We start from the raw sequence: 129765 nt of genomic DNA, 5'->3' as shown, positions 1-129765 counted from the left end.
TCTCGCTGCCGAAAGGCTTCCGCTAGCTAGCGACGCGGGGCCCGCCTTCCTGCCAAATGACTTTCGATGTTCCCCCAGTGCAATTTTGACAGACATTGGCTTGGCTGCGCCAACATAGCAAAGGGGAAATATTTACCTCACCATTCCCTGTTTCACCTCATCATTGGAGACGTGAACGTGCGCAAGCCCTGGAGATAAGCCTCTGTGGATCGGGGTGTGGATTGGGACCATTTTGACAGATACCAGATAAAAAAAAAATTGCCAATATGTGTGCCGATACCCGATCTACGTATCAGATAAGAGCATCCTAGTACCAAGGCATTGATAAGGTTTATTTGTTAGTTGGCCTTCTTACCGTGTGTCATAAACAAGTGTTGCTGCGACTGTCTTATTGACATTGTACGATAAATAAGCCAATACCCGAGGCATAAAGATCGCCTACAAAAAAAAACTACATCTCATGGCGTTCCGTATCGCTAAGCACCCAATCTCTGGAACAAAAATATGTGAAAGATATTTACATATAATCATACTTTTACATAGACTATTACACATTACACATTACAATTGCATATTTATACACGACAGCAAGTAGTACAGTAGGTCTTTCCTTAACAATTTTAAAAACCTTGAAAAAGGACTGCCTCTCTCGCACAACCTGTTTAGTCTCCTTGCATGATTAGTGATAACATTGTTTTGATGGTAGGATGTTATTTTCTGTCATGTTTGTAAATTTTACTGTACATTGTGAATATTGTACTGAAGCTTGATTTGAAGAAAATCGCTAACTAAATTGAAATCGTAACATCTGTCAGAAAAATCAAAAGTCAATGTTTTTCCTAAAATTGTTCTAAGTACTATTATATATATATTAAAAAAAATGTACGTTGATGAATAGAACATATTTTTGGGAATACAGTGTTGCCTCGTTTCTCGTGTTACATTCTAAAAACTACCCGCAATAATGGAAATTCGTGTTAATTTATTTTCTCCTGTTAATTAATTTTTTTTTCCCGTTATGTTTTTCTCGTTGTGGTATGGTTTTTAGTTTATTATAAACAGGGTTGGGAGGGGTTACTTTTAAAATGTACTCCGTACAAGTTACCTGCTAAAAAAATTAGTTAGTAACGTAATCCAAGTACCATAATATTAAGGCAGTGATGCTCACTTTTTTTCTTTTTTTTTTTTGCAAGAGCAAAGGAAAGTGAAGGGGGGAGCCACTTAAGCAACAAAATAGATCAAATTACCAGACCAGACAATAAGCTAGAACACCGACGGGTGCAAGCTGTGTTGCCATGTTTGACAGTATTTAAATTCCAACTCTAAAATGTCCTTTTTTGTTAAATGCAGTATTTCGGTAAATAAAAAAATAATAATTTCGGTAAATAAAAAAATTATAATTTCCATTGGACACAATTTATTTGTATATTTGTATTTTTTTTATTATAGAATATTTGGTACATTAACAAACATGTCCCATGTAAGTTTATACATAAATAAATGTTTATAATCTTATGTTTAAATTCTTATCAAGTCAAAGTGCCCCATCAATGCTAAACGCTTTTTAGACCCCAGCTACTCCTCAGCTACACGTGAACACAGTTTGGGTTTTTTTGTTTTTGTTTTTAAGGACAATTCAAACTGCCATGTCTATCTATCATTACTTCTAACGCCCCCCCCCCCCCTGCATGCACAGTCCCTTTAGGAGAAACAAAAAGTTAATTGAAGGCAATTACCCCTCGTTAAAATCGTGACAACTGGTATGGCCCATGCCTAGAACTTGCCACTGGAGCCGCCAATAAAGCTGAACGAGCCACACATAGCTAGCGAGCTACACAATGAGTATCACTGCTTTAAGGCCCAGTCCAGACGGAAGCAAAGCCGGCTTCGTTTCTCAAACAAATCTCGTACTCACAGAAGCATTTCAAGACTTGCGTGTCCAAAAGAAGACGTTTAACGGCTGTAATGTATATGCCAAGTCTTGAGTGGCGCTGTAGCGCAGCCACAGGGAGTTAACAGAAAACGTAGAAGAAGAATCCGCGAAGAAGAGAGACACTTTTTCAAAAAAAACAACTTTATTCCAATCTACAGAACAAACATGGCTTTGTATGTATCAAAACAACATGAAAAAGACGAACACAGGAGATGTGACAATGGCGGGTGATTCAAGTACAACACTGCTTGTTGAACGTGAGAATAAAGAAGCAATATATTTTACTGCAAAAGCATTAGCAAACTAAGGAGGCTGCACAAAAGGACTACGACACGGCTATTCGTCATTGTTGTTGACAGACTGACGGTTCGTGCGCAGTCACATTTATTTTGGAAAATAAATTTCCCCCAAAAATGCAACTCCGCAGCCACTTTTTTTTTCCCTTTTCACAATTCATTTTTTTGACTGGTGTGACATAAACCCTGGAGTGACTTCCTAGTCTGAAAAATACTATAGTATTTCAGCTAAAATGGCCTATTGTTTGCGCCCAAAATCCTATACATTGTCACAAAATTAGGCGTGAGCAAATGACTTTTTTTTTTTAACCCATTAGCACGTGACTGCGCCTCTACCGTTAAAGCCGGGGGAGCGGATGTGTCATTTTATTGTGTTTTGACCAATTCTTGCCTCTTGTCTCTTATCCGATGAAATGCATCAAAATATACACGATAGGGTGACGTGGGCCTCAGCATGTCCTGGAATTCTATTTGAGCGTTTATGGTTGACGCAGATTCGCAGGAATTATTAAATGAATGATGCGATTGAGGACGGTGCGGGAGGAATTCGAATCAGTGTAACGAGTAGACATTAACATACTGTTAAAAATATGTTTGTAGACAATGAAGATGTTGAAAATTTTTACGGCCTTGTAACGAAATGGACAACGAATAATTACCCTGATCCCCCGAGGTTATTCCAACTGTGCTCCAGTGTGTTATACATGTGTAAGATCTAAAATGTTTTTTGTAACTAAAGTAAATCTGCTTCAGGATTATTTTTAATATTGTTGAATTTCCAGAAAAACTTCAGGTTTTCGGGGGTGATTTTAAAGTCGCCTTTTGGTTTTAGAGGTGTGTTTTGCCAGGCGCTTTATGCCTTAATGGGTTAAACAAGTAGATGTTATGGCTATTTGGGCTGCTGAACACACATCTGACAATCATTTTGACCTAGGATGAAGTTTTATGTGCATAACAGCATAAAAGTGATGTGTAATACATCTTTTTATATGTTTTTAAGGTTGCTTCTTCTTATTTTCCTTTCGGCTTTTCCCTTCAGGGGTCACCACAGCAAATCAGTTGCCTCCAGCTAACCCTGTCCTCTGCAACTACCTTCATGTCCTCTTTAACTACATCCATAAACCTCCCCTTTGGTCTTCCTCTAGACCTCCTGCCTGGCCTTTGGAAACTCAGCATCCTTCTGCCAATATACTCACTATCTCTCCTCTGGACATGTCCAAACCATCTCAGTCTGGTCTCTCTGACTTTATCTCCAAAGCCTCTAACATGTGCTGTCCCTCTAATGTACTCATTCCTGATTCTATCCATCCTGGTCACTCCCAAAGAGAACCTCGGCATTTTCATCTCTGATACAAACCTTTAACCTTTAAAAAATAAATAAAAATTGTTTCTTGAATGGATTCTGACTTTCTTCGCTATATTACATCAATCTTCTTGAAGAAAATGTGACCTTTTTTTCTAAATAGTGACTATTTCTTGAAAAAAAAAAATAGAATTATTCATGAAACATTATTTCTTATGGTTTCTATATTTTGGGATTCCGTAGCCTTCAAAACCCACAGTTGCATTAATATTCTGAGTTTTAGATACTAAGGCACACTGTTTATACCAAAAAATGCTTTTTTTCACCCATTATAGACATTACAAATGGCCCAACAGATCTGATTTATCTATTTTTGTATTCACTGACCCTGAAAACATAGTTAGTCATATTACAAGCCATATTTTCACAGGTTTTTAAGGTTTGTATGGGGAAAATTTTGATTTTGGGGGGGATTTTAGTGTACATTTTGAAAAATGGCTTCGAACCAATATTAAATGGAATCTGAAACAAAAGAACTTATTAAATTTCTTATAAGTAGCCAAAATAGCAACAGAATCCACGTGCCTCCTGCCCCCGCCCAGTTGGGAGAGGCCCCACTGGTCGCTCCTCTTAACTCACTGCACTAGTTTTGCACAATACACTTTGTTAATAGACATATAGGGCACACAACACACACTTGTTTGGGGGCCTGGGGGCGGCTGGGTTGTGGTGGGTGGCGGGGGGTTGTGGGAGGACCGGGGGCTGTGGGCCGGTGGGGTGCCTGGCGGGCCTGCCATGCCCGTTCTGCTGCGTTGGGCTTGGGGCTTGGGGCGAGTTGGAGTGGGGTTGCGCTCCTGGCTCCTGGGTTTTCTCTCCGGACGGTGGCCCCTGCGGGGCCTGGGGGTTGTGCCTTGGCGCTGCCGTGGCCTGGGGGCTCTGGGGGGGGGGGGGGGTTGCGCTTTCTCTGTCCTGGCCGGTCAACGGCTCCCCTCTTTGGTGGAGGTTTTCATGCATGCCAGATCCACCACACCAGCATCTACCGAAATTCAAACACAATCTGCTTCTTTCTCTGGTCGTTGAATCGGTGGAGGCTGATGTCTGTGGATCTCACTCTGCTTCATCTATCCTTCCTTCCTTCCTTTCCTCAGTCTTTCCTTTGGTCTCTTGAGGTATCCCTAATTTGTTGGAATTTAGATGTTTCTGGGGTTGGTGAAAGATTCTGGTTGGTAACCCGGTGGGTAGTATGTGATGTCTGGTCGCTGCTGGACTTTCCTTTCTTTTCTTTGATCCTTCCTCGGGTCTCCTGACAACCTCACGACTCTAGCTGGATTCTGAAGTATTCGGTTTAGGTGAACGGTATGGGATTTTTAATAGGTTTTAGGTGAATTAATGAATACACACACACCCGCACGTATGCACACACACACACACACACATGCTCATACTCACGCACATACAAAAAAAAGAAAGAGGAAAAAAAAGAGCAATGATGATATGTCGAATCGGTAAGATTACCGAATGAACAATACTGAGCTCTCTCTCGAAAGAAAAAAAACAACTTGATATCTTGCCCTGACCAGCGGCCTTTTCTGTCCCAATACTTTTGACTACATACCTCTGTGTACGTAAGCCTGTATGTAAGCTTCTGTTTTTGTTTCAGTTAAAAGCACTGGGCTTCCCCGAGGGTTTGGTCATCCAAGCGTATTTCGCCTGCGAGAAGAACGAAAACTTGGCCGCCAACTTCCTGCTCCAGCAAGCCTGGGATGACGAGTAGTTTATTTATGATTGGTTTTGCAACCCCCCAACCACGTTAGGATCATGTACGTTGAAAGCGCTGTTGCCTTGGTGCTGGATTCGGTTTTGTGTGTACAGGAGCGACCTCACGATTGAGTGATGCAAATGTTGAATAAATGCAACCTTTCATGGTTTCTTTTCCAAGCTCTTTTGTCATCCACAATCATGCCAGTTGGACGTCGTTAATTCCGAGGTTTGGACGAAGCTGAATTGAAATGAAGCTTTTTGGAGTCAAATCTTTCTTTAAAGATTATTTTGAGAAAATATATATTAATCCAATGACAAAGTCAGACGCTTTTTTTTTCAAGTTGTTGATAAAGTTGGATTTTGGCACACAAACAAAATCATAATCTAATGACAATAGTCACTTTTTATGAAAACAAGTCAAATTAAAAAAAAAAAAAAAAGTAATCTCGTGAAAATTGGGTCCACATTTATTTTTTAGAATTAGTTTTATTATAATAAATAATGTTACATGAATTATTCTATTTTTTTTTTCAAGAAAGAAGTAGACACTATTTAGAAAAAAAGGTCACATTTTCTTCAAGAAGATTGATGTAATATAGCAAGGAAAGTCATAATCCATTCAAGAAACAAATTGTATTTTTTTTAAAGGTTAAAATCTTACAAAAACATTTTTTCAATATAATATGCATTTTTTTGCCCTGAGAAAACTGTTTTCCTCAATTTTACAGGAATAATCTATTCAAGAATACATATATAATATAGTCTTTTTTTCCTTTGAAAGAGTAACATTCAGAGATTAAAGTCCATAAACATTACACCCTAAAATAAAATTTTAGAAATCTCGCTTTCTTGACTTTGTCTTAATGGAGTTTTTTCCTTTCAGTGTGGCTCTTCTGTTACCATTTCAGTCATCACTAATGAAAATAAAATTTTTAAAAAACAATCACAGCGTTTCAGGAGGATTACGCAGAATTTGTTTTTTTTGCATGTCCTGGCACGCACTTGTTTGCTTTTTTTCTGTTCCCCTTAAAAGAGCAGGAGAAACTGTGTTTAGTGTATTTGTTTCTAGCATGTTCTTTTTGAGTTGTAGGCCTACATATGTGGTTGATCCTTGTTGATGATGGCCTTGTGCATTTCCTTTTCAGTGTTGTGTCAAATCAATAAATGCAGTGCTGGCTGCAATATTACTCGTGTGTGTGTGTGTGTATGGTGCGTGTATACTGTATATAGAATATAAAATTAATCACTGATTTCTGAAAGTTTGGACAAAACATGTCCCACATAAAGTCTAATTGATATTAAAAATCAATAGATTTGTCAAAATTAATTTTTTAATGTAATTTTTAAACTTTTTTTGTGTGGATTTATTTGAATGTCTGGTCTGCAGTCGACGTCTATATCTTTCAGAGTCACAATATTGAGACACCCCAAAAAACTGCAAACGTCACAAGTTTGGTTATACAGTATATAATTTAAATTTAAAAAAGAAGGGTTAGGAATTTATAAAACAATTCACAAAGTGAACTTCAAACAATATTTTCACTTAAATCTAAATTTACCGATCAAAGTTATGTTTTTGTCAACTATCAGATTCAGTATTCACAATTCTCACTAAATAAGACAGTAGCATGGTCCGTTATATATCCCTGATGATCCAATTTCCTCTTCCTGACTGCTGAATGCATCACTACCGGGATGCTCTGGCAAGTTTGAAATTTTTTTATATTAGATCAGGGGTCACCAATTAGAGGTAAAATAATATCATATGAATCTTTTTCTTAAAAGAAACACGATAAATAATTAGAAAACAACTTGGAAGATAAAATTAAACAACTGATGGATGAATATGCAACAAACAGTTGGATAAATGTTTCTTAATCATCCCATATTTATTAATTGCAAAGCATTTATTCAACATTGTGAATTTATTCAACATTGTGACCTCTGTTTGAACTGTGCAAGTTGAAGTCGACTGCAGTCACAAAGCTTCATCACAAGACAGGAACTGTGCCCTCATCACAAGACAAGTGGCCGGAACATTTTTATGGTTGAGAAGCTTTTAGTGTAAAGGAATGTTTGAAAGGTTTGTATTGTTGCCTGTGTAGTGACTAATTTCTGTAAATGGTTGTCACATTGCTGCTGCATATTTCCCCAAACCCCTCAGATCAGTAATGTTCATGTGATAGGTCAACCCAATAAAAAGAGGAAGAACGACAGAATGGGCAGGGGGTTGTGATCTGCACATCTCTGTTCATTCTCCTCGCGAGTAATAAGAATATATATCTCTTGTCTTCCTGTTTATTAAATGTTCTAGGTTGAATGAACCTGATAGTGTCGACTACATGTTTTCTAACGGTCCACAACCTTTCTGTGCCTTTTCCTCATCTCAACCATTAGTGTCCCATGTAAAGACGTATTGTGTACTGTACAACCTCACTGAAAACCTTATCCTAACCCCAACCATTAGCCAGATGGCGAATTGACATCCATGTCAACACCAAAAATTACCACTGAGATCATTACTGGACAGTTAGCTCAGTAAGTTAGACGCTAGTCTCCCGACCAGATGTTCTGGGTTTGAGTCTCAATTTTGTATGTTTTCGCTATTTAACATGGCCGATAGAGGTTGCTAAACTATATAATATATATATAATATAATACGTGACACTTGGTCGTATTTTGGTGCATGGTAAAACGACCAATATAGTCATTATTGTTGGAGGACTTGTTGCTTTAATCAATAAGTGGCACAGCCACGAACACTCCACCTAATGTGCATTGGCTAGTTGGCCCTCAATATTAATAATAATAATAATGCTGTGGTGGACTTTAGGACCATGCCTCTCACCCAGTAGGCATACAGCAGGGGGAGTGTTTTATCTGAATGTTTGTTGGCGCAATATTCGCCATTCTGTTGTTGGCAGTCGATGAATAAAGACGTGTTTCCAGTCAGTCGTATACGCTCCTTACTACTGCCACATTAGCGACCCGGCCTCGTGGTTTCAGCATGTTGAAGCGCTTTTCCACTTACGAGGAATCACCGCTGATGAGCCAAGGTATTACATGGTCGTGGCGGCCCTCGACCAACTGACTACACGCTGTGTTATGCAGCTATTGCGCGCACCTCCACAGAGCGGGAAATACGCCGCGCTCAAACAACTTCTGCTCAGGAGGTTCAGTTTGTCAGACTCGGAGAGAGCAGACAGACTCCTTTCCCTGCCCGGGTTGGGCGATGGCACAGCAGTGGACCTCATGGACAAGATGCTGTCGCTGTTAGGCTCAGATGAAGGCGGATTCGTTTTCCCGCACATTTTCCTCCGGCAGCTACCGCCTCCGGTACGCGCGGTGTTGGCTAACTTCGCTTGCCTGGCGTCCTGCGATTATCGGGCCTTGGCCGAAGAAGCGGATCGAGTGTTGCTGGCTACGAGACGATTCGCCGTGCAAAGTGTGGCAGCCGATCACCTCCTGGAGGCGACGCCGGACGCGGGCCCGACGGTGGTGGCCGGAGTGGTGACACGGAAGCGGCGCGAAAGGGCTCTCTGTTTCTTCCACCAGCGGTTCGGCATCAAGGCTAGACGTTGTGTTCCCCCCTGCACCTTCAAAGCTCCGGGAAACTCCAACGCCGGCGTTCCATAGCGGCTGTGGGCGCCGGCAATGAAAGCGAGCTGCTCTTCATCACAGACTCGTCATCAGGGAGACGTTTCCTGGTCATACATGTCAACCCTAATTTGGTCCCACCTGTATTACAAACCCATAAAATCCTTATTTTCCCATAAAAATCCTTATGTCAGTTTTATCAATACTAAAGCTGTTTCATGCAATAACATTAATCTTACCTTACTTTCTTTCTTATATGAAGACATTGACAGTCTCTTGTTCCAAATGACATTTTATTGCACAAAGAAAAAACAGATTTCTAAATATCACAGTGACTGCCATCTGGCATCATAAGGTGAATCAACAAGGTTACACAGCTCAATGTTCTTGGTTGTATTCATAAGTTGCCTTTTTGGCCAAATGAACTTGTTCATTTGTTGGAACAATGTCACAACATGTGTCAGTGTTGATTTTGCACTGCAGCAAAGCTGTTAGAGTGTCAGTGTTCAAATTCTTCCTGCAGTCAGTGTGAATTTTTCTCACTTGAGAAAACACTCTTTCACAATCTGCATTGCTATGTGGCAGGCACAACACAGCTTCCATAACTTTCCTCATGGATGGAAATCTTACTTCCCCCATCACTGTCTGCTTGTTGAGGATATCCACCCAAACCTCATCATTTCTTCTGGGCTTGCCATTCTTGGTGGAGAAGAGATCATCATCATCTTCCATGAGCTGATAATCTTCAAATTCTTCTTTCAGGGCTTCAAGGTCTGTTGTTGGAGTGAACTTATTGGCCAAAGAAACAACTGCAAATGATTGATAAATAAATCTAATAAATTCTCTCGTGCAACTTTGATTTCAAATGTTCTTTGACATCGTAAATGCCAGATGCCGCAACCTTAATGTCCCGCGAACAAAGCGAACATGATGCATACTCTTCTCCAAGTTTTGACGGACCAATTACCTTAAATAAATCCGTCCATTCCGAACGAAAACGTCCGGTGTATCTTGTTTTTTTGGCCGGCCTGTCCCCCATTTTCTCAACCACTGCGAACGACTCGCAATTTTCCCGCTAACACAAATTTCTTAACTGCGCATGTCAGGAAACTGTTAGAAGTCTCGCGCGATAGACGAGATTTTGTGACCGGTTGTTTAAATCGAGCTTATGCACACGTGTAGCACGTAGCTGACAGTAAATACTAAATAAATTTAAAAAGGGTAAGCAATATATACTAATATTATTTTCATGAAAACAGTTAAATCCGTATTCATTTCCAAATACGCCCGTATACTTTTGCAACACTTAAAAATCCGTAAGAAATACGGACAAACCTTATGGGTTGACATGTATGCCTGGTGGACTGCGGGTCGCAAGTCAGCCTGCTTACACTCACCGCCGCGGCCAGTAGCAGCGAACCATCCCTGTGTGCAGCTAACGGCTCACCCATTATCAGCTTTGGTTCCAGGCTGGTGACTGTTGTTAGACATTATTAACATTTTAATTCTTTATTTTATATATTAACCATGTTGAAATGTTTTATAGATGTAGAGTAGGTGAAATAGTGTTGAACTCGGTATAATTTGACCTTAACCTTGTTTTCGTTTAAAATTCCTTCTCAGTGTTCTGTGCGAAAACATTCTGTTCGTGGGAGCGTATTCTGCTTCGGGGGAGCGCACACACACCCACACACACCACTGACTCTGTTCGCATCATCACTCACGGCCACTCTAGATTTTGTTTTGGGACGAAAAGTCCCCTGAGAGTATATTTTGTCTAAAAATGAAAACAGGTGCAGTCTGTGTACGAAAATAATATTATGTAACATTGAGTGAGAACCAATCTGTTCTACTCATTCTTGGTAGGAGGAGAAGGGGCGTTTTACTTTCCAAACTCGATACTATAAAATGCCCTCTCTCCCAAGGGAGGGGCACATGGCCACTTTTTAAATTCCACCTTTTACGTGATGTAAATTGTTGCCGTGGCCGGAGAATTCTCTGTTTAATAAATCATTCTTGCAAGGTGTTTTTTCTTACAAGAAATCTGTCTTCAAGTTTTTGGAACACGCAAAAGAGGACAAATAATTAGCCTCTTTCAAAATGGTGACCCCGATGCTGGAAAAACGACGTTTTGCGAGCGGAGCGTTCACGGACGAATAAAATTCCAGGCCATATTAATTACGGTAAGTGGACACTTTATCCACGTTTTAGGGATTCTGTCTGTCTGTGAGCGCTTCGGCTGGTATATTCGTCTTGCAAAATTATATTGGAGATGGAATTTATGTAAGAAAAAGTGATAAATTTTGAAGTCGTTTGGTTGGACGCGAAGTCCATGATTTTGGATTTTCCTACGGTATTTGAAGTATACACATGTGGTGACGGAGCAATATTTACGAAAATGCTGTCACGTTGAATTGAGTGCAATTGCTTTGGAAGTCAGTTTTGGGAAACATTTTGTTTTTACAAGACGATAGATACTTAGATAATTGATTTAAAGTCTATGTATATGTGTTTACACGTTGAATTGTACGCAATTGCTTTGCTTTGGAAGTCAGTTTTAATTAGCCTCTTTCACTGTGTGCTTCCATGGACGTGATTTTCAGTGGAACTTTATTGTTGCTTCAATCACGGTTCCAATTGGCACGGATTTTCTGTGCAAATGGACTGCTTGTTAATGTTGCTAACCGCTGTTTGATTGACGCTGTTTCTTTCGGCACTTTCCCGTGTGAGGCTGGGGGACTCGGACCATTAGCACACGCAAATTTTTGGGCATCGGGCGACGTTTATCAGCGTTTGCTGTCTGATTTTCCGTCGTTGACGACTCCCGCCTTTTCCACTGCCGATACTAAGCACGGGGTGGAGCATTTCATCCCCACCGTTGGCCTGCCAGTTTTTGCCCGCGCGCGCCGACTTGACGCGGCCAAATTGGCAATTCTGAGGGAGGAGTTTGCTACAATGGAGCGTTTGGGGATTGTGAGGCGTTCTAACAGCCCGTGGGCTTCGCCCTTACACATGGTGCCTAAAAGCGATGGTTCCTGGCGGCCTTGCAGTGATTTTCGTCGGCTAAACAGTGTTACTACGCATGACCGTTACCCCATTCCACACATTCAAGATTTTTCCGCGCGTCTGGCTGGCACCACAATTTTTTCTAAAGTGGACTTGGTCTGTGGCTATCACCAGGTGCCTGTGCAACCGGTAGACGTGCCCAAAACGGCAGTGATAACCCCGTTTGTTTTTTTCGAATTCCTGCGCATGCCCTTTGGCCTGAAAGGGGCAGCACAGACTTTCCAAAGATTGATGGACTGTGTTTTACACGACCTCGACTTTGTGTTCGTCTATCTTGATGACATTTTAGTGGCCAGTCCTTCACCGGAGGTACATCTGTCGCACTTAACGCAGGTTTTCAAGCGCCTCGATTCACATGGCCTAATCGTCAATCCGGCTAAGTGTCAATTCGGTCTTCCTGAGATAGATTTTTTGGGCCACTGTATATCGGCGCAGGGTGCAGTTCCCTTACCTGCCAAGGTACAGGCAGTGATTGATTTCCCCTGCCCAGCCTCGGTTAAGGCGCTGCAGGAGTTCTTGGGCATGGCAAATTTTTATAACCGCTTCCTTCCGCGTGCAGCCCACCTCCTGCAGCCTCTTTACAGTGCCTTAAGGAACAAGAAGGCTAAAGACCCCCTCGAGTGGTCTCCGCAACGGGCACAGACGTTTCAGCAAGCTAAGGACGCCCTCGCGAGCGCGGCCCTCCTCGTCCATCCGATCTCCACTGCGCAGGTGGCCTTGACTACAGATGCGTCCGATATAGCTGTAGGGGGAGTGGTTGAGCAACTCGTGGCGAATGTGTGGCAGCCCCTTGCGTTTTTTAGTCGTAAGTTGCGGGATAACGAACGCAAGTATAGCTTTTTTGACAGGGAGTTGCTAGCACTGTATCTCGCGACGTGACATTTTCGTTTCCTTCTTGAAGGGCGCCGTTTCACGGCTTATGTGGATCATAGGCTTACGTTTGCGATGTTAAAGGTTACTGAACCGTGGTCGGCCCGCCAGCAGCGCCACTTGGCGGCCATTTCCGAATTCACGACAGACGTTCGGCATGTGGCCGGTAAGTGTAACCCTGTGGCTGATTGTTTATCGCGCGCGATTGTATGTCCAGTCCAGCTCGGGGTTAATTTTTCCGAGATGGCTGCCGAACAGTCAGACGACCCTGACATCCGCTACCTCAAAGCGGCAGGTACGGCTCTTAAACTTGAGGATGTGGTGATGCGCGAAGGCGACCCTGTTCTCCTCTGCGATGTGTCCACAGGCCGCCCCCGGCCTGTGGTTCCTTTGGGATGGCGTCGGAGAATTTTTGACTCTATCCACTCCCTCTCACACCGTGGCGTTCGTGCGTCAGTCAAGCTGGTTGGTGCCAAGTTTGTCTGGCCTGGACTGCGTAGGGATGTCAGGGAGTGGGCGGCGGCGTGCGTGGCTTGTCAGCGTGCAAAAGTTCACCGGCACACCAGGGCGGACCTCGAACCTTTTCCGATTCCAGCTAGGCGTTTCGACCATGTGCACATTGACCTGGTAGGCCCCCTCCCTCCGTCCCAGGGTTTTACGCATCTGCTCACTATGGTAGATCAGACCACGAGGTGGCCGGAAGCTGTCCCCGTCCTCCACAACTTCGATGGACGTAGCCCGCGCGTTCCTGTCGTCTTGGGTCGCGCGTTTTGGCACGTCGTCCGATATCACCTCGGACTTTGGTCTGCCTTAGCGGAGTCCTTGGGTGTGCAGGTACACCGCACTACTGCCTACCACCCACAGGCTAACGGGTTGTGTGAACGTTTTCACCGGTCGCTTAAAGCTGCGCTGCGGGCTGCGCTTTCCGACGGTAACTGGGTCGATCGTCTTCCTTGGGTTTTGCTCGGGTTGCGTTCGGCTCCGAAAAGGGAATCTTAACGCCGCCCCGGCCGAGTTGGTGTTCGGTCAGCCTCTTCGCGTCCCGGGTGAATTTCTGCCCGAAGGTCCCGACGCGCGGCCCTTTCTGTCGGGGATGCCCCTGACTCCTGCACCGGTTCACCACTGTGTTCCTAAGGTTTTTGTACCGTCGATACCCCAGCCTCGTTTCCGCACGATGATGTTGAGTGTTCTCCTGCTCCTTTTTCACCTGCCCCCCCTGCTCAACAGGTTTCACCTGCTCCACCGGGAGATGGGCTGCGTAGTCGATGTGGCAGGCTGGTGAAGCCCCCTGTGAGGTTTTCCTTTTGAGTGCTCTTCTGTGTGGTGGACTTTAGGACCATGCCTCTCACCCAGTAGGCATACAGCAGGGGGGGTGTTTTATATGAATGTTTGTTGGCGCAATATTCGCCATTCTGTTGTTGGCAGTCGATGAATAAAGACGTGTTTCCAGTCAGTCGTATACGCTCCTTACTACTGCCACAATGCAACAGATTTATATAACGTTTTTCTAGACACTCAAAGACGCTTTACAATGGAATGGATACATTATTCATGCAATCACACATTCAGACTGTGGTGGCGGTAAGATACTTAAGTAGCCACAGCTGCCCTGGAGCAGGATGGCAGAAGCGTGGCTGCCAGTGTGCGCCTACGGCGACAACCACCAAACATTTGCACCTTCCACACACCAGTGTGAGTAGCATTAAAGGCAGTATGTGTGAAGTGTCTTGCCCAAGGACACGACACATGACTTGGGGAGAGAGAGCGGGAATCAAACAGTTGACCTTCTGGTTACTGAACGAAAGTCTCTACACCCTGAGCCACGGCTGCCAATATTAAATCTTCTAAGTGGCACCATTTCTTTCTAAAAGTGTCCATTTGGAGTCTTCAACAGTAAGTTATCTAGTTTTCTCTCTTTTTTTTTTTTAACCATTTTGTTTGTTTAACCTGCTGGCGTGACACGGTCACAAGGAATCGTCTACATCAGAGGCCTTTGCGTCACTACTCTGCTGCAAGGTCTGCCACAAACATGGATTACTAGTCTACATTGGCTGTATTTTCTCATGTTCATTCTTGTTAAATGTGATGGCGTCACCTTCTATAACAGCCTTTACGTCATAAAAAAAAAACTTCTCACCTTTTATTTGTCATTATTTATCATTTATTTATGTATCCCCTGTGGACCGGTGGGGCTCCTGGCGGGCCTGCAGTGCCCCATCCTGCTGCGTTGGGTTGGGGGCGCGGGCCGCGTTGGGGTGGGGGGCGCTCCTGCTCCTGGGTTTGCTCTCCGGCCGGTGGCCCCTGCGGGGCCCGGGGGTCGTCCTTTGGCGCTGCCGCGGCCTGGGGAGCCCTGAGGTGTTGCGCTTGCTCTGTCCTGGCGGGGGTCGACGGCTCCCCTCTTTGGTGGAGATTTTCATGCATGCCAGATCCACCACACCAGCATCTATCGAAACTCAGACACAATCAGGTCATTGAATCGGTGGAGGCTGGTGTCTGTGGATCTCACTCTGCTTCGTCTGTCCTTCCTTCCTTTTCTCAGTCTCCTTTGGTCTCTTGAGGTCTCCCTGATTTGTTGAAATTTAGATGTCTCTGGGGTTGGTGAAGGACTCTGGTTGGTGGCCTGGTGGGTGGTGTCTGGTCGGTGCTGGATTTCACTTTCCTTTCTTTTCTTTGGTCCTTTCTCGGGTTTCCTGACGGCCTCACGACTCTGGCTGGAAGTGTTCGGTTTAGGTAAACGGTATGGGGAAAAAAATAAAAAAAGAATGCTCAAAAATCAACATCTCCGATGGGGGCAGCATTGTACTATAGATGTGTCTCGTCTGTGAATTACAGGAGTAGGAAGAAGAAACACCACATTGACTGTCGCTCACGCTTGTCCTGAGTAGCGAGGGCGAGGCACAAGCTGTCCGATGGGGGTCGCAGTTTACCGGCTGCGTCAGTGAGTGAGGGTGCGTTCCCGCAGCAACAGGGAAGATGGCAGCGCTCACATCTCTCAGCCAGGTAAAGGATGTAGCCAATCTCCACGGTAACTTTTCATGCCCACGCAACCACACACGTTCGTTTCGTGTTCCTTCACTCCGTGTCAATGTCGCCTACCGTAACATCTACAATTCGGAAGAAATCTGCTCTTTCGGTCGGATGAGCCAGGCCCAGTACGGCGTCTGCGGTCCCGTTACATAGCGAGCTCGTTAGCCGCTGACGACGGCCACACGACAGACGGCTATACGCCACTAAACACCGCCCTTTTAACCGGACAACAGTGGTACTTTCCGCGGGTGTGATGCCAGTGAGTGTCCCCGACTAGCCGCGTCCTCATAGCGGATTTGAGCGCTGGCCTACCGCCGCTAGCTGGTTAGCATAGTCGGAACCTAGCGAGCTAATCTGTAAACGGTGACAAATTGATGCTCAAGTAAATCAGGCCGGCGACAAGGCGACGTTAGCCGGCAAAAGACAAGACAGCAGTGCACTCTTCTTCCGGGTCGTCTCGTCATCCCGCAGACGTATAACAAGGGCCTTTTTTGTTTTGTTTTTGCGAGCGAGTAGCTAGCTGCAATTCAGTTATGAGGTCATTTACGTCATGTTGAACTTATTCTATACTTATGCATGTCATGTCAAAGTCACTTCCCGTAGTGGACCTGTTACCAGGAACCAACCAGTTACCTTTTCCTGGTGAAAGGGTTACTCATCCACAGAAAAGAGTTCTAAATTCTATACAAAGACAGATGAGGTTTTTCCTGGGAAAAGGTATGAACACCAGACTTTCCCCAGTATTAATGCGAATTCGACATCTGCACTTTTTTCCGCACCTGCCGAGAATGTGGTTTCAACACCCACGCTTTTACCGGTGAAAGGGTTCCACACCCACACAGCCAACACATACTGAGTGACATCACCGCCATTGATTTGTGGTGACCATGACCGCCAAGTTGACAAAAAAATTGGCTAATGAGGTGCTGGGAAAGTGGGGTTTAAAAGAAACGCAAGCCGCAGCAGATTGGAATAATACATATCAACTTCAGAATCCTGCCTGACACTAAAAAAAATAAAATGGGGATGTAACGGCTGTTCATTACTTAAGTTTGATTAATAATGCCTGTTAAACACTGCATCAATTGCCTTATACATGATAGTGTATGTAATGATAATACATACAATTAAGGTGCATGTAAACTCCATTGCTGAATGTCCTACCTGTACGCTTGGCCAAACAAAGTAATTCAAGTCCACATTGAAAGTAATACATGCATGTGTCTGTCACAGTTGACGAGCGGGAGCCCCGTCTTTGAGAACTTTTACAAACAGGTAAGATTGTGACTGGATGATGTCTTGGCATATTAGCTTATTGTGCTAATTGTGGCATTAATAATGTGACACTGTGTGTGTGTGTGTGTGTGTGTGTGTGTGTGTGTGTGTGTACACACACACACCCAAGGTGGATCCGGGCAACACAGGTAGAGTGGGACCAACAGAAGCCGCGCTGTTCTTGAAAAAGTCGGGACTTCCAGATATGACGCTTGGAAAGGTAGCAAGCAGCATGTTGTTACTTGCCATTTTGTTGTTGCAATCTATTGCTGTTTTATCAAGTGTGCGTTTTTTGGGCCCAAAAATATAACCTGCATCGATGCCATTACCATTTATTAGCCCCTTCCACACATCTTCAATGGAAATTTATTCGGCATGTTCATTTCGGACACGACCCGGCAATAGTGAACGCAGCCATTGCAGCTTCATGCTTTTATTTACTTTTAATACAAAGCCTCCCCTTATGCACAGCCTCAGATTCTGCATTAATAGCTGTAACTGGCAGGTGCTACGGATGCACCACACAGAGCTATCAATAGTGGTGGGAATCTTTGGACAACTCATGATTTGATTATAAAAAATGTATAATCAATTTTTAATTTATTGATGCCCTTTTTTACAACACACATTTAATTTGTTCGGTGCAATGGTATCATTTTTGGGATCAGCAGAAAAAAGATAAATATAACTTTGTCTTCATTTATTTTATAAAACACTTTTTCCTGTTAAAGGGACTACACCATGGCATTTTAAGCCCTTCCACAGTTAACTAAAGGCATATAATGATGAAGTCTTACCTACACAATCGCAATGTAATTTCTTATGAAACATGAGTTACTTCGGTGGCTTTTTTTCTTACCCGGAAATCAAACGCTTGGTTCAGTAAATCCGCGTCTCTCCCCCTGTGGCTGCCGCACCCCTCTCATGACATCGTCCGAGCCGGCTTCGCACAACGCCCACAAAACATTTAATCATATGGATTTTAAGACAGCCAATTGTCATTTCATTGCACTTTGGCATTGCAAATGTGAAGAATAATTGATTGCTTTGAATTCATTTGGACAGAATGCCCACTCCTGATTGGTGGGATGGTTTCACGGTTGATCCTGATTGGCGGCTGTCCTCAGCGTCCTTGAGTGTTCGGAATGTTGCGTTTACAATCACAGGTTACGCACTCCCTGTTCGCAATGACGAGGTAAAAGGGGGAGTGGCGAAGTAAATATTCCCACAATCCTCGATGCGGCCAGTAACTCACATTATTGGTTACAACAACATAAACAACATCGCTCCAAGGCCAATGACAGCATTGTTTGGTGGCAAGGATGCTCATGCTAGCAAGTATTAGCAACATTGTCAAGCAAGCAGTTCTGTCGTGACCTGAGGACGGATGAAAACTGGAATATTGTGTCTGTTTCTGCTCCAAAACGTAACTATATTGCCCCCAATTCGCGTAAAACAACTGTGGATTACCCCCTGGTCCCGCTCACGTTGGAAGGGGAATAAACAACAAAGAATGGCACGGCAGACGAACTATTATTTAACCAATCCAGGACTTGGACCCTTGTCAAATATTCGCGGTTTGGCAACGTTGCCTGGCTTTGACAGGAGCAATATGCTAATATTTTTGGTAAAGTGTGTAAAAAGAAGGATAATCGGACGCTTTTCACGAGTGGTAAGTCGGCCAGGTTCGTGGGTAATGTGCATGAAGTAGAAGAACATATCACGTACGTGGAATGTGTTTCTTAACCACTTTCATTTTATTTTCATGTATCAAGTACGCACATTTGCCCATATAAACTCAGCACTGATTTACGTGACATAATTGATTGTCGTCTTAAGTTGCAACTGCAGTTGAATGTGTTAATGCAGTAATCATGACAAAATGGTACTGTATGTATTAATAAAATTACATGTGCAAAATATAATGGTATACAGACGAAGAAGAAAAATGCCACTCTACAAGTTGGATCAGCATCTTAATACAATAGCATAGTAGACCGAAGTGAAGGGCTGGACTGGCCATCTGGCATACAGGGCAGACGCCTGGTGGGTCGGCATCTTTTGGGGCCGATGCAGTCCTTTTTCATGATTATTTTCCTACATTTTACCACAAGAGACTGGCCCACAATTTAGAAGGGCCAGTCCATTAATCAATTTCTAATATAGATAGCAAACTAAAACATCTTCAATAAACATCAGTGGCAGATCTACATGTTAGGCAAGACTGGCTGGGCTGGTGGGCCGTTTCCTACACCATGTTGATACTTGGGCGGGGCTACCCAAGTAAATTACCACCCAAAAAGTTTTCAAGAAAATTTCTTAAAAATATATTTAAAAAGAAAAAAAAAGTGTTGCGAATGGATATACCGCAAGTAACATTAATTTGGCGTCACTCACGTGTGGATCGTGAGCCTAGAGGAGATGTAGTAACAGGACTGAGACCCACCTCCTGTCCAACCCGCCTCCCATCTCCACCACCGGAGTCCACCCAACCAAGTAGATTTCAAATCTGTGGGAAACACTGAAATGTCAGGGTTTTTGTGCCAGTCCAGCCTGGCCTAAGTGTTCTTAAAAACGAGGTAGAGGTTTTATTCCTAAAATACATATGTATTTATTATTGTAAACCACTGCAACATTATGCACAGTTCAAACATTAACACTGTACTTCAATGTAGGAAAATAAAAGTGTACTTAAGTAATGATTACATTCGGATGTATTGAGAATATTGAATGAAAATCATACTCCAATAAATGTAAAAAATAAAAAATAAATCCTAAACTTTAAATGACCTGTAAAAAGCATCTGAGTTTTTTTCTTTCTTTCTTTTTTGTTGTTGTAAATACATATTTTGGAAGGGAAAAAAATGTGCATAGACTTGAGATCAGTTAAGTGCAGAATTGCTGAGGTATTTCAGGAAATTAGTTCACCCTCTCGATTGTCCCAATTTTTGTTGCGTAGGGCTAAAACGGTGTGAAACAGCAGCGAAAAAACTTCTGCCCATAACTTTTAAGCGGGCAAGCTATTATTTTATTTATTTTTTTACTATGCCATCTAATATGGGAAGACCAGGCCAAGCTTATTTAGCAGCCTATGAGACAGCTAATTTGTCCAATATTTCCACCTTTGTGCATAAGTGTTGTGATGATCATTGACTGATAAGATGGCTGCTTTTTTTTTTCAGATTTGGGATCTTGCTGATCCGGACGGTAAAGGCTACCTGGACAAGCAGGTAGGAAACACCTATAACTTGAAATGATAACATTATCACAGTTAACTTCTTTTCCTCCCTCTGCCGCCAAAAGGGTTTTTACGTGGCACTGCGTCTGGTGGCGTGCGCGCAGAGTGGCCATGACGTCAGTGTGTCAAGTCTCAATCTTAGCATGCCGCCGCCCAAATTTGTAAGTAGTGTCCCGATTGAGTGCTCCTTTTGGAAAAGGCATCTGTGAATAATGATCATACATTTTACTCACGAAACAAGCACATTTCAAAACAATGAACTGCACTTCTTAAAACAGATCAAATTTGAAAGAGCAAAAAGTGAATTTTCTACACATTCTGTTTTACATGACCTACTTCTAGGTCATTAATATTAGTGTATTTCCAAGTTTTTATTTTACTTTTTTAAATTTTATTATCTTTGCTATCTATCTCCCATGTGATTGATTTTTGTTGTAAAAACTATTTTCACCCTGCAAAAAAAGGAAATGAAGAAAGAAAACACCAAACAATTAATCATAATGAACTATAATAAATAATTCATTTAATAATTATTTTACTTTTATCGTTATTATTTTTATTATTGCAATGCTTAAGTAACATTTTATACAATATATATATATATTTTTTAAATGGCCCGTTCGTGAATAAGGAAGTTTAAAAGCTCATTCATGATGAGGTGTTGTAACTCATTTTCTCACATTCTATTTTATATTACTATGGTATTCATAAGTTTTTATGTTTTTTTTATGCTAGAGCATTCAGAAGGCTTTGATGCAGCTTCTGACCTGAAGAGCTCGTTCAAAGCAATGGTAGTTATTAGAAAAAAACGGCCAGTAGGTGGCAGCAGAGTATAAGAGATCAACCAGGGCCATGTTGCAACAAGCTCTTTTCCACAGTGTTTTCAACAGATTTGTGAATAATGGCTATATTCTAATGCCAATTTCTACAAAACAGAAACAACAGATACAAATATACTTGTTTTCCTGATGAAAGAAAAGACTAATCTTTCTTTTGGTAGGTTCCATGTTTTTATAGCAATAGAACACAATATTATGTGGGCCTTGCAAAATCTGTTAAAATCCAGTAAAACAGCCGGGAGCGAAGGGGGTTATTTCAGTGGAAATGGCCCAAAAATATATAAGAAACATAAACAAGCAAAACAAAAAATATATAAATAATAATAATTCATTCAAAATAATAAAGTAAGAATACTATAATAATGACCTAAATAATACATTATCAAAAAAAAGAAGAAAAAAGAATATAATCGCAAATGTAGGAATATTATCAGAATGTAAACTGTAATAAGAGGAATAATTCAGGAATGACCCTTAAGTGACAGTATTTTTATGACAACTTGCAATGAAATGGTATACGTATAAAACCAATTAAAAATATTACTTAAGTGTTTCTAAATAAAACACAATTGTTTGTGGAAATGTCTGGTGCTGTGTTTCCAGAAGGACAGCAACAGTCCTTCTCTGAACACCTCCACTGAAGCTCACTGGGCCGTCAGGGTATGGAAATGCACAATACACTAGTCTTATTTCTTAAATGAATACATAAAAAACTCAATAGAACAAATGTTTTTTTCAGCCAGAGGAAAAGAACAAATTTGACGGCATTTTTGAAAGCCTGTCGCCTGTCAACGGCCTGCTGTCTGGTGAGAAGGTGCGACCCGTCCTCATCAATTCCAAGCTGCCTCTGGACATCCTTGGGAAGGTATGTGCTCGCCCTGCGTGTTTGTTTGTGGCGCATTTGTCGTCATCTGAATGTCCAATCTAAATGTAAACGTCAATCCAAATGTCTCCTTTTCCTCCTGCTCCTTCTTTGCGCTGCTGGCAGGTTTGGGACCTGAGTGACATAGATAAAGATGGACATCTGGACAGAGACGAGTTTGCAGTGGTGAGCCATTTTCACAGCTTTCCAATACTCCAATACTCACCACATTTTTCATTGGATTTCACTTTGTTATGACACATCACAAGGTAACGGAAATGCAGATTGCAGCATAACCCAATCTAGAGGGTGCGGGAAGGTGGGGGTGTGAGTAAACAAGTACACAGCCGTTCCAATTTACAGAGACTCACGTTCTATGGAAGAACGTTCTCACGTACGTTCTTAGGAAGACATACTTGGCAAGTTCACAAGATCGTAACTTGAGAAACAACTAATTTGTTTGGCTTGGCAGTAGGTGAGTCCAAACCTGAATGTATTTTTTGCATGTGAGACCCTGCGTGAGTAGAGGGACATCATTAAGGGCTCTGCACATGGGAGGCGACGTCGCTCGCTCTCAATTCATTTCCTATGGAAGCAGGGCGACAAGGCGAAAATTGCCTTCCCCTTCCCCAACATGTGACATTCGTGCATGTGAAAATTAATTTACGGTACACACAGACGTGCACGTGTAGGCCCGCGACGCAATACTAGAAAGTTGAAACATCTTTAACTTTTGTCACTGTCACCGGGACTTCAACCAATCAGCGGAGGTTTCATTGATGAGCCAATGAACGCAGGGCATGCTACACAGTGGACTATCCAGCAAATTGGATGAGATAATTTTAGCAGCGTTTATCATTTTGTAAAAAAAAAAAAACAACCCCAAATAATTTTGTACGATACTTCACACAATCATTTTTGTGACGTCAACAAAAAGGCCGGTGCATGAGAGCTTGTTGGTACAGGGATAATTTGTCCAGTAAGTTTTCTTTACAATTTTTGTACATACATACTGGAATTACGTACTGTAGTGAAACTTCTGCGTTTACAATGAAAACGTTTAGATTCCCTCCAATTTTAATAGCCAATCAAATCTGTTGTAACAAGAGAGCGACGTCTGTTGCTGCCGCCGTCACGGCTGCTTATCGCGTTCCGTGTTATGAGACGACGAGGTACGTATTTCACTGTCGCTTGTCACCTCCCATGTGTCGAACCCATTATGCTACTCCCACACATGTTAGTGTGGCACGGGATACCTCGAATGTTTCGGCGTCAAAAACAGCTCAGTATCTTTTTCTTTTTTTTTCACGGGTATCTAAGAAAATATATACGAGACAACTTGCTAATTCTGTGTTTTAATGGCAGGCACACGTACACACATGGCCACCTGTCTACTGATATGTGGAAAACGCCTTATTTAAGTAAGTGGCACGCCTCTTCTGCAAGAGGACGCAGGAAGCACTGAAGCGCTTGTTGCGCGTCTACTCCTGGTTGTGAAGCATGACGCGCCAAATGTCATGTGGAACTTTTTTGCCTTTTTAAAAATTGTATCCGCTGCCGTGGGAGCGCACACGCATTGGGTTGAAGCCACGCGATAGCACTACCTACGCATGAGTTCAATAAACACATGAAGAATACGTGTGGTTTTCGATTGTCAGTTTTATAAACGTTTTGTAACAAGAGAAAAATGTTTATCGCGGAGAAGCAGAAGTAAAAGCAACAATCACACACGTTCTGCAGTGGACTTGACAGTAGGAAATTTCAGGTATGCATAGAAGCGCAGACAACTGACAGTCCCTTTAAAGAATAAGTCGAGTGTGAATTATTTTGTTCCCAATTTGTAGTATTTGGTTACGTAATTCGACTACTTGGCAGCGGAATGGAGAAGAGCAGAGACACGCATGCACACACAAGCAACTAATCCATGAAGTCATTGGAGTGCCAGTGTATTGCCAATATCTAACGGAACACATCAAATGCAATCAAACACAGTACTTCAAGAACATGGCATGCAATGTGAAAGCTCATGCAGTTGAATTAATAAAAAATAATTTGAAGTTATTTTGTCAGTTTTAATTTTGCTGCTTTTGCTGATGTTTTAGATTTTTGTATTGTATTTTATGTAGGTATAGTATCGAAGTCAAAGTTTTGGTATCGTATAGGGATGTCCCGATCACACTCGAGTCCGAGTCACCTCATTTCGAGATCGGCCGATTCAAGAGTCCAGATCCGATACCTCAGCATTTTATTAAGGAGGGGAAAAAACGTTTTTTTGTTAAATTATTATTATTTTTTTAACTTACTCAAAGGGCTATTATTAACCAGTATATTAATTTATCACAAGAGCTTTATATTTGAGAACCTACTGTAGCCGTTTTAAAGCATGCTACTTAACACAAATTGATGGGCTAAACTAATGTTGTTTTACTTAAGGAAAAAATATACAGTTCAGCGCAGCAGCGGGGAAGTGTGCAACGCATCTACTGTATATCCTTTCTGCCACACTAAATGCTCACTTCCCTTACCAAAAATAAGTATATTGAAGTATACACAAAATTAGGAGAGTATACTTCCAGTTTACTTTTCTTGTACTTTTTGGAAGTATACTCCACCAAGTAAATCTTAAGTGTACTTGTAAGTATATTAAAAATTTACATACTATACGATACGATACGATGCGATACGATATACTTTTATTTTCCCCATGGGGAACTTTTTCCTGGACTCCGTCCAGCTGCAGTTTACAGTAAAGAGAAAACAACAGAATAGAAGAGATAAAATTTAAATTAAATAAATAAGAAGTGCAGCAATAAGTAGAAGACTTCCCAGAAGTCTTCACAGCAGTATACATGTGTAGAGAAGTACATTGCACACACCCATATACACACACACACACTCATATATATATATATATATATATATATATATATATATATATATATATATATATATATATATATACACACACACACACACACGAGTATGTACACATTGCACCATATATATATATATCTTATTGCACTGAGTTAATGTCGGTTGTTAAGCAGTTTGATGGATGTCGGCAGGAATGAGTTTTTGTAGCGGTTCAGCCTGGTTCTGAAGTTCTATATACTTATATACTGTAGTATATACTTAGAATGTACTTGTACTTTTTAAAGTATACTCAAAATTAGGAGAGTATACATCCAGTTTGCTGTTCTTGTACTTATTGGAAGTATAGTGCAGCAACTAAATGTTAGGTGTACTTGTAAGTATACTAAAGCATATACTAAAAGTTTACACACTGTAGTACAGTGGTGCCCAAGCCTGGTCCTCGAGAGCCCCAATCCAGCTTGTTTTCCCTGTTTCCCTCTTGCAGTGCAGCTGAATCTAATAATCAGCTCATCAGCAAGCTTTGCAGAAGCCTGATAACGATCCTTATCGTGAATCAGGTGTGTTAGTCGAGAGAAACATGGAAAACAGGATGGATAGGGGCTCTCGAGGACCGAACTTCGGCAACCCAGCTGTAGTATATACCTAGAAGGCATTCGCTAAGGAACCAAAATTATAGGTTACATTTATCTATAAAGCCCTAAAGATTATGTGGCTAGATAGCCTAATGGTTAAAGTCGCTACCTTTAGTACCAGTGTTCACTGGTTCGATCCCTGTCAATTCATCACAAAGTGTACTTAAATATACTATAATGTATTGTATAATATACTTAAGTATACTTTTATGTGTACTACAATGTTCCAATTTAATCCCAAGGAGATTACTTTAAGTCTACTTTTAATACAATAATAAGTACACTTGAAAAATTAATTTATGTATACTTAAATGGTAAATGCATATATATAGCGCTTTAACTGCACCATATGGTGCCCAAAGCGCTTTACAATTAAGCCACATATTAACCCATTCTCTCACACACACACACACACACACATTCTTGGACCAGTGTTCGACTAATGCCATGCAAGGCGCTGCCAGGTCCACTGGGAGCGAATCGGGGTTCAGTGTCTTGCTCAAGGACATTCAAACATGGTCACCAGGGATGAGGATCGAACACACAACCTTATGGATGGGAGAAGACCACTAAGCCATGCCGCCCCACATAAGTATAGTCTATATTATGTACTTAAGGTGTACTACTTTTTGGTCTCCGCTTTACATATTAAAGACGATAAAAACTTGTTATCATCTACTTCCAAATACCTCGGCGCTATTTCCCTGTTTAGCCCCGCTGCTGAATGGCATTAAAAGTGTCACTGTAGAAAAGTGACGCCATGCCGCATGCTAAGCTGTGCGGAAAAATTATGTCTCACTCTGCCACCGTGCAACTCCAGATCTAATAATAAGTTATAAAAATAACCTCATATATTTATCCAAGTCCTGATCGGGAGATAACGTCCAATTTCGATCGAGTCAGCAACCACGTGATCAAGCCCGATTACCGATCATGTGATCGGATCGGGACATCCCTAATCGTGACAAAGCTAGATCATGTGATCTTGTTGTCTGGATTTTGATCAATAAACGATAAATCATGCAGTCCTCATGCAATACAATGAGAAGTAAAACTTGATGAATAAATAGTAATCCCAGCTCACAGCGAAGTGAAACTTGACTCAAGCAGAAGTTTTCTTTCAAGCCACTAATTTAGGTATCATGTTGTCAATTTCCAGGCATTCTTCAAAGTAAAACTTTTCCTTACTTAACTATCAATATTTTGATTAATTTTTTTCGCCTTTAAGGAAAGTGGTGAGGTTGTGGTGGGCAGTCAAGAACTTCAATAATTTTTGTCTCTGTTTTCCACCAAATTTGGACCATGTGTATTGTGTACTAGACAGATGGATGACGCTAAATTGCAAATAAATAGTTTTAACTATACAGTGGCTACTTCGCGGTTCACTTATCACGGATTCAGTATATCGCGGATTTGTATTTGGGTGCAGCATTCATATATTAAGAGGTTTATCTTTGGTTGTACCTCACTATATCACGGATTTTTCAGAGATAATTATTTCATCCGACATTAGTAATTTTCGGGATTCTTTATAGTTGGTTTAAACGAGCCCTCCCGTCCTTTCTGTTCCAACTATTCGTGCACATACTTAATCTTTGTATACACAACAATGTGTGCGCATACGTCATCTTAATTTACAGGAAATGGGTCTATTCTTTCGTTCAAACATGCACTAGCAGTAAAAAAAAAAAAAAAAACACAAATATGACAATCCGTTGTATTTGTCTGGTTCTGTGGCAGGCCATGCACCTGGTGTACCGCGCCCTGGAGAAGGAGCCCGTCCCGTCCCACCTACCCACCACACTCATCCCCCCGTCCAAGAGGAAGAAAAGCTTGGGGTCGGTGATGGGCGGCGCACCCCCGCTACCGGCCAGCCCGCCGCCGCCCAAAGACTCTCTGCGCTCCACGCCGTCCCACGGCAGCATGAACTCTCTGAACAGCACAGGCAGCCTGTCGCCCAAGCACACCCTCAAGTCCGGACAGGTACGTGATTGAACATTTAATCATATCAGTCCGAAAGTCTCACGGTGATGTCGACTCTCCAGCATCCCATCAACTGGGTAGTCCCGGCATCAGACCGCGGTCGCTATGACGACATCTTCTTGAAGACAGACGCGGACCTGGATGGTTTTGTCAGCGGGCTGGAAGTGAAGGACATCTTCATGCAGTCGGGACTCTCTCAAGGTGTCCTTGCCCATATATGGTAGGTTAGCAAAGCTGGCTAGCAACTGCTCCATTCAAGTACTTGACTTACAAGTGCCCCAAATAAATAAATAAATAAATGTTTTTTTTTTGTTTTTTTTCTGAGAGAGCTCAGTATTGTTCATTCGGTAATCTTACCGATTCGACACAACCAGGAGTTTCTTTTTCTTTTTTTTGTACGTGCGTGGGTGTGTGTGTGCATATGTGCGTGCGTGTGCATATGTGCGTGCGTGTGTGTACTCATTAATTCACCTAAAACCTATTAAAAATCCCATATTGTTCACCTAAACCGAATACTTAAGAATACAGTTAGTCGTGAAGTTGTCAGGAGACCCGAGGAAGGATCAAAGAAAAGAAAGAAAAACGAAATCCAGCAGCAACTACCCACCGGATTACCAACCAGAATCTTTCACCAACCCCAGAAACATCTAAATTCCAACAAATTAGGGAGACCTCAAGAGACCAAAGGAAAGACTGAGGAAAGGAAGGAAGGAAGGATAGATGAAGCAAAGTGAGATCCACAGACATCAGCCTCCACCGATTTAACGACCAGAGGAAGAAGCAGATTGTGTTTGAATTTTGGTAGATGCTGGTGTGGTGCATCTGGCATGCATGAAAACCTCCACCAAAGAGGGGAGCCGTCGACCCTGGCCAGGACAGAGCAAGCACAACCCCCAAGGGCCCCCCAGGCCGCGGCAGCGCCAAGGCACAACCACTGGCCGGAGAGCAAACCCAGGAGCCAGAAGCACCCCCCACACACACACACACCTCAACACAACCCGTGCCCCAAGCCCAACGCAGCAAAACAGGGCACGGCAGGCCCACAGCCCCACGCTCCCCCGCCCACCACCCCCACAAACCAGCCCCCGTTGCCCCCAAACCCCCAGACACCCTCGCACCCCCCACCCAGAGAGGCAGATATGTTCCCAACCCGAGTGATGTGACAGAAAAAAAAGGAACAATTAAAGCGCTGCGATGACCCTGCAAGTGTGCAAGGTGAGCCACAATCATCGATGGACTTTTGGCTGCTCAATGAAACAAACACAAATACAAAATGAGAACATGTGCTGTAGCCCACAACTCGTGCCCAGATGCTCACGCGAAGGCGAACCAACTTGACGTCACTCACTAGGCCACACCCCTTAGAGACACACATCCAACACACAACTACAACAGTATGTACAGTAAATAAACGTCATAAAACCTGAACTACTTTTTAAGATTCAATTAGTATCTTTTAATGTGTTATTTCGCTGAGCGGCGAATGCTTGCGAAGGTAGTGAATGTTGGATTTGTCAACTTTTCTGATGAATGTGAGAAGAGCAGTATAACATGCCAAGAAATTTATCATCAGTTGTTGACATTATCATGCAGTTTGGAGTCTGTCAAGACATAATTACATAGGTTTGGTTAGCTCAACTGTTCTCTCCTCTCCGAACGCTGCAGGGCTCTGGCCGACACGAGACAGATGGGCAAGTTGACCAGGGAGCAGTTTGCCCTTGCCATGCATCTCATCCAGCAGAAAGTTAGCAAGGGTGTGGACCCGCCTCAGGCACTGACGGCGGATATGATCCCACCTTCGGAGAGGGGAACTCCAGTCCTGGTAGGTCACGGCAGCACACTACTTCTGGGGTGTCTCGGCGTTTTCCACTGAGGGTTACGTTCAGAAAAATGAAAAGAAGAGTCATCTTGTTTTGGAAACCAGTTAAACAACTGATACGTCTTGGCGTCATAGGTGCCAAATCAAAAAGTTATTAGTATAGAGTGGAATGTGGAAACATTCAAATGTTACTGTATTTCTTAAATGAAAATTGCATTGTATCTTTTAACATTTAACTTAGAAGACATAACACTTTAAACATTCAAATTTATGTACATTTTTCTGCAGCGCTAACCATAGAAAAGCTAACTGCTATTAGTACGAAACAATTCTGCCCCCTGCAGCATATACGGAAAATAATATTTGGTGCGGCTCACAAGACTAAAAAAAAAAGTGTGTGTGTAAATTCTAGTTAAAGAATGTCAATGATGTGGCCCTTTCATTCTTCATTTTTTTCTATACAGCCCTCGGAGAAATATCTCTAGATGCCCCTGCTGTCGGTGGAATGACCATGTGTGTCGAGTGCAGTGCTGTGTACAATGTGCAACAATACTAATGCAAGTTATTTTAATTTGTGAACAGGGCATGTCTGGGTACATGACGCCAGTGGGATCAGAGATGGCGGCGCTGTCAGAGATGAGGAGGGTAAGCGCTTTTTATTCTCCTTCATGTGTTCTTAGCATGTTAGGACGTGTAGAGATGAGCCAATGTCCCGCTTGGTGGAGTTTTTTTTGTCTTTTTTTTCTGAATGTGATGGTGGCGCTGCCTCTTCTGCTACTAACCTCTCTGCTCTGCCCTCCTTTTCCTCCTCCTCAGGCCATAATGTTCAAGTTGTGGGTAGGTAACTAAATTGGACCTTCAGGGCATCCACTCAGCAATGCTTTCACTTCCCTAAAATGTCTGGAAGCATTTGCACAACATTTTTATTCGCCCTTGTTTAATTCATTCAAGTGACAATCTAAACTTTGGGAAATGCTTTGGTCATGTCACATTCCCATTCGAACCTCACTTGAGACCTTAGTCTGGTACGCTTGGTTTGGGTGCGTTCTGATACAAAAAGTTGTGCAGTGGCCTGACACGATTGCTCAGGCACACAGAACGTGGACACGATAACGTGATGTTGCTTGCATATTAGAAACAGATATGACTCAAAATAATCCACAAAGTAAAAGTCCACTGCCAGTACTGGTACATGAGCACAGTTAACATTGGTGGGCTACTTGTGTATGCTGCGATAACCAGCTTAACTTGATGGCTTTGAACCCAAACTTTTGTTTTCTGTATGGCTGGAATATGGTCATCTTTGCTAGCCCTTGAACACACCTTGTGTCAAATAAGAATCAATGTAGACGTCTAATATATATACAGTTGCTTTGTCCCGTCTCCTGCCATAGAGCTCCACCAGTCGCTGAACCAGAAGGAAGTGCTTTGACCTGTTTTGCAGAATGCGCAAGTTGGTTGCGATGGCTCAATTCACGCACATTATAAATAAAGGAAACGCATAACTTGAAATAATCCAGAGTCTAATAAAAAAAGTGCTTGCTTTGTGTGTGTTATGTAATTAATGCGAATGGCCTTTTTGCCAGTTATTCTTAATAGCCACCGCCTTACACAATAGAAACAACCAAACCAGTAGAAATAATCCAAAAGGTAAAGCATAATTGCTAATTGTGATTGCTCTTGGTGCCAATTATTCATAACTGCCACCTTGCACAATTAAAACTCTCAACTTAACTTTATTTATAAAGCACTTTAAAACACACAAAGTAAAGATAATAAAGACGGCCCATGATTAGGAGAAATCAGAAAGCTTGGCAAAACAGATATGTTTTGAGTTGGCTCTTAAAAGCATCAACAGAATCTTGCAAACGTATAGACAGCGGGAAGTCATTCCAGAGCTTCGGAGCAACAGCCTGGAATGAACGATCACCACGGGTCTTAAATTGAGCACGAGGGACTATAAGCAGGTTTTGATCCAACAATCTCAGTCTCCAAGAGGGCATGTGAGCGCACAAGTCTCTGATATAAGAGGGAGCTTGGCCATGCAACGCTATAAAAGTCAGGACAAGCATTTTAAAATGTATTTGAAAAGTGTACATCCACCTTGGTGGTCTGGCATGGATGATGACGCCCGCCTTTAACCCCTCACCCGCCCACTTGTTCGACCCTCTGTGCTCGCCCTCTTTCTGGACCTTTCCCTCCACGTTGCCTCCCTCCTTTGGCCCAGTCGACTTTATTTCCTTGCGCCTCTTTGACACGTCCTTGCTGTGTGTGTCTTCCCCCCAATGTGCAGGACAGCTCCAGCTCAGTGGGTTCGGGAGAGTTTACGGGTATCAAAGAGCTAGACGACATCAGCCAGGAGATCGCCCAGCTGCAGAGGTAAGAGAACATGACGTGATTTTATTTTAAACTTTTAATGTGACATGCGGTTTTTCAAGTATTTTAAAGCATTGATTCACTTGTCATGAACACCACCAAACTCCTACTTAGCCTCCCTCAATTGGAGTCATCACTCTTCACAGATGCAACCAATGTATTTTGAACCAAAATGTGTAAATGCTGTTAAATACCAGCAATGAGCAGTTTATGTGTCGTTTTCTAATAAAGAAAGCATAACCAATTACATAGATCGGTTGAATCATAGGATAAGTGGTAATTAATCGGATGATTACACTTACAAATGATATCTATCAAAGACATTTCCACAGTTAAAGGTAGGGTGCAAAGGATTTCAGTTGTAGTTTGTAAACAACATTCAAAACTGATGCTCCTCCCATCTGGCTCAACAGTTCACGCCGCCTCCTGACATTCTACTAGAGGTTGGACCTGAAAAAAAAAAAAAGTTCGGCCGGCTATCGTTCGTCAAGGAGAGCTATAACGACTGTATCGGTAGCAGACTCCTCAATTGATACAAAATCCACCAGGAATCTATAGATTAATCGATTGTAAAGCTCGGGACCGGCTACCCCGAGGCTATGAATTTGTTACATAAGGGTGTAGAGTTAGTGTCTTTTAATGATAATAATAATAATAATAATAAGAATAATAATAATAATAGATTGTATTTGTAATGCGCTTTACATTTTCAAAGAAATCTCAAAGTGCATTTATCACAAGAGCTCTCGCGCCGTGCTCTGCTAGTTTCGTTTACATTTCAGCATCGTGACGAATAGTAACGAATAGTGATTCAAGCTACTTACGTGTTTACAGAGTGACAGGAAAGTAGCGCCCACAGACGCTTCATTCCCCGGATGTTGTAAACATTTATTGCAACAATGCATTACGTACCTTTTTGGGAGGGGTTTGCCCACCGTCAACACTGGGACCCGTACACGGCACACACTGTGTCCGCGTGTCACAGCAAGTGACAACATGCAACTGAAGACAATGGCAGAAGTCCGTACATCTTGGCAATTCCCATGGCTATTGAGTCTTCTCAGTTATTCCCCCAAAAAAAGAAGGGAAAAAAAGAACATTGTGCATAACAAAAAACTGAAATTATTTTAAGTCATATCTTCTTTTGTCAACTGTGGCTGTCGCTTTAAGATCGCGCACGTACTCGCACGCGCACCATGAACAGGCCTGACACAGATGCTGCAGTTACGCTTTGGGCCAGAGGTGGCAGTCGTGAGTAAAAAAGTGACAAACTGCACAAAGATCCTTTAAAGTTGTCTTCCTAAAATCTAAACAGCAATATTTGACATTTTGAGTTGAATGTTTTTATTTATTGGTAAATGTGTTTCATGAAATAAATGAAGATAGTTCTATTATCTATTTTTTTTAAATTGTATTTATAATGAAAAAGACTAAGTTCAATTTAAGGCACATTCCCTTCCTTTAAACATGTAAACTGAATTACAAGGTAGCCTAGGTCCAGGATATTGAAAAAGAAGTAAAGGAAGCATGCCAGGTAGCTGTCACTCATCTACTGTTGCCAGCCCTTTTTGGCGTTTTGCGCTTCAGGGCCACCTAACGTCAGAGACTTGTGCCATATCATACAATGACGGCGTAATTAACTAGTGGTTTCTTAGCGTCCTAAATTAGGGTTTAGGGTGGTCACTTGCCACTTGAACCAAAAATACAGACTTTTTTGTGAGTAGCTCTTCACAACAAAACTAACACGGGCGATTCTTTGGAACAGGCATTTGTTGCTTGTTCATCTTCTGCTTTGGTCATGCCTTGCATTTGCCATGCCTTTCACTCACCGTGAGAACTACATTTATAAGCACCAAAAACAGTACAAATGAGAAAGCGTTGATAAAGTAAATAAAGAACAGCAAATGAATACCTCATTGGCCACTTGCCATGAAAAGAGGTGAAGTGTCAGGTAATATCGACAAAGCTTTATTCAGTCTTCTTTATCGTCTCTGTAACGCCAGTCTACAGTATCAGAGACCGAGCACTAGCATTAGCAATAGCAGTAGCAGACATGCACAGTGAAAAATAAAGGTTCCGGACATGAGTACAACACGGCACTGTCAAAATTAACATCAATTAACATATTCCTTTTTTGTTATATTAACTATACATACTATTACTTAGTAATTTACAACATGAAAATTATTACCCAAGAACTAACAAACTTTATGATTATTTATCAACAAATCTATGAGTTGCCACGTACCATAATATAGAGTGTAAGAAGAAGAAAAATCTGGTTTGCTGCTCATCATGCTGCTTCCTCACATGCATCTGTCACCCACCCACCAACCAACACACACACACACACACACACACACACACACACACACACACACACACACAACTTAACTGTGTGTGTATTTTGTATGCTCATCACTTATTTTCTCCATAATGCTGCGTCAGCACTCTTGCCTTTACCCAGTGGAAGGCACTCAGGTAAATTGCACAAGTCACCCTAGCATTCACCCGTGCATGCACATACACGCAAACACGATTACACTGGTTAACACAACGTTTAACATTTGGTGCCAAGGAAGTTTCAACGGTTTTAGGGTATTTTGATGTTCCAGAACCTGAAAATGACGTAATTTTTTCCCGAATGGCTCTAGTTTTTGAGATATGTTATATTTTTTGCTTAATACAGGGCTAATAATATGCTAGTTATGTCATTAACTGGGTTTCCATTGCATAAGATAGCAACTCAGCCCAGCACCAGTGTGTCATATGCCGAAAACTGTACTTTTTGTGGTATGGACCGATTTGGGTCGGTACTACCAAGCACCGATTTGCATAAAATCAAACAGTGCCATGCTCCGGTTCTGAAGCACGTCGTTTTGAGTTGTGACTGTGCGGGAGTATTATATGAGTTGACGATTTTCCATTGCGCACATCAACGCAACATTATACGTACCCGGCGTACTGACGTCACCCACTCGCGCAAGATTTTTGCGCCACCAAGCCAAACAAATACAGTTTATGAAGTATGAAAGCCTGGCGCGGAGGCTGTCAATGTCCCCGGTTACCCGCAATCAGTGAACGGCTGAGAGGGAGGTGTCAGCCACGTCCTCCCTTGCTCTACGGGGAGCCCGCGCAGCGGGTCCGTTATCCCCCACCGAATCTAATCATGCTGGTACACGGCTTCACCATCGTAAGGTATATAGACATTGTAATTTGGATATACTACTTTTGACTATATTTAAAATAGCGAAAGCTTGTGGACAAAATGTAGAGAGCATTGCAGACCACGTCTGGTACATTCAAATGATTAATTTGAACCCAATTATTATTTTTGTTCACGTCATGTCCTCTTCCAACTGTCTTTTTTTTGTGCTATATTTGAGTCCAGCGTGTGGCGGGTAGTGTTAATTTCGTCAAGGAAATCTAAACAAAAATTATTTAATCAACACACATTTTTCACCGGACTAAAACTAGACTAGACTAGACTAAAACCCACATTATTAACAATAACTGGGACTAAATCAGAATGCATTATTGTCGGCTAATGAAGATGATACAAAAATTTACTTCACAGTGTACTTGGACAAAAATTGATTGACATTTTAGTTCATTAACAAAAACGAGACGAATATTATATGATTTTGTAAAATCTTGTCTCTGCTCATCTGTCACTGTGACACTGTCATGTAACACACAGTGACACCCCCCTTTCAAATCTGAAGGTAACGAGTGCAACATGTATAAACTCATGGGACAGACAAGAGGTGGATTCAAGGTGAACAGTTAAAAAAAAAGTAAATTATATTTAAAAAGTAACATTAATCCAACGGCTATAACGTTCCAACGCTAACTAATGCTGGCTAATGCTGGCTAACTAGTTCATAGCATGGAGCCATAGTAGCCACTTGTTGATATACTGTCATTGTGTGTCAAGTTGTTTTTCATCAAAAAGATGAGAGAAAATTTTATGTGAAATAGTTTTAGATCCGAAATGTTCAACATTATCTGCTGACAAAAAAATATACAGGGGTAAAATGATTGTCCGGACTAAAACGTTGACAGTATTTGTTGACTAAAACTAGATGAATAAAATAGTTTTCTTGGGCTAAATTGGGCTAGATTTATTGTTGACTAAAAATGGACTAAATAATAACAGAATGAGGTTGACTAACTGTGATAAAAACTAACAAGCATGACTGAAATTGGACTAAAACTGAGACTAAATTTAAAAATGGCGAATAAAATTAACACTAGTTGGCAGGCTTCATGTTCTGGAAAAACAACTGCACAAGAAGCAAGGATAACATAAATTATTAATTTATATATTTACTGTACTTTGTACCATGTGTTGTTCATTGCACAGAACTTTGCTTCACTCTTTGTTTTGTTTTAAAAAAATATATATATTAATTTATGTGAATTAGTTATACTTCAGTAATTGTAAAATGTTATACCTTTATTATTTACTATTCCTCTCTGGCTCATTTGTTTAAAATTTTACATTTTTGTTATTTGTCAAGCTTTATATATTGAAAAGTAATTGTTAAATTGAATTTAAAAAAAAAAACTATTAAATAAACAACGAATATTTATTACCACCCAAATAAATAAATAAAGTTTGGGGGAAAAAAAGAGGGATAGAGAGTACAAAAGTACAGAAAATTGATACTGTTGAGTACCGGTATCGGTTCCCAGGTACCGAGAATTGGACAAGAACTGGTTCAAATGTGAAAGGTACCCATCCCTATTTGAGGTACTATATATTTAGTGCAAAATATCCCAACGACTCTCTTGCGCATTCTCTGCTATTGAGTGCCACTGCCACCTACAGTAGTAGACGTGCAATTACATGTTATTGTAGTAGACATTAAAAAAAACATACCCCTGAGGTAAGTGTATGTCTACCACGGTTGGAGATGATTGGATAAAAACCGTGGAGTACTTTTAGTTTTTTTGTTTAATATATTTGACCTTTTTCCTTGAACTTTGAACTTGATCTTGACTTTGACTTGTTAAAAGCAGTGGAACAAAATTACCTACGTGGGAAGTATCAAATGCTTATTTAAAGTGTGAGTGTGAAACAACGTGCTAGTATTCAATTTAGAGCTTAATGCTACCTAGCATGTTGTGGTACAATGTGATATTACCAGGGGTGAAAGTGGTCCGGAATGGTTCTTCGGTCCCGAAAATATGACGGCAACTGTCAAAACCCCATTTTAAATAACCTGCCAGGCTCCCACACAAGAAGAAAACAATCCACTAACGTAAATACACAACAAAAGCGGGGGGAGCGTTTAGGCGGCGTGATTGCTCATAGACAATTTAGTGCGACGGGCGCGTATGTAGGGCATCGCGGAGGAGGCGTTTGGAGCGGTGGGAGGTCTGTTGTCACTTGGAGCTCAACAACACGGGCAGCCACTTTTCCCCGTAAAAAAATCCATCCCCTCCCTTGGGTACAACATTACTGTGTTTTTGTTATGTTATTTTGCACATCATCATTGAAAAAATAATTCTCACGTATGCCTTGTTACAATCATATTACAGTAAGTGTAATGCAGTAGCCTCATGCACGTGTAAGAGCAGTTGTGTTTTCTTGTGCGTTATAGGTATAACTGTGCCATACGCCGTTTTCTTTGTATTTCGGTAGTTTGAGGTGGTTACCCCCCCAAGAAAAAAAGAAAATTCTAGCTGCCTGCAACCTTTATGTCAGGGAGATTCGGCAAGAAATTCTAGCCACTTTCACCTCTGGTTATTACGCTGAAGTCGCGCAAGTCAAAATTTTTCCCCGTAAATCCATTTTTTTAAAGAAAAAACTATATTGGTCACTTGAAAAACAGCGATATAGTAGGGGCATGAAAGATGAACCGTGATATAGTGGGGGTTCATAAAAATGTCCATTCCATTGGGTTGCTGGACCCCCAAATAACTGTTTTACTTATGCTGCCTTCTACTGATTGAGTGTGTCGACTAATCATATTTTACCTTTTATAGATCAATTGATCTGATTACTGATTTGAATATGGTAGAATTCCAGTCCAATGTCTTCCATGATGTGCCCACACAGGGCTGCTTGTTGTGTTTTAGTTTTAGTTTTAGTTTTATGTGCATTTGTTTGTGTGCGTAAGGGAGAAGTACACTCTGGAGCAGGACATCAGGGAGGCGGAAGAAGCCATCAGGCACAAGAGTGCAGAGTTGCAGGTAAGCTCGCCTTTCACACACCTCTGACTGTTGGAGCAGCATGGTTTAATCATGGTAGTCTTGTGGTTTCAGGAGATGCAGAATGACCTGGACCGAGAGGCGGCCTGCCTGCAAGAGCTGGAGGCGCAGAAGCAGGATGCCCAGGACCGCCTGGAGGAGATGGACCAGCAGAAGCACAAGCTGGAAGACATGCTGAACGAGGTCCGCATCAAATGTCAGGAGGAGTCTCAGATGGTGAGCAGGCAACCAAATGATCGATCATTAGAATGTTTAGTTAGTCCTCAAACAATTAACAATTAAAAATGATTTACAATAAAATGTTGTAAGTTCATACCTGCATGTTTGTTTGTTTTTTGTAAAACAAGTTTGAAATAAGATATCCACTTAGTTTCACTTCACGATTGTGTGCTACTTTAACTTTCATATAAAATTTCAATGAAATGTATTTGTTTGTGGTCGTACTGTGACAAAATGTTGAAAAACTCAAGGGGCATGAATACTTTTGCAAGGCGCTGTGTGGGTAGTTATGTTTAATTGATTCCAAGGGGTCCTTGGGAAAATTTCTCCCCTGTAAGTGGTACATGGACCCCAAAATGTGAGAATCCCTAGTTTAGATACTAAAACTTTGGAAAACCTGCATTTCCCCACCTCATCTTGTGGTGGTTCTGGCAGATCTCGACGCTGCAGAGTCAGATCCACTCTCAGGAGTCGGACCTGCAAAATCAGGAGGAGGAGCTGAGTCGGGCTAAGGCCGACCTGGGCCGGCTGCAGCAGGAAGAGGACCAACTGGAGCAGAGTCTGGCCGCCGGCAAGATCCAGCTGGAGACCATCATCAAGTCTCTGAAGGCCACGCAGGATGAGATCAACCAGGTGAACTGTAATTCCTCTCCATTGCCAGGAGAGGGTGTTCTCCACTTGGTAAACACCTTAAAAAATGTTTCTAAATCTGGAATGACACCCATTTTATCCAAATTGTATAATTCAACCCATCAAATTAATTATTTTTTTTTACATTTTTTTAAATGAGTGCCCAAAAGTGGCCGCAAAGTGGCTAAAAGAAGCAGTTTGATGTCAACACTTTATTATTGTTATATTCTAAGAGCAAAATCAGACAAACATCTCCACCCTTGGGATTAGGGCTGAACAAATGATTTGACAAATGACATTTTTGCATAAAAATCGTGATCTCAGACACCGCAATTTTGTGATCTACAACGCTTTTTTTATTTATTTTTATTTTTATTTTTTTTACAATGCGCCTCTTATCCTCCAAGTTCTCAAATCAGAAGCGCCATGATACTTGTAGACAGGTCACACTAACGAATCAGGTCTGAGCTGGTTAAAAAAATAAATAAAACTACCCAATCAGAGGCAGAGTAGGGCGTGTCTTGTTGAAATAGCGCAAAGACAAATCCAGATATACGACCTGCACATCTTCAATGGTGGAAGAACACAGCTTTACTGGAAACAAATTGTGTAAAACAAATGGCGCTGGGCATCGCTTGACGTAAAAGGGGGTGATAAAAGTCGCTCAACTACTGTCAGCCGCTAACGACGACCATAAGTACTTAAGTCTACAGTACACTTTTGACAAGACGTCTGGCTAGAACCGTGTTAGAACGGAGAGCAACCAGCTACCGTATGAACAGCAAATAAGTATTACTTTCTTTCTCCAAGAAAAAAATAAAATAAAAAATTGACTCACCATTACTGTCAAGGGATTCACTTTATACCATGATCTGAATGTCATCCAAAAATATTTTACGTACAGTATTACACATACAGTAATTGCATATTTATACATGTATGACTGCAAGCAGTAAATCTTTCTTTATTGAACCATTTTAAAAACCTTGAAACCTCTTTTGTGTCCTTGCATTCTAGTAATAGCTTTAGTTTTGATGGTATTATGTATTTTTTTTTTTTTCATGATTGTAAATGTTAGTGCACATAGTTTATATAGCACTGAAGCTTGATTTAAAAGAAAATTATTTATTGAATCGAAATCAAAATATCTGTTGGGAAAATCGCAATGACATCTTTTCCCAAATGTTTTCCAGCCCTACTTGGAAAGTTTCATTACATTTGTGTTAACGCACCTAAAATGTTTCCAAAATCAGAGGTGAGGTTGACACAAATGTGCAGCATTTTGTCCATTGGGTTAAGTGAAATTGGATGATTTTAGTGGCATAGTGGTTATGACCTTGCATATGTTCTGTAGGCACGCAGTAAGCTGTCCCAGATCCAGGACAGCCAGCAGGAAGTGTCCAAAAGCATTGAGCAGTACAACAGCACCCTGAACGGAACTCATGGAGGAAGCATGACCAACCTGGCCGACATGAGCGAGGGCTTCAGTGACAGAGAGAATGGATCTTTCCCCTCCATTGGGACGGCCTCGCAGCCGGAGGTGGCAAAAGTACTCACCCTCTCTGTTTGAAAACCCTGTGAAGACAATTCATTTGTTTCTAGTTAAGTTGTTAAGTTGTAACTGAAATAAATAAGAAATTTTATTGGAAAATTAGAATACCTTGTTGTAAAATAACAGAGTCTTGGTCATTTTTCTGGCATCTTGCAGGAGGATCCATTCAAAGTGAAGCCATCAGTGTTCAGCAGTCAGCCTCAGGAGATTCATGCTGACCCCTTCCACTCGGAGGACCCCTTCAGGACGGACCCTTTCAAAGGTGCTTGTCACCCTCGGCTCACTCTCCTGCTATTCTTCTTCTTGTTGGCATCGTTTGCTTCATTCCTCTCTTGTGTTTCAAGATTTTTGTGTTGCTATCTTCCTCCTCCTTCAGGAGACCCTTTCCAAAACGACCCCTTTGCAAAGCCGCCAGCAGCCTCTGCAGGTACTCACTTCCACACCTTCATTCTTTGCTTTAACTCTTTTCCTACCGTCAACGGTAATTACCATTAACGGAAATCCCAATGAGTACCGCCATCAACGTTAACTACTACATCAGGGTCAGGTAGTCCTCTAGTTACAAACATCCAATTTACGAACATTCGCAGATATGAACAAAGGCTGACTATCTATGTCTATAAAAGCTGTATTTTGCGTGCAAGTTAATATTTAAGTGCGCGCCACATCATACATTATGGTACAGTACTGTACTGTAGTTCCCCTCTCTGTCACAACCCTGCCGAGCAGCACCGTGCCATTTGCGCATTTACCTCTCTGTCTGGTGATGGACGGCACAGCCTGGAGCCATGGCCAGTGGCCACGGCGCACGCACTATTCATGCACCCAATACTGGCGCTAAAAGCCGCCCTCAGTCGTCTTCTTTATTGGCGTAGTATCAAAACGTAGAATATCTCTTCAGCTTTGAAATTACTTGAATCTGACTCGGCGGTCGCCATCTTGACTCGTCAAACGTGCCAATCACAATCGTTTGTACTTACTTCACGGACAGTTGGAAAACATACTTTCCTGAGAACGTTTGACCAAACAATGCTTTCCACTTCAGCAGCCTCACATGAACTCAACTCAATAACTCCTCCTGCACCATCTATGTACAGTAGCACACAATATTCTTGTTTACCTTGAAAGATCAGTGAAAATGCTTGAAATCGGCTGGAACTCTAGGGGTTGTAAAAGCGTTTTAAAGGCAAAACATTACTTTTTTATTGCTTGTTAAAGAAGGAACCATCACCAAAATTATCACATTTATCACGATAACTGCACTTTAAGATTTGTTTTATGACGACTAAAATTGGGACTGCAACTATTGAATCTTTTTTCTATCGGTTATTTTTTCAGATTATCCCATCGATTAATCAAGTACAGTGATACCTCAGCTCACAAACTTAATTGGTTCCCAGGAAGTGTGTGTGAGGCGAAAAGTTTGTCTTCCAAACATTTATTTCCCATAGGAAATCATTAAAATGAGAATAATCCGTTCCCAGGTCCCCATAAAACATAATTTTCTACTAAATAAGCCTTAAAACTACACAAAATTTTATTTGCCTTTGTGATGGTACAGTAGTTGATGATTTGATGGAATGGAGTGGGAGGAGGAGGGAGGGAGGGAGGGAGGGAGTTACTGTTTGGAAGGAGAGTCACCTTCCATAAGGAATGTAGGTAACACAACCTCCGGTGTGGCTTCTCTTCTTTGCTTCTTAGGAGACTTTTTATCCTTTGTGCTGACTAAAAACCTCTCAATTGACACTTAATTGTAAGGTCTTACGAAACTGAGGCATCACATTATCATTCATCATGTTGATGATTCTCATAGCCACAGTCTTTTCTGAATGGTACTGTTCGATAAAAGCCTGCACATGGTCTTGATGCTCTCACTTGATGCTGCAGCCATCTCCTCCTCCTCCTCGACTTAGCGTACTGGTACTGGGACGCTAAGTCACACAAACGCACATTTCGTTCGTGTTTTTCGATTATCTCCTTCTTCTGCTCGACTGTAATTTTCTTTAATGTCTTCTTAGGCTTACCACTAGCCTGTGGTGGGGTCTTTTTCAGTCCCATGATAGCAAAAGTACACTCCAAAATGGTCCAAAATGTCTACCGAACACAAACCACGTCCGCACTCAAAGAAAGGGGGTGACGAACTGGGACGCCGTGAGCGTGCGTCAGCTTCTCGTGATTTCTCGTGTCGCGTGATTTGGTTCGTCCGCCGAAAACTAGTTAGTCAGCTGAGACTATATGCTCGCGAATTTAATGTTCGTGAGGCGAAAAGTTCGTAGGCTGAAGCGTTCGTCAGCCGAGGTATCATTGTAATCGGTTTTTGATTGATTTTTAAACAAAAAAATGTTTGGTGTAGGTATTATTGTTGTTCAATTGGGGTTGCCATCCTCACTTCCCACGCTATAATATCTGTGACTTTGAGTGGGTGTGTGGTTTTAAAAGACAGGGCCTGGAAGCAGAGATTATAATGTATTGGCTTCTGGTAGCCGGTACATGAATGCATGATGTGACATGGTAGCCAGAAAAAAAAAATCCAGCAAATGTACAAAAAGGAGCTGATGAGCATTCAGTAGCATTTCATACACATTTGGTCATACCCTGCAGTAGAAGGATGCAGGATGAGCATTAGTGGCTCATTTGCATGAGAAACTAATACTGTAATTCTTCATCATCTGGACAACTTTGCTAATGTGGGTAAAATGTCAAGCATGTGGTGCTGCTTATGGTCCTTGGTCACACACGTGTGAAACCTCAGGCCCACTTCCTCCTCCTCCTCCTCCATCATTTTGGTGTAGTTTCACTTCACTGCGCTCTCGAAGGAGAATTGCGATCAAAACGAGTTCACACAGCAGTGAAGGAAGGTGCTGCCGAAACTGTGACTTGTGCTTTACTTGAACTTGCTCTTGTGTTTTTGCTATCAGTCGCTCACTGTCTTCCTGCTTAGTTCTTTGGCGCAATTTCCGTTGCATAGCATCGACACCATTACTATGTGGTGGTGCTGTATCTATTACTCGTGTGGCCACTAAACCACTGCTGCTCGATGACTTTCACAACATTTTTAACATTTGAGGATATGCTGCTAGATACAACAGAAATCAACAACCATGATGTTTGTGTAGTTAGTATTTTACATCACATCACATCATCACCATTATTGGGTGTTAGCATGTCTCTGTCTCCAATTAAAATAACATGCGTTTTTATAAACAAAGTCTCAAATGAAGCTGACACAAGTTTTTAAGACAACTGTTATATTTTTTAACCATATTTGCAGTCTCCAATAAAGCTAACACACCTTTTTCTTAACATTTTACAGACTATTTTATGATGTCAAAATGCATATTTTCATAAACCGTATAGTCTTGATGAAATAATATACATGTTTTTATAGAAAATTTGATGAAGTTAACATGTATTTTTGTAAGCAAGTCTCCAATGAAGAATCATACAGACTTTAAAGGCATCAAGTTAACATAACTGTTGTTATAAACATTGTTGAATTCTCAAATAAAGCTAACAGGATTGACAATTTTGTGAAGATAACATACAGGTTTTTATCAACCCTGAAGTCTCCAATGAAGTTAACTATGCCTGTGTCCAAATTTACAAGGCTGGGTCCTCCGAAGGCCGAATTCGTCGGCTGTGTGACGTCACTTCCCGGCGAGACTCGACAGCACGCACGGACTTACATATGAATGGATTGTCAATACTGCTTGTCGGTAGCGCATTAACTGATAATCCATTCATGTGTAAATCAGGCTTAAGTCTGTGCGTGCTGTCAAATCGCACCAGGAGTGATGTCATGCAGCCGACAAATTCGGCCTTCGGAGGACCCAGCCATGTGAATTTGGACACAGGCATTCATATTTCTACAGGCATTAAAGCTAGCACAGCTTTTAAACTTATTTGCTCTAAAATACGTTCTATTTTAAATATTACTATGCTCTTAAAGATCTATTTATAAAAAAAAAATGTTTTTTTTATGCTAGAGCATACAGAAGGCTTTGATGCAGCCTCTGAACTGAAGAGAATGGTTGAAGCAATAGTAGTTATTACAAAAATGGTCAGCAGGTGGGGGCAGAGTATAAGAGATCAACCAGGGCCATGTTGCAAAAAAGCTCTTTCCCCTTCTGGATATTCACAGATTTGTGAATAATGATGAAACTTTATTAGCTTTATTCTAATGCTAATTGCTGCAAAACAGAAACGGATAGAAATATACTTTTTTCCTGATGAAAGAAAAGACTCAAATCTTTCTTTTGGTATGTTCCATGTTTGTTTAGCAATAGAACACAAAATTCTGTGGGCCTTGCAAAATCAGACAAAATCCAGTAAAACGGCCTAGAAAGAAGGGGGTTGCCTTCAGTGGAAATGGCTCAAAGTGAATGAACTAAAGACAATTTCATAAAGGGATACTTGGTTGGTTCAGTTTGTTTTGTTTTGTTTATTTAGCATAATTTAAAAACAGTGCAAGGAGGAGGGAATGAAGCCGAAATGGCTTGAACAATATCCCACTCCACACTCAAAAGCTCATATCAAATTAAAATATTTCTACATGGACAATAAAATCTATGAAGACAGGAGAGCAAAATGAATTGAATTGAGTAGAGAAAGAAAAGGAATATAAGTACAAATAGTAAAAGCAGATTTGAGATTTCTTTGTAAATGGAAAAAGAGGGAAATGTAAAATAATAAATGAACACTCGCTTCAACGACTTTTTAAAAACATTGTAAGAGGATAGGATATATTCCTCAAAACGTTTCCAAGTCATTCCAAAATTTAGGACCTCTATACTTGACTCATTGAGTCATTTTCAACAGTAAGAAGATAATATTTTAACTATAATTAATGTGATAACTTCATAATTTTTACAAACAATTAATACATTTAAAAACTAACTTTGGCAGTTGCTGTTGACTGAAGATGACATCACTTGTGCTGAGGAAACAGGTAACCAATCATGGCTCAATTTGCTGACCAAACCCAGAAAACAGGTGAGCTGTGATTGGTTGTTAGCTATTTCCTCAGCACAGGTGATGTCATCTCAAGTCGACAGCAAGTGGGAAAAAAAGAAGATAACTTCATTATTTTTCATGTTCAATTAATACCTTTAAAGGCATCAAAGGTATTATTTGTGCATACAAAATAATGAAGTTCAAATAATACCTTTAAAGGTATAAAGGGTATTATTTGTACATAAAAAATAATGAAGTTATCAAATTAATTCTGGACAAAATATTAACTTTTTACTGCTGAAAATGACTAAATGAGTCACGTCTCCCTATAAAGTTAATGTTTTTGTTTGTTTGTTTGTAACATTAGAGAAGCTAATGACGTTCGCATGGATGACTTTAGATTGTGTCCTCCATAATTATTGGCACCCCGGTTTAGATGTGTTCAAAGCCTTCAAATGAATTCAGTTTTTACAGCAGAAGCATACTCTCAATACTGAAAGTCATCCCCAGACCTCAACCCCTTTGAAAACTTGTGGAGCGAGCTGAAGAGGAAAGTGTAGAGGAGAGGATCCAGGTCGCTGGATCATTTAGAGACTTGTGTTCTCCAATCTTGTGAAACATTATAGGAGAAGATAAGGTGTTGTTTTGTTCTATGCGCCCTCACTAGTGTAAACATGGAATTCTGATTAGTATTGTGATTGTGGAATATGAATTAAGTAGCAAAATCCACCCGTTTGTATCCACCTCAGGGGGCGTCCATTTTGGCACATGATGTCAACCTAAAATGACATCACAGTGCCTAAAGGGTCAGGTGGTCGTTAGGCCTATTTTAGGGAGACTATAGAAATTCTGTGTGTAACTGATGCCAATGGTTTTGAAGTTATATACCATGAGTTTACCGGCCTGGCCCACTTGGTAATATATTTTCCTCCATGTGGCCCCTGAGCTAATGAGTTTGACACCGTACTGAGTCACCACCAGAGTGGTGGACTGATTTGCCACCCTTAAAAACAGACAACATTCTTTGCTACTTCCACACACCAGGTAGCTGGTAACTGCAGTTGATAATTTGATTTTGCTTACACTATTAACTCATCAAAGGGAAACTTTTCTCTTTTGGTAATTGAAAATGATGGGCTTGACTTACTTTGTCACAACACGGGGACATTTGTTCGCATACAGTTTTGCATGCACTGTGACAACTTTTTGTGTGGTTAATGCTGTACACATACTTCCTGTGTTTGTGTAATGTATTGAAAACTACTACTACTACTACTGAAATAACACTACAAATCTAATGCTGACTTTAAATTTTTACACAATATTATCAGTCTTTGTTAGCTGCTTGTGAAACTTTGTGCCTGCGCGCTGCACTTGCTCACATCAGTGCATCCCCAGTGGGATTTTTTTCGTAGTAAATAAATGGACTTGAATTAAAGTATCATGGATTTTTCTCTTTAAGTCCTATATTATTTAGAAAAAAATGAATTTCTTAGAAGCTAAATAACACATCTTTATCAAGGGTACTAATAATTATGAAGGGCAGTGTAATTTAGACAATTTTATGAAGTTTTATGAACAGATTTTTATGAAAGCTATGGAAGTCTGCAATAAAGTTAACATTTGCATTTTCAAAGTACTGTAATATTAAAGACAATTTAATGTTGCTAACATTTTTACAAACCTTCTCATAAAGGGGCAACTTTGCCAAGCACTCGTTTCCCAATCATGTGCCCCCCCCCCAAAAAAAGTCTTGTGGCATTATTTGACATTGCAGATCCATTTGGTGGCGACCCATTCAAAGAGACGGACTCATTCAAGGCTTCATCTGAAGATTTCTTCAAGAAGACTGCAAAGCTGGACCCCTTCGCTACGGCGGACCCCTTCAGCAAGAGCGCCACGTTACCCTCCAAGGTGACACATTTAGTCACAGTTTCATCAGTTCGATTTTCATCACATTAATGGTTTGATAGGTTAAAGGGATGATTTAATAACTTGTTTACAAACGTAGTTGTGTGTCTTGTCTATGTCCACACATGAAGTGTCAAATTAAACAACCAGATAAAGCTTTTGCATTCGAAGTTTTTCTGAGGTGTGAGCGAAACATTATGAATTTCGCCAACTGTATCGTAACAATTGCAAAACTTAACTCAACTTGATTTATTTAAAGAGCACTTTTAAACAACCAGCGCTTTAACATTACTCAAAAGAACCATCCCCACACCGAGTTTTTCCACCCATGACTTGGCAGCTACTCTGAGTGAAGATCCGAGCACTGTAAAGTCATAATCTTGCTCTGCAAGACAAATTCTCACGGTATTTGCGTGTTCACAAACGCCGGAGAATACTTGTACCGAGCCCGTTAATTTTCACAGTCGGATCGGTGAAAATCAATCACAGAACGACATTGTGTTTGGATATGCAGCTGTGATGAAACCAGGAAGCGCCGATGCCGGGGAAAACAAACAAACAAACCTAACATGCACTAATGGACGCTGCAATATATTCTGTTCTTCCTTGTTGAATGATGAACAGCGAGAGGTGCTTCGTGCATTTTTAGCTGGTAAAGATGTTCATGCTTTTTTTCTCCCCCATTCCGTGACACCGAAGACAACATTTTCATCCATGGCCATGATTGGTCAAAAGTTACAAACGTGCACAAGATGCCGCATCGTTGAATCAGCTCAAAGTATTGTACAGAATGCCCCACCTTTCCCGAGCAAATCATCATGGAGCAGTCCCAGATTGATATTGAAGAGAACTCCCTTGAGTGAATCACAATATCAATCTTGCCAGATTGTTATTGTGATGTGTGCACCTCGTGTAGCGGCAAACAAAATTTGCCCGACACAAATCAGTATTCAGGAGAGCAGACCTATAGAATCACTCCGGAACATTTGTATTATGTTATGCTTGCTTTCTTTCATGTACCTTCCAGCTCTTGCGCGTTCATTCCATCTCCTTACAACTTGGGACCCAGAACATTTTAATAAATGCCACCATGACTGAAGAAGCACACCTGATCCATGCAGTCGCCGTGAGGCTAGCGACGTTCTCCACACAGCAGACACGTTCCTGGTTCTGCCGCACCGAAATACTGTTTTGCATGTGCAAAGTAACCGACAAACGGATGAAGGCGGATTACATGCTGGAATCCATTCCTGAGGCAGTCTTCCCTCTGGTTTTGGCATGGCCCGATGACCAGCCTGACAAGATCAAATATGATAATTTGAAGGCATGCCTCCTGGGAGAGTTCACGCTTAAGACAAGCACTCTAGCCCACCACGCAGGGAACAAAATGCAAGCATTCACTACCGGCTACCAACAAATAGATGCAAGTTGACTTAATGTTCGAGATGACCAAACTTGTCAAGTGGGCCAACAACCTGATCAATGCCGCAAGCGCCTCACAAAAATTCACCCTGGTCTTCGCTGTTGTTTAACAACCTTCCTCAGACATCTCCGCCATCCGATGTGGATCGCCGCAAAATAAACTGGCCCGCGGACAGCTGCTGCCGTCTGGTAATTGTTTCTACAACGTGAAATACAACGCCTCCGCTCGCAACTAATCATCCTGCTGCAGGTGTTCAAAAACCTGGTAGACTGGTCATCGACGGGCCAGCCGATGGCCGGCAACACAACTATACATTTGACTGCTATTCCAACGCATGGCGGGTTGTTCTACCATTCTGACACCCTGTCTCAACGCAAATTTCTGGTTGACACGAGTGCGACCTGGTCGATTTACCCCTCAGGACCAGATGAAAAACCCCAGCCCAATACTAACGACTCCAACCATGTAAAACTCATCGTCGCCAACGGGACCAACATCACCACGTACGGTTCATGCACAATTCCAATCATTGCTGACAAACAGACGTTGCTCCTAGGAGCAGACTTCCTCACCCACCGCAGTCTACTGGTTGATGTCGCCAATCACTGACTACTCAACATCGACACCTTCACTTCAGAGCTCTGGATTGCTCCCAGACAAATGATGGGCATCAGGCTTCACCATACGACCGCCTACAGCCTTGCCGCGAATGGCATGGCCAAAATGATCTCATTGTACACTGAAGGCCGCCCTGATGACTCACTGCACCGGATCTGACTGGAAGGCCCAACTACCATGGTTCCTCCTCGGCATGCGGACATCTCTGAAAGAAGGGCTCAACATTTCACTTGCTGTGATGGTTTTTGGTGAGACCGTCGCCGTTCCAGGAGAGTTCTTCCCTACCTGCCCTGAGCGCCCCCGCTAAACAGCCTCGCCGACCTCTGACGTATCGTCGGGAAGGACCGCCCTGTGGTCTAGACGCACAGCAACAACCATTCTGCACGGGTACCCAAGACACTGTGAACATGTACACATGTTTTTGTAAGGATCGACCCCCAGAGATCGCCGCTCACAAGACCGTACCAAGGCCCTTACATTGTTGCGAGCCGAGAAAGCATATTGCATCAACATGAATATGACTTGACTTGAACCGCTGGAGCGACTGGGTATCCAGCGACCGCTTGAAACCCGCCTACATAGAGGACGATTGACCAGTTCCACCTACCACGACTCGCGTTGGACGGGGCCCCATCCGTCCCCCCGATCGTCTGACCAAACTGCCATAGACACTGTCGGCCAAAGACTCTCTAACAAGGGAGTACTTGTAGTGGCAAACAAAACCTTCCCGACATAAATCAGCAAACATGAGAGCCGACCAATAGAATCACTCCGGATCATCTTATGTTTGTTTTCTCTTTCATGTCTACTTTATTTTTTATGTCTGCTTTCGGTATCGGTTTTGGTGCCTCATTTTAAGGTATCGTACTCGTGGCGGTGGCCAATACCAGTATCGGCCGCCCTCCTGTGGCCGTTTTACGATCAAGAATTAGACTTGAGAAATTATAGGAATAGAAATCTGCCCTTAATTTCATGCAATTTTAAGAAAAAAATAATACATTGAGATAATAGGTCTTCCTTTAAAATCCTGTCATTTTTTGGTAGGGAATTTTATTTACTAATGGCCAGTGTTGGGAACTAATTACTTTAAAAAAGTAGTTATTACTATTGTATTATTACATTAGTTGCTTAAAAAAGTAACTGTTAGTAATTGAATGACTTCATAATAAAAGTAACTCGTTACCAGGCAAAGTAACTATTTTCACTACTTTAAAAATTATTAATAATTTAATATTAATTTTAAAAAGTTTTATCTCTCTATCTTTACAAAATTAATTTTTTATTTTTTTATATTATTATTATTAGGGATGCACCGAAATGGGCTTTGGGTGACGCAAGCAAAACAAAAAAAAACGCTGCAAGCAAGTGTCTGTTTGAATTAAACACCAGGCACGGGAGTGAGTGTTCGCCTTGCTGCTCCCTGGCGTTTGTGAGTAACGGCAGTTTCATTATGCACGCCGAAGAAGGAGAGGGTCGCTTGGTAAACTATGTCAAAAAAAAAAAAAGAGCGGTGCAGAGTCCTACCGCACTACAGGTGAGACTCTCCTGCAGCGCCTTCCTTTTTTTCTTTGGTAAGAGCCCCTCGAGCGCGTCCACTTTTTCACTTGCATTCTGGTGGCCGGGCTAAATACTTTAGCTAATGTTAGCACTATTGCTATCAATAGTTTTAAACAAGTAAACACTTCACTATCTCTGTGTGACTACAGATCTGTACAGGACCTCGTTTGTGACTTTGCAGTCCGTTCCCAAAGCTGATTGGCTGGTGCGAAGAAATGTATTTATTTTTAAACAGTTAATATGCTAATTTTAAGTGCGCCACACTGTGTCGCGCTCCAAATAGACTACAAATGCATCATTCGCACCACACTGCACGCATCCGTGCCCACCGGTGCGAACAACTGTACATTGACTATAAAGTGCAATTGCACCGCCAGAAAATGCTCAGTTGCTCACCCCACGTGTTTAAAATACCATTCGCCAACATGTCTCTGTTGTGGACGCATTTCAATTTATATTGTGCTTTGTTAAAATACCCGTGCTAAATAGGCCTAAATATTTTATAACAATATTATAATTTTAATTAATTATAATAAATGCAACGATAAAAAAAAAAAAAGCATAATTCTTTTTCGCTGTTTCGGTTTTCGGCCAAGCATTTCTTATTATTGGTTTTCAGTTTCGGCCCAAAAGTTTTTATATTAAAGTAATGTTACTGGATTACTTTTGGATTAGTCCAATATTGAGTATGCTCATAAAGACAAAATAAAAATAGATATCACCACAATATATATTCTTTACAATGTGCCCCTGCTATTTGCGGGTGATAGGGACCCGAGCAGCCTACAAATAGTAAAAATCCTTGTGTAATTAAAAAGCATGCAGGCTATTGATTGATTGATTGATTGATAGATAGATAGATCCAATGAAGATGATGATGCGTGACATCAACTGCAAAGTGAACTTTTATCCCAGTCACAAGTTTAGCCGTGTATATGTTGTGCATGATGTTTAAACAGTGAATTGGTGGGAGGAAGATTTGTTTGGAAGGTGTACAGTAACTCACATTATGGTTGTAGGCTAGCGGGCTAGCTAGCAAGAAGCTACAGCGCATAGCATGCCGCTGGACTCTTAGCTCTAACTTTCGCTTAGAGTAAGTTTCAGTGAATACCGGTCGCTATTTCCTCCTCCCGTCCGTGAGCTTTTTCAAACTGCCCACGTTTGGAGGACACGAATAGTCAGTTTGTTCGTTCCCACCTCCCCAACATGTAGCAACGGTACCACTCTTGCAGGCGTGCACATGCTCTCTCGCTCTGTCCTCTCTCTCTCGCACTCTCTCTCTCGCACTCTCTCTCTCATCGTAGAAATTGTAATCCCTCGAAGTAATCTTCTACATTTTTAATATATGTACCTGTAATCTGATAACATGTTTTTTCCTGTAACTGTAATGGAATACAGTTTAAAAAAAAATTGGAACCTGATTACGTAACGGCGGTACATGTATTCCGTTACTCCCCAAGCCTGCCTATACCACTGTTTTAATGCAGTATCGCGGCCTCTGCCGATACCAGTATCGGTATCGGAACAACACTATTTATAATTCTACACATTTGAGGACATGTTGATTGATTAACGTCAGAAAACTGTCCAACTCAAGGCTTGCATCATTCACATACTGTTATATAACTGTGCATGATTTGCTGAGACTGGATATTTCTTTCAACAATTTTCACGTGTTTAGTGTCATATAAAGACTATATGCACTGGACGACAGTAGTCAGACATGCCGTAAACCGCTGCTACTGGGTTACTATTGTAACTCCCGCATGCATGCTTCAGTGCCGTTATTGACGTTACCGCTCGTGCTGTATTGTATTGTTTCTCATCGACAATTAAAATGTTTCCTGTTAACTACAAACACTTGTGCGAACATTGGATCACTTTACATTTAGCACTCGGGAAATAAGAGAAATACAATTGTTGGCGCTATTAATTACACTAGGTGAGCCCGTCACACCGTGACACGCTTTCCCGCGGCACCTTCTAAATAAGGGGGGTTGTTCTTAGTCCTGTTACTACGTCTCTTCCAGCCTCAAGATCCACAAAGTGATGGCGACCTAACGTTACATGCGGTATATACGGTCGTGACTTCTTTTTTAAAAATATATTTTTAATACATTTTCTTGAAAACTTCTTGGGTGGTGGCCAGTTTACTTTGGTGACCAAAGTGTCAACATGGTGTGCAAAACACTGAGTGGTATGGGTATTTGGTATCAGTATCGGTGACTACTCAAATGCTGAGTATTGTATCGGTCGTTAAAAAAAAAAGAAGTGGTATCGAACATCCCTAATCCATGCGCCATGACATGCATGTATTCTGTAAATTCCACGGACTCACTTTCTTTTACAGGCAACATACTTTAAGTTTAGAGTTTTAATAAGAATATGACTATTATCATGTTAAAGCGTTCATTCATGAAAATAACCCCTTAACATTCCGAGTGCCCACTGGAAGCCCAGCGGCCATCTTGGGAAAAAAAACACACACAAAAACAAAGCCGGCCGATGCATGTCACCAGCAGGGTATTTGCCCGAAAATGTTATACATCATTTGAAAGCTGAGCTTCTGGAGATTTAAACATTTTAAGATACAAACATATCTGCAGGCTGAGTGAGCATTTAAGTCAGACAATAGTAGATGCAAAAAAAAAAAGGTGCAACTCACCATTTCTGGTCTCCTACATTTCTGAGATGGCCAACTGGTCCTTAAACATCGAACTGGGTCCAGTCAAAGTATTCCGGTAAAATTTTTCTTTCACACTGACACTTTAATCCATAAAGCATTGTGATTGGCTGCTGCAAGGTTGCCCCTTGCTTGGTCCAATAGAAAGATGTTTTATCGGTCAGAAGATCCACGCAACCCAATGGCCGACTTTTGACTATGTCAAAAGGTCCTCCTTCCAAACCTCATCGTCGCTTGAGCCAGTCATAGCGAAGCTTCTTGGTGATGGACGTATTGAAAAGCCAATGAGATCCTCAAAACATCGATGCTGGTTGCCTTTTTGAACACAAACACCCTACGTGTAAACCCTCCGATGTCATAAAGCCACACTATTTTGCATTTTACAACAACATTGAACCATATTTACAATTCCATATGGACCACCAAGGATGAAATATTGTGATCATGATTTTGCTACCTGTACGCCAAGCTCACCGCTAGTGCTCATTCATTCTGAATGGAGAGCTCAAATGGAACACACCATCAGTCTCATTCATTTGGCCACGTCTCCGTTGTATACTTCTCACCTTGTTCATCCATTTTCATTTGACTTTTATTTTTTTCAAATGGCACGGCATCCCCCCTTTCTTATTGACACTCACTGTTTACTTTAATTATAAATCAGTAAACGCCCCACTGCACTGCAAAATTTTGGTTTAGTGACCGCAGTCATTTTAAGGATAAAGAGTTTTCAGTCAAATTAAAATAATTTTTTGCTTTAATCCATGCAGTCATTGGTTCCACACTCATAGCAAACTTGCAAAAAATCAAAAGTAGTGTTAAAGTAAAACTTTGCGCTTTCTAGATGGACCTAAAATGTACGATAAGCGTTCCAGGTGAAGTGAATTTGACCTTCTATAAACTTTTGAATGTGCTTCCACCTGTCCAACAATGAACTGAACGGCAATATTCGCAACAGCTGTTTGATGCTTACAATTTATTTTCTATTTCTATACCTTTGTGTGACTTTTCCACTCTCTCCATCTCTGTTGCAACCCACTAATAACTCTGGGAAACTTAAATCATTTTAGGTCAAACCTGAAATTTCACCTGAAAGCCCAATATCATGATTTTTTTGGTACTAGTTGGGTGTCTCACACTGTGAAATTTAGACATTTTTCAAATAAAAGCCTATTAAACAAAAGTGTTCTTCTGCAGCAAGTGAGTCATTTCACGAGTGGTGACCCGTTCTCTGGCAACCTCAAATCCAAAGGAGTAGGTAGGAAGTCTTCCATCCAAGATTAAGCATTCTAGAGAGATTATGGCTGTTGTCGTGACTGACGTCCGTCCATCTCTTTCAGATTTGTTTGGCGCTTTGGATCCGTTTGGCAGCAGTTCGTTCAGCAGCAACAGTAACAGCAGCTCCGCGGGTTTTGCCGATTTCAGCCACATGGCCAAGCCCAGAGACCCCTTTGAAGGCCGTGCCAGCTGGCTGCCGGACTATCAGAAGGTAGTGAACGTCAACACTTTCCCAAGGTGCTTACGATAGCATGGCTACAACTAATGAAACACTTCCTTTTGGCCAGGCGGCATTTGTGGATGATCCGTTCAGCAGGAAGAGTGACACTCCCGCCCTGCCCCCAAAAAAGGGAGTTCCACCCAGGCCCAAACCCCCCAGTGGTGAGTGTAAATTTAAAGACGCTACATTCAAAATTTCATACAATCCAACCCTGTTTATCGCGAGGGATATGTTTCAAACACATTCAAACGTATTTAAAAAAAACACTCTAAAATATGCCTTGTGCCTTTCTCACTCTCATGCTTTCATGAAACGCGAGACTATATATTAGTGTTGGTCATAGATTAAGTTTTTTTATTAATCTAGATTAATCTCACTTCTCTTCTGGAGTTAATCTAGATGATTCTAGATTAAAATGATTGGTTTTAATTTTGACATACAGCATGTGTTACCAAAATAATGAAACTTGCTGATGAAAAATTAATTTTTTACTTAGTTGTAGACCGATAAAAATTAGGCAAGTATGTACATAAATAACAATATAAATCAAATTTGTCTGACATGGTGTGAGTCAGTGAGACCAATCCAGGGCTGGACTGACACAAAAATTAAGCCCTGGCATTTTTGACGTAGGCCTGCCTGACGGTCAACGGAATTGACCTGGATGTCATTATTTTACACACAACCTAAAGTTGCGGTTTGTTGAAAAAAAAAATAGACCAACATAAATCAAACAAACATGCGGCACACATTCAACTACTGGCAACACAAACACATATGGCATGGAATAACGTTGTATAACTTCATCAACTGCACCACACAATGCATTCTGGGAACAGTATGCAAAACACGCCTTAAACTCATACGTGAAAAGTGTTGCCGCGTTCCATTTGCATTTGTGTTATTTTTTGGAGCAATATATTTTCAGTTGAGTCCCGCTATTTAGGGCTGGCCTGCAAATAGCGAAAATCTGTGTAACTGACGCCAATTGTTTTGAAGTTATATGCCATGAGTTTACCGGTCCGGCCCACTTGGTAATGTATTTTCCTCAATGTAGCCCCAGCTAATATGAGGTTGACACCCATGCTGTAGCGCCATTGCAAACGAGAGGGTATCAAATTATTTATAAAATTTCGACGAAAATAAGCATTAATATTCACACTTATATGCAGAAAGTATAAGAAAAGAAAACCTAATACAGCATTCCTGCTTAAAAAATCAACGTGAATAGCAGTGGATTGTGTTTCCATACTGCTCCGTGAAGGCAGACATGTTGTTTCACTCACAAACAAGAAGTACGTCTGTAGAAACCGGAAGTACGTTTAGCAGTAATACTTTTCCTTTATCAATACAATTAATTATCGATCCAAACAATTAGTAAACCTTTTTTATAATATATTTATTAAAAATTTTAAATTGCAAAAATTAAAAAAAAATCAACAAAAAAAAAAAATAACATCATCTGTGTACAAAGCTATTCTGTGTTTATTATTACCCACCTTAATACCCCAAATCGATCCATGTCCCCCAATTGCAATGGATAAGAGTTCTATTGCTATTAAAAATAAAAGTAGTGATAAAGGGCACCCCTGTCTACAACACCTCTTGATCTCAATTGGCCTTGAAATAATATTATTAGTTATTACTTCGACACTCGGATCGTTATACAATAATTTCACCCATTTACAGAATCTTTTTTCGAAGCCAAAACGACCCAACACACCAAACAAATAGGACCACTCCACCCTGTCAAAAGCCTTTTCGGCATCCAAGGTTAACAGAGCTGTATCTGGCACCCCCTTCTGGTCATATAAAACATTCATGACATTCAAACATTATGAAAACCCTGATGTCCGGTCATAAATTCACTCTGATCTTCCATAACTCGGCCTGCCAGTATTTTAGACAATATCTTCAAGTCCAAATTCAAGAGGCTGATTGGACGCATATTTTCACACTTATCATTTGCTTTTCCTACTTTTGGAAGAAGTGTAATCAGAGCTCCTTTCATGGTATAGGGAAGAATTCAGTTTTTAAAAGATTCAATAAACATCTCCAAAAAAGTGAGGGAACACTGTATACATATATCATCCATCCATTTTCTGCCGCTTATCCGGAGTTGTGTCGCGGGGACAGCAGCTTTAGCAGGGAAGCCCAGACTTCCGTCTCCCCAGCCACTTCGTCCAGCTCCTCCGGCAGGATCCCATGGCTTTCCCGGGCCAGCTGAGAGACATAGTATCTCCAGCGTGTTCTGGGTTGTTCCTGTGGCCTCCTAGTGGTGGGACATGCCCAGAACAGCTCTCCAGGGAGGTGTCCAGGTGGGATCCGAACCAGATGCCCAAGTCACCTCAACTGGTTACTCTCAACACAGAGGAGCAGCGGCTCGACTCTGAGTCCCTCCCGGATGAATCGAACTTCTCACACTATCTCTAAGGGAGAGCCCGGACAACCCAGAGGAAACTCATTTCGGCCGCTTGTATCCGGAATCTTGTTCTTGCAATAAGGACACACAGCTGGTGACTATAGGTGAGGGTAGGATCTTAGATCAGCCGTTAAATCGAGAGCTTCAGCTTTCGGCTTGGCTTGTTCTTCACCCCAACAGACCGACAGAGTCCGCATCACAGCAGACGCTGCTGATTTTCATCCCAACTGCTTCACACACGGCTGCAAACCACTCCAGTGGGAGTTAAAGATTACGGCTTGAAGAAGCCAACATCACCACATCATCTGCTAAAAGCAGAGATGCAATATAGATTCCGCACTCTCTGACAATGAGAGCACCACTGCCGCCTACTGTAGTGGATGTGAAATTACCCTTTATTCTAGTACGGCAAGAAAAGAAAATGTTACCTTGGGTCACACACGCCCCCTATTTGAGAAGCATTGTACTACACTGAAGGTGCTGCAACTTCAAATTGGGACTTGCTTGTATGCACTTCAAAAAACAAAAAAAAGATGATGAAAAAAATGTATCCAGCCTTCATCCTTTATCTGAACCGCTTTTTCTCATAAGGGTTGGGGGAGTGCTTGGGCCTATCTCAGCTCATAGAAAAAGAACAGGCTTGGGGAATCCATGTCCAGAAAGTAAAAACCCTGCCACAGATTGGCTTTAGCCACAGGTGCTTCTACTTAACTGGCAGGTAAACGAGTTCACAGAAGCACCTGTTGAGTAGAAACACCTGTGGCTAAAGTCAAACAGTTTCAGGGTTTGTTCTCTCTTTTTGTTTGTTCTCGGGATTCCCCAACCCTGAAAAATAATGACGATAAAAGTTGTACGGTGGTCATCCTAAGATTAAAATTAAAATGTCACAGTAACTGTCATTGCACTTCATCTCACCTGTGAACATGTGTTAATAGTTCAAAAGCACAAACATTGTTTTCTGTTACTGCGTGTTTGTAACATACATGCACACTCACTCACAGGAGCATCAGGTGTATGAGGTTGATGTTTTGGGTCGCCTAACCTTTCATGTGGGCCAGTTGATTCAGTTGCTTCAATTTGTGTTAAAAAACTAAACCAAAAACAAAAATACATGCAAATGAATTGCTGCTGGTATAGCAGCTCATTTGCAAAACAGGGTGGAGTGCATGACTGTGGTTTCTTGTATGTGTATGTGTGGTTGGTTTCTTTAAGAGGAATAAACTGATTGCCAGTTTTGCTTGTGTGTGTGTGTGTGCGTGCGTGCGTGTATGTGTGCGTGTTTGTGAACCAATGGCCCGACTGGAACCTCACATGCAGTGTGACCGGTTGTGTGGTTTTTAACACTTTGAAGAGCCGAGTGGCGCTCACATTTCCCACGATGTGACTCCGGTAGTAGTTTCATGTTGCACATCATTCAGGAGCTGTAACCGTGATGGCCTGATTATGCCATATTTGCATTTACTTCATGTTTTTTTGTCAAAATCTAGTAAAATTGCATACGTTATTTTTTTTCCAAATGCTTTTTAACTGAATAGTTGTAACAAGCTTTTTACATTAGCTCGTGAGTTCAAAATGACTTGTTTTCTATGAAATAAAATAGATGAGGCCATTTGACAGCTATATGGTTTGAGGAAAATCATAACTGCAATTGAATGTGGCCTGTGTCAAAAATTTGTTTGACACCCGGCGACCACGCAACAGTCTGGTGATGGTAGTCTTCAAAGCATTTCTTTATATTTCCCATCAGCTGTTTTACAGCACCCCTCCGTGAGTCATCACCTTATCATGGTCGAGGGGTTTGCGTGTCCCAATGAGCCTAGGAGCTATGTTGTATGTATGTCTGGGGCTTCATGCCCCTGGTAGGGTCACCCATGGCAAACAGGTCCTAGGTGAGGGACCAGACAAAGCATGGCTCAAAAGACCCCAATGATAAACACAAACTTTGGATCTTTGTTTCCCTTGCCCGGACGCGGGTCACCGGGGCCCCCCTCTGGAGCCAGGCCTGGAGGTGGGGCTCAAAGGCAAGCGTCTGGTGGCCAGGCCTATACCCATGGGGCCCGACCGGGCACAGCCCGAAAAGGCAACGTGGGTCCCCCTTCCCATGGGCTCACCACCGGTGGGAGGGGCCAAAGGGATCGGGTGCGCAGTGAGTTGGGTGGCCTTGGCGGTCTGACCCCCGGCGACTGAAGCTAGTTTGGGGACACGGAATGTCACCTCTCTGGCAGGGAAGGAGCCCGAGCTGGTGTGTGAGGCTGAGAAGTTCCGACTAGATATAGTCAGACTCCCCTCCACACACGGCTTGGATTCTGGTACCAATCCTCTCGAGAGGGGTTGGACTCTCTTCCACTCTGGAGTTGCCCACGGTGAGAGGCGCAGAGCAGGTGTGGGCATACTTGCTCCCCGGCTTGGCGCCTGTACGTTGGGGTTCACCCCGGTGAATGAGAGGGTAGCCTGCCTCCGCCTTCGGGTGGGGGGACGGGTCCTGACTGTTGTCTGTGCTTAGGCACTGAACAGCTGCTCAAAGTACCCACCCTTTCTGGAGTCCTTGGAGGGTGTGCTGGAGAGCTCTCCCCCTGGGGACTCTCTCGTTCTGCTGGGGAACTTCAACGCTCATGTGGGTAATGACAATGAAACCTGGAGGGGCATGATTGGGAGTAAGGGCCCCCCCGGTCAAAACCCGAGCCGTGTTTTGTTATTGGACTTTTGTGCTCGCCACGGACTGACCATAACGAACACCATGTTCAAACACAAGGGTGTCCATATGTGCACTTGGCACCAGGACACCCTAGGCCGCAGTTCAATGATCGACTTTGTAGTCGTGTCGTTGGATTTGCGGCCGTATGTGTTGGACACTCGGGTTAAGAGAGGGGCGGAGCTGTCAACTGATCACCACCTGGTGGTGTGTTGGCTCCGATGGCGGGGTAAGATGCTGGTCCAACCGGGCAGACCCAAACGAATTGTGAGGGTCTGCTGGGAACGTCTGGCAGAATCCCCTGGCAGAAAGAGTTTCAACACCCACCTCCGGCAGAACTTCTCCCTTATCCCGAAGGAAGCGGGGGACATTGAGTCCGAGTAGACCATGTTCCGCGCTTCCATTCTTGAGGCGGCCGATCGGAGCTGTGGCCGTAAGGTGGTTGGTGCTTGTCGTGGCGGCAATCCTCGAACCCGCTGGTGGACACCAGCGGTAAGGCATGCCGTCAAGCTGAAGAAGGAGTCCTATTGGGCCTTTTTGGCCTCTGGGACTCCGGAGGCTGCTCAAAGGTACTGGCTGGCCAAGCGGAATGCGGCTTCGCGGTCGCTGAGACAAAAACTCGGACATGGGAGGAGTTCGGTGAGGCCATGAAAAACGACTTCCGGACGGCTTCGAAGAAATTCTGGTCCATCATCCGGCGTCTCAGGAGAGGAAAGCAGTGCGCCATTAACACTGTGTATAGTGGAGATGGGGTGCTGCTGACCTCAACTCGGGACGTCGTGAATCGGTGGGGAGAATACTTCGAAGACCTCCTCAATTCCACCGACACGCCTTCCTTTGAGGAAGCAGGGTCTGGGGACTCTGAGGTGGGCTCCCCTATCTCTGGGGTCGAAGTCACTGAGGTGGTTGGAAAGCTCCTCAGTGGCAGGACCCCAGGGGTGGATGAGATCTGCCCGAAGTTCCTAAGGGCTCTGGATGTTGTGGGGCTTTCGTGGTTGACACGCCTCTACAACATCGCGTGGACATCGGGGACAGTGCCTCTGGATTGGCAGACCGGGGTGGTGGTCCCCCTTTATAGAAGGGATCACACTCCTCAGCCTCCCAGGTAAGGTCTATTCAGGGGTGCTGGAGAGGAGGGTCCGTCAGGAAGTTGAATCTCGGATTCAGGAGGAGCAGCTCTACACCCTCGGCAGGGTCCTCGAGGGTGCGTGGGAGTTCGCCAAACCAGTCCACATGTGATTTGTGGACTTGGAGAAGGCGTTTGCCCGTGCCCCTTGGAGAGTCCTGTGGGGGGTGCTTCGGGAGTATGGGGTACGGAGCCCCCTGATACGGGCTATTCGGTCCCTGTACGACCAATGTCAGAATTCGGTCCGCATTGCAGGCAGTAAGTCAAATTTGTTTCCTGTGAGGGTTAGACTCCGCCAAGGTTGCCCTTTGTCACCAATTCTGTTTATAACTTTTATGGACAGAATTTCTAGGCGTAGCCGAGGCGTTGAGGTGGTCCGGTTTGGTGGCCTCAACATTGCATCTCTGCTTTTTTCAGATGATGTGGTGCTGCTGGCTTCTTCAAGCCGTGATCGCCAACTCTCACTGGAGCGGTTCGCGACCGCCGGTGTGAAGCGGTTGGGATGAAGATCAGCACCTCCAAATCCGAGACAATGGTCCTCATTCAGAAAAGGGTGGAGTGCTTTCTCCGGGTCGGGGATGAGATCCTGCCCTTAGTGGAGGAGTTCAAGTATCTTGGGGTCTTGTTCACGAGTGAGGGTAGGTTGGAGCGGGAGATCGACAGGCGGATCGGTGCAGCGTCTGCAGTGATGCGGACTCTGTATCGCTCCCTTGTGGTAAAGAAGGAGCTGAGCCGAAAGCCAAAGTTCTCGATTTACCGGTCAATCTACGTTCCTGCCCTAACCTATAATCACGAGCTGTGGGTCGTGACCGAAAGAACAAGATCACGAATACAGCTGAAATGAGTTTCCTCCGCAGGGTAGCCGGGCTCTGCCTTAGAGATAGGGTGAGAAGCTCGGTCATCCGGGAGGGACTCAGTGTCGAGCCGCTACTCCTCCGCGTTGAGAGGAACCAGTTGAGGTGGCTCGGGCATCTGGTTCGGATGCCTCCTGGACGCCTCCCTGGGGAGGTGTTCCGGGCATGTCCCACTGGCGGGATGCCCCGGGGACAACCCAGGACCCGCTGGAGAGACTTCGTCTCTCGGCTGGCCTGGGAACGCCGTCGGAGGAGCTGGCTGAAGTGGCTGGGAAGAGGGAAGTCTGGGCTTCCCTGCTAAAGCTGCTGCCCCCGCGACCCGACCCCGGATAAGCGGTAGATGATGGATGGATGGATGGATGGATGGATGTTTTACAGCATTTTGTCTGATCTTCTGATCTTTCAAGACCCAAGAATGTTGGTTTCTGTCTCTAAACCTACCAAAAAGAAAGATTTTTTTTTCTCACATGTTTCTAGCTTTTCCCATTCTTCAGTAATCTAGCAGTGTTTTTATTTTTATATATAAACAAAAACAATGTTGTTGTTTTTGCCACAAAGTGGGGAAAAAATTCTCAAGCAGTACAATGACTATTTACTGTATGTGTTCCTACAGTTTTTGTGTGTATATTCTTTAGCTTGTCGTGGTTTGGAGTTACTTCCCGCTCCAAAAATTGCATGGGAAGTCAGTGAGTAAATCAAATCTAATAAAAGTTATGCAAATGAGAAAATGACTTAAAATATAAACATATCCCAACCCTAATTTCTTAAGAAGGGTGCTCTTTTTGATACAACAGCTCCTCAACATACGCATTGACAGTATGCATGTTTCTGGAGTAAACCAGCTCCCCACAGTTTACAGTGAGAGTTTAAAAAATGTACCTTGGACTTGTTTTTTAAATTAAACACACAACATGTAAAATATGTTAACAGACATTAACTTAATACAGAATTATTATTTTTTGACTATACTTGTCTGTACTATGTTATAAAAAAACATACAGTACATTAAATACACATAAAAAAAAGAAATGTGCTTGAATCTACAAAATGATAATAATGCATGAACAAGTCTGTGAATGGGTGAAGTACAGACACATATAAAATATATGAACAAAACAAATTGACTTTAGCACTGTTTGTGTCTGCCTTTTTACATCTTGTCTTTAATACAAATACTTCAAAATGGAGCTTTTGTTTGCTGAAAAACAATCTTACGTCCATGACCTACTATATGAGGTAGTTTTTTTCTGTGCAGACACACACACCACCCAAGCACGCCACACACATTATAGTAAGCTAGCCAATAGCAGCACAATAGAGACATTAATATTAACACTTGTTTCCCTCATTAGCACGTAGCAACATGAATGAGGAGCAACTTGCATTGTAGTTAACAAGCAGTCAAAGATGTCAATTGCCTTCAATTAGTCCACATGTCGCATGAGGAGCAGACGAAAGGGACATGAGTGACTTGGGTGTTTAGTTTGCATTGTAGCCTACTTATTAAAAAAAAAAAAAAGTGTACATGTGAAGTCTGTTTTAAAAATAGCCCATCAGTGATTGGATACTGTGTCTTGTTAAGAAAAATTAAAACAAAGGAAGAATAAACATTTATTTACTTACCAATTTTTCTACATTTTGCTTAAAAACATACTAGAATGTATTACATGGGAAAAATGCTATTATTTCCCCAAATATTTTAAATAAGCACATTTTAGAGCTGTAATTTTAATACTTTGATATTTTTACTCTCATCGGCTCATGCCTATTCATAAATTTTCTCGGTGTGTCTGTGAAAGCTGCTCCTTGCTCTGCAGTGTGTGCACATTTAGACCAGGCATGCCGCTTGGTGGTAAACCAGAAGAAAAGAGCTGCTAACAAAAACATTTTTGCCATCCAGCATAATGGACATATCATTTAGGTATAAAGTTATAAAGTTAAATACATATGACTGTTATACTAAAAATGCAAGTAAATTAATGTAAAATATTGGGATATGTATCGCCTTAAAGATCGTGTATTCGGATACATATGTATCGTATCGTGACCCCTGTATCGTGATACGTGTTGTATCGTGAGGTTGTTGTTGAGGAAATAGGTAACAACCAATCACGGCTCAACCGTTTTCTGGATTTGGTCCGCAAACTGACAAACTAATTATCAACAAAATATTATCATCTTATTTTTGAAAATGGCTCAATGTGTCAAGTATTCCTTTGAAACATTTTGTGAGTGTCTGCCGAACGTTGAACGAACCTTGACAACACCCGCTATGTGCACACACGTCAAGGTTCGATAAAGGTTGCAAAGGGCTACAAAATGATGCAAAGATGTTCCCAAAGAGTTTTTACTTGTGGCAAACAGTTTTCATTGAACATTACTGCTTGCAACCTTTTATAGGAACCCTGCTGAAAAAAACTATTTGCTACTTGCATTTACATGGAGACTTTTTTTTTTTTCATTCTGATTGAAGTCATTGCAACAGAAGATTTCTGGTCAGCTGTTTACTGGTACGTAACTGTATGACGTGATCTATTCTGATCTGCGGTCTACATGCTCCACTACATTAATCAGATCAGTTGTGTGACATGTAAATATTATGTGATTTATCAAGATGGAGTTCATTCATCTATTTAGCACAGTAGTAGTTATCCCATCACAGACAAGCTCTTGGTAAGACGCTGCCTTTTTAAAGTGCATAAACGATGACGTCGCGGCGCATTTACATCACGATAGAGCATGTGCAGACTGGACGCAACCTGGCTACCTGTTTACATGATGCTCATTCGGATTGGCAAAAGGAATATTCCACCCCCGTGAGTCCGTATGAAATTCCGAAAAATTCTGATTCGGGCCTTTCATTTCATTCCGTTTGGTGATTTGGATTCATTCTAATTGGACTACATGGCTCCATGTAAACCTTGCTCGAGATACAGGCTTAAGCGGTGCTGTGTGCACTGTGCATGCAATTGAGGAGTGTATGTGCGTTGTGCCGTTCAAGAAGGTTATTTTAAAGCTTTTCTACATCATGCATGCTCCACCAATGCCCAAATGACTACAAAGTGCCTTGACTATTTTACTCCAACTGTGCCTATATCAGCTTGTATCTTCTCTTCAGTGTGGAGTGCTCGGGGCTAACGCATTACCGTTTCTTGGGTGGGGGAGGGGTTGAGTGGCGCAATGCACGAACATAACGCAGAGACTGCAGTTACGCTTTAGGCCAAAGGTGGCTGTCGCGAGTAAAATAGTGAACAACTCCACAATGATCCTTTAGATATGGTTGTTTTAGCCAAGATGCAACACACAAACACACATCCATCCATCCATTTTCCGAATCGTTTATCCTCACTATATATATGGGGCAATATATTTTTCCCAACTATATATTTAAGTTCCCTGTTGAGGGCCAACATTAAATTTTGTATTTTTTTTTTATTCCCATAAATTCCCATTCATTATTATAAATTTCCCTTAATTCGCAAGGAAAGTTTCCAACTTTGAAAATTCCTGGGATTTTGCATCCCTAATCGTGAGATTATTGGCAAAAACCAGCCCCATTAATGAAATATACAATACGTGTCATTCTTTAATTCTCTGCAACTGATTATGCTTTGAATACAATTGTTTTTAAAAATGCCTTTCAAGTAGAAATGTTGCAATTTGCATCAGATAATGTTAATTATCACATGATCTGTTGTCAACAACACCAGTGTGCTGATGTGGCCACAAACCAAACCAGCTCTTCAACCAGGAAACTGTTGAGAGCGGTCATGCTGGTTTTTGAGGGTTTTCGTTGTTAGTCTTCTGCTCCTTCCACTTTCAAGCAGATGTTCCACGCTTTGCCTCTGCTCAACATAAGCGTGCATCATACAAAGAAGAGTTCTGATGCAAAAAGTTGAATGTTTTCGAATGCCCAACGAGGTCCTAATCTGAATCCCATCGAATTTTTGAAAATTTGTGAGTAGTGAGCAGATGTGTAACCGAACGGTGACCACTGTGTCTGCAGGTAAGACGACGCCAGTGAATGTGTCCGGCCCAACGGACCCCCCCAAGCTGTGCGACCCCTTCCAACCATTCGGCCGGGACACCGCGGACCCCTTTCAGAGTAAAAAAAGCTTGGGGGATCCCTTCAGTGGCAAGGACCCTTTCGCCCCACCGTCCTCGGCACCAAGTAAGACTCCCTTGGCTCTTGCAACCTTCATTTTGGATCCTATCATTTCTTATGTGAATCCAGGAAATTCTTTAGACTAACTATAGAGCTACAGAACATCGTCACTCTTAGGGGAAACCCTCATATTTCTAAAATGATTACTTTTCAGGATAAAAAAAAAAGAATAATTAAAAGCCTGACAAAAAACAATTTTTCTTGAGTTATACGTAAAATTTTGTGCAAAAACATATTCGACACAAAATCATGTTCAATTGCTGTTTTAATGGGCTACGTTGCTAATTTATTAAATGGTAGGACACATAACAGTACCAGCCATCTACTGTTCGACAAAGTCTGCACTCATGCCAACCACCGACTAGAAAAAATCATTCACCCAAACACTTTTTCAAAGGTCTTACAGCCATGACTGATGTGATGAATAAAATATTGATCTGATTAAGCTGGTTAAATGAATCTGCATGCACACCTTAGTGGCTGACCACTTCCTTCTGCAATCCATTTTAAACAAAACAAGCTTAGTCAAATCTATCTAATCGATATATTTTCAATCATTGTCTTAAAACTTTCAACCTTTTAAACCTTCAAACTTTTTAACCTTGAGGCAACATAATGCTTAACGACTCCCATGGAGTAAAGTAGAGGTTGACACTTGTAATACGTGATGGTTTGGGCCAAGTACAGCCATGGACCGGCACTACTAGATAGCCAAGTAGGGAGCACATGTACTCACTTTATTAAAAAACGCTAACACACGTCACGATAAAGCGTAACAGTTCTGTACACGACCGCTCAGGTCCATGGTAAAAATACACTGAATGACAAAACGAGTAAGTGATCCATCGGCATGACAAAACAAAGAGGCGCAACCATGTTGTGTGGTGCCATACTATGGATTGTTACACACTTCAAGGACAATTCAAGTCCAAGAGAGCTAATAGATCCTTTCTCAATCTATATTTGACACTTGAAGTTGGTTCAAAAGTTAATTAAAAAGTTAATTAATTAAAAAATTAAGCATTTACTTATTGATTGATCGCAAAAAAATTATCACATTAATCATGTATTAACGCAGATTAATCACACTATTTTGACCATAGATGATCCTTTAGCTTGACAGCGGATGGGTACCTAAAAGGTAGCACAGGTTGTGTTTGAGCAATGAACATAACTACATGGATTAAAGTAAAGCATTTAATAAATGTTTGTGTATGACATTCACAATATTTATTCATGTCAAACTATTGGGATTTTTTTTTTATATTAAATTATGCAAGTAGTAACTGATTAGAAAAAGAGGTGGATGAGAGTGTGCAGTGGACCAAAAAAATGCTTAAGATATCTTCATAATATTAAATGTCGAAAGAATTAACATATCAGTTGCTCTTTAAATTTGGCAGGCAAAAAATGTTGATGAAGCCTTTTTAACTAAGCGTTTAATCGTGATTAATCAAAATTGTAAAATTTTATAAATCTGATTAACAATTTTAATCATTTTACAGCTCTATTAATAATGTGTAAAAATAACAGACCACATGGGGACAGTATAGTATACTGATTTGTGGAAAAAATGTGAAATTGATCACATTTGGACATAAGGGGTTTCCACCCGATAGCTACAATATGATGCATTGAGTTGATATATTTCTAATGTGTGTTCTCTCACCCTTGTTCAGGACCTGACAAAGTCAAGGTAAGTTTGACTTTTTGACTTTTTTTTATCAAGCTTTAAAAACAATAATGGCCATGTTATTTTAGCAACACATTGTCGCTTTCGTCTACACTATTTTAGGACTGACAGACAGAGGTGGGTATTCCGCCAGTCAGTCAGGCGTCAATAAAACAGGCGTCCATCAGTGACAGACTGTCAGACACTCTCAACGGAATGCCCACCTCTGCTATTCTTCAGTAATCAAATAAGCAAATGCATCATTATACCGTCACTGCATTCAGTAGTAGAATAACCAAACACAATATAATATTTCACATTCAGCATAAACTGGTGTGACAACACACATAAGCATACACGTATATTTAGTCATTTCTTTGACACAATTAAACAAAATTTACTGCGTGTGACTTCTAAGCCAGTAGTAGAAACCCAGGACCCAAGACGAGACGAACATTATAGGATTTTGTAATATTGTTTCTCTGCTAATCTGTCAAAAAAGCTAATTATAGTTATAACGTAGCATTAATCCAACTATAACGTTCCAACAACAATGTTAATCTGACCACTAACTAATGCTGGCTAATTTACTAGCTAGTAGCATGGAGCCATAGTAGCCACTTATTGATATACTGTCATTGTGTGTCAAGTTGTTTTTCCATCAAAAAGATGAGAAAATCTTATGTGAAATAGTTTTAGATCATTATCTGCTGACAAAAAATATGCAGGGGTGAAATGATTGTCCTGACTAAAACGTTGACAGTTTTTGTTCACTAAAACTAGTCGAATAAAATTGTTTTCTTGACTAAAAATTGACTAAATAAAAACGGGATGAGGTTGACTATGTTAAAAACTAACAAGCGTGATTGAAACTGGACTAAAACTGACACTAAATTTAAAAATGGCTGATAAAATTAACACTACAAACACGCGAGACACGCAGCACGTGTTTCCGACAGTTTTCAGCAAAACCTTCTTGACCCGGGGTTAGTGATGATAACACTGACGGACGAAAACACACTATTTTCAGTGCATAGTCCACCATTTTTCTTTTGTTTCTTATCATTTGTCCTTCGTCAGCAAAACGGACGTCTGTCGGTGATGGACTGACGGACAGTCTTATCAGTCCCCACCTCTGGCCAAATGTGGCTAAATGATTCCAACTCTCCACACAACATGAAGCGGGGAAAAAGCTGTGTGAATGCCGAACATGCGGTCGTGTGTGCGTGTGTGTGTTCCAGTTTAACAACGAGGCCCAGCAGCTGGAGTGGGCCAAGCGGGAGAGCGAACGGGCCGAGCGGGAGCGCCTGAAGCGTCTCCGGCAGCAAGAACAGGAAGACCTGGAGCTCGCCATCGCCCTCAGCAAGGCCGAGATGTCCAACGCGTGACCAGTCTTCCACTCACCACCAACATGACTCTTGAATATCCTCTTAACACACGCACACACACACATGATTGACGCCTCCAGGATGAACAAAAAACGCAACCCACCTCTGAGTGTTGCGTTGAGCCAAGGCAACTTTGTCTCATAAGGGAGCGTGAATGGGATTAGATGCTCTTCATCATCCTCATCATCATCATTAATGATTCACTGTGATGAAGGACAAACTGGCAAACCTCCACTCATTTTTTTTCTGGACAACAAAATGGAGGACGGACATTCCGGATGTTGGCGACATTAGCTTGCTGTTTTCACCCTGTCGTTCTTCCTTTTGGTTTCTATTTCCAGCGTGGTACATTTGGATGTGTTATTTCTAATGAGGGTCAGCATGGTAGCGGGATGGTTAGCACGTCTGCCTCATAATTTTGGGCTTCAGACTTCCAATTTGCTCTTCCTGTTTGGAGTTAACATGTTCTCCTCGGTTTTCTCCATGGCGTCCGCCGACATCCAAAAAACATGCATGTTAGATTAATTGAAGACTAAATTACCCATCAGTGGTAATGTGAGTGTGAATGGTCGTTTGTCCTGTCCTAATGTCAGCTGGAATAGGCTCCATGTCAGACGAGACTGGATTAATTCCCGAGGGTCCCATCTTAATGCAACTGCACAACAATGAAGGACATTTTGGAGAGTGAGCGGTTAGCAACATTAAGTCAAGTCAAATTTATTTATATGGCGGTCACAAAAAAAAAAGTCTCAAACTACATCACACAACCCCAGGGGAAAAATATGAAATTAGCTCTTGGTTTTTGCCCTGTTGTTGGTCTGTTTCATTGAAGACTAAATTCCCCATTGGCATGATGGTTGGTCCAAATTGTGCCCTGTGATTGGTTGGTGCCGAACTCAGCTGGGTTAGGATCCAAATGGATGGATTTCCACTAACAGACAAAACTGAGTAGCGCTAAAGAAGTATTAGCTCCTTATTACACAATATAATTTTTATGACTTAATTAGGGAATTGTTTTTGTTGTTGTTGTTGTTTTTTTAAACACAATATTTTAAGTGATTGATATGATTTAGAGTTGTTTTAAACTACAGCTGACAATCTTGTTTGATGTCTTAAACTACAGCTGATGTTAATGTCGCTAGGCAGAACAGGATGTCAGTACAAACTGGAAATATGGAACCACTCAATAACTTTTTTGTTGTTTAGTACTTGAAGCAGCGACTGAATGGACGTGACCGAACACACACTGCTAACTTTTTTAGTCATTCATTTCCACTATATGAAACCTGGCGTGCTTGTTTATTCTTGATGACGGGGAAGGTTTACTGTACATTGTGCTCCCTCACAGATCAAAAATAACTTGGAAAAAAAATGTAAACCTGTGTTGGAATGCTGTGATTACGGTGCTGGATGGAGACTACTAGAACAATGGTCCCCAACTACCGGCTGCGGACCAGTCCCGGGCCATGGGCCAATTTGGACTTTCATTTGTGTTATTTATAATTTCTTTGCATGTGAAAGATTAAATAAAAACTCACAGTATTTCCGGTTAATTGATTAGCTGAGGCTTAAAAATATTTTATTTTGAAAAGTGACTGGATTCTCTCTGTTTATGATGGACTCTTGACGCATGTCAAGATGCTAATTACAGCTACAGGTGAGTCCCACGCATGGTGGAGCGCTCTGCGGCGAGCGGCTCTTAATTTAGCGTTATGCTACATTCAGCGTGGGTTACTCATGGACTTTAGATTTGTACTGTGGTGCCTTGTTATGTCGGCACTGCTAATATAGTTACATAAAAATGTGGCTTCACATTTATTGTTATATCTAAGAAATACCCCAATTTTTGTGTTGCTCATATTCATAAGATTTAGGATAGTGACCTCACCATATTAAAGCGTTATTTGTTTATTAATCAGCCGCCAAACAGCCAAGCACCCCCCTCACAGAAATGGTCAATATTTGTATCCATCCAGGACTATAAGGAAAGATGACAACTGTACAACAGGATAAATGCTTCATTTTTATTTCCCCAAAGCAAAAGTTCCTGTTAATGTGAAGTCTTTAAAGACTGGTCACCTTTTGAGTTGCTATGTGGGCGCCTCTTCCATCGCTTTTCAAATGAGAAAGGGGTCGCTTCCTGCCGTTTTCAGGTTTACAGTCCACACGATGACCATTTGCTGGTTTGTTTGAAGTTGTGTAGCTAAGCTAATGTACTAACGCTCGCAACACTCGCAAGATGATAATTATCTAGACTGAATTGATCAAACAAATGCTGCTCATTGAAACTGGCGGTTCACACACAGGCTAGCTTTACTCATGTTAGCTTGTTTGTGTCTTCCCGCCTGGACTGCTAACTTTTTTTTTTTTTTTTTTTAAATACACTTAACAAGCTAGCATGCTAACATACTAAGTCTTTGCATTTTAGCAGCTAAGACATCAAAACATTTTCTGAAGTGTGTTAGCTCTGCTTATGTTAGCGAGTTTGTTTTTCCTCTTGGACTGCCAGCATTTTTTAGATGGCTGTTTCATTTAAATTTTACTCATGGATTTGTGAACTTCACCACATATTGCTAAGATATGATCTGGTTAGTCACTAGCCGTCAGCTAACAAGATGCTTATGCGCATCTTTTAATGCGCCATGTAGCTGCGATGTCTTAGCCTAGCCTAGTTTGTTGTTGTTAGTTTACTGTGAAACCTCAGCCTTGCGCCATGTACTGCTTTTTGAGCGGCAACCATGTACCGTTCATGCTGTATTTGTCTCCCTTGTGCAATGGATGTTTTATTTTTATGTCATGGGTGTTTTTCATATGTTCAACAGTTTGATGCACAAGAAAGAATTTTGTGTTATGGGTAAGTTTTTAACCCTGATTTCCTGATGTGTACATTCTATTTTTTTTTCCTTTTGCTGAGCTTTCTTGATCCAGATACTGTGTATACTTACACATCTCTTGTATGGAAAAAAGAAAGAAAAAGAAAACAGTATTACACTAACAATCGAGTAGAAAATGATTGTCTTCTACTCCATTGGACATTTGTGTTGAAAGAAAAGAAAAGACTTCTACCTGACACGCATCTCCTCTTTGCTTTGGATGCATACTTACACGGACACACATACACAAACTAATATATTACAATTTTCCTACAAAGTATTAGAAGATATCATAAGACATTTAACATATTGTTGAACCCTCATATAGTTTTTGTTTTATTTTTAAATCATAATTCCAAAATGTTTGTTTGGTGTCAATGGAATATATATCACCAAAAGAACACCATACCGATGCATGGCCGTGGCAGCATAATTCTTTGGAGATTGGGGCCTTGGTCAAGGTGGAAGGAGTTACTTATCTTTGGAACTATTTATAATCTTTAACACAAGTCCTTCTGGCTTCTGTTAAACAAATGTCAGATAGAAAAAGCTTACTGAACAGCTGAACGTAATTTGGGGATAATTAGGGGTTTTAGATGGTCACAACTCACAGGTCCACATTTAGCATCAGTTGAGAGGGTGTGCAAACATTTGCAACCTGATTATTTATATTAGTTACCCTCTTGATTTTGTTTATTGTGCACCTCCACCTCAAAGTTCTGAGGGTTATGGGTTAAAATTTGGGCTCCGGCCTTTCTCTATGGCAGGGGGTATCAAACTCATATTAGCTCAGGGGCTACATGGATGAAAATTTATTACCAAGTGTGCCAGGTTGGTAAAATCATGGTGTATATAACTTAAAAAATATTGGTGTCAGTTATACACACATATTTTTGCTATTTGCAGGCCAGCCCTAAATAGCAGGGCTCAACTAAATATATTGTTCCAAAAAATAACACAAATGCAAATAGAACAAGGCAACACTTTGCACGTATGAGTTCCGGGCGTGTTATATCTACCTGTTTTGCACCTTGTTCCCAGAATGCATTGTGTGACGCAGTTGATGAAGTTATAGGACGTTAATCCATGTGTTTGTGGTACCAGTAGTGTGTAGTATTCAGCATGCTTATATTTTTTTATGTTGGTCTTTTTATTATTATTTATTCATCAATCAATATTGAATAATCAATATCGAATTGATTTCCCCATTAATTCATTTTTTTAAATTATTAATTTTAAAGGCCTTTTTTTTAATCTTAGGGTTTTCTTGAAATTTGCTGTACATATGAATTTAAATGTATTTTCTTACACTTATGAAAGACCTGACTTATTGCACTTTAAGACAATTCAGAATCATTTCAATTTATATTCACAATTATTGAATTCGAATTTTCATTCCCTTGCTGACGTCAATGTTTGTGTAACACTAAAGTGATAATAACACATACGGTGTTATTTCATTAATAAACAATCATTTAATCAGTTACTTCATCCGCAAAATTGTATTTAAAATTTTATGTTTGTGGAGTTTTTATCATGTCATTTATAGTTAAGAAGAATGGATGTTCCATAATAAATCAATATCGATTGAATTGAAGTGAATCGAATCAAACTGAACTCTTGTGAATCGAAATTGAATTGATTGAGTAAATTTGAGTAAATTCCCAGCCTTATCATAAAGTGTAATAGATTGTATCTTAGAAGACCGTCTAAAGGGTTAGGAATATATGCATTGTAGTTTGGCAAACTAGGGGCCACCAGAAAGCATCTTGCCTAGGGCCCCCATGAAGCTAGAAACGGCCTTGGGTACGGTATTTGAAAGTATTTGAGGTACGCCACGGTCCCAGACAGTACTTTTTCCATGTCTGTGTGCTCCCTAGCCAGTAGGTGGCTGTCTCTTCCCATCCATTCATTTTCCGAAACGCTTGTTTCTCACAAAAGTCGTGGGGAGCTGTCTTCAGGCAGCCAATCACAGGGAATACATAGACAAACAACCATTCACACACACAATCACACCTAAGGACAAATCATTCCCAAATTTAGTAGGCCTACACACCACGACCACACACCTCACCCTCAAGGAAGTTGCCACTCATCTAAGAGCAAAGATTAAGATGCTGAGGTTCTCTTTGGAAGTGACCAGGATGGCTAGAATCAGGAATGAGTACATCAGAGGGACAGCACATGTTATAGGCTTAAAGTCAGATAGGCCAGACTGAGATGGTTTGGACATGTCCAGAGGAGAGATAGTGAGTATAATGGCAGAAGAATGCTGAGTTTCCGAATGCCAGGCAGGAGGTCTAGAGGAAAACCAAAGAGGAGGTTTATGGATGTAGTTAAAGAGGACATGAGGGTAGTTGGTGTGAGAGCAGAGGATGCAGAGGACAGGGTTAGATGGAGGCAACTGATTCGCTGTGGCGACCCTTGAAGGGAAAAGCCCAAAGGAAAAGAAGAAGACGTATAGCTGTTCATTAACCCCTTTGTCCTGACTTAGACGCTTTTCCCGCATAAGAACAACATGGAACATTTTTGGGGGGTTATCTCCGTAGTTATCTCATGTTATTATTTGTTATGGATGCCAGGATAATATGGCTGTAACGTGTTGTAAACTTGGCAAGCTTATATGCAACATTTTTTAACATGAACAACATGCAAATTTACTTGCGATTGTGATTGGTTAGCTAGGATCAAATCATGAACCAGAAGTGTTGACATCATCCAAATTATGTGTTTTATTGGTTTAGACATGCAAATATGTCATGTCCACTGCAATCATCTATGAGTCCGAAGGGGTTAAATTGCTGCCATAAAGTACAGTGTGTAGTTTGAGTGTCGTTTGCTATGAAGTCATTCTCGGAGTTGCTGATATGTGTTTGTGTAGTGTGATGGTTGCCGTGCAGTTGTCTACTTGTTGCCATGTAGTTAATCAGTCTCGCAGTTGTTTGTCACTAGCTGTCATATCGTTATATAGGGGAGAGTGGGGTAAATTGTGCCAAGGGGCAAGTAGTTCCACCCCTGTTATTTAGAAAACCATAGAAGTTGTGACCACGTATTTTTGAAGAGACATCCATTTTGCTCATCCGGTAAAAAAAAAAGGGAGACACATGGCTTCAGAGGTAAGCATATACAAGTTCAAAAAACATGTATTTGCCCTCCAAAGTAAACATTTCTATAATTAAGTTTTTTTTATGGCTGTGTTTGAACAATTATAGACAACTTTGAAAACAGTTCACACATGTTTTAGTGCTTTAGTAAGCTACATCATGAGACTATATGGTTAGCATGATGCTGGCTCAATACAGCTGGGGGATGCTTTTTTTCCCCCCAAAATGGTGGGCTTGGGGTAATTTGTGCCCAAGGACCTGGGTTAAGTTGTGCCACTTCCCCTAAATTATGATTGTTTACTCTATATTTATTGTATTTTATTGTTATAAACTGTATTCTTACATTTGATCACTAAAAGTATGTACCATTCTTAATTTTTGACCAAAATTTATTCTGCCACCAGATACAAAAGGAAGACAGACAGGGTTTCAACTCCTCAAAAGAGCAGAAGACCATATGTCAGTTTGGAAAGGAGATAAAAAGGAAAAAAAATAGGCTCAGGCTTTCCCTCCCGAGCACTCACCAAGTGACAAATCTGGTTCTGTTCACTTGGGTTATGTGTCTCCAGAAGTTATTTAAAAAGAAAAAGAAAGCAAAAACCAAAATGAAAATTGTGACTGACACACCTGAGAAAATAGAGTTGGAGAAGGCTCACGGAGAAAGAAGATAAAAGGACTGAACAGGAAAACCAAAAGAGTGAAAGAAGAAAAGGCCTCTGAAACGTGCAAATCAAAGTTTTGTATTTAATTTGTCTTCCTTTCATATAGCATTATCATTTGTGAAATCAAAATTATATATTTTTTTACTTCAGATATCAATGGCACAATTTATCTCACTGAATTCTGACTAATGGCACAACCTACAACGCACTGGGGGCACGTTGTGCAACAAAGCCACTTTTTTTTTTTTCAATGCTTTATTTCTCAAAAAGTTTGACGATCCAAAGTGATTGCTCCCCATGCACAACATCCTAAACTATAGGAACATATTTTAGTTGGAGGCATTTCTGTAATCCTCTTGCGTAAAAGACACTTTAAGTAAAAATTGGCACTACTTAACCCACTCTCCCATACTCATTGGCGTTTATGCTGTAGTTGCTACATCACCATGCATCATATGCCCCATCAGGACGGTGCAGAGAGCTGCTGTTTGTTGTGTTATTAGTTTAATTATATACACAAAAATATTACCATTTACACTTTGTCTTTGTATTTACAGGCAAATGTTTTCTGTCCACGTGGGGGCGCCGTCATGCTGTGCGAAAAGCAGTTTTGCAACTAAAACATTGTCTTCTTATCATCTTCTTTTAATTTTTGTCTGCGTTCTGTCTTTGTGGGGTGCCATCACGCTGCATGAAAAGCAGTTCTGCAACAAAATGTTGTCATCTTCTCCAAGTTGTGCTTGTTGTCAACTTTGTGTCAGACATGACATCAGAGGAGTACCAGCTCCCTCCGTTGACTTGTCATCTGTTACACTTTTTAAATCAGGACAAGGCCCTGTTAAATGTGTATTCATTCTGCTGTCCAATGGAGCAGCGTGTGCATCACATGTGTCTCTTCATGTGCAGCGCCAGGTGATCGGAGCGGGAGAACGCACGCTCGCACAGGTGGCACTGGAATGGCCGGTGTCCGGTGTGTTTGCGGAAGTGGCGCGTCAGCTCGTCCGACCGGGCAAACTTCCAGCCGCATCCTTCCCACGTGCAGTGGTAGGGCTTCTCTCCTGGAAAAGACAACAGAAAGGTGAGTGATGTTATCTGGGTTGATGGCGTGACAGGGGTGCAGCGGGCGGCTTGCTTACCCGTATGCGTCCTAAGGTGCGCCTTGAGGTGCGAGCTCTTGGTGTAGGTCTTGCCGCATCCAGCATACGTGCACGTGTGGGTGGCAGTGCGCTTGCGGGGCCAGGCGCGGCGCCCTCTCCGGGGCTTGCTGTCCATAAAGTCTAGCGGCGACGAGGGCGGCGTCAACAGTGCACGCTGCCCGTGGCCGCACTGCTGCGGCTGTTCATATAAGGCGGGAAAGTGGCAGTGCGCCGCAGAGGAAAACTGAAGGTGGTGATTGTGGTGGTGGTGGTGGAAGCTCTGTGGGAAGGTTGTGATGTCATTGGGGCTGAGAGGCGGCGTCAGGTTTTCAGCGCCTTGAAGGGGCGAGGTAGTCATGCGGTGTTGCGGGTGGGAATGGACGCACGACGTCACGCCACTGCCCTCCTGCTTCACCTTGCTGAAGGTCTGTGGTACGTCGCCCACCTGGGGCCCGTACGAGTCGGGCTCCAGCTTGATGAAGGAAGTTCCTAAGTTGAGAGTAGGTGCCGAGGAGTCCTGGAAAGCCAACGAACTGATAAAGAAGCCGCCCTGGATGGCAGAATCCCCCGACTGGAAGCTGTTGACATCCGTGTCGCTCCGCAGCAGCTCAGCCATAAGGCTGCTGTATGGCGGCGGAGGGTGAGGGTGGGTGGCCAGGTCTGTCAGGGACGCGTAGTCCTGCTGATGGTATCCGGGAGCCCCGCCGTCCAGAGTCCGGTAAGAGTTGGCCGCGGCAGCCTCGCAGGCAGCCGTGGTGTCTGCATTCAGGATGCTGTGGGTCAGGATAAAGTCCAAGTCCAGGAATGTGTCCAGGTCTTCATCAACTTTTTGAGGTCCTCTCCAGACCTGCAGGAGCAACAGCAGAAAGTGTCAACAATGACATCCTTTTACTAATTATCTAGTGCAAGCCTATTGTAGATGATTTTGGGTGAGAGGTGGGGTGCAACCTGGACTGGTCACAAGCCACTCACAGGGCACATATAGCCAATCAATAGAATAGTCACCAGTCAATGCCAGGGCACATAAACTAAACAGTCTATTTGGTCCCACTCTGAACAGAGTAAAATTTACACTTGGAAGAGAGCAACAACAAAAAAAAGTCACTCAAGGGTTGAAAAACAAACCCACTACTTCAATTTACTTACTCTCCGAGCCATGCAGTGAGTTTGTATATTGCTCGCGTCAGCTGGAATCTTCCTTAACACCAATGCTTTTGGTCTCGTTTTGGATATAAGCAAACAAAGGAGTGGCATATCTCAGAGTCTCCAGAGCTGAAAGTCGTGAGTTCGTTCCTCAACCCATATGTAACTTTTTTTTGTTCATTTTTTAAATAAACTAGTAAAATTTAGTCCAAATCTCTCCTTGCAAAAATATATTTGAATTTCTATGTGAAAAATGTTTAATAGTTTTTTCTTCACATGGGATAGGCAAATTATCTCATACACACAAAAAAAAATACTATGAGTAAAATTTAATCTGAATAGTTCACTCTCTTTCAAGTGTAAATTTTATTCTGTATATAGTGGGACCAAATAGACTCTGTTTAGAGTAAAATGTACTCTACAGAATTTACTGTGTAGACAAACAATTAACACCTGTGAACAATGTTGAGTCAATTAATTGTTTTTGCAAGAGGTAGCCGAATACCCAACTTGCATGTAGACAACTGATGTTAGCAGTTGACTGGTCGCCACTCAATTTTCATTCACATGGGCAATTTAGTGTTTAATGAATCTAACAGGGAAAACATGCAACTTCCATGTTTGGAACACCGAAATTTAACAGATGGCAGTCGTGTTGACCAATTTGTCAACCATGCTGCTCAATATAAACAGTTTATGCAAACAAATGTAAAACAAAGTGACTTACTTCTTCCTTCTGCATGGAAAAAGTAGAGAATGAAGGTAAAATGGTTCCGCTTGAGGCCATCTTGCTGTGTTTGTTCAATCAAAACTCGTCAGAAATCAATCAAAACTGGCCAAGGTTTGGCCGAGTGCGAGCAGCGAGCGTGTCCGCGGTGGCGACGCTCGACTCTGGCCAGCCGTTGCAGATGTGTCAGGTGGCGTTCCCGCGAGAGCGAGAGGAGCAGGGATATGTGAGCAACTCTCTGCCTGAGCTGATTTTAAACTCCTCCAGGGCATAGACACAACCCACCCCGATCCGCCTCCTCCACCTACCGCACCGCCTCCAGAGCAACACTTGGTTTCGCTGCACAAGTTCAAAACGAAAGTTGTCAAAACAAGAAAAACTCGAGAAGCCCACCTCCACCCAAGCCCGCCTGAAAAATAATAATAAAAATGACATTGTAAAAAATGTATTTTATTTTTCAGTTTTTGCCAGTGATTGCTTTCCCTAATAGCTAATCTGGAAGAAAAACGAAGGGGGAAAAAACTGGTCGGCTGCCATAAAAATCTCATTTTATATTTAATGCAAAACTCTAATGACACTTAATGTTTTAATTTTTATGGTGTATTGTATTGCTACATGTACTTATTCTGGTACATTCCCTGGCGGCTGGCACTGCTGCATGCGTTTGTACTATTACTGCATACTCAGGTACTGCTATATACACTGGTTGTGGTACATGCACTTGTGGTATATGGTACTGCCGAGCCGGCACATGTATACATGCTCTATATTGGTACTATACTGCTACTGGCATATTTGCTAGGTACTGGTACTGTTACTCACACTTGTACTGGTATATTCACTGTTTCTGGCACATGTACTGTAGTAGGCTACTGGCTATGGTACACGCATTTGTACTGATTGGCCTGGTTGTGGTATGTGCAACGGTACTTGTACTAGTACACATACTGTTACATGCACTTACACTGTAACGTACTTAATGCACTGGTACATGTAATGAAACTGGTACTTGTACTGGTATAAAAACTGGTTCTGGTACATGTATTATACTCTGCTTTTGATTAGCCAGCCCGATTCTAAGGAATGCAACTGCCTTACTTACTTTCTTGACATTTCTTTAAATGTCAAATGTGTCGTGCCCACTGATCTCGATCCAAAGTCGTTAAACACACAAGTGGGTGTGTCGTGTTGTGTTGTATCATCAGGTTGTGTTGCGGTGTACAGGTTGTGTTGCAGGTGAGCACCGATTAAGGAAAGACTCTAATTACAGGATTGGGTTCCTCTGAGTGCGCCGCGGTGGAGGCGGTGGCGGGTCGAAGCAGGTCGCCGTGTGAACCAGACATTGGGATCCACTCCAATTCAACCTTGGCTCCTTTGGGCTATGTGACTCATTACCTTAACATGTTGCGTGCTCTTCGGTTGTCTGCTTGTTACATGTACTGCGCCAAATGCACTAGCACCGGTACATGATCTGATTGGCACCTTTTTTAAATTTTAAAATAATTTAATAAATTTAGTTTCATGCAAAAGGAACTTGCATAATTATAGTGTTTCAAAGAATTTTATTTGTCTTAATATTTTTCATTTGTTTTTTTACATTTAAACATTTTCTTGATTTGTACCAAAAAATCGTCCTACTGCATAGCGCGCATGCTGCACTACAAATTCAAGTTTTTGCCAACATAAATAAATATATATTAATATAAATTCAGTTTGGTCCAAAAGGAGCTTCCATAATTATAGTATTTCTTCTTTTTTTTCTTTTTTACAATTTTTTGTAATGTGTAAACTTACCAAAAAATAAATGACCATCCTACTAAACAGTGCACAAGCTGCACTCCAACTTCAAGTTTTTGTGCTGTATATATTTTACACAAATATATACAGCACAGGCCAAAAGTTTGGACACACTCTCTTATTCAATGCATTTACTTTATTCTAATGACTATATAATATAATAGTTTCAACCTGATTTTGTTGTTCAAGCTGAACCATTACATTTTAAATGAAATGACAGGTGTAGGTTTATCAATTCAATGCATTGTTCTTTTTTTTAATCAATTGTGTAGTCAAAACTTAATTTAAAAATAGTTTTTGGTCAATCCATGAAGTTGCAAAAGTAAGTGAACCCTAAGCTGCATTGCTTAAAACAATCAGTCAAGTAGGATCAGGTAGGACAAATTGGTAGCTTAACTAACCACTGAAATGGACCAATGAAATGAGAAAGGTTTAGCAAAGAAATTGTGCATCACTGACTGAAACAGAGACAAAACCACGTCACTTTAGTGTTACCCAGGTGAACCCATACAGGTCAGTCATGCTGAGAGGAAGAGAAATCTCAGCACACCTCAGGAAGTGGGTAGTGACAGCACATCTGTCTGGAGAAAGCTATAAAGTCATCAAAAAAAAAAAGAGCTTCATCATTCCACTGTGAAGCGGACTGTGACTAGAGAACACTGAAAATGACTACAATCCTGCCTAGAAGTGGACGACCTTCTAAAATATCAGCAAGACCCACAAGACAAATGATAATTCAGGTGAAAGTCAACCTGTGCATCACATCGAGGGATTTGCAGACCTCTTTTGTTGCATCTGGGACACATGTGCATGCTTCAACAATCAGAAGAAAAGTCAATCAACAAGGCTTTCATGGAAGGCCTGCTAGGTAGAAACCGCTCTCCTCTCTGCTTTGATGGAAGGAAGATTTATTTTTTGTGTTCTATGTGAACTGGCGTGAACTGCTTCATATTCACGTTTGTCTCGTTTGTCAGCTGCGTCTGTCACTTCAATCCGTCGCGTCAAATCAGGATGAGGGAGTGGCTAATCGCTAATTATGGCTGACAAAGGCCTCGTTGCCGACAACATTACATCTTAGTTCATCACAAGGAAATCTCTTACGCTCGCATTCCGGCGACCAATCGTGTCACTGAACGTGGTGACGGGATTACCACAACAAACAAAGTTGCTGTGTGAACCAGCACTCAACCTTGTTGTGCTATTTGACCTTTTAATGGTTTTAAAGGTTCAATTAAACTTTCAAGAATGTAAATCGTGTTGTTTTTCATATAAATTTTCATCATGTTTATATTAATGTCTGTTTGTTTTTTTAAAATAATGTCTGTTATTAATGTTCTATTAATGTCTGTATTTTATGTTTTTTATTATTATTATTTTTAAATCACATCTCTTCTTTCAATAATGTCGGTTTGATTGTTTTTATCAATGTCTTCTTAAAAGTTGCTCAATGGAGGAAGTTGCCCAAAAATATCTTTACAATAGCCTTTTTTCTTTACAATAGCCTTTTTATTTGGCCATTTATGCCTCAAACATCTTTTAATTAGCAGATTAACTATGTTTTTTTTTTTTTTTTTTTTTTTAATGTCTGTTTTTGATCATGTTTTTAGTCATTTCTGTCTTTAACGTCTGCATTTAACCCCTGGGCGTTATTTGACCATTTTTTGTCTTTTTGTTGGTTCTGACCAAGCCATTTCAAAATAAAATAACGCCCAGGGGTATTAATATGGTACGTTTTTCCAATATTGAATAATGTTAATGTTCAGTAATGTCTATTTAAATTGTTCCTTTTCAAATGATAATTTTTTTAATACCGTTTTTCTTGTCTGTATTTAATAATGTCTTTGTAACGAATTAACTTTCAACAATGTCAGTTTCAAATATTCATTTTTTTAAATCGGGTTTTCAACAATGTCTTTTGAATTGTCTGCTTTAAATGTCTATTTAACAATGTCTACTTTAAACGATATCTGTTTTTAATGATATCTATTTTAAATAAAATTCATTTTTAATGTTTTTTTTTGTAAATAATGTTTGCTGTTAATATATATTTTTTCTATGAATAATGTCATTCCAGGAAGGACTTGTTGTTGAAGTTTAGAACAAAAGGTAACCCAATAACGATCATTATGTCATTAAAACAGAAATAACTTGTTCCAGGGTCATATGATCATAAAATCTCTATGAACTGTACAGGACCTGATTTAAGTCACATGTCAAAATTCTTCACTGTCAGTTGTCAAAAAAAAGGGGAAAAAAAAGATGAATTAAAGAATGACACATATGGTGACGCTGAAGTCATCCTGTTTTCAATGCGCCAATACCCAAGTGCCTTCTTCACTTACGCACTTTTTATTGTGTGTACTTTACTGATACTAGTTCTACATGTACGTGGACTGGAAGTGCATTCCCTGGAACTGGCACTGCCATTTGTACTTCTCCAGCCAATGGTACTTGTAACACGCCCTGGAACTGGCTCTTGTATTGTACTATTGTGGCAGCCGTGGCTCAGGGTGTAGCGACGGTTGTTCAGTAACCAGAAGGTCGACTGTTTGATCCCCGCTCTCCTCAAGTCATGTGCCATTGTGTCCTTGGGTAAGGCACTTCAACACACATTGCCTCCAGTGCTACTCACACTGGTGTATGGAAGGTGCAAATGTCTGGTGGTGGTGGTCGGAGGGGCCGTAGCCTCGCTTCCGTCAGCCTGCCCCAGGGCAGCTGTGGCTACTTAAGTAGCTTACCGCCACCAAAGTGTGGATGTGTGAGCGCAAGAAGAATGCAACCACCGTGAAGCGTCTTTTAGTGTCCAAAAAAACGCAATATAAATCTAATGCATCATCATCATCATTATACACACTGCTATGGGTACATGCACTGGCAGTAGTATGTGTGCTGGTACATGGAGCACTGTTACACCCTCTGGTACTGGAACTTAACCTGTACTGCTACAGGTACATGTAGCAGCAGCACTGGCAATGGAATACACACTTATACTGATAAATCCACTGGAACAGGTGTATCTTGCATTCTGATACTGGTAGAGGTATACAAATGTCCTGCTACTTTCAATTGTATTGATACATGCACTGGACCAGATAGCAGCAGCACGTGCCGTGAAACCGGAACCGGAAGTGTTACCGTGCTACGGACGTTTTACTGCGACGGACCAACATGGCCGCACCCGGACAGGGAGCAACCTTCCTCCGTTTGCTCCGGAGCAATGCTTAGGTGCTGTGCAGGCGCAGCAAACCTGTCGGACGTGCCTTGGCAAGATGGAGTTGTGTGGTGACGTCTGTGGCAGCAGTGAGCGGCGGGCTGTGCGCCATTCCCTTCACGCAAGTTCCGAGCCTCACTCACGAGTCTCTGATCAGACGAGTGGCCTCGCTGGTGACGGACAGTTCCAGCACGTTCCTCTCACAGACCAATTTAGCCCTCATCGATGCCGTCACTGAGTATTCAAAGGCTGTCAGTGGCGTAGCAACATTCCCCAGGGGCCCCAAGCAAGAATGGATTGGGTGTCCCGGTGGCCAATCGTAGTATACATAGTACATCATTTTAAAATTGCACATCTGCATCTGCATCTTCAATAAACAATCATAAACCGTACACACAGCTTAGTTTAAGTGTACCCTCTTCAAAACTATTACGTTCATTTGACTGTTTAATAATGGGGGATTTTGATTTTGTGCTGGGAGCCAAAGTCATATTCATGAAGCTTGTTGGTACAGGGTTAATCTGTCCGGTAAATTTTCTTAAATGTTTTTATAATAATAATAATAATAATAATAATAATAATAATAATAATAATAATAATAATAATAATAATAATAATAATAATCGGAAATGGATGGGTCTCCATACTGGAATTACGTACTGTAGTGAAACCTCTGTGTTTACATTACAATGAAAACGTTTAGTTTCCCTCCAATTTTAATAGACAATCAAATCTGTTGTAACAAGAGAGTGGCGTATGTTGCTGCCGCCGTCACGGCTGCTTATCGCGTCCTGTGTGTTGAGACCTGCAAGGTCGACGAGTTACGTATTTCGCTGTCGTTTGTCTCTTCTCGTGTCTTAAGCCCATAAATGTACAACTTCGACTGACAGGCGAACTTCGGTTGAAGTAGTAGATTCCATGGCTCGATGGCCAATAATAACTTTTAATTTGTAAAATAACAGTCACTAAGTCGCTCCGGGTCACGTCTACTTCCATTCAACAATAATTTCCTTCCGCCGTCCGTCATAGGGCAGTCACGTGATCACGTGACGTCGGTGCAAATGGTCAATATGGTATTGGTACTGATCTGTTACATTCAACGGTAATGAAAAATGCAATGGAAATTGTGCTGGTACATTGCACTGGTAGTGGAAATGTACTGCTATTGATACATGTACTGGTATCAGCAGTGAGTACTGTATATGTATGGAGGACCAAACTGCCAAAATTAAAAATAAATAAATGACTAAATAAATAAATGGATAAAAGTGAAAAAAAAATCCATTTATATTTCTTTTTTGTATTTAATTTTTGAATTATAATTTTTATGTCCGTTTTTATTTTCACTTTTATTCATTTATGTATTTATTTAGTCAGTTATTTATTTAAATTTTGGCAGTTTTGGTCCTCCATATATATGTACTATACTTGTCAATATACTGGTTCTGGATCTGGCGCTGGAACTGGTACTGATAGCCTACTGATACTGTACACTACTTTATTTGAACATCTTGTGGGAATGATGTGATTATTGTATTTATTTGCTCAGCTATTGGCAGAAAAAAGTTCCATCTTCTTGGGGTACTTTTTTGCAGTACCTTTTGAAGTATGTGTGCTTGAATTCTGTTAAGAGACCAACTTGACTTTTGTTGACGAGTACAAAAGTAAATTTTTTGTTGAAAATTCTGTCTGCTTTCTTTGAGTTTGATTTGTTTTGCTTGGAATGCAGGATGTCTGTGTGTGCGCGTATGCGAGCGAGTCCTGTACCCCGTCCTGGCGTTGTACTGTGAGTGTGCTCTCTGCGTGCGCTTTTATAGGCAAGTTATTTTTAAACGCACGCCCCCTTCCTCCGGTTCCCCTGGTTCCTTATGACTGTGCTTCCTCAGGAAGTCCAGTTGTTGGAAACCGCTTCTCGCTGGCACGCCGCACAGGGGAGCCCCGGTCCAGTTGAACCGATGGCTCACACAGACACTTCAGATCTCCTCCAAGGCCGGACAGATACACAGAGAGAGAGGAAACACAAACAGAGCTCTCACTCAGATTTATGTTTGCCGGACCGACATACTTGCGTTATTTGTCAGTCGGTAACGCGAGACAATGCTAGCGTGCTAACAGCAATCGTACGTGTTTAGAACCTGATTGGAGTTTTTGTCATGACAAAACAAAATGGCCTGTTGTTTAATTTGTTGTTTATATTATTGTATATTGTTGTTTTATTTTATTTCCTTGTGTGAAGTTTGATGACTAAAAAATATATATAATAATGTGTGACCCCCATAACGCTAAATAACCCAATTAAAATTTTCATCTCTTCCACAGTCACGTGAGACCACTAAAATGTTTGCCCTAGCCGGAGTGTGTTGGGTAGGGTCAACTGTAAATATTGGTTTCTATAACGAATAGTGCTGTGCTGATTGACCCAAGTCATGAGTAACAGTATCGGATCGATATCAAAACGCTTGTATCGATATTTTTCATTTATTTATTTATTTTGGTTTCTCATGGGTCCCTTGCGCAATCCCTTCATAGCCTGCCAACGACAGCGGTGGGTGGCACTGGCAGTAACATGTAATCATTTTTTACAGTGAATGACATAATATGACAATAAGTCATATTATACTTCGTTTGAGCTTTTCCAACTACTAGTTGAGTTAGGTATTAGTGAAGCATAACATGTACGTATCGTTTATGTAATGTGATTAAACTAGAAGAACTTCAGTGGCTGACATTTCTTGTGCAGAAGAGTGACAGGGACTAAGAATATGAAGATTGTTACTACATTGCAAATTAAAATAACAACCCTGCTATGTTTCCGTTGAGGAAATTATAATATGGCATGTATGAGAAACTAAGAAAGACAGTCTAATTTGCAAAAAAAAGAAAAAGAAAGAAAGAAAGAAAAGTTATTTAATGGGACAAATGATTTTAAATACCATAATATTTTGTTTAACCTAAAAGTACTTGATATCGCTATCGCCGATATTGGCACCAGTATTTACTTCTCAAAAATCTCAAGTATCGCACAGTTTTACAAGGTGCGTCCAGAATTCTTCAGTAAAAATGTGATTAAATACTGCTACTGTGTAGCATCTGTGGGTATATTTACCCTCAACACAGGGGCATGGTTATAATAACCTCAGGGAATCAAGTGGTTAATTATCCGTCCTCCATTCCGTTTCAACGCCGTCAATCGTCAACATCCTCATTGTCTACAAACATATGTCTTAAACAATGTTTTAAGTGGGCTGGAACGCACCGGTACGGAGCTCCGGCCCTTGAGCATCCCGGTACGCTTGACAATTCATGTTTTGACCCCCAAAAGCCAAAGATGGTAAATATTGTTCGATAAAGTAAAAACCCTGCCACATTTTGGCTGTAGCCACAGGTGCTTATACTCACCTGACCTTGTTTACCTGCCAGTTGAGTAGAAGCACCTGTGGCTACAGCCAAAATGTGGCAGGGTTTTGACTTTCTGGACCTGAGTTTCCTATCGCTGCCAAAAGCCCTTCCAGCGAGCGCCGCTCATCCACAGACTGCCATATAGTATGGAAGTCCTGTGCTCTTCACATCACCATGCGCACGCTTACCCCAGAACTCCTATAGATCTGTGCTTTGCGAGAGAAGCGCGCATACGTCATTCAAGTCGCCCGCTAGCCTGATGCTAGCCGGCAGAACGTGTGTACAACCATAGCTCTTGAGTGAACAAAATGAAATGAAAACGCTACCATACTGTCCTCGCACAAAGCTTCAAAAAAGACCACGGTCAGACACTGAGGTGGATTCGCAGGCTGATACAGCACGGCCGTAAAAAACCTGGGGTGCTCATGTTGTAGCAAGAAGTAAAGCCGGCGTAGGTTCGACGTAGCTCAAGGACTCCCTTTTTATGTGGTTTACTTGTGCACAATATTTAATGTACACCATGGTGAAATTAAAAAAGTAACACATTTCTTACCTAGCATTGCATTTCAGCTGAGTTAAATGAAAAAGCAGGCGAGCCGAGCCATTGGAGCCAAAAGTCAAGCGCGCAAAATTGTCGCCGAGGAGCAACGTCATCTGAAGGTGCTTTTCTATTGGCTGCTGCTTGATGACATCATTTCTGTGTGACACACTTTCAAACGTCTTTATTCCGGATAATATCTAAATAAATATATACTTAAAATCATGTTTAAAACCATCCCCAAAGGCTCATGTATTAAATTTATTACCAAAGACTAAAACAAAGGTCATTTTCGCTTTATTTAGTTAGTTTCAGTTAGTGTTTGTTTAAAAAAAAAAAAAAAGCATTTTCGTTCTTATCTTATTTCGTTAACGAAATTGTTTTTCTAATTTAGCTTTAGTTTTTTTCGTTAACTAAAATAACCTTGGTTTGGGTCTAACCTGCCTTCATGTTGATATACGTCTCATACTGATTTCCGCCATTCATGAAAAGAGAGACCTAAGTGTAATTCACTTGGTGATGAAATGCTGAAATGGAGTCTCATGCTTTCCTTCAGCGAGGTAACAGCATGAGCTTCTTCTAAACGACACTTTCGATTTTGTTGTCAGGTGCTCGCTTGTTTTGCACACATAGAAGCAGGCAGGTGGTATTTGTTTTTATTCATGATTTGTGGCATTGGTACTAAAAGAAATTGCCACCCCAAAAAATCTGTATCATATTCAAACAAAATGGTCACTTGTCAAAATGACAATGTAGACATGCAGAAAATTTGCATGATTTTCATTGGATAGCAAACTATTGGTTTTGACAGACAGCCTGTTTATTTGTATATTTCTTGTCCATGTTTTGCCAGCCTCCACCGCAGCCACCCTGGTGGTGTCTTTCCCGTCCAGCCAGGTCCACCTGATGAGCTTCTCATGAGTTTGACTGTAAAACATAGCGTGGTGTGTGAGAGCGTCCCAGTTAGGAAGAATGTGGCGAGAGGAAGATGAGGATTCCCAGAATATTTGCGGTTGGAGTGGGAAGTCAGAGCCATGCGTTTTCACAGCATTTGCAAGAAAGTAAACAGCAAAATCCACTTTTTTTTTTCTTGTCCTTGTTCTTATTGGCAAATACACAGAAAGGACTCAAGTCAAACAGGTTTAGCTCACATGCGGCTTCATGTCCTAATGTCTTCTTCATGTTTTTGTCGTGACCAACACTGTGCTGAAGTGTTAATCTATTGTGTTGTCCTGTTGCGTCTGCATGGCCTACTCCAAAGGTGGGTTGGGTAGCCACAAAATTACTAACACAAGAGTACTGCTACTTTAGAAAAATATGGCTTGACTAAAAGTAAAAATCAGTCCTCTAAATCAGTGGACAGGTTAGCAACCTTTACTGTCAAAAGAGCCATTTTAGGCAATTTTAGGCTAAATAAATAACCAAAAATCTGTCTGGAGCAACAAAATATTTGAAGATTGTGATGAAGCAAACAGTGTTAGTCTAATGTACTGAGGGTCCCAGATCTACACAATAACAGAAAGCTATGCAGCATCCAATACTTTGAAACTCTTTTTCTGCTACCTTTAATCTTCCGTTTTTGGATTTATTTTGATTTCTTTGCAATTTCTCATAAGTCGTTTTTCATACATTTTTAGACTTTTCTGCCTTTCTGTCAAATTTCTTACTTTTGGACAATTTTATGGACATATGGTAATTTTCTGCGTCTTCCTTTTTGGGACATTTTTGGCTATTTTATTTTTTATTTTTAGTTATTTATTTTCACTTTTTTTTCTTCCATTTTTAGCTATCCATTTCCTGACATTTTTGGGCAATTGTGTGGACATTTTATAGTAAAATTTGGGATTCCTCTTTTTTTTGGACATTTTATAGTTACTTTTTTAACATTTTCTCCTTTTCTTAAATCAATTTTCAGACTGCAACGGGCAGAACGTCATGTTATCAACCTGCTCGCGTTCGTGTAGTCGTGCAAAGTAATCGTTAGATAATCACTACAATTAATAATTCTGATGATGGAAACCAATAATAGATTATATTTATAGTGACCTTTCTGAGACAAGAGCACAACAACATCCTCATTGCTTTCATACCAAAACACAGTCTGATTTACTTCCTCGTTGCCTTGCGCATACACACGCACGCGCACACAGAATAACAGTGGTGATTAGAGAAATGGGTGTTTCTCACAGTTCTCTTCTGAAGACCCTGTGCGTGCGTCTGTGTGTGCGTGCGCACACTATGTAATTAGTTTGTAATTAGAAGTGTGAGTGTGGGGATCAACCTCTCAAGTACATGGACAAACCTAATCCTGAAATTAAACCACACACACAAGCACACACGCCCAGACACATTGTTCTGGAAGTTCTTTTATTTTCCCTCCATCATTGTCATGGTCATCATCATTATGATTCATGTCACCCAAGAACAAACATTGAATGTTGTGTTCAAGTGGACTTGACTATGTCTTGATTTGAGCAAGACTATGGCCTCAGTATTTGTAGACAGGTGTACGTGCAGTCGTGCACTGTTAAAAACTGCTGCATCTTCATTTTCTTGCCAGGGCAAGTCTGGTTTACTGTGTTTGGGGAATATGGCAGACCATGGTGACAAAAAGTAGTCGAGACCAGGGTTTCTCAGTTAGAAATGTAAAAAGGCCTTCTTGATACACCAATCCGACGTCGGCCAAATGTGACCGACACCTACCCCCTGTGGCTTCGGCCCAGACATCAGCACGTCGCGTAGAAAAATGACGTAAATACACACTCACCGACCCTGACTATTACGTATCTTTAGCGCATGCTAAGTAATTCCCCTCCATACCATCGGCGGCGGTAGTCATTATTCCGAAAGGAAACCTCTTTATGGGGACGGGATATAAAAACGTAAACGAAGCATACTGGTTACTTTTTCTCTCACAATGTCCTCCCCCGTGAATGAAACCCTTCGGCTTTTTGCACAGTATCGTATAATGCTGTCATTGTCAACCCTCGCTCTTGTGATTGTGAATGAGCAGGAAAAAAAATGGTTCAGGCTTTTCATCAGTACTGTTTGTCCGCGTTCGTCACTTCCTCTTCTTGCCTTGTGCGCTGATTCACTAGCTAACAGCCAATCAGTGATCATTTTTAGTCAACTATAAATCTAGCATTTTAGTCAACAAAAACTATCAACGTTTTAGTCTAGTTTTAGTCAGGACAATCATTTAACCCCTTTATATTTTTTTGTCAGCAGATCATGTTGAACGTTTCAAATCTTTCACATGAAATTTTCTCTCATTTTTTGATGAAAAACAACTTGACACACAATTACACTATAGCAACAAGTGGGTACTATCGCTCAATACTACGAGCTAGTAAATTAGCCAGCATTAGTTAGCGGTTGGATTAACATTATTATATATAACATTGTTATAGGCCGTTGGATTGATGTTTCATTATTGCTATAATAAACTTTTTTTTAACCTTTCACCGTGAATCCACCTCCTCTCTGTCCCGTGTGTTTGTGCATGTTGCACTCGCTAGCTGCAGATTTGAAAATGGGGTGTGTCACTATGTGTCACAGCGACAGATTAGCAGAGACAAGATTTTACAAACTCATACAATTTTTGTCTTTGTTTTTGTCAATGAACTAAAATATCCATAGATTTTTTATTAAGTGAAGTACATTTTCTTCTTGTCCTCATTAGTCGACTAAAATGCATACTGATTTAGTCCTATTAGCTTAGCTATTGTTTATTAATGAGGGTTTTAGTCTATTAATTGAGAGAAGGCAAGTTTGCTGGAGGTCAAAATGAGTTTTGAGGGCCAAAATAAAAAACAATTTATCCCTATCCGCCATTTTGGTTGTTTACTTTCGCCTCGAACGCTTTCAGGTCCGAACTGGGAAAAAACAACTTGGATATATCCGACTTCCGAAAATCCTCGAATGCAGCAAGCATATGGTGGGCCCTTTTTTCATTTCTGGTGCAAGTCTAGCACAAATTGGAGTCTAACTGGGTGGAGGTGTTATCGGATAAAATATAGCCCACTCTTTGGCCAATCGTAGTGGCATCCCTCAAAAACATAAGAATCAAGGCAGTGCGTGCTTGATATTGTGGGAGCAAATGACTCGCTGGGACGGAGAGGTGAGATTGGCGCACACTTAGAGCAGATAAACTGCAAGATCCCCTCTTGCATGATGTAGTCAGCCAGGCAGGTGACGTGGGCAATTGGAGATTGTGAGTGTGATTTTGAATGGACTATGACTTGATTTGAAATGGACTACAACTTGACTTGATCTGGACAGAATCTAGTAGATTCCGACTATAGCTTTGGTTTCAGCTTTGTATGAAAACAGATGTTTTTTTTCTGTAGTCAGTAATTCTTGTCTTTTTGTCTACTGCCATGGAGACATACAGTATCTCACATGTTTGTTTATGTTTTCATGTAGAGTGGACAAGCAGCATGTAGAAATCCCAAAATTATATATCATGTAGTTTCTCATGGAGATGTATACTACGTATTTACACGATGTAGGGTATGCATGTGCGTTACTGTACGTATGAGTGAGCGGTAGACATCTGCTTCACGTTAAAGCGCCCTGGGTCTCTGACATGATGAAACGCAGCCTGGCGCTCCGCAGCACAGCCAGATACTGACGGCTGCTACGCCCCCGACCAGCCAGGGCCGTGAGCCCGCCGCCCTGTAGCCGCAAGACCCCGAGGACCACGCCTTTGGGACAAAGCCCACCAGAATTCATTATAAATTGCATCCAAAAATGGGCAGAAATATGACCACAACAGGCAATGCAGACAAAAAATGTTTTTACAGTACTGGGGAAAAATTTACACTATAGCCAAAGTTTGGTGTAAAACTAAATCTGATTATTTATTTGTTTAAATAATACTGAAACTCTGACAAAAATGTGATGAAAATCTTACCCCCAAATTGATAAAAAAAAAATAAAGCAAAAAAAAATAACAAACATCAAACAAAGGTGAAGACAAAAATCTGTCAAAATGAGAAAAAACCAGCCCCCCAAAAATTACACAAATCATGCACACACAAAAAAAGTCACAAAATAAGACAAAAACAGGCAAGGTTTTATACATAGACCTTACAACAATGGGGCAAATCTGACCCAAAAAACAGAGGGGAAAAAATCCGGAAAAAAAATGGCTAGGTATTGACAAAAACAAAACAAGACAAAAATCTGTTAAAAAAAAGAAAAATATTGTCATTTTGTTAACGTGTTCAAAGGTGAATAACTCTTTGCGGTGAGTTGTTCAAACAAAAAAGTAAAATTTGAGTAAGTGAATTTGACTTAATGTGCTAAGTTTAAAAGTAGAACCCGGATCTTGTAGTCACAAAGCTATATTAATGTGTTGCGCGTATTGTGCCTGATAGTTACATTTGTTATATATAGAATATTATATGGATTATTAGTACTGTGAATCAATACATTTATAAACACTCTATGATTCTACAAGTAAAAAAATTGAGGAACCTTAATCTGAACAAAAGTGGTAAGAACAGACCAGATCAGTCTGCTGTCTGCTGCTAATTGGCTGTGAAACCAGAACGCAAACCGTTGGAACTATTTCTATTTATGGACAATTTCTAACTCTGTTGCTTTATTGTATATTGTACATTGGTGTGTGTGAGAAACTTAGCGAATCATGGTGAATTTTGAACAAAGACTCGAATGTTAAAAGGCGTATTTATTTATTTATTTTTTAAACAGTGCAATAATTCCAACCAAAAATGATCTGTCATCTCCAATTTTCTGTACACCCTGACCCAATTTGCATATTTCAGCCCAAAACTTGAAAAAGTAATTTGCCCCGCATAGCGTCACAATGGCACATCCATCACTGCAGGCGTGTGCATGATTTCTTGAAGAGCGCCGCGGTTTCCTGGAGGCCTTGAATGCATCGGCATCAGTGGCAGCTGTGCGGGTTTCCCCCTCGGTTGCCGTGACGACTGCAATCACGTCACCATAATAAATAACTTCGCACTCGCGTCCTCCTCCTCGCGGCTTTCTCACATTCCCGCTTGGAATTTTTAATTTTTGGCAAACATTTCTGGAACCAATTCCCGCTTTTTTTCAATCCGCAAAAGTTGACTTTTGCCATTTAAATCTATCCTGATGCCTTTCTTGTTTCGAAAATGTTTTGGACAACTATATTGCTCTTGTGCAAAAGACTGAAGTGGGGACAAAAACAAAACAAACGAAACATTTATTTTCATTCATTTATTTATTTCCAAAAGTCATGACTGTGTTTATAGTCATGTGTTGTTGAGTTGTGTTCAGAATTATGTGCGTGCGTTTGTTTTAATCAGCGTGTGTTTAGTTTGTCTTCACCCCTTTGTGTTGTGTTGTCGTGTTCATTTTGTTGTGCTGTGTTGTGTGTGGCTTCATTGTGTGTTCATCACATGTTCAGTTGCGTGTGTCTATTTTGGTGATGTCGGTGGACGTTTTCCTTGTTTCCCACACTTGCTGGGTGCGCTGCATTACATCACTTTGAATGTGACGTGCTGGCAGAGCTGAGTGCAGCGCATACACACGCGCACACACACATGCACACAGCTGGCGAGCTGAGCTGAGCTCATGTTCTCAAATGGCTTCGCTGACCGTTTGATTGACAGCAGGAATGTTTGCGTTTCCTCTCACACACTCCAGATAAAAAGTTTGGCTTGCTTGACGCACGTTTAACTTTCAATAAGAACACGCACGCACGCACACATGCACAAACAACATAAGCATCAGCACCAATAGTGGAGCTCCGGAGAAACACAAGTGAGGTAGAGAGAGGAATATGATTGATCCGACTGGAAGAATGGAATTGAAGAAAGAAGTTTAAATGAATTATTATTGTGTGAAATGAAGATGAGCCCGATTTTATGCTGAGCGCACAGGAACTTGTCTATGAAAATAGGGCCCTATAACTTGATTTGATGGGTGTCAAACGTGTCAAATGCAGGCTGGATCAGGCCCACAAACAAGTTTATACTGACCCATGAAATGATTTTGTCGTAGAAGTATAAAAATTAGTAGGCCCAACTGATTAATACGCCAGCCGAAATAGATATTAGTTGTAAACAAGTAACACTGTTCTCGATATACAATTACATGTAACTCTATACCGTACCTTCCAAGCCTGAAGGATGTGTAATGAAAGTTGTTCATCATTTAGACCTGTCATTCAAAACATTGTCATTTTTTTAAAATTTATTTTATTTTTTATTTTTTTTTATATATATATTTTTTATAAGCAATGCTCAGATGAGTAATTCAACTTGTGCAAGGAATGGACCTGAAAGTCACTTTTTCAAACATAACCTTAATTCAGTGTTGTTGTTTTTTAAACAACCCTGTAATCTTCTTTTCCTTTCGGCTTTTCCCTTCAGGGGTCGCCACAGCGAATCAGTTACCTCCATCTAACCCTGTCCTCTGCATCCTCTGCTCTCACTCCCTTCATGTCCTCTTTAACTACATCCTAAACCTCCTCTTTGGTCTTCCTCTAGACCAGGGGTGGCCAAGTTCGGTCCTCGAGAGCCACTATCCAGCCTGTTTTCCATGTATCTCTCCACTAACACACCTGATTCATGATCAGGATCGTTATCAGGCTACTGCAAAGCTTGCTGATGAGCTGATCATTAAATTCAGCTGTGCTGAAGTAGGGAGACTTTGAAAACAGGCTGGATAGTGGCTCTCGAGGATTGAACTTGGCCACCACTGCTCTAGACCTTTTGCCTGGCATTTGGAAACTCAGCATTGGGAAAAGTCTCTTATAACGGCGATTAAAGGGACAACTGGTGAATGCACACAATCACCAGAAGAAATTAATCACATTTTTTATAACTATTATCGTAACCTATACTTAGAAACTAACAAGCCTAACCCTGAGCATATTGAGGCATTCCTCAGCAGCTTAAACATACCTCAGTTAACTACTGAATATAAAGACATGTTAGATGCGCCACTTACTATAAACGAGTTGTACAGTGCTCTAGATAGTATGCCTAATGGCAAAGCACCTGGCCCGGATGGTTATCCGGCTATATTTTTTAAGCACTTCTGGTTAATGCTTGCTCCACTATTCTTAAGAGTAGTAACAGAAATTAAAACTAAGGGTTACATACGCCCACACATGAATACAGCAGCAATTAAACTTTTATTAAAGCCAGAAAAAGACCCCACCCTTCCATCAAGTTACCGTCCGATTTCACTAATTAATACTGATATTAAAATTATCACTAAGGCTTTCACATCTAGACTAGAAACAGTAATCTCGACAATTATTCATAGCGACCAAACAGGCTTTATTAAAGATCGGCACTCTACTAATAATATTAGGAGACTCTTTAACCTTATTAGCATGTCACAGCGGCATGATAAAAAGGCAGTTATTATATCATTGGATGCAGAAAAAGCTTTCGACAAAGTTAACTGGTCCTTCCTCTTTGCTGTGTTAAATAAATTTGGCTTTGGGAAATCATTTATCCACTGGGTATCAGTATTATACGATTCTCCAAAAGCTACAGTTACTACTAATGGGATTATATCTCAGAGCTTTACTTTACAGAGAGGCACAAGACAGGGATGCCCACTATCCCCTTTATTATTTGCAATATTTAGTGAGCCACTTGCATTAGCCATACGCCAGGAAAGAAGGATTCAAGGAATTCACTCTGGGGTAACAGAACATAAAATTAATCTGTATGCCGATGACATCTTACTTTATTTAGAAAAGCCGGCTACTTCGCTAGGGGAAGTATTTAATTTAATAACTAAATTCTCACAGTTATCAGATTATTCTATTAACTGGACAAAATCAACACTTCTACCTATTACAGAAAATTCATGGAACCCTGCAAGCCAGGACCCACACTACTCATTTCCTATAGGTAATTTAAAATACTTAGGCATAAAAATCTCACCTAAATTAACTGATTTAATTCATTTAAACTTTTCTCCACTTCTGGATAACATTTATAGTGACTTGGAGCGCTGGAATAATCTTCCTATTTCTCTAATAGGACGAATAGCCACCATTAAAATGAAAGTTTTACCTAAAATAAACTATTTTTTCTCAATGATTCCATTTAAACCTACGGCTAAATGGTTCCAGTTGTTGGACTCAGCCGTAACAAAATTTTACTGGAATAAAAAAAAAGCAAAGATTAGTCTATCTACTCTTCAGAAAAGCAAATCCAAAGGTGGTCTAGAGGCACCAAATTTTATGTACTACTATATAGCTAACCAGCTACAATATATCGTTCTATGGGCACAACCCAACAGAGACACTAACTGTTGGTTGGAACTAGAACAGAAGGATTGTAATAACCTCAGACTTCGAGATTTACTCTTTATTACAACATCAATTAAGCGCCATAATTGTTTTAAAAACCCAATGATTTCCGCCACCGTGACTGCCTGGTGGAAGGCACTAGAATTGACAAAAGCCCAAGTGGAGCCCTGTGGACTTTCTCCCCTATGGCATAACCCCGACTTTCAACTTAACAACCAACCGTTTCATTTAGCTGTGTGGGAGCAGAAAGGAATTACACATCTCCACCATCTCTTCTCAGATAATATGTTTATATCATATACATCCTTGCTCCAAAAATACAATATAGAAAACGGAAATTTTTTACATTATCTGCAAGTTAAAAATATGATAAAGAAAAAAATTCCAACACTTCGGGGTACGCTCCAACCGCCTGTTTTAGCTAAAGATATTAACAAGCTTTCTCCGACAACAACAAAAAAACTTTCAAAAATATATAAGTTACTTTCATATACTGATAAAATGTCTTTACCCATCTCGAAATGGGAGACAGACTTGTCTATAGCACCGGAACCTGACTTTTGGATTCAAGTTTGTGAAAACGCATTTAAAATGACAAAACACACAAATTTACAACTTATCCAATATAAAATTATTCACAGAACATACATTACTCAATATATGATGAAGAAAATGGGACTCTCAGACTCCGACATTTGTCTCCAATGCTTACAAAACACTACAGACACTTATGTTCATGCTTTATGGTTATGTACTCCGGTAATGTATTTCTGGACTAAAGTCTTAGAAAAACTTTCCGCTATTTTGGACTGTAGGATACCTTTATCTCCAAACTTGTGTTTGCTAGGTGACCTAACAACAACTGACTTACCACATAAACAATTTCAATCTACACTTGTAGCCCTTACTATCGCTAAAAAAACAATTCTTGTTAACTGGAAAAATAAACAAACTCTGAATATCGACCAATGGTCTAACCTCCTCATAAATCACATTTTAATGGAAAAAATATCTGCCTCAAATAAAAACCAAATATCAAAATTTATAGAAACATGGTCTACGTATATAGAATTTTTTAACCTAATTCCGGTTACTTAATTCTGTCTGTTAGCGAGAGCCACTACATCGTGATAACTTACATTGATGTTTCTGCATCTGGCAATTTATTATTATATTATATTATTAGTATGGGATTTTTTTTTAATGGGCTTTAGGTGAATTGATGAATACACACACGCTCGCACGCACGCACGCACACACACACACACACGCACATACACATACTCACCCACATACAAAAAAAAGAGCATATATATATATATATATATATATATATATATATATATATATATATATGTGTGTATATGTGTATATATATATGTATATGTATTTAAAAAAAATATATTAAATTTTTTTTAATTGATTTGTTGGATTTTTTTTTTTTTTTTTTTTTAAAAAAAGGAGAGCAATGATGATGTCAAATCGAATGAACAATACTGAGCTCTCCTGTAAAAAAAAAAAAAAAAAAATGGAAACTCAGCATCCTTCTGCCAATATACTCACTATCTCTCCTCTGGACATGCTTAAACCATCTCAGTCTGGCCTCTCTGACTTTTTTTTCAAAGCCTCTAACATGTGCTGTCCCTCTGATGTACTCATTCCTGATCCTATCTATCCTGGTCACTCCCAAAGAGAACCTCAGCATCTTCATCTCTGTCACCTCCAGCTCTGCCTCCTGTCTTTTCCTCAGTGGCACTGTCTCCAGACCCAACAACATCGCTGGTCTCACCACAGTTTTATAAACCTTTCCTTTTATTTTAGCTGAAACTCTTCTATTACACATAACAACTGACACTTTTCTCCACCCGTTCCAGCTTGCCTGCATACGTTTCGCCACTTCTTTTCCACACTCTCTATTACTTGGGACTGTTGACTCAAATACTTAAACTCTTCCACCTTCTTGGTCTCTTCTCCCTGTGACCTCACTCTTCCACTTGGGTCCCTCCCATTCAGACACAGATACTCAGTCTCGCTACGACTAACCTTCATTCCCCTCCTTTGCAGGGCAAACCTGCACGACTCTAGCTTCTCCTCCACCTGTACCCTGCTCTCACTACAGATCACGATGTCATCTGAAAACATCATAGTCCATGGAGATTCCTGTCTAACCTCATCTGTCATCCTGTCCATTACCATAGCAAACAAGAAGGGGCTCATAGTTGATCCCTGATGTAGCCCCACCTCCACTTTAAACTCCTCCGTCACACCTACAGCACACCTCACCACTGTCTTACAGTCCTCATACATGTCCTGCACCACTTAAACATACTTCTCTGCTACTCCAGACTTCCTCATACAAAACCTCCAGATCTACAAAGACACAATGCAGCTCCTTCTGACCTTCTCTGTACTTCTCTATCAACATCCTCAAAGCAAATACTGCATCTGTGGTACTCTTTTTTGGCATGAAACCATACTGCTGCTTCATTGTGTGGCTCATCAGCTTTATTCCTCTGTAGTTGCCACAACTTTGCACGTCTCCCTTGTTGTTCTTAAAAATGGGCACCAGCACACTTCTCCATTCACCAGACATCTTTTCACTATCCTGTTAAACAACCCAGTCAGAAATTCTACTGCTACCTCTCCTAGACACTTCCATACCTCCACAGGTATATCATCAGGACCAAGTGCCTATCCACTCTTAATCCTCTTTAATGCCCTTTTCACTTCATCCTTAATAATCTTTGCTACTTCCTGGTCCACAACAGTCACCTCTTCTATTCTTCGTTCTCTCTCATTTTCCGCATTCGTCAACTCTTCAAAGTACTCTTTCCATCTTCCCATCACACTACTGGCATCTGTCAACACACTTCTATCCCTATCCTTTATTACCCTAACCTGCTTCACGTCCTTCCCATCTCTTTCTCTTTGCCTTGCCAACCTGTATAGATCAGTCTCTCCCTCCTTACTGTTTAACCTAGCATCCAAGTCATCGTAAGCCCCTTGTTTGGCCTTTGCCACTTCTACTTTCCCCTTACGCTGCATTTCCCTGTACTCCTGTCTACTTTCTTCAGTCCTCTCAGTGTCCCACTTCTTCTTAGCTAACCTCTTTCTCTGGATCCACTTCTGCACCTCCTCATTCCACCACCAAGTTTCCTTATCTCCTTTCCTTCCAGATGACACACCAAGGACTGTCCTACCTGTCTCCCTGATCACATTTGCTGTAGTTGTCATTTGGAAGCACTTCCTGACCATCCAGAGCCATCTCAACTCCTTCCTGAATGTCATACAACACTCTTCCTTTTTCAGCTTCCACCATTTCGTCCTCTGCTCTGCCTTTGCCATCTTTGTCTTCTTCACCACCAGAGTCATCCTACACACTACCATCCTATGCTGTCTGGCTACACTCTCACCTACCACTACTTTGCAGTCGCTGATTTCCTTCAGATTACACCGTCTACACAAGATGTAGTCTACCTGTGTACTCCTACCTCCACTTTTGTAGGTCACCCTATGTTCCTGCCTCTTCTGGAAGAAAGTTTTCACGACAGCCATTTCCATTCTTTTTGCAAAGTCAACCACCATCTGTCCTTCTGCGTTCCTCTCCTGGATACCAAACTTGCCCATCACTTCCTCATCACCTCTGTTTCCTGCACCAATGTGTCCATTGAAGTCTGCACCAATGACAACTCTCTCACTTCTAGGGTTGCTCTGCATCATTTCATTAAGGTCCAACCAAAAGTTTTCTTTCTCCTCCAGTTCACATCCTACCTGTGGCGCATACCCACTAACAATATTGATCATCACACCTTCGATTCCTAGCTTCAGGCTCATCACTCCACCATGATAGAATAACTTGAACCCTACTCCTAAACTTCTAGCTTTGCTCCCTTTCCACCTGGTCTCCTGAACACACAGTATGTCCACCTTCCTCCTCTGCATCATGTTGTCAATCAGCTCTCTACCTTTTCCTGTCATAGTTCAAACATTCAAAGTCCCTACTTTCAGTCATAGACTCTTGGTGTTCCTCTTCTCTTTCTTCCTACGAACACACCTTCCTCCTCTCCTTCTTCGACCAACAGTAGTCCAGTTTCCACCGGCACCCTGTAATGTAAGACAACATCACCGATGGCGGTCGTTGTTAACCCGGGTCTCGACCGATCCGGTATGGAAGTCATATATTTTATCCGCATGTTTGATTTGGTCAAAGTTTTACGTTGGATGCCCTTCCTGACACAACCCTCTGTATTTATCCGGGCTTGGGACCGGCATAAGAAGACACTGGCTTGTACCCCCTTGCGGCTACATTTGTGGCCCCTTGCAACCCTATAATATAATTCTAATATAAATGTGCTAAATATGACAGATATTCAACTACTGGTAGGACACACATATGACAAGGATTAACATCCTTATAACTTCATTAATCACAGTGCATTCTGGGAAGCACGGATATGCTAAATAGGTAGATATGCCACTACAGTGAAATAAGCTTGATGAAAATCGGTTTGTGAAATGAGCAAGTGATGACTTCTTCCTTTAATGGCTGGCACCGATGCTCGATGATGACACATTGTCTCAGAATGATGACGTATGCGCCAATTCTTGCGTGACTTAAGCCAACCGTCAGTCAATGGCAGATGGCCATGTCGTAGTTTTTTCAGCCACCTGAGCTTGCTTATGCTTTTGCAGCAAAATATTTGGCTTCTTTATTCCAACGTTCAACAAGCATCGTCCTTGAATCACCCGCCATTGTCACTTCTCCTGTGTTCGTCTTTTCATGTTGTTTCGACACATGCAAAGCCATGTTTGTCTTCTTCGCTAATTCTTCTTCCACGCTTTCCGTTAACTCCCTGTGGCTGCGCTACAGCGCCACTCCAGACTTGTGATGTACATTAAAGCCGTCAAACGTCCTCAGCGTCTTTTTTTGGTCACACGTAAGTCTTGAAATGCTTCTGTGTGTACGACATTTGTTTGAGGAACGAAGGCAGCTTATCTTCCGTCTGGACGGGGCCTATGACTTGGAAAAACAAATTGACTTTTCCATATTAATCTTAAATTATTTTTAAAAAAGTAGTTAAAAATGTTTGATGCATATTTCTTCTCATTACAGTGTTTTTCTAGTGAGGCATGCAGAATGTAACTCGATTGTGTAGGAAAGACGACATGGGGCACTTCTGAAATTCCAGGCGAGCAGCCAATCTTTCATTATACCTCCTCTTACAGAGGCCGGCATGCGAATGCAAGTAAGCTGGCCGGGAAAGTTTGTCACCGCCAACGATCCGAGGTCAATGGCCTCAACTCCGGGAAAGTATTCCACATATACAGTAAAGTACTGGTACGTGTGACGGTAAAGCACGAGCTGGATGCCGTCCATCTATCCGTCCGCCTGTATGAAAGCCATTGGGCCATCTTTCCCACAATGTATCACAGACACTCAATGTCAGTCGGCCTGTTAAAATTCACAAGCGCCAGGTGGAGTCCAGTAAAGTGACACACTGACACCAGCTATTTCATGCACAGAAACACACACACACACGCACACCACAACTGCCCAGGGGAAGGCTGATGGGGGCGTGACTGCCAGTGAGCGCCTACGATCCCTCCGACCCCTCTGACCCCTCTGACCACCACCAAACATTCGCACCAGCTGTACACCAGTTTGAGTGACACTGGAGGCAGTTTGAGTGACACTGGAGGCAAAGTGGGTGAAGTGTCTTGCCTCAGGACTCAGAGAGAGCGGGGATTCGAGCAGCAGAACCTTTGGTTGCTGGACCCGCTCTACATCCTGAGCCATATTCGCCAGCAATTACAGTTATGTTCGTGTATAAAAATATGATGAGACCGAAAACGTGCGTTTTATTCCGAGGCGTCTTGCCTGCCCGCCCACACGATTCCAAATGGAGCTTGACCGTCATGGAAAAGTAAAAGTGACTTTTCCAAAGCAGAGGTTCTGCGTTCCCCCTTGACTCCCACCTCACTCCCCCGCACACTTCATGCAAACGTGCACACACGAGGAACAGGAAGTGGTTATGTTTCCTGCTTATGGGTTCAGGCAGGAGCACTTGACTTTGTTTAATTGTCCTTGTGCTCGAACCTCTGGTGATTACAATACTCACTTTGTACACGGAAGAAAGGCAAAACTACACAGATTGGACCGCTGTCATGCCTAACACTACACTCATCATCATCAAAGAATAGGCACATTTTCACCCTAAAACAGACTAAACAAATCTGACCAAAATAATTTTAGCAATCAATCAGACCAATTAATAAGACAAAAACAGAAAACTGATAAACTTATGTATAAAAAAAACCTGACAAATCTAAAATAATAATGATAATTAAAAAAAAGATTAGAAATCTGTCAGAAATCAAGCGGAAATGGCAAAAATTCAACCCCCACCCAACAAAATAGAAAATAGAAAACTAGGTGAAATTACAGCAAAAAATATGAGCAACAGAAAAACGAAAATGGTTACAAACTGACAAAAATGGGACAAAAATAATTTTCATATAAACAAAAATTGTCCCAAAAAAATTTGGGAAAAAAATGGGTTTAGCTGACAACAATCCAACTAAAACAGTCACAAAACAGACTAAAGTCTCAATAGATTTGCAAAAATCTGACAGATCTGATTAAAATAAATAAATGAATAAGAATAATTGAGCAAGAACTGCCTACTATTACATTTTTAACAACAAAAATCGGACACAAAATCGGACAAACTGGATAAATATCTGGGGGGGGGGGGCATTAAGCTATATATAAATATATATCGGCAATATATTGTGATATTACAGCATGCAATTCTCGAATCGATTCGATATGCGGCCGAATCAATTTTTAAACAATATTTTTTTATGGGATTGCTCGGGGTTAGGATTCACACATTAAGCATGGAAGAATGTTATATTAAAGGAATATTAAGCCTTAATATTTTATTTAAGGGCTGTTCAGACATGAAACAGACTGCAACCTGTTTGTTAAATGCAGTGGCTCAGTTATAAGCCTGAATTTTCAGATAAATAAATACATTTTCATACAAATTGTACGGTGTACATGTACAAGTTTACTGATTAGTATTTTCTAAATTTGAGTAAAAAAAAATCGCAATAATCAATTTATAGATTTGTATCAGGATTAATCGCTATCGAATCAAATCGTGATCTATGAATGGTGATATTTATAAAATGTTTCGGCAAAAACATTTTCTGAAAAAATGGCCAAAAACATGTCAAAGGATTTATCAAAGTTGGGCAAAAACTAACATAAATATGAGTGACAGAACATCATAAATATGTAATTTAATAATAATAATAATAATAATAATAATACAATAAAACTAAAGTTTGAACAAAAATCGACTGAAAATTGCCCCATAAAACATCTGGCAAAAAAGCAAACAACAAATGTGGCAGATGTTTACGGTCATATTTGGCTACTGCCGTGGCTAAATCCGGTGGTCAAAATATTAGAAACAGCTCATGTGTCAATCAAATGGCAGCATTACATAATGTGTCATGTACCTTTGGTGTACCAATGTGAAGGTCTTTACTCCACAAAATAATGTTTTCTTTTTCTTACAACACAACACGTCACTTGACGCCATTGTTCACCACTTGTCGGTGTGAATGTGGAGCGTCCGTATGACTGACACCTCCTTTTATACTGGCCCCCAAAATAAGAGACACCTGATTGGTCCGCCGATGTATCATGCCCGGCCAATCGCAGAGCGACACTTCCTGTTCTGCAAAAGATGTTTCCTGGTGATAGTGCTGAGTGTTTTTGTGTGTGTGCGTGTCACGTGAGTGTGTCTTGATGCTAATGTAAACAAAGTCCTGCTGGCTCCAACACGTGTGCTCATGCGTGTGACTGGCCTACACTCATAAACTCACATTTTCATCAAACAATAACTATGATAATACGTAATAATATATACTGTAATCATTTTTTTTAAATGTACTTTTTTTCAAGATGCATTGACTGGCAACCAGTCTGTTCGTCTGTTCCTACGTACTGTGAAATTGTAAACAAATGTTTCAACCAAGTCTTATTACTCAAACACAAGCGCACACACGCATGCACACACTAGGCTGTTTGTAATATTTTGATATGAAAATCTTTACCCTCTTAAAGTAATGGCCTAAGACATATTTTGACAATTTTCTTTTTTTTTTTGCCTTAAACTGGCTGGCCACCTGTGCTAAAACAAGCTACATCCTTAGTTAAACAAATTAGTCAATTCTACCCCTTAAGATGAAGTTATTAATACAAATATGATCACTATTTGTGTTTTCTGAAAAAAAAAGATGAAAAAACTGACTCAGGCATTTATTTTAGGCGGGCAATTCCATCTTTATGGAATGTGGTTTGGATTTGTTGTTTGAGTGTTTGTTGGATTGTGTACCTACCTGCGGGGCCCAGGTTGTGCCCTGGTGCTGCCGTTGCCTGGGGGACACAAGGGAGGCTGTGCTTGCCTTGTTGGGTCGAGATCGATGGCGCTCCCTCTGGATGAGGTTCTCATGCATGTCAGATCCACTAAACCAGCATCTACTGAAACTCAAAAAGAAATTGCTTCTCCCATTGATCGCTGAATCAGTGGAGGCTGGCACTTGTTGATCTCACTCTACTTCATCTATCCTTAATTCCTTCCTTTAGTCTTTCCTCTGGTCTTTTGATGTCTCCCTAATCCTGAATTCAAATGTATCTGGGGTTGGTGAAAGATTCTGGATTTGTAACTCTGTGGGTGGAGGGTGGTGCCTGGTTGGTGATGGATTTCACCTTGTTTATTTTTTTCCTTTGATCCTTCCTCTGCTCTCCTGACAACTTCATAGCACTGGCGAAACTTTAAAGTATCCGGTTGTTAAGGTGAGGGGTCTTGGATTTATAACAGGTTTCAGGTGAATTAAAGCACGCACACATGCACACAAAAAAAAGAGATTGATGATGATGAGATGGAGACTCGGGATGTCGAATGAATAAAACTGGGCAAAATAAATAAATAGAATTGGGTATTTAATGAAGTGTCCAGCGCTGTTGTTTGGTCCACGAGTGAATTCTGCCTAGCAACAAGTTCTGAAAAAACATGAGCCTGAGTAATTTAGCCAAAAACCTAACTTGAAACCCTAATGTCGCACCCAAACCTTGGTTTGAAACCCTAATCCATGTTTAAAACTATATGAAACCATAACCACGCTTAGAAACCCTAATGATGACAGGACAATAATTCACAGTAAATAAAGGGGTCATTTTCTGGTGTGTGTGTCTGTGTGTGTGCCCGCCCCCGCGTCTGTCTGCAGTTGGCGTCAATTAAAACCATCCAAACCACAGAAGAAGACGAAGATTTCCCCGCCGGCGCTGCGATTGCGATATGCGGCAGTCTCCTTTTTCACAGTAGAACCGCGCGTCCGCCACCACCGCTGCACACGAAGACATGTACACAGTATGCACACATGCACACAATATACAAAGATGTGTCAGCACAAGCGGAGTCCATAAAAAAAGTCAGAGTCGGACAAAAAAAAAACACGCAGGAAGACAGTGTCGCAATTTGGCACATAAGATCTTTGTTTTGTTAACAGTTTTTGTTACCCCGATGTTGCTCCTTCCCGAATTAGGATGTCAAACATCCAATTATCTTACGTCATTTAAGATTGTTCCATAAGAATATCCGTTGGTTTGAGGTATGTTAAAAGTGGTTTTGTCCTGATAATATTGTCCAAAATAGGTTTCAAACTCATTACATGATATGTTTGACATTTGAACATAGGTTTCACGTTCTCACCAGGTCATTATAGTTAATGGAAACTAGTGAAATAACAAAACAAAAAAACAAAACAAAAAACATTCGTTAGCGAAATAAAATAAAAATGACAGTGCTCTTAAAATTGATGAAAAAAATGATTTTACATTTATAATAACAAACTAAAATTAACTATAATTATAGTGAAATGTCCTTTGTTTTCGTCTTTTCTCAATGTATTTCATTTGGGATTCATTTTGAATATTTTGTTTTCAGTATTATTATGTACAATTGTACGGTATACAGAAGAAGGAAGGTCGAAGAGTTGTTTGAGAATTGCAGTACTTCACGTTATCCACTTTATTCTTGAGGGCTCTCATGGTGAAACGATTGCTATTTGTTTCAACGGGTGTCGTGTCACGGACCGGTTTTCTTGTGAATGTTTTAATTTGTATTTATTCATTTTCAAAACGATTCTAAGCCCCCGTTACATTTAAATAATGATTTGCACAACTTGGGAACTTTTTACGCCGTCGCCATTTGTACGAACAAGCAAGAAAAAAAGAGGTAGAGGGAATGATATAGTGAAGAGTGTGAATTTCCAGGATCAGGATCGCAGAGGAATTTGTCTGAAAATCTTTACTTGAAATGTCACATCAACCACCTATACTGAGTCGTTTCATTTTGTACACAAAGAGCACATCGAACCTGCTTGCTTTGCAACAATTATCGCGGCAGAAGATTCGCCGGGTGTCAACATCAACATCACACTGTAACAAATTTCTGTAAAATCTACAGTAAAAAATTACAGCATTTTCTTGTTTTTATTTTAATTTACAGTATTTAACTATATACAGCAATGCATTATGGGTAAAACAAGTACAGTAATTTGCTTTATAATAATAATAGTTTTGTCCACTTTAAACGGACCAGAGTTCGTTTCCCAGGTTGATCTGGACCTTTTGTGCAGGTCTGAATACACACAAACAAATCCTGGTGCGGACCAAACAAGCGGACCGAGACTCACTTTTTGAGGTGGTCTCGGTCCGCTTCCAAACGCACTCGGTGCTGTTCGCTTCGCAGTCTGAATACGAACCACGGCTGATCCGCTCCAACTACAGGACATATGCGCCTTTTTGGGCTTAACAAGCCACCGTAGCCAAGCATCACGGGTGGGAAATATTGTCTCGTAGTGAATATTGTGCTAAATTCATTCATAATCATCCGTATTCTGTTTATCCACGGTGTTGTCAGCATGTTGTGGTGGGCACTGCTCCTACGGTTACTGCACACAATTGACAATGTGTTCCAAAATTAGAAAAAGCGTGGCGGAACCTCTGTAGAATGAGTGGACCAAACAGTGCAGGTGTGAATACACTCTTATGTTTTGACATGTATTTATGTGGATTACAGGTAAATGCTGTAAAGATTGTCGGGTTTTGGCGGGTATCGCAATAGGAGAGGAAGCAAATAGCGCACCCTGTGTCATCGGAGCAAGGACAAGAATTCAGGGAGTTGGTGAGTAATATTTTAGCATGAGGGCAGTCTGCATTGTCTTCACATCGTATTTCTCAGATAAACAGGTAACATTGCAGCGAACATTCATTTGTGCATTCGGCTGCAGAACAAGGGTTGATTTTACAACAAGGGCGGCACGTGGTTGACTGGTTAGCACGTCCGCCTCCCATTGCAGAGGATGTGAGATTGAGTCCGGGCTTCGGCCTTCCGGAGTGGAGTTTGAAATGTTCTCCTCGTGCCTTCATGGGTTTTCTCTGGGTGCTCCAGTCTCCTGCCACATTCCAAAGACATGCATGGCAGGTTAATTGAGCGCTCTGAATTGTCCCTAGATGATGGTTGATCCTCTCTGTGTGCCCTGCGATTGACTGGCAACCAGTTCAGTGGGAACCCCACCTACTGCCCGAAGCCAGCTGGGATAGGCTCCAGCACCCCATCAATCCTTTTGAGGAGAAAGCGGTTAAGAAAATGAATGGATCGATTTTACAACAACATACTGTATTATTAATTTACAGAAATTTATTGGTTATTTAGTTGCCAGTACATTCCTGTAAATTAGAATACAAAAAAACTGTTGTAATCTAGATTGCAGTGAATTGCTGTTTTCTAAAAAAAAAACAAAAAAAACCCCAAAGCAAATCCACTTAGTAACTGTAATTTAAATACAGTAAATACTTGTAAAAAAAAATAAGTAATATACTGCAATAGATTTTAACAGTAATTAAATGACATTTTACAAGAATCAGTCAATTTGTTACAGTGCAGGTATGATTCTTATGTGTAAAATATGGGAGGAGACACAACACTTAAGTTTGAAACCTTTTAGAACGGTCGCAGCAATATATTGTTTGTATTAAGGACAGCAAGCGTTTGCCATTAAGTTGTCGTGAGCACCTTTGGCGAGATTTGCAGCGATTGACGGTGAAGTTATCACAAGATCGCATAAATTTTGTTTAAGATTGATTGCAATTTATAACATTTAGTGATGTGAAGCTTGTTTTCATCAAGCGTTAGACTGCCCCGGCTGGTAACGTAGTTAACATGCAGTGGGAACGAGTGGGTTTGGCTGGTTGTTACGTCAGCTGAAAGCAAAAAAAAAAAAAAAAAACGGTGTCCAAACTCTTTTAACAAAACGCGACCAACTTTAGTCTTGTGTAGGTACTGATTCGCCTCACAGCTTTTGAGATTGCTCATTGGCTAGTTTGGAAAGTAAACATGCGATTGTACATTGTCGATGACCTATTTATTATTATTATTTTTAATCTCATTCCATTACCCTCCTACATTAGCAAGAAGCTAAAGCTGCAACAACCTGCATTCCCACATTGCACATAATTCACGCAAAGGCTCAGGCTCACAGGGTGTAGGAATAAGGTGGATAAAGTGATATTGATTATTTTGTTTTTTTCCTGGTATTGCTTCGGATACGTATGAAACAGTTGAATAATATGTTAAGATTTGAAAATGTATCCTGTGTTCATTCAAAACCCTCGAGCCACTGATCCTCGTCATTGCCGTGTCGTAGTTCCGTCTTGGAGCGGGCGAGACGATTGCCGGTGTTTTCCCAGATTGGATGCCGACGATGTCTGCTGCTGTGTCAGCTGCTTGCAAGCATTACGAGCAATACATGCCCACAATCGTACACACACGCACACACACGCACACACTCTGTACCATCTGTGCATGTGCGCGTGTCAGTGACAGAATAATGCATTTCACACACGCACACGCACACACACTCACACACGCACACACACACACACACACACAATCTGTACCATCTGTGCATGTACGCGTGTCAGTGACAGAATAATGCATTTCATGCACATTTATTTCAAACTCGTCAAGCCTTCTCACGGTACATGAATAAAAAAATACACATAAAAGAAGTCAGGATGAACTCTCAAAAGTGAAAAAAGGGGGAAATGTGGAGTTTGCAGAAAATCACAGGAAGTGTTTGGACAAATGTATTGGGACACCTATAATAGTAAAAATGTGGAGTTCAGACCAAAGTATTTGGACACCAACAAAGATGGACAAATTGTGGTGTTCAGACAAAAGTATTGGAATGTGAAAAGCAAAGAAAATGTGAGAATCCGGACAACAATATTGGGACACATGTGAAAGTAAGTAGGACTTAAGACAAAAAGTACAAAAGTATTGGAACACCCAAAAACTGAAAAAGTGTAGGAAAATAAATTTACGTTTGGAAAAAAGTATTGTTTGCAATCTTCATGAGAGATGAAACATAAACAAAGGACAACAATAATATGGTTGCAAAAGTGTGCACACCCTCTCATTACAGGGATGTGTTCCAAATTAAGCAGTGACATTGAAAGTCATGTTAAATGTGAGCTAGTGCACACCTGACACTTTCCAGTTGTAAGAGAGCGTGCACACTTGTGCAGCCACATTATTTTACTAGTTTATTTTCACTTCTCTTCACTTTCTCTCTCTCTTGTATAGGCCGCATTAGTCACATTTCTTTTGTATCACAAAATATTGTTATTCAGATTTTTTATATACAGAGTGAGTGTTGTGAATGGCTGTTGCGGTTTTCACCTTCTTGTTTGAATGATGTCACAGCAGCAAAAGAACCTCCAATGTGTTTTTTGTTTTGAATGCTGGAGCTCCACTGATGATGTCACACACACTGCGCCCTGTTCTTCATCCTCCTCATCTTCCTCACCGTCATTCCCACCAGTGGGACTCAGCGAATGGAGGCCATGTGTTCACGTATACCTTTGACGGACAGGCCGAGTTGCACATGTTAAATCATTAAGCGTGTTTTCCCGGTTGCTCGGGGTGACCGCACCTTAACACACGCTGGAATTTGACACGCTTGCTCCAGCTAGGTAAGCCCGCCGCCATTACCCAAAATGGAGGAGGGAGGACGAGTGTTGGACGGGTCTGAAGAGAGACGTCACCTTGGAACAAAAACAGTCATAAAATATGACTTTCTAAAGTGGCAGATTTGCGAGACTTTCTAAAGTGGCAGATTTGCGAGACTTTCTAAAGTGGCAGATTTGTGAGAAAAAAACTCAGAAACAAGAAATACACATAGCGTAGCTATAGTCTCATGTGAAGATTTGTTGGTGGTTAATGGGACACTGTTTATAAAATTTATAATAACAAACTAAAACTAACTATAATTATAGTGAAATGTCATGCCACTTAAGAAAGTCGCAAATTTACTAACTTTTTTCTTGCAAATGTGCCAATTCATAAAGTGGCAAATTTGCCACTTTATAAACTAGCCAATTTGCCTCTTTAGAAAGTTGCAACTTTCCGAGTTTTTTTCTTGCAAATTTGCCATTTAATTTGCGATTTTTTTCTCAGAATATCGCCTCCATGCTCTAAAAAAAAAAAAAATATATATATATATATATATATATATATATATATATATATATATATATATATATATATATATATATATATATATATATATATTTAGACGTGCCCTAATATGCCGTCGTACTTAGTCACCCTAGTCATAATGTATTTTGGGGATTTTTTTTTCACTATGCACATGTTATTTTTGTTACTTTAAAAGAGACTTATCAACATCCATGAAATTCGAGTGTATACAATAGACACACAAATGGCAGTCACTGAATGCACACTGCGGTCACATACGCACGCACACACGGCGGTCGATGCATCGGGGTTCCCCCAATCTCTCCGGCGGCCTTCTGATGACTTCCATATGTCTGGCAGCCATACCGTCACTGACGCCTCTTTTCTCTGACGTTCCCCTCATCAGGAATCTGCACACATTTTTCACCTTCTTCCGTTTCCCACTTTCTCCTCTCGCCTTCTTCATCTCATCTCAACGCTTTATTTTCTTGAATTTGGAAATTGCAGATGAATGTGCACACACACACACACACACACACACACAAACACCCACACACGCACGCACACACACACACACACATACAAACGTATTTTGTTAAAGAAAAAAAAAAAGAAACATCACTGACGTCTTGTGTGAAAACATGGAGTCATGTTGTTGAGCTCATATTTTTTGCTATTGCTGCACCCATGCATCATCTACACACGCATACACACATACACACGCACGCGCTCCATGTATTTAGACAATAGTTCAAAAAGAACATTCATACTCCTTGACATTCAACACTAATATATATATATATATATATTTTTTTTTACCTCCACTAGGGAGCTTATCTTCATTGGCATAAAAGATAATAATGAAAATATTTGGAAATGTGTGTTTCATAATGTCATTCTTTGTGTTTTTTGCAGGTTTGTTCCAGTTGTATCGTGGACATATGCGTTGAGGCCATGAAGTTCAGTCAACGTCGGACCTTGAGGGTTTTGTGATGACTCATCAAATTTTGCTGCCATGCTGCGGCCACATAACCTGTCAATAGCCAGATTGATCATTGTGATCAATATCAATCTGGGGCCGCTTTAATGTGATCTTCTCGGGAAAGGCGGGACAATATGTCAGGCTGATTAGGCAATGCGCAACTTGTGCACGTCTACCAAACTTTCAACAAGGAAACTGTGAGTAATTCTTCAAAAACAGAATTAATTGCAGCGTCCATGCATTTGTACATGTTAGGTTTATTTTAGTGCTGTCAAAGTTAAAGCGTTAACTCATTGATTAATCACAACAATTATCGCATCAATCATGTATTAACGCAGATTAATCACACTATTAATTTTGACCGCAGATGATCCTTTAGCTTGACAGCGGATGGTTATGTTTAAGGTAGCACAAGTAGCACATGTTTGCGTATGACATTCAGAATATTTATTCTAGCTTAGTCCAAATATTGGGGTATTTTTTTTCATTTTAAATTATGCAAGTAATTAATTGATTAGAAAAAAAAGAGCGTGCAGTGGCATCCTCATAACATTAAATACAGAAAGCATTAACACATTATAGGTGCTCTTCAAATTTGGCAGGCAAAAAATGTTGCTGGAAGCCTTTTTAATTAAGTAATTAATCATGATTAATCAAAATTCTAAAATGTGATTAATCTGATTAAAAAAATGAATTGCTTGACAGCTCTAGTTTATTTGTTTCCCACGGCTTTGGCGCTTCTTGTTTTCATCACAGCCGCATATCCAGCCCCCAAACACAATACCGCTTTGTGTTTGTGATTGGTCCTTACAAAAAGTGTTCGGATTGGTGAAAATCTGCAATCTGCAAAATAGAGATAGATTCAGCTTGCAGCGCAAGTTTAGCGGCCATATGCAAAGACAAAAATTTGAATTGTCTCAATGTAGTGTTTCTGACTTGCTAGAAAGCCAACAAAATCTCTTGCAGGATTATATTTTTCTTGAGAGGCGAGAGGGTGATTTCTACAAAAAAAAAAAATTGCTTTTCAAGGAAGCAATGTTTTTTTTTTGTCTTTAAGAATATTGAGGAGAATAAATGGTAAATGGACTGCTTTGTATATAGTGCTTTATCTACACAGTAAGGTGTAAGCAAAGCGCTTTACAAAGCCTCACATTCACCCATTCATAGACCGCTGCCATGTCCACTGGGAGCAAATCGGGGTTCAGTGTCTTACTCAAGGACACTTCGATATGGTCACAAGGGCTGAGGATCGAAAGCACAACATCACGTTTGGGAGACGACCCCTCTACCATGGAGCCCAAAAAATTCTGAATTAAAAAAAAAAGTATGACTGATTAATTTTGAGTAAGTATTTTTGCATTAAATTACTTCTGAAAGAAGTAACAAGAGTTCACCCCCACACAAAAATTTTGTGAGTAGCAGTGTGCAGTGTTAATTTGTATAGACATATAAAACACAAACAAACGATAAAACACGGTAATGCCACACAAACACATTACACACACACATACACACTGACCCAATCTCCAACACACAAGCATGCACACGCGCACAGATGTGTAATGTGTATCTTGTGGAACTGCGTTAGCTTTTCCACTAAAACAATATCACCAAAGTCAGCACTCATGATGGGAAAAAAAATAAGAATCACAATCACAATATTAGGACGACTAATGCGAATATTTCAGCCGTCCGGGAATTGTCATGAAGCAGGAATGCGGGCCTGCTCCTCACAACCGGCGTGATCGACAACAACAATACGGGAATTCAAAGACAGCAAACATTCCACAAACGGGACACACACACACAGACACACATACTCACTTCACATTCACACGCAGACACACAACACAACATTCTGAATGCTCAGACACACAGACACGCATACACTCAAACATACTCACTCACTCACTCACTCACTCACTCATTTGTCTCTAAAATCATCTGTAAAGGACAACTGTTTTATTTGCTAAATTTCTGTCAATGTTGGAACTCTTATTTTCTAACTTCCTTTTTGAGTGGAAGTTTATTTTGAAGGAATGCGGAAAGGGAGAATGACGTAGGAGACGCCTAAGGCTTCGTCCACACTGCAGGCAAATGCGACCCAAATCAGATTTGTTTGCCCAAATGCGACCTGTATCTCATCTGACTTTTTTATGTCAGTCTTGTAGCGATTATTTGGGTTGCCGTAATGGCTTATGAGAAAGTTAGACAGTACTGAGGGGAGTTGTAATTTCCTCAGCAACCTCGGGGGCACCATGTTGACTTTGTTTGTAGGAGCAAAATAAACGATAAAAATGCTATTATCAAGTATTCATAATCTGAAGTTGCTACTTTAGTTAATCATGGAGTTCTTTGCTTTCATAAGAGAATTACTAGTCCACTCAGTAAGCACAAATGATTTGGCAGGAATTGAATTTCTAGACAACAAATTTATTTAGTAAACACACATATATAAGTCACAGACTAACCTATTAATGAAACGGAATTAAAAATATGTGAATCAAAGATAAAAAGAAAACTTACAACCTAACTAACTAAGATAAAGCAGGTAGATGAAAAGGGTAGATGGGGGGATAAAGATGGAAGCGTTTGACTTGTCAATTCTTTTATTTTTGTATAAAAGCGTTGCACCAGTAGTATGTGATCATCAGATTGCAATGGAGCGCAACTCACGGACTTGTTCAGTCGCACGGGAGAGAGAGAGACTCGAGCGTCGATCCTCTGGCTGCTGGTCAGGTGCGCGCGCGACGTGGAGGCACGTCGGGTCCTTGTGTGAGCGCTGCGGGGGCGCCTCGGACTCACGGCTGGAACAGACACGCGCGTTTTGGGAATGCGCAGTGTGTTTGCGAGTCCTTGCATGATGCACGCTTTTGGATGCGCATTGTGGCTCAAAGGAAGAAGCCGTGTGGTCACCCACAGTGACCACGTTTCTCGTGATGATCAGGAAAAATTCTTGGAGCCAGACGTGAGGTGGAGAGAGGGTGGAGAGAGGGTGGAGGAGTTGCAGGAACGGGAGAGTCCTTGAGCAGTTCATAGAGCGAAGGAGAGTTCAGGAAAAGAGTTCCAGGAAAAGAGCCTGAGGAATAGAGCAGGAAAAAAAGCTAGAAGCTCCTTTACAGAGGGGCGGCGCCGTAGCCACGGGAGGAGGCCGGAGTCACGCCCCTTCCGTGCGCATGAAGTAGACTTGGTCGACTGAGTATTTGATAATTTTTGGAACAGAATTGACAAGCCAGATGCTTCATTTATCATTATGAACACATTTCAAACATTACCGCGATCATAAAGTTATTGAACCCGCTAAACTTACTAATTAGCTAAACTTAGGTGGCTACAGAAATTACACACATCATTTATTTGAGATAGACATACAGGTTGTGTACAAAGATAAACAACAGGAGTTATTTGATGTCAGTCAAGTACATAGAGTCCGTGTATGTCCCGAATTATGTAGACTTCAGATTAATTAGGAGCGGCAGGATTCTTGAGGATAACCGATAGTGACCGCTGGAGGGCACTGTTGTACCATGCAACTTCCAAGGGGCATTGTTTCCCAAAAAAAAAACACATGGCTAATTCCTGTGGATAGGCCAGACAATAAAAGATGGTCTGGGGACTGCTTATCAGACAGGATTTCAGGTCTGTCGGAGCTGTGGTATGCGTTTCCTGGGGGTTATAAAATGAAGTCCAGTCCCTGCTGGAGGGAAACTCAAAGAGTCCTTTTGAACTGAAAACACAGAGTTAAGACACGCACACACATTCCCCAGGGGGAAATGTTTAAAAAGGCACATCAAATTGAGGGTGACGGGCAATATTCGTTACAGTCTGAACGGCTCAATTCCGATTTTTTCATATCCGACCTGGGTCACTTTCAAATTTGATCCTAGATTGGATACGTATCTGAATTTTTGCAGTGCGACCGCAGTCTGAATGGCCAGGTCGCATATATCCGACCTCAACGTAATCACAAGTCCAATATGCGCTCCACGGCGTCCGCATGGGCGGGGGCATTAAAACTTGATTTACGCTTGACTCATCCGCGAGGTCCGCACGGGAGACGTACGTGATTCGGCAAAGTTGTTTCGAGTAACAGTTGTGGCTTTATATTTGACTTTAATTTAATCCCACTTAAAACATGATGCATAAAGTTGACATTTGTGGTAGTAATTTAGCCACACTGAGGACTCATTTATTACGCACGGCAATGACGTGACGTCATCGTTAAGAGAGGAATAAAAAAGGAAAGGTCCCTGTGAGATGAGGAGCTCGAACAAACTCGCCTCATTTTCACAAAATATTATTTTTATTTCCTCCCGCATCACTCCTCTGTAGATATGAGATGGTAAAAATATGAGCCCTGACGACGGGTTTATAAAAGTCTGTGGCCCTGACACACTGGACCATACGTTTTGTGTCAGTAAAATGATTAGTAATGAGTACTGTACTCGTAACGGGGCTCGATGGCGGCAAAATTAAAGCATACGCCTCAGTCCATTCACTTTTCAGTGTGTACTTTTCTGACTTTTGACAACATCATACTTCATCATGTTTGTCGTGAGAATACGTGTACCCCAAAAAACTAAACAAAAGTTTGCAAGCTTACCGGACCCCGGCTCTGTCAAAGGACCCCGGCTCAAGCATAGCTGCCCTCGCGCGCTCCTATTCATAAATCGTCTATCGTAAAACTGAATATATTTCCCCCCCTAGTACATATTCTTGGAGGTCCGGATGAAAGGGTCTCGGGGCCCGGATCTGGACCGTGGTCCGCTATTTGGTGACCCCTGGTATAGAGGAAATGTAAACATGTCTGATTGACGGCGTCATGTTTGTTTTATTTTCCAGCTCTTATGCTGTAAGAGGTTTGTGTATGAGACAAACGAAAGGAGAATTAAAAGGAAACTTCAGACCACCAGCAAAGATTCATTATTTCAACCGACGCTACATCATCTTTCCCTCTAACATTGTATTACACGGTGCCTGTTCCCAACATTTAGGACGGCTAACAGCGTTAGCGCGCTCACAGTGCTAGCAGCTGCAGCTGGAGTCATCTGATGACTTTTCAAAGGCAGTTTGACCGACGTGAAGACTGCACACTTCATGCTGATTGCCGGACACAGTTGCCGTTCCTAGTGATCACTTTAACAAACTGGGCTAACTCAATTGTGCAGTTGACGGTCGGCAAAATCACAACTGTGGTTCTGACGTCACTTTGTCTCACAGACCAAAACTACTCAACTCGAAATTTCATTTCATACAAAGTGCTGTACATGGAGTAAAAATCATTCATGGAATAAAGATAGGTAAAACAAAAATAACACCAAATAAATAGGCTGTCATAAGTGGGTAAGTAAATAAGTTAATAAAATAAATAAAACAAGTAGGTAAGTAAATAAAATAATTAACGATAAATTAATCATACAAAATACAGCAGGCACCATAAAACAGTTAAACAATGAGTCAAACACGAAAGAACAAAGATGTGTTTTAAGAGAGTTTTTAAAAGTAAATAGAGAGGGAGGTTGCCTAATATTTAACGGAAGGTCATTCCAAAATCTATGGGCAAAGATTTGTCAAAATTCTCACTCATGTTTCAAGAAAGGAAAATAATGTGCTGCTATTTGCACAATTTAAAATCAAGTAAAAAAAAAAAAAGTTGATTATCTAGAAATGAAAGTTGGTCAATCATTGTTACGGCCAATTCACACTGACTGTGAAATGGACGCGGTGCGTTTTCCGTACGGCTGCCGCAAAGAATAGAAAGCATTAGAGTCTGCGTGTCAATTCACACCAGCTGCAGTGCGGTGCGTATGCGGTGCGTATGCGGTGCGTATGCGGTGCGTATGCGGTGCGTATGCGGTGCGTATGCGGTGCGGAAGGGATGCGGTGCTGCGGAAGGTTTCCGCAAGCTTTCTATTTTTTCCAGACCCCGCATGCAGATTTTAATGAAGCTGAAAAAATTACACGAGACGGACAGAAAGTCGAGCGTCGGCATTAAGGTAGATCTTATATTTCAAAATAAAACTGTTTGCGAATACATTTTTTGGGGGAAGGAAGCTAGCTAACTACAAAGCATGACTTGAGTCGGACATTTAAGACAAAAAATGAGCTCAGAATAAATTAAACATGACATAACAACACTATTTAAACACAAAACATACTTACCCATGGTAGAAGTCTCAGAAATAATGTCCAAAAGCATATAGATGTGACAACAGGCAAGTGTGGCTATAAATGGCTGTTATCGCGTGAACTCAACTCTCCAGCGTGAACCCCCTTGATCTTGTGGTCTGGCGGGTGCAGATTTTCGGACACGGACAGCTCACGCAACGCACACTGTGCGGATGCCGTACGGAAAACGCACTACGTCGGTTCTGCAGTCAGTGTGAATTAGGCGTAAATTGGAAATATATTTTTAATGTCTTCTGTAGCCTATTCATAATTATTGTTTAACCAAGCAAAAATATATAAATTTTTATCCAAATTATTTGATAGAATTTTCCGTAGGTTATTTGAATACCAAATTATTCGATAGCTGAAGCACTAGATCTGATTGCAACTAGCAGTGCCATACTAGTTCATACATAGCATAGATGGATAATGAAAGAGATGACCAGACACCTGACACTCGAGGAGGACTGGCCATCGGGAAGTTCATGAGTTTCCCAAATGCTCAGTCCATTTTGTGGCCAGTGGCCATTCACCCAAGTCGATAAATATTAATCGGCACATGTCGACATGCCGCTGTGCGCTTTCCCTTCCCACGGCAACAAATTGCGCATAGAAAAGGCTGAACGTAAATGGCACTGAACTATATCTATTGATGATCATTTTCTCTTTCAATTCGTATTTTCATATCTTGTAATGTGTTTATACAGTATGTTCAATAAATCAATCACGTATTGTGATGCCATCAGGACATGAAAAGCCTACCTAACCTTCGTGTGCATGGCGTACGATTCTTGTAAAAGAATGTCAGATGAGGAGAAGGCGGTGCAAACGTGTCCACTTGGAGAGCGTGGGAGTGTGTTCACGGGAAAACAAGCGAGTTGTGACAGGTGCACAGCTACTGAGCTGCTACCGAGCTAGCGGCTCAGCCCAGCTGGACCGAGCCAGGCCGGGCCCCAGACGCACAAACAAGAGACGGCTCTGTCTGCATTTGATCCTCTGCCGGTCACAGTGACCCCGGCGCCTCCTCAAGTAGGATAACAGAGACCCCGGCGGAGGCAGCAGCACAAAGTCAAACATTCACATCACATCTACACAGTGGTGCCTAAAGTGTTTTTTTTATATGAAACTATGAAACTATACTTAATAAAAACATACAGTCATGATGTCATTAATTAATTAGAATGTAAGGAATGTGACATTTTTTGCCACGTTTTTTTTCTTCAGTGGACATTGTGCTGCAGACATACCTTCATACATGAAACAGATAGTTACAAGAATACATGCCTGTGAGTATTGTAATACTGTTCGTAAGGGTGCAACTAAAGATTTTTTTTAACAATCAATTAATCTGTCCATAATTTCGGTATTCATTCAGCGAATATGGGGACAAAAAGAAAAAAAAGCATATGATCCTAAATTGTCGGCGTATAAAAATTCACAAACAAATTGATCATGATTTGTCAAGGTTGATGTGTTGTGGTTGAGGAACCAAACGCAGGGAATGCAAAGGCGAAGACCCAAAAAAAGGTTTCTTTTTATCAAACAAAATCAAGGAGGTTAGCAAAGCAGGACTCGAAAAGGAACAAAACAACAGAAGTCCAGATCCAAGTGTGGTGAGACGTGGGGGAACAATAAGGCAAGAAACTGAGACGTTCACTGACAACAACCGCGACAAACGATCAATGGACCAACAAGAACGGAACAAAAGACAGGAGATTAAGGCCCCGTTCACACGGAAGCAAAGCCAACTTCGTTCCCTCAAAAGAATCTACACAGAAACATTTCAAGACATGCGAGTATCTAAAAGAAGACGCTGAGGACGTTTACAGCTGTAATATATATGCCAAGTCTGGAAGGCATGGCGCTTTAGCGCAGCCACAGGGAGTTAATTTAGTGGAAAACGTGGAAGAAGAATCAGCAAAGAAGACAAACTACTAATTTGAATAGCCGTTAGGCGAAGTCTTTTGAAGCTGCAAGGGTGCCATATTACTCCTCCCAAGAAACATTTCTTGGTATACGATTTTATACATTTACAATATATATATATATATATATATATATATATATATATATATATATATACACACACACACACACACACACACACACACACTAGCCTAGGAGTAGCCTGTACATGTCTAATCTGTAACTATACGTATCATTTATACAGTAGTCTGCTTGCGAGATGGGAGGAGTAAGATGGCCGCCCTGTCGCTTTAACAGCTTGCAGCGGCGTGTATGGGTACCAGCGTGTATGGGTTGTTGGCTATTCAGTAGTATATACAGATCAGTGAGACGAACACAGGAGAAGTGACAATGACGGGCGATTCCAGTACAACAAAATATTTTGCTGTAAAAACTAAGGAGGTTGCGCAAAATGACTACTACACGGCTATCCCTATTGTTGACAGACTGGCGGTTAGTGCGCAGTCTTGAAAGAATTGGAGTATACGTCATCAAACTGGAGGAGTATCCCGCATATGGTGTCCACATTGGAACGTACTGGGCACATTTTGAAATCTTTCCACTCTGGAAACTTTCAAAAGTGATCGGTTTCAAGCTCCCAAACTGTGGCGCCGTGTGGATTAACTGCCCAAATTGTAAAAAAAAACTTGTGTACATTGGATCGGGCTTTTGTGTGGACGGGGCCTAAATACACCAACACTAATTGACATGACGGGACACCTGGGCAAGACACTGGTGGCAGAGGGCACTGATTGGTTGACACACGAGGAAGGTAAGGCAAACACAGGTAGATCACATAAAGCTTGATGAGACAAGAGATGGACACAGGCACAACATAATAAAGCACAGACAAAGGACGCAGGGCAAAAAAATATATATATATATTGTCTCACCTCGGGTTTTCTAAAATAAAATATGTAAATGACCCTTGTTTTTGCATTTTTGTATTGCAGAATTGCGTTGTTTTATTGTACTATTATAAAATAGTTAACACTTTTATTTTGAAGGATACAGGAAACGGTCTCATAAACCGGTAAGAACTGACGTAAGTAACTGACGTACTTAGTAGCGCCGTCTTCCAAGTGCAGAGAAGATGTGTGCGCGCCACCGGAAATCAGAGAAAACTGAAGTTTATAACTAATTCAGTGAACGATTCTTTAGCACCCGGTTGAGAAGGGAACGAGGTTCGTATTGGAGCAATGTTTCATTGTTTAACTAATGTTGCTATATTTCATGTTCATTGTGTAATTTACTGTATAGTAAAACATTACCGTTTTCGTCCACTGGAGTGTGCTAACGCTCCTTGGTAAATATTTAGCAATGCCATTGCTCAAGATTCAGTTTTATTGACTAAGAATCTGTATTTCTGTATGGTTTATTTTTGTTTTAAGGTATTTATAAAGGCAACAGGCAATGTTAAAATGTTTATTTACAACATAAATTTTACTCAAGAAATTGTCAAGGCTATAAAAGATAATAATTTAAGGCAATGTGTCCTCCTTTGAGATGACAGACCATTTTATTACGTCCTGTTGGGGCGTTCGGGGTTTTTATAAATTCATGAAAATGTCCGCTTGGCATTGTGTGACTAATAGGAGGTGAAATACACTGTGTAACTGCGACTGCTACCACAATTTTAAGTGGCCTCTTTTTTGGGAAACGGGAATATGGTCACCCTAGTATATGGCTTAAATACTGTAAAAGGATACACAAAACATACCGTTTAAGTTATTAATGGCAATTTTTGTTTATTTGTATTGTAGCTCTTACAGTGTGTTCACACAAAGGAAGGTTTAATGAAAGTTGTGAACCATCAGTTGGAGAGACCACCTTTATTTCAACCGAGAATGCTACAAAATGTTATAGAGCATATATATTTTATTTATTTCACATTATTACATTACATTATTTACATATGTTATATTATACCACATATATATTTTATATAATAATATTTTTTTAATGACTTCTAGTCCAAATAAATATGAGATCATGACCTGGCACCAATCATGGTGCAGTCACACTATGATTATGGCTGTTCCTCCTGGTACTCTGATATCCCCAAAATACTTAAAAATATGTTTCAGATTGCTCAGAACAAACCTACGAACCCACCCAATTCCTACACACACGAACCCATCCCCTCCCTAAACAGTTTGACAGTCTTAAGCAGCTTAGAGTAGAGGAACGAGTGACCCAAATTAAACTATGTATGGTCTATAGGATTTTGAATAATGCGGTCCCGGTGTATTTGATTAATTATTTTTTCTAAAATAAGTGATGTTCATGACTATGCCACCAGGGGGAGAGCCTCAAACATCATCCCTGACAAATTAAAAAAATATATAGGTCAAAACACTTTCAGGTACACATCTGTGTGGAGGCACACCCACACATTTCCCCTATGGACATTATGTACATACATTCATGAACATGCTGGCACATGGACACACACACACATATACACAATCACGCACTCTAGGGACCACAATGAAAATAAGCCTATGGCTTTTTTGTGTTTTTATCCCTTTGGCAGCAAATGTGTCGTTGTATGTTTGTAAACATGCTTTGTTTGTTGTCAATACATATTTCAATCAATCAATTAACGACTGTAATGTATATGCTAAGTCTGGAGTGGCGCTGTAGCGCAGCCACAGGGAGATAACGGTACACGCAGAAGAATCAGATGAACACTTTTTTTTCTTTTTTTTACTTTATTGCAATTTACAGAACAAACATGGCTTTGCATGTATTGAAACAACATGAAGAAGACCGACACAGGAGAAGTGACAATGGTGGGTGATTCAAGTACAACACCGCTTGTTGGATATCGGAATAAAGACGCAAAATATGGCGGTTCACGCGCAGTCACGCAAGAATTGGAGCATATGTGATCAAACTACGACAATGTGTCGTCATCGAGCTGCAACTATTACGTCATCACTGGAGGAGTATCCTGCATATGGTGTCCAGACGGAAGCGTTGAATCGGTGGAGGCTGATGTCTGTGGATCTCACTCTGCTTCATCTATCCTTCCTTCCTTTCCTCAGTCTTTCCTTTGGTCTCTTGAGGTCTCTCTAATTTGTCGGAATTTAGATGTTTCTGGGGTTGGTGAAAGATTCTGGTTGGTAACCCGGGGGGTAGTAGGTGATGTCTGGTCGGTGCTGGATTTCACTTTTCTTTCTTTTCTTTGATCCTTCCTCGGGTCTCTTGACAACTTCACAACTCTAGCGGGATTCTGGAGTATTCGGTTTAGATGAACGGTATGGGATTTTTAATAGGTTTTAGGTGAATTAACACACTCACACGCACGCACATATGCACACACACATACCCGCACACGCACATTCTCACGCAAGTATAACAACAAAAAAGAGAGAGAGAAAGCAATGATGATTACATGTCGAATTGGTAAGACGACTGAATGAACAATACTGACCCCCCCCAAAAAAATAAAAATAAGGAAAGCATATGGGGCGTGTTTTGAAGTCTTTCCACTCTGGAGCCCGGTTTCAAAAGTGATCAGTTTCAAGCTCCAAAACTGCGCTGTCATGTGAACGAGCGGCCTCAACGGTAAGAAACTTGTGAGGATACATTGAAACGGGCTTTTGTGTGGACAGGGCCTCAGTTACTGGTTTGATCCGTAATATGACGTTCAATCGGCAAGAGCGTTGATCGTTGTATTCCAAAGTCAAAGCAGATTTTTGTGTTTTATTTTGATAATCAGCCTGGTTCCGTAAACGACTAAATAAATCTTTAAATATATAAATATTTGCTCTACTGAAAATTTGGAGGATTTGTACAATTTTACGTTAAAGAATTTCTGTAGACAAATAATCAACTTTCACATATTTGTCAATTAATTTGATAATCGATTAGTTGTCGTTTAAGTGATGGATGGTCTGTCTTGCTACTGTTCATGTTGAATTATCCATTGCTATAATGGGTTATAGCACCATCACACGAATGCTACTTTTTTTTTCTTCCCCAAAACATGGCGTTTTGCAAACATTCCATTGTTTGCTAGCATTAAGCTAAACAGACTTTAGGCAGCCAGGTCTGTGTCTGTAAATTTACAACATATTTGTTTTATGCTTTATTTTTGGAGTAAACTTCTCCTGGGTGTGGTATTAAACAGCTTCAAGACTTTTTTGTGTGGAAATTGTTCAATAGCTATCAAACTGTTAAAATTTCTTAAAAGTTTTAGTCGCAAGACAAATTCAAAAATCGGTTAAATGATGGCTTGTATCTCGAAAACTTGTATGTTGGTAAAGTTGTATCTCAAGTCACTTCTGTAAATTGGTTTTCCAACTTTTAGTACCACTAAAGTGATTCCCAAAACATGTTTTTAAACAATTTTCTATTGTCTAGTTTTGCAGATGGCTCCTCACTTGACTGTTCACGCGTGAGCTAAGATAACGACTTGCTTTTTCTTTTCTTCTTATCTTTACCAGTACTTCCATTTACAACAGGTTAATTTTTTTTTTCATTGTTTGGTATAGGAATATGGATTTTATGACAAATTTTTATCGGCCAGTTACTTTTCACCCACTCCTGCCATATCCTTGATTTAAAAACTTTTTTTTAATAATCCCGGTTAAGGTCAAAGGCGAGCTGGGTCCCTGCTGACTGTGTGTGTGCGTGTATATATGTAGCCTGAGAATGTTTTGTACAAAAAATTGCGTGATCAATTTGTAATTATCCTCATCTGGAACTCCTAATTATGATGAAACGTATAATTATAACGTGGAAGTGTTATGTTTGTTATGTGCAAACAGTTGAAAGCTGCGACAAGGAAAAGGTCATGTGACGTACATGAGAAAAGGTGCACATCATTTGCATATTGTGACAACTTGCAGAGTATTCTTGGCATGCTGTAGTGGGCAGAGCTTATCTGTGTGAATGACAGTGCGTATGTGTGTATTGTGAAACCGGTTCATGCTAAAAGCAATTACATTTCTTTTTTTGAAAATAATGTTTTTCTTGTACTGCTTACCTTATGTAGGGTAAATCGGTTCAATTAATTATTAAATCAATAATTGTTGTTTATTAAATTAATAATCAATTGACTCAATAATTAAAGGAGACTCCAATTTAATATTTAAACAAATTTTTAGACTTGCATGCGGAGCATCACATCTATTTTTGATAATTTTATAAGGATAACAGATGAGAACTTCATTAAATCAGTCGTTAAAATGAAGGTTGTACCCTTTAATAATTTTGCGAGTTCTTTGTTCAGCTTAGAGGTTAATATAAATTCCTAAAACACACACACACACAGTACACAATCAGGTTTTGGTTTTGTGCATGATTATTTTCTAATCTATTTGGGAAAATCTACTTGGAACTTAAAAGCAAAACTCTAACTACTGTGATAGGAAATAAAAACAAGAACTAAAACGACAAAATAATCAAGGAAAAAACAAACAAGAAAAGAGAAACAGTCTTAAACGAGGTTATGGAACTTCCTAATCAGGCAAACATGGGACCCAAAAATTAACTTTATTGCTTAACCTAGATACATGCACCAATTTGTACAATCTGGTTAACGTTTGCAAAGTTGCACTTACAGATGGTCTCAGTTTGGCCCAAAAAGCTGAGACGTGTTCTTGGATTGGAGGTTCGGCGCACTGCTGAAGAACAGATGGAAAAGGTTCAGTTCAGGAGAGGGATGAGCAAGATGGGCGGTAGCCTCACGGCCTGGACTGCTGAGGCTATCCTTTGGGAGTTGACCTGCTTTTTGGTTTCGGCCTTAGAGTGCCGTTTTTAGCAATCCGTTTTAGCCTGGCAGGGACAATAGCAGTGTGTTTCGCTTGGCCTGTCGCGCAGCGATGGCGAGCCATGAGGTAGTTGTGTGCTGGCCTTCTGCTAGTAGCTGTGCCAAAGCCAGAGGCCAAAGGAAAAGAGAGAGTAGCGGCGGGGGAACATGGGTCCTTTACTCGTGTTGCCCCATACCCGCTCCAGGGGTGCGGTCTCTGTGCCTCAGGTCTCAGAGAAGCTGGAAATTTACCAGCTTGGTTGAACTTTTGGTGGGGGTGAGACAGACTGTCTCATGATCCCCCAATCACCAACCACCTTGGCGTGTCCAGGACAAAGAAATGAAGTTCCTTTGTCCTTGATGACGTTGTAATCTTACAATCAGCCAATAATTGTTACACTCACATTAAGATACAATACAATACGGTAACTTATTCTAAGATGATGTTGCTTTGTTTTGTTACAGTACCTGACCTTGGGTTGAGTTATGATACGATATTTGACTTTATGTAACTTGGCCATAATTTACATGATGTTACGATATGATCCACTACATTACCTTGGGCAAGTATAAATTCCAAACGGACATTTCTGATATTTTCACAATGCAAATGCTTGCTTAATACGGTGAAAACAAACGCTGTACTGTATTGCTTTTGACTGTGACTACTAAACAACCAGGCATATTGTTTTATTATTTAAATGACATTTCATCACATTTTTAAATCAAAATCCATCCATCCATCTATCCATTCCATCCATCCATCCATTTTAATCCTCGCAAATAAACAATCCAAAAGTCTAATGCTTCAATGAGCAGAGAGTTTCCTTTCACCATTTTGACTTGTGACGTAAGCTCTGAATTGTCAATTGACTTACTTTACTTTACTTTATTGTATTACTTGGTGAAATTACCCTGTCCATCCATTGACATATAAATATAAATGAAGGACATTATCAAGGTAAAAATGTGTTTTGATTCATCCATCCATCCATCCATTTTCTTGGCCGCTTTTCCTCACTAGGGTCGCGGGGGTGCTGGAGCCTATCCCAGCTGGCTTCGGGCAGTAGGCGGGGTACACCCTGAACTGGTTGCCAGCCAATCGCAGGGCACACAGAGACGAACAACCACACTCACATTCACACCTAGGGATAATTTGGAGAGTTCAATTAACCTGCCATGCATGTTTTTTTTTGGAATGTGGGAGGAAACCGGAGTACCCGGTGAAAACCCACGCAAGCACGGGGAGAACATGCAAACTCCACCCAGGAAGGCCGAAGCCCGGACTCGATCTCACGTCCTCTGCACTGGGAGGCGGACGTGCTAACCAGTCAGCCACCGTGCTGCCCGTGTTTTGATTCAATAAAACAAAAACAACAACAACAAACAATTGATTGCAATCAGCCAACTATGTTGTTTACCTTTGCCTGGATTGCTTTGAGGTCGCAACTTCCCTCCTTTTGGAATACAGCAATAGTGTAGTAACAGGCTATAATAGAGGAGTGCTAACATGCTACATGCTAGTGTGCAGGACCAGGGTATAATGGAGTAGTGGTAACATGCTAGAGTGCAAAAGCGCTAGCAAGCTAGTAAAGTTTTGCTAACATGCTAGATGCTTACATTACAGTCGGTTGTCCTGAGGTGCACCAAAGAGGTTCAGACGAGAACACGGAGGAATTGCTGCGGCTTGCATGTTAATTAAAGAGGAAGATCAAAGAGCACAGATGAGTCATACTCGTGCTTGTGAGTGTAATGATCCTAATAATCATCGCAGTAACGTGATGTACCTGTCAAACACATTGATTGAGTGGAATGTTGGCAGTTGACCTGGTTCCCATGGAATCCACTTGACATTTACACACCGACATGTACACAAGCATGCACAACCATGGTAGCCAGGACAGATGACACACATTCAGTCGATATAGAATGTCTGCACACCCCTGTGTTTTTGTGTTATTAAAAAATATCCATTCATTTTCCGAAACCGCTTATTCCTCACAAGGGTGGCAGGGGTGCTGTAGCCTTTCCCAGCTGGCTGGGCACATATGACAAAGATAAATCATTTCAAAACTTTCATTTTATTGTGTTATTTTTTTACTATTGTAGCCTCATATCACAAGACAAGCTAGTTCAAACTATTTAGCGGTTCCAAAACCTAGAACAAATCTTCTCAATTCTTCACGAATCTGTAGGATGGAACATATTACCTGATATTATCATGAATGTACAAACAAGAATATACAAACAAAGTACACTTTCAAGAAAAAGTTAAAAGAATACTTAATGAAAGAAAATCTGAATAACAAAGGCACGTTGGGGTTCACGGCATGAATATCTTGGTGTTTCTAGTGGGATGGAAGTGTGGGTAACAATGTTAGGGGAAATGGCTGTGCACTCAACATGTGACATTGAATGCATATGGGTTTTTCTTTTGTTTCGTAGTTTTTCACAATTTATCATTATTATCATGGTGTCTTTTATTTGTATTTATTAGTATTGTTATTTTATTTTAATAATAAAATAAAAATACCAATTGTTTATATATTTTGTATTGTTTTGTTCTTCATGTATATGGACCCCAGGAAGATTAGCTTTTGCGCATTACAAGAGCTATTGGGGGATCCAATAAGCAATAAACAAACGTAAAGTTTGTAAAAGTACCAATAAACTTACAACTTGCACTCTGTTGGGGGGGCGGGGGGGGAACGAAAAGCTTACTAGTTTGGGGTTAATCAGAGGCATGTATCGGAAAATCAGTCAAGATAAAACATTCAAGCTTCTGCTAGATAGCAAAAAAATTGAGTGTTAGGGAAAGTGTACTGGAAGAATTTGAACTGTATTGGAAATTCTGGCAGGTGTGTGCTGACTCCCATTTAACATGAGTTTTAATGTGATTGGACTTTTTGATAGTGAGCGCAGTCACTTTCCCATTTGTAAAAGGGTGTGCACACCTGGGTTTTTATAGTTTTGGAATTTTCATTTTAGTTTTGAGTTTTGTTTACTAAATTTAGCTAGTTTTATTAGTTTTCAGGGTGGTTCTGTTAGTTTTCATT

The 129765-nt window shown here is 41.0% G+C and overlaps 4 protein-coding genes and 1 long non-coding RNA gene across 15 annotated transcripts in view; 3 read left to right on the top strand and 2 right to left on the bottom strand.

Annotated features, from left to right (window-relative positions):
- Positions 1-5470, top strand: part of LOC144062767 (uncharacterized) — a 59093-nt gene extending 53623 nt beyond the window's left edge. The window contains exon 21 of the mRNA XM_077584460.1: positions 5193-5470. Coding sequence (XP_077440586.1) covers positions 5193-5306 — 114 coding nt within the window. The 3' untranslated portion in view covers positions 5307-5470. The remainder of the gene's footprint in view (positions 1-5192) is intronic.
- A 2698-nt stretch (positions 5471-8168) lies between these two features.
- Positions 8169-14309, top strand: LOC144062164 (uncharacterized). The gene is made up of 2 exons (XM_077583215.1): positions 8169-9661; positions 14054-14309. The coding sequence occupies exon 1, from the start codon at positions 8357-8359 to the stop codon at positions 8927-8929; it is 573 nt and encodes a 190-aa protein (XP_077439341.1). The 5' UTR covers positions 8169-8356; the 3' UTR covers positions 8930-9661; positions 14054-14309.
- A 1223-nt stretch (positions 14310-15532) lies between these two features.
- eps15l1a (epidermal growth factor receptor pathway substrate 15-like 1a) lies at positions 15533-72403 on the top strand. Of its 11 annotated transcripts, XM_077583208.1 has the most exons (28): positions 15539-15826; positions 17087-17128; positions 17259-17348; positions 20311-20358; positions 20432-20527; positions 21809-21865; positions 21945-22070; positions 22194-22253; positions 27314-27556; positions 27619-27776; positions 29222-29378; positions 29958-30020; positions 30192-30212; positions 31669-31754; positions 34200-34232; positions 37880-37952; positions 38025-38186; positions 38625-38822; positions 40174-40368; positions 40528-40633; positions 40748-40798; positions 47102-47238; positions 54714-54774; positions 54857-55005; positions 55082-55175; positions 66115-66279; positions 67953-67969; positions 69187-72403. In XM_077583208.1, the coding sequence occupies exons 1-28, from the start codon at positions 15800-15802 to the stop codon at positions 69331-69333; spliced, it is 2862 nt and encodes a 953-aa protein (XP_077439334.1). In that variant the 5' UTR covers positions 15539-15799; the 3' UTR covers positions 69334-72403. The 11 variants fall into 11 exon arrangements, 10 of the variants coding, with proteins under 10 accessions (XP_077439340.1, XP_077439331.1, XP_077439332.1 ...); XM_077583205.1 differs by having other exon boundaries at positions 15535-15826; positions 21812-21865; positions 29958-30212; XM_077583206.1 differs by having other exon boundaries at positions 15537-15826; positions 29958-30212; positions 40174-40359.
- A 3631-nt stretch (positions 72404-76034) lies between these two features.
- Positions 76035-79222, bottom strand: LOC144063117 (Krueppel-like factor 4). Its single transcript, XM_077585103.1, has 3 exons — positions 78979-79222; positions 77109-77955; positions 76035-77030 (listed from the first exon to the last, which is right to left on the bottom strand). The coding sequence occupies exons 1-3, from the start codon at positions 79036-79038 to the stop codon at positions 76855-76857; spliced, it is 1083 nt and encodes a 360-aa protein (XP_077441229.1). The 5' UTR covers positions 79039-79222; the 3' UTR covers positions 76035-76854.
- Positions 79223-107775: 28553 nt separating this feature from the next.
- Positions 107776-111781, bottom strand: LOC144062896 (uncharacterized). Its single transcript, XR_013296474.1, has 3 exons — positions 111289-111781; positions 111036-111215; positions 107776-108747 (listed from the first exon to the last, which is right to left on the bottom strand). It is a non-coding gene; the product is annotated as an uncharacterized LOC144062896 (long non-coding RNA).
- Between the last annotated feature and the right edge of the window lie 17984 nt (positions 111782-129765).

This window comes from Vanacampus margaritifer, chromosome 13, assembly GCF_051991255.1.
Source record: "Vanacampus margaritifer isolate UIUO_Vmar chromosome 13, RoL_Vmar_1.0, whole genome shotgun sequence".
NCBI classification, from domain to species: Eukaryota; Metazoa; Chordata; class Actinopteri; order Syngnathiformes; family Syngnathidae; genus Vanacampus; species Vanacampus margaritifer.
The sequence above is the reverse complement of the archived record's forward strand: the minus strand, read 5'-3'. Positions and strand labels throughout refer to the sequence as shown.

What these genes read in the sequence shown, in the direction of transcription:
- LOC144062164 (XM_077583215.1), top strand. Translation starts at nt 8,357, where the DNA reads ATGGTCGTGGCGGCCCTCGACCAACTGACTACACGCTGTGTTATGCAG.
- LOC144063117 (XM_077585103.1), bottom strand. Translation starts at nt 79,038, where the DNA reads ATGGCCTCAAGCGGAACCATTTTACCTTCATTCTCTACTTTTTCCATG. An exon ending in TTTCCATGCAGAAGGAAGAA is followed by an intron (nt 77,956 to 78,978) that starts GTAAGTCACTTT and finishes TTGCTCCTGCAG; the next exon opens with GTCTGGAGAGGACCTCAAAA. An exon ending in GCACCTTAGGACGCATACGG is followed by an intron (nt 77,031 to 77,108) that starts GTAAGCAAGCCG and finishes TGTCTTTTCCAG; the next exon opens with GAGAGAAGCCCTACCACTGC.
- eps15l1a (XM_077583204.1), top strand. Translation starts at nt 15,800, where the DNA reads ATGGCAGCGCTCACATCTCTCAGCCAG. An exon ending in GCGCCACGTTACCCTCCAAG is followed by an intron (nt 47,239 to 54,713) that starts GTGACACATTTA and finishes GTTCTTCTGCAG; the next exon opens with CAAGTGAGTCATTTCACGAG. An exon ending in GGCTGCCGGACTATCAGAAG is followed by an intron (nt 55,006 to 55,081) that starts GTAGTGAACGTC and finishes CCTTTTGGCCAG; the next exon opens with GCGGCATTTGTGGATGATCC.